This window comes from Prunus avium, chromosome 2 (assembly GCF_965620075.1).
Source record: "Prunus avium chromosome 2, drPruAviu1.hap1.1, whole genome shotgun sequence".
In the NCBI taxonomy this organism is placed as follows: Eukaryota; Viridiplantae; Streptophyta; class Magnoliopsida; order Rosales; family Rosaceae; genus Prunus; species Prunus avium.
Window position 1 is genome coordinate 32,183,395 of NC_142285.1, and position 142,058 is coordinate 32,325,452.

The window sequence follows — 142,058 nt, forward strand, 5'->3', positions numbered from 1 at the left end:
AATAGTATTTTTGACACGTGACAACTAATCGCTAGGGGTTCCTATTTTTTATATATAAAAAATAGTGTCTAAATAGAAATTTCACAAGTGTAGCGGCGCGGCTATACTTCAGAAATAGAAATTTAAATAGTATAGCCGCACGGAGACATTTTATAATGTTATGTTTTAATTTTTATTTACTTAGTGAATAATTAGTATTTAAATATTTAGTTAAAGGAAAAAATAAATAAATAAATAAATACTATTTATCAAGTAATATAATTTATGAAGTTAATTGAAATATTTAATACTAATTATTAACTAAAGAAATACTAATTAAAATATAATTACTAATGTAAGTAATTAAATCAGACTAAGATATCATTTAATTACAAAAAATAAAAATAAAAATAAAAATTTATTGACCTAAAGATACTAAGTTTATTTTTATTTTGAAAAAAAAACCTCTAAAAGTATAGCGCGCAGCTATACTATTTGAATAGAAATTTTACAAGTGTTGCCACGCAGCTAGACGATTATCGACATCTATTCAAGGGGGCTGGTTGGTTGTCGGAGATTTTAATGAATTATTAGATGTGAGTGAAAAGACCGGACTTTGTCAGCGTAGCTCGATTCAAATTGGTCAGTTCCGAGATATTTTGGTTGATTGTGGTCTTAGCTCCATTCCTTTTGTGGGCCAATCGTGCTAGTGATGATTTTGTTGAGGAACGTCTTGATCGGGGTTTGGTAAATGATACTTTTCTTCTAGACTACCCACATGTGTTATGTCATCATCTGGACAATTCTGTCTCTGACCATAAGGCACTCTTATTTTATGTTTTCACTGATAATGAATTTACTGCACAACAATCCCGAAAACGCCGGCGCTTTCATTTTGAGGAATTTTGGGTTGGTGATTCTGATTGTGAGAGGATTATTCAAGGGGCGTGGCAAGGGTCTGATGGTTCTGCAATTGGTATTAGCCAGGGACTTACTCGTTGTGCCAATTCTCTACAACGCTGGAATTGGATACATTTTGGCAATTTACAAGTGCAAATCCGGAAGGTGAAGGTTGATATTGCTCTTTTGCAGGCTATTGTTCATTCTCCTTTTTACTTGCCAAACCTTAAACTCCTAGAGGCTCGTTTAGATCTTCTATTGGAATAGGAGGAGACAATGTGGCGACAACGCTCTAGAGTAACATGGCTGCAACAAGGAGATAACAATGCACGTTTTTTCCATGAAAGGGCAAAAACAAGGCAACGAGTTAATTCAATTCGTCAACTGCAAGATGATCATGGGGTTTGGCAAACCGATTCTGATGCAATTGGTAATATGGATCGTGTTTTGTCTATTTTGGAGCCTTGTGTTTCTTCAGGTATGAACTCTCATTTATTATCTCCATTTAAGCGATCTGATTTGGAAAAGGTTTTATTTCAAATGCCAGCCACTAAATCCCCTGGTGTTGATGGGATGTCAGCTTTATTTTTTCAAAGGTATTGGCATTTTCTTGGTGATGAGGTTAGTCTGCTGTGTTTAAGTGTGTTGAATGGTCTGAGTAGTGTCCAGCCTTTTAATCACACTTTGCTCGCTTTGATTCCTAAGCTAAAGTCTCCTTCAAAAGTTGGTGATTTTAGACCAATAAGTTTATGTACTGTCATTTATAAACTTATTGCAAAATGCTTTGCAAATCGTCTGAAGTTGGCTTTGCATTCTGTCATTTATCATACTCAGAGTGCTTTTGTACCATCAAGGAATATTCTTGACAATGTCATGGTGGGTTTTGAAGTTATGCATGCTGTCAAAAGGAGGAATAAGGGTAAACAGGGAGCTTTGGCAATTAAACTGGATATGGCTAAGGCTTATGATAGGGTGGAGTGGTGTTATATTGAGGCTGTTATGTTACGTTTGGGATTTGCACAAGAATGGGTACGACGCATAATGGATTGTATTTCGACTGTTTCCTTTTCGGTGTTATGGCATGGCAATTCTTTTGGTCATTTCAACTCACAGAGGGGATTACGTCAGGACTGTCCATTATCCCCTTATCTTTTCTTGTTTTGTGCTGAAGGCTTTTCTGGTTTACTTCGTTTTGCTGAAAGGAATGGAAGTTTAATTGGGGTTTGTGCTGGTCGTTATGCCCCTCCAATTACGCATTTATTATTTGCAGATGACAGTTTATTATTTTTAGAGCAAACCCCAGATGTATGCCCCATATTGAAGAATATCTTTCAAGTGTTTGAAGAAGTAACAGGTCAGGTAATTAATTTTCAGAAGTCAGCTTTGTCTTTTAGTCCTCATACTTCTTTAGAATTTCAACAACTAGTGACTGATTCTTTATTCATTCCGGTGGTGGTTTGCCATGAGTTTTATTTGGGTTTGCCTACTTTGGCATGGTAGGGGAAGAAAGGAATTATTTCGATCTGTTAAGGATTGTGTTTGGCATCGTCTCAATGGGTGGAAAGAAAAACTTCTTTCACAAGCTGGTAAAGAAGTTCTTATTAAATCTGTAATCCAAGCTATTCCTTCTTATCCTATGGGGGTGTTTCAATTACCCAAAAGCCTATGTAAAGAACTCTCTGCTATGTGTGCGAGATTTTGGTGGGGAAAAACTCATAATCGTCATGGGATTCATTGGCTCAAATGGTCTTCCTTATGTAAAACCAAAAAAGTTGGTGGCTTGGGTTTCAGAGATTTTGAACAATTTAATCAGGCTTTGGTGGCTAAACAAGGTTGGAGGCTTCTCACCAACGCAAATTCTTTTGTGGGGCAGGTGTATCGTGGAAGGTATTTTCCTAATGGAGATTTTTTGACTACTCCATTAGGGAATTCTCCTTCACTTATTTGGAGATCCTTAATTTGGGGTGGGAATTATTAACTGCTGGTCTTCGTTGGAGAGTAGGTGATGGTTCATCAATTAAAATAAATCGAGATCCTTGGTTGCCTCTGCCGTCCTCTTTTCAGCCTTCTTCACCTCCATTTTTTGGGGATGATGCTACTGTTCAATTTTTAATCGATTCAGATGGTTGTTGGAATTTAGATTTACTTTCTGCAGTTTTTTGGGAAGAAGAAGTTGCTGCTATTTTGTGCATTCCTTTGGTACCAAACTCTTCAGATAGGCTAATTTGGCATTATGCTGTGAATGGGAAATACAGTGTCAAAAGTGGTTATTGGCTATCTCAAAGTTTAATTTCGAGACAGCAGGGAGATGTAAGTGGGTCAGATATTTCAGTGGATATGTTATGGTCATCTATCTGGTCCTTGCGAGTTCCAAATAAATTGAAGGTGTTCTTATGGAGAGCGGTACATGACATTATTCCATGTAAGGTGAACCTTTTTAAGCGTCAAATTGTTCTGGATTCACTTTGTTTTAGATGCTCTCAACAGCCTGAAACTGTTATACATGCTCTTTGGTTTTGTCGTTTGTCAAGGGAGGTTTGGCAGCTTTCGCCTATTCATGATTTGACTATTCCCCTACAGGTTGGTACTTTTAAGGAGTTATACCGATATATTACCTCAATGTTGACTAATGACGAGTTAGTCTTCTTTGTTTTTTTGAGTTGGGGATTGTGGAGTTCTCGTAATGATTTTTTACATTCTGGCCGAAGTACTTCACATCTTTGTCTTTTGGCTCGCACTAGAAAGCTTGTTTTGGAATATCAACGGGCTATTATTTTATTACCATCTCGTGTTCCAACAAATAATCTTGCACGACATTGGTCTCCACCTACTGGTAATTTTGTGAAGATAAATGTTGATGGTGCTGTCAATTTGTTGTTTGGATTTAGGGGTTTGGGAGTTGTGATACGGGATAATATGGGTGATTTAATGATGGCTGGCTATAAAGGTCTTCACGGCATGTTTTCTCCTAAAGCTACTGAACTTTATGCAGCAATTTTGGGATTACAGATTGCACGTCAACTGGGACATCTTTCTGTCATTATGGAAATGGATGCAAAGGAGATTATTATGAATCTTCAATCTTTTGAGGAATGCTGGTCGGTGGAGGGTGTTTTAGTCGATGAAGTCAAGGGCCTTTTTAATCATTTTACTCATATTTCCTGTCAATTTGCTCCTCGGGAATGTAATCAGGTTGCTCATCTATTGGCTAAGCAGGCACTTCTGACTCAGGATTTCAAAGTGTGGTTAGAGGATGGTCCTTTATGGATTTCTGATGTTTTGGCCAGTGACAAATTTTTTTCTTAATTAATTTCTGCTGGATGTGATGTAGTGGTACTCTTTTTCCTTGACCGGATTTTCCCCCATTTGGGGGTTTTTAAAGGCAAGGTTTTAATGAAGCCACATTTGTTACATTACTAAGGTCCAGTTTTCCTTTGTACTATGACATTGTTGATTCAATGAAGTTATCTCACTTTGATAAAAAATAAAAATAAAAAATAAAAAAAGTGTTGCCACGCGGCTATGTTTGTTAAAAATAAATTTTACAAGTATAGCCGGTGGGCTATACTCCATAAATAGGAATTTTAAACGTGTAGCCGCCCGGCTAAACTCCTTAAATAGAAATGTTACACGTATAGCCGCGCGGCTAAACTTCATAAATAGGAATTTTAAACGTATAGCCGCTCGGCTAGGCTATACTCCATAAATAGGAATTTTAAAAGTGTAGCCGCCCGGCTAAACTCCTCAAATAGAAATGTTACAAGTATAGCCGCGCGGCTATACGCCATAAATAGGAATTTTAAACGTATAGCCGCTCGGCTATACTAGGAGGCTTCGAAAAACCTACCCTTTCTTTTTCGGTGCGCCGTCCATCATCACCCTCTCTCTCATATTATCTTTTTTTCTTCCATAGTTTTCTCTTCTCTGCATTTCCACCTCTTCTTCTCTTCTCGCCGACTCATCCACTATCGAGCTGGCGCTTCTCTCCCGATCCCCCTAGCATCTTCTCCGCACCGCCAAACCCAAGCCAATCAAATCCAAATCTGAGGTAATTTCTCCCCCTGTAATATCCGTGCTGCACTGGTTTCGGCTTCTCTGTCATATTTTTGTGTTTCTGTATTCTTGCTTTCTTGTTGTGTATGTGTCTGTGCGTTTTGATGTTATTTTCTGAGAAATTTTAATACCTGGGTTTTCGAGCTGCTGTTGATTTGGTTATATTGTTGTGTTTTTCACACTGAATTAAATTGTTTGATATTGATTTTGTTCTTAATCTGTTATTTATTTATTTATTGGTTTCTTCTTTAGTTTTACAGTTGCCTCCCGGATCTTAGACTTTCCTGTTTAATTTTTTTATGGTTAAACTTGTGACTTATTTGCAGAGAGAGATGGGCATTCCTCCGGTGAGGCCACCGCGCATTACAAAGTATCTAAAGCCTTATGTTCTGAAAATGCACTTTACAAACAAATTCGTAACTGCCCAAGTAATCCACACACCAACCGCCACAGTAGCCTCTTCTGCAAGCTCCCAGGAAAAGGCCTTGAGAGAAAGCATGGAGATACGCCGCGACGTTGCTGCTGCTGCAAAGATAGGGAAGATATTAGGGGAGCGCCTCCTGCTCAAAAACATCCCTGCTTTATCCGTCCAGTTGAAGAAAGAACAGAAATATCATGGTAAGGTTAAAGCTGTCGTTGACAGTGTGGTGGAAGCCGGTGTCAAACTCCTCTGATTTCGACTGCAGGTATCAGTTCAGTTTTAGTTTTTCTAATTGTGATCATGAACACCATTGGAAATTCAAATTCTGATTGTTGATGCAATAGAGACTTCTTTTAGAAATCTTCTGGTTGGATTTTGGTTTTGATTTGAATGTTGTTGTTCATTCATGCCATGCCAATGCACTTTATAAAATGTGGTCAAAAAATTGATTTATAATCAGCTTGGTTTGATATGTTTATGCTGAAGAACCTCAACATGTTTGAAGAGATTGAATTAAAATTTTGGCTTAATTGTAGCAATGGGGCCTGAACTATATCTACAGTTACATTTTGGTCATACACGTTGGTCCTTGCCGTTAAGTCCGTGACTTTTTCTGTAAAAAATGAGGGTAAATTTTGGGCAGCCTTTATTGGAAATTTATATAAGAAGGACCCAAAAATGGGAAATAGATCCGGATGAAGTTGAGGGCATTCTGGTACTTTCGATCACTTTTGTAATTTTGTATATTTACATGTATACAGTCACATGATGATGTCCAAGCTTTATCCAGAATGCATGTTCGCAGAAGACCCAAATTAAGGTGTAACGAATCCATCACTTCCACTGCTTTGATTGAAATTTGTTTTCTACCTAAAACTCCCGTCAGCAGAAGGCAGCAAATTTACCAGAGGATGTAATAAACATTAATGGAAACGTTACTTAATTATTGCATGGCACGTAGCTCTTCTCTGACATTGCCAAATCAACCTCTACTCACTCGTTTCCTCACCACGTTGTTTCAGGCTCCTTCTCTTCTCTATCGAACACGACTCAACTTCCTAAGAAAATGAATCCCAGAAGGAGGAGCATCATGATTCATAAATGCCCAACCTAAGTCTATCTTTGATTAAAGGCATGGATTAAGATTTAATGCTAATTATAGTTGTTGATTCAAGCACATCTAGATAATTGACAATCAACACACTTTTGATGGTATTTACAAAAAATATATATATTTACATTCGTTGTCAATGCGCACGGAGGATTGATACATGCATTTCGATGATATATAAAGAATTTATGCACATGAATCATGCATCAACAGCTCACAATACATTGATATGTGCATATCGATGATATATAAAGAATTTATGCATCAACATCTCACAGTCAGTGGCGGACCTACTAAGGTGCAAAGAGGTGCAGCTGCATCTCCCCTCGCCAGAAAAATCATTGTAGGTGCTTCAAATTGCCCATTTGCTCAACTGGTATTAGAGGTGTCAAACGGGACGGGCCGGCCTAGCATGGCACAAGCCCAGCCCGTTTAAATGAGGCACGGCACGGCACGACACGAAAACTTGGGCCGAGCCGGGATAAAAAAATAGGTCCAATGGACCGGGCCGTCCCATGGCCCGAGCTCGCTTCAAACACAGCACGAGCCCAATCCCGCTTCAAGCACAGCCCAAGCCCCTCCCATTTAGCATTTTTTTCTTCCCAAAAAGTCAAAATGCAATAATTTGACATCTAATGTCATTGTTTATATGTTTATTTTTAATCATAAACATATATTTGATGTCTTTCATTTTAGGGAAATTACTTGGGTCCTTAATTAATTAAAAATATTAACTACAAATTAATTAAACAACATTGGACTTGATATCTAATCAATACATATGACATATACGCTTATCTTATAATCAAAGCAAGACATTTCTTCACATATAAAATAATAAGCTGTTTAAAGATGAAAAGTTGAAGTGGACTTTGTGAAGTTGGACACTTTTTGCCCTCCGCCCCTTCATATTGTTTGGATGTTTGATTGATTAATGTTTTCAAATAGTTCATAATTTCTTGCTTCTAATTATATTTTTAATGTTTATAATTTGAATTATTTAGTGGAAAAAAAAATCAAGTGAAAAAAATTCAAATTAAATGGGTTGGTTCTTGGGCCCGAGTATGGCACGAGCATGAGCACGGGCGCGACACGAGCACGAGCACGAGCACGACACGAGCATGGGCACGGCATGAGCCCGGCCTGGCCCGTTTCAATGTGGACATGGGCTTTGGGTTGGGCCGGGATCAATGATTTTATTAAATGGGCCTGCATAGCACGGCCTGATAAATTAAATGGGTCGGCCCAGCACGAATTTAAATTTGACGGACCGGCCCGACACGGCCCGTTTGACACCTCTAACTGGTATACAGATTACCTTATCTCCATTTTCAACATTTAAGTAAATGTCTTTGTCCTTTTACTTTCACTTATTTTTATATTACTCCATTTACTTAAGTTTACAATGTAAATAAGGAAGTACCCCCCACTTGGATTCAAATAAAAATACTAGAAAATCAAATTCCCACCAAATCAAAATATGAAAAATCGGTTTTAGTGCAAAATACGATTTCGGCTAAAAATGATGGCTCATTAAGTTAATATATACTTCATACTAAAATCCCATAAAATCAAGTTTTCTTACTTGATGTGTAAGGAATAAAAACAACCAAAAATTATCTTGAGAAAATGATTATTCCGAAAAATCATTTTTCATACTTAGTCAATATTTTTACATAAAACAATTTTTCATGTATGATATGAATGCATGAAGGGACCTAAGGTCAATCTAGGTAAAAACCTTAGATGTTCAATCCACAAAGAGTTTTTAGCCTTTCAAAATTGCACCTCCGCTAAAAAATTCCTGAGTCTGCCAGTGCTCACAGTACGTTAGTATTCCTTAATATATAAAAACCTACATCAATTAATGCTTTCTAAACACTCTTACGAGTGTGAAAGATTGCACTTAGGATATCTCATAGTATGCTATCCCAATTACATAATATGAAAAGGTGGCAATATATACTTTGTTGTTGGGTTTCTTTAGTGAGATATATAATTATAATAAGATCGTGAACAATCGCATAAAATTCGGGATGAAAGTGCATTTCAAGCTAGTTTCTCTGGCCCTTTGTGCAACTGTCACTACTCTCTTCCAGGACACCTCAAAGTCACTGAGTAAACTCTCTTCGCAAAGTCCACCTCACCTCAGCACAGAGACACTTGTCTACAAAAGTCCATGTGGTTGCTTCCTCATCCATCTATAAATTAATCAACAGAACAATAAGCTCATGCATTTCATCACCCTTCTTCAATCAATTCCTGTAACTTTTTATTGAGCAAAAATGTCCACTTCTGTAGTCATCACCACCTTCTTCCTCTTATTAGCCATGGCTACCTCCACCTTCTGCCTCCAACAGCCAAACCCAATTCAGGTTGCCCTAGATAGGGTTCTTCAAGCCACAAATTGGGTCCAGAGTTCAATTGAATTACATGAATTGGGCAGCGATGATATTTCAAATGATGGTGATGTGGCTCTGAGAGACTGTGCTCAACTATATGATGAGAGTGCGGCTAGGCTCATGGTGTTGCTATCCAAAAATAAGAGTTATAGTGGTGATGACGCACGAACATGGCTCAGTGGGGTGCTTGCCAACCAGAGGACTTGTTTGGATGGCTTGGATGAGAAGGGTTTCAATAAGACTGATGAGCATCGTGTGGTGGCAGAAAACTTGACTATGGTGCTTGGTGAAGCTCTTGCTTTCTATGGGAAGGGTATGCATGAGGGTAAGAGTAAGTGTCATCAAATTAATATATTTGGCAATGATAACCATTTTCTAATGGAGGTTTAAAATATTGGGCTTCTTAGATATAGGTCCACTTTCATCAAGATATAATGGATGCAGTTCACATGCTCTCTCTTTTCAATTGCAGTCCAGTCTCACCAATTAAGCAATTAGTATGTCCATAATTTTTAAAAAATTTACAGGATATGCCACTATCATAAATGGAATTATATGAAAACACTTTCCTAAAATTCAGTGTTTCCTTATATATATGTGTATGTGTATGTATTTCCTTATGTATATAATGTGTTTTCCTTGTATATATATGTACCTACCTTATAGGTAAGTGTTTTTTTCTTGAGTTTTCTTGAGCAGTTTTTTCTGGAGCTTCATATTTATATACATACGTACCTGTCTTTCATGTAATAGTGTTTTTCTTTTTGTTTTCCAAATAAATTTTGTATGGATTTTTATCTCAATTGAGTTTAAAGATCCATGCCAAGATATTATATGAGTACAATTACCTGGGCTAGAGGGTATAACTACCTAAACTATAGGTAATTTATGGATTAAATTACCTGGACCAGAGGTAATTTATAGGTTTAATTACCTACATGTTGCATACGAGGTGTATGCATAGGTACCTTACCTATTGTTAAGGTATGAAGTTTTTATGAACTCTTATTACAAAATACCTTGGGAAAATTTCAGAATTCAATAAATAGATTTGCAATTAAATTCAAATCAAATATGATAGTTAATGTCCTACAAATCAATAACTTACTAGTTTTATGAATTCATAATTTACTTATTTATGTTTTAGGTGCATAATTGGAACAAAAAATAAATAAAAAATAAAAGTAAATATCAATAAATTGAAAAATGCATGTAATCTTATGTGGCGCAAAAGTCAAAGGACTTGGATCAACAACAACTTCTACGTGGATTGCACCCAATATCTCTCCTCATAATTGGACTTATGCCAAATTTTCTATAAAATATTTTAAAGACCTAAGGCAAAACTTTCATCATTTAATGTGTCCCCTACGTCTAACGTCACTCAGGCTAAATACATGAATAACATATATTATTGGATGAAGTTGAGCACGTGTAGTCATTAAGCCTAAAATGTGAAAAATATGATATTTCATACTATATTACAATGTGATTATCAGCTCAAAACCAATAGACAATAGGTGGAGAGATAAAAAAAATTTAACTATTAGAACAAAACTTCAATCCTTTGACACCCTAATTAATGTGATTTGAGTTAGAGCATATTGTCTAACATGAATATATATTTTCCGAGGATCAAAAAACATAGTTAATCATGTATCATCTTCATTGCATCGATCTGATAGGAATTCCTCTATATAAATCCATCTTTTAGGCTAATACTTTCAAGTAAAGCTTGCTAAAATAGGTGAAAATAGTTGTTCGCAACAGGGTTTTTGTAAGTGTATCTTTAATTTTGTAGTTAGAACTTTAGAAGTTTAGTTTATACTCAATGTTCTTGATTTAGCTCCACATAATTTGATTAGGCTTCCTCCACCTGTGCATATTGAATTAAATTCTAGGTTTTCATAAATAAATGATGAATTGAAGAGCAAAAAAGTTGGGCTAGGGCTGATAATTTGTGATGTCTTTACAGGAGTGCCACCAAGGGGACAAAAACCGAAGCCCAAGCAAAATAAAGGGCTTTTAGTATCATGGAGTCCAGGAACATCGAGGGCTAATTTTGTGGTGGCACAAGATGGTTCAGGAACACATAGAACAATCAATGAGGCTGTAGCTGCACTTGTTCGCATGGGTCACAGGCGACCCCCAAGAGTCATAATCTATGTGAAATCCGGTGTGTATCAAGAGAAGGTGGAGCTTCATAGAAATATAGTAAATGTGATGCTTGTTGGTGCTGGCATTGACAAAACTATCGTCACCGGTAGTCACAGCTGTCGCGGAGGTTCAACAACTCGAAACTCAGCTACATTCGGTAAGTAATTTAGAGGTTTACGGCTGGCGTTAGATTTTTGATCCTGGTGACCATGAATTTCATGGACAATAATGCAAATAAATAAGTTTAGAGTTTTGATTATTTGGTTGGCTATGAATACATTTGGCAGGTGTATCAGGGGATGGTTTTTGGGCAAGGGACATAACATTTGAGAACACGGCAGGTCCCGAAATGCACCAGGCAGTGGCACTGAGGGTGAGCTCAGACGTCGCAGTATTCTACCGATGCAGCATCAAAGGGTACCAAGACACACTGTATGTCCACGCGAATAGGCAATTTTATCGCGACTGTCAAATATACGGCACGATTGATTTCATATTCGGTAATGCCATTGCGGTGCTACAAAATTGTGACATTTTTGTGAGGAGGCCAATGAACTCCCAATCAAACATGTGTTGGCATAATACCATGGGTCCAGCCCATGATGGAAAAACATTCTTTCGGTGGTCAAAAGAGAAACCAACACAATGATGAAGCCAACATGATATGATGATGTCTTTAGCTAATGATGGTGTCTTTAGCCAATGATGGTGTCTCAAGCAAATGATGCTGCCATCCGTTGGAAGAAAAATCTAAAAGCTTCCAAACTTTTCCTTTCTCAAATATAAAAGGACATGCAAGTGTGCATGCGGAAGAAAGTGGTGTGTGTGTTGTGTTGAAGAGTCAGAGAGAGTTGGAGAAGCCGAGAGCAAGAGAGAGAAGTGAGAGAACACCATCCAAACAGCCATCAGTATTCCACTCCAATTCTGTGAGAGTGAGAGAGTTAATTGTGTACCACTCCAAGTGTGTGAGTGAGGTAAAACAGGAGAGTATAGTGTGGTGTCATTGTACTTTCTCTGTGTGTATCATCAAGCCCTGGGCATTGGCTTGGTAAGACCTTTCTTATTGTACCCATTATTTTGTTATAGTGGAAGAAATTTATATTGCTGCCCCGTGGACGTAGGCATTGCCGAACCACGTTAATTCCCGGTGTTCTTTATTTTTCTGCTTATACTGTTATTTGAGTTGTGGCGATTTCTATTCTAGCACTATCCGATCCTAACAAGTGGTATCAGAGCCGGAAGCAATTCCATCGTGAATAGTGCTCGTGAACAGTGCTCGTGAATAGTGCAGAATGGAAGGAAGCTCTATGATCAAACTCAACAACTCCAATTGGGTGACCTGGAAACCAAGGATGGAGGATATTCTTTACTGCAAAGACCTACATGAACCAATTGAAGGTGCAAAGGCCAAGCCAGCAACAATGTCTGATGCCGAATGGACAAAGCTGAACCGTAAAGCTATCGGCAACATTAGACAATGGGTGGATGACAGCGTGTTTCACCATGTGTCTAATGAAACAGATGCGCACTCTCTTTGGGAGAAGCTTGAATCCTTGTTCGAGAAGAAGACCGCAGCCAAGAAAGCCTTCTTGATCAAGGAGCTCATCAATATGAAGTACAAGGACGGTTTGAGTGTGACGGAGCACCTGAACAACTTCCAGAATCTGGTCAACCAATTGGCAACTATGAAAATGACGATTGACACTGAGTGGCAAGCTTTTTTGCTGCTGGGTTCCTTGCCAGATAGTTGGGAAACCTTTGTGGTGACTGTAAGTAACTCTGCTCCCAATGGTGTTCTTACTATAGATAGTGTTAAAGATAGCATGTTTAATGAAGAAACAAGGAGAAAAGTTTCAGGCATCGAAAGCAGCCAAGTACATGTGACAGAAAACAGAGGAAGGAGCAAGAGTAGAGGACTAAGAGGTCGTGGAAAGAACCCAAGTCGCTCCAGATCAAGATTTAGAGGAAGCTGCCATCATTGCGGCAAAGAGGGCCATATGAAGAAGCATTGCCGTGCATGGAAGAAACTGCAAAACGAAGGTCACAACCAAAGGAGAAATGAAGGCGACAACCAAAAGAGAGAAGAAAGCAACAACACCGCAGCAGTCTTAAGCGGCAATGAAACTGAGATTCTCTCTGTTGAAGAATGCCTAAACATGGGTCATCATGATCAAGGCACCGAATGGATTTTTGACAATGGCGCTTCGTTTCATGCCACTTCCGAAAGAGAGTTCTTCAGTACATACAAGGAAGGAGATTTTGGCATAGTAAAGATGGGAAATAATAGCTACTCCAAAATTCTTGGAATTGGTGATATCTGTCTCGAGACTAATCTTGGATGCCAGTTGCTGCTGAAAGATGTGAGACACGTTTCAGAGCTGCGTCTCAATCTGATATCTGTTGGTGTTCTTGACCGACAAGGTTTTGAGCATTATATTGGCCAAGGAAAATTAAAGCTTACCAAGGGCTCCATGGTGATTGCTAGAGCAAATCTTTGTAGCACCTTATACAGGTCATATGCCAAGGTCTGCAAAAATGAGTTGAACCCAGTGGAGGACTCTTCACCAGAATTGTGGCACAAGAGGTTAGGCCACATGAGTGAGAAAGGCCTACAAGTTCTGGCAAAGAAGTCTTTCATTCCCTTTGCCAAAGGTACGCATAAAAATTCTTGTGAGTTTTGTTTATTTGGAAAACAACATAGAGTTAGTTTTTCTACACCATCTACAAAGAAAGAAAATTTGTTGGAACTTGTTTACTCTGATGTGTGTGGTCCCATGGAAGTGGAGTCACTAGGAAGGAATAAATATTTTGTTACTTATATCGATGATGCTTCACGAAAGGTTTGGGTGTATTTGTTGAAAACCAAAGACCAGGTGTTCCAGACATTCCAGGAGTTCCATGCCATGGTGGAGAGAGAAACTGGGAGATCTCTCAAGTGTCTCCGCAGCGATAATGGTGGGGAATATACATCTCAACAATTCAGAGAATACTGTGCAAAGCATGGCATAAGGCATGAGAAGACAGTTCCTGGTACACCACAGCACAACGGCGTAGCTGAAAGAATGAACCGGACCATCATGGAAAAAGTCAGGTGTATGCTAAGGACTGCAAAATTATCCAAGCAGTTCTGGGGTGAAGCCGTGATGACAGCATGTTATCTGATCAACAGATCCCCATCAGTTCCCTTGGGCCTTGATGTTCCAGAAAGAGTGTGGACTGGAAAAGATGTGTCTTACTCTCATCTGAAGGTGTTTGGCTGCAAGGCGTTTGTGCATGTGCCCAAGGAGCAAAGATCAAAGCTAGACTACAAGGCCACACCGTGTGTCTTCCTTGGTTATGGAGGTGAAGAATTTGGCTATAGATTGTGGGACCCAAAGGCAAAGAAATTCATAAGAAGCAGAGATGTGATCTTTTATGAAGATCAAACACTAGCTGACCCTAAGGAGAAGGCTCAACCTGAAAATGTGATTGAAAAGGCTGTTGACCCTTTAATTTCAAATAAAGAAGCACGCGGTGACATGCCAGAAGAAGCTGCTGAAGGGACATCAGAGATAACTGATCAGGGGGAGCCTGATCAGGAAGAGCGAAATGATGAGGAGCTTGATCAGGGGGAGCATTCAGCCTTACAAGAGACTGAAGCTCAGCCAAGAAGATCCACCAGAAACAGACGTCCAACTACCAAGTATCCTTCATCGGATTATATCCTGCTGACAGATGATGGAGAGCCCGAGACGTATAAAGAGGCCATAGATCACAAAGACAGTAACAAATGGTTGAAGGCAATGGAGTCTGAGATGGATTCCTTATTGAAGAATGATACTTATGAGCTGGTGAAGCTACCGGAAGGGAGAAAGGCACTCAAAAATAAATGGGTATTCAAACTGAAAAAGGATGAGCAGATGACGAAGTACAAGGCTCGCTTGGTAGTGAAGGGTTTTGGTCAGAAGAAAGGCATTGACGATGACGAAATTTTCTCCCCAGTGGTGAAGATGACCTCTGTCCGTGTTATCTTGGGTATGGCAGCTAGCATGGATCTTGAACTTGAACAACTAGATGTGAAGACTGCATTCCTTCATGGAGATTTAGAAGAGGAGATATATATGGAGCAACCTGAAGGGTTTAAAGTTAAAGGGAAGGAAGACATGGTCTGCAAGCTGAAGAAAAGTCTATATGGACTTAAACAAGCTCCAAGGCAGTGGAACAAGAAGTTCGACTCATTCATGATGAGTCATGGATACAACAGGACAGTTGCAGATCCATGTGTCTACATCCGACAATTCGCGGGAGGTAAATTCATAATACTTCTGTTATATGTTGATGACATGTTAATTGTTGGTCAAGATGCTTATATGATTAGGAAGCTAAAGGAAGAGCTGTCCAAGTACTTTGACATGAAAGATTTAGGACCAGCAAAACAGATTTTGGGCATGCGTATTGTTCGTGACAGGAAATCCAAGAAGCTGTGGCTGTCACAAGAGAGGTATGTTGAACGGGTGCTTGAAAGGTTCAACATGAAAGGAGCCAAACCAGTGAGTTCACCTCTAGCAAATCATTTCAAGCTAAGCAAGAAGTCATGCCCGAGTACAGATGCAGAAAAGGAGAAAATGGCTTCTATTCCTTATTCTTCTGCTGTAGGGAGTCTTATGTATGCCATGGTGTGCACCTGACCAGACATTGCTCATGCAGTAGGAGTGGTGAGCAGATATCTCTCCAATCCAGGAAAGGACCACTGGGAAGCAGTCAAGTGGATTTTAAGATATTTGAAGGGTACATCAAAAATGTGCTTGTGTTTTGGTGGTTCCAAACCGATTCTAGAAGGATTTACTGATGCTGACATGGCAGGAGACCTTGACAGCAGAAAATCTACTTCTGGGTACTTGTTTACTTTTGCAGGGGGAGCTGTATCTTGGCAATCCAAGTTGCAAAAGTGTGTTGCTTTATCCACAACAGAAGCTGAGTACATTGCAGCTACAGAAGCATGCAAGGAGTTGTTATGGATGAAGCGGTTCCTTCAAGAATTGGGTTTGAAGCAAGAAGACTATGTAGTCTACTGTGACAGTCAGAGTGCTATTGATTTGAGCAAGAATTCAACATATCATTCCCGCACCAAACACATTGATGTACGATATCATTGGATAAGAGAAGCCATTGAAGACAAGTTGCTGCAGTTAAAGAAGATTCATACTGACAAGAATCTATCAGACATGCTGACAAAGATTGTCGCTAAACAGAAGCTGAATTTTTGCATCAAAGCTACTGGAATGGACTTCAATTAAATTTGGGGTCATGCACGGTATTCCTCCCTCATGGTCTGGAGGGGGAGATTGTTGGCATAATACCATGGGTCCAGCCCATGATGGAAAAACATTCTTTCGGTGGTCAAAAGAGAAACCAACACAATGATGAAGCCAACATGATATGATGATGTCTTTAGCTAATGATGGTGTCTTTAGCCAATGATGGTGTCTCAAGCAAATGATGCTGCCATCCGTTGGAAGAAAAATCTAAAAGCTTCCAAACTTTTCCTTTCTCAAATATAAAAGGACATGCAAGTGTGCATGCGGAAGAAAGTGGTGTGTGTGTTGTGTTGAAGAGTCAGAGAGAGTTGGAGAAGCCGAGAGCAAGAGAGAGAAGTGAGAGAACACCATCCAAACAGCCATCAGTATTCCACTCCAATTCTGTGAGAGTGAGAGAGTTAATTGTGTACCACTCCAAGTGTGTGAGTGAGGTAAAACAGGAGAGTATAGTGTGGTGTCATTGTACTTTCTCTGTGTGTATCATCAAGCCCTGGGCATTGGCTTGGTAAGACCTTTCTTATTGTACCCATTATTTTGTTATAGTGGAAGAAATTTATATTGCTGCCCCGTGGACGTAGGCATTGCCGAACCACGTTAATTCCCGGTGTTCTTTATTTTTCTGCTTATACTGTTATTTGAGTTGTGGCGATTTCTATTCTAGCACTATCCGATCCTAACAACATGATCACTGCGCAAGGCCGCGACAAGGAATTGGAGACCACAGGGATTGTAATCCACGGTTGTCGCGTTAGACCTGCACCGGAGTTTGCAAGGGTCCAGGGCTCATTTAGGAGCTATTTGGGCAGGCCATGGAAGAGGTTTTCAAGGACTGTGTTTATGAAAACTGACCTGGATGGCTTGATTGATCCAAAGGGGTGGAAAGAATGGAGGGGCAGCTATGGACTTTCAACATTGTTCTATGGGGAGTATATGAATATAGGGACTGGGGCATCAACTCAACAGAGGGTTAAGTGGCCTGGTTTTCGTGTGCTCGATAGTCCTCAGGAGGCTAGCCCTTTCACAGTTAATAAATTCATTCAGGGACAGTTTTGGCTTCCAGCCACTGGTGTGCCATTCTGGCCTGGAATATAATTAAAGGACCACAACCAAAATATATGTATGTCTACAATATCCAGGCCAAAATATATGAGTAGTAGCTGTTTGATCTTGTAAGAATATTTATGTGGTTTATTTTCTATCAACTCTTAATAAACTTTTGAGCATCTGATGTAAAATTATATGAAGATAATATGGATTGAAAAGCCTTGGCGAAAAAGAAAAAAACAAAAAAAGGGACTGAAAAGCTTAAAATATGCTAAAACTAAAAGTAAGAAACTATTTTCTTGTTGGTAGACCTCACAAGCAAAACAACACAACCATGGTATTCAACAAAAAAATATATTTTTTAATGGTAATAGATTTGTAGCTCAAGTGTTCAAGAATAATTACTCACGTTTAAGTATTATGTTATTTTTGACAAGTATCATATTATTTGTAGACCGTAATTTTTCTTCCGAAATAAAAGTTTTAAAGAAATAACCAATGTATAAAATTATAAATACATAAGTTAATTTTTATGTAGTGATATTTTTCCTGACAATATTAGAATAATTAATTAATTTTTTGGTCGGAATATTAGAATAAATTTAAAGTTTAAATATCCTGCTAGTAGATTTAAAAGAAAAAAAGACGACTTAAAAAAAGGAGTTGATAAAACATTGTATAAATACAGAAATCTCCAACTTATTTCCCTCTCAACTCAAACCCTAGCCCCCTCTGTGATCACTCTGATACTGAATAACCGAGCAATTGACCTCTCCGGTAATCACATCAGACGGCTCTCGTGAGGTCATTGTCAAAACCATCGAATGCGATTATGGCCGGTGGTTCAGATGTGGCTGAACCAGCTAGCTTGTCCTGTGCTAGTTGCGGCAAACCTGCCCAGCTTCAGTATGTAAAATTTTCTCTTTCAGTTTTTCAATTTCAGCAAGCCTCTCTTCTATCTGATAATTTCTGTAAAAAGATTATGATAAATTTATGTACTTTTTCTTTGGTGGGTCAAAGATTCATAGCTAATTGTGTTTGGAAAAAGTGAATATGTTGTTTCAAAACATTTGGAAACCTTTTGGAGCAGAGGGTTCCCATTTCAATTTCTAAAGCTTTAATCTTTGCGCTACTAATTGTAAAATGCTCTATTCTTATATGCTTGGGGTGTTGAAGAATTAAAAGATGGAACTTTGTGGTGGTTTACTGAGTTTTGTTAGTTAACTTTGACTTTTATTTGCAGGTGTCCCAAATGTGTGCAATTGAAGCTTCCTCGTGAAACGGCTGCTTTCTGGTTTGTAACAATTTCCTTCTTTGTACTAATGCTAAATTCTAGTGTCATATAGTTTTATTGGCAAAACTTGGGGGTATGTAGTGATTGTCAGTGAGTTGAGCATTTCAAGTGTTTAACTTCATTCAGGAGTTTTCACACATTGGCACTTCAGTTTGACAATGTACTTTAGATGTGTTAATAGAAGCTTGAAAGTGATTTATTTGTTTTTCGTGTTGATGAAAGTTTGCATCTCTTAACAGTACTCAGGATTGTTTTAAGGCTTCTTGGAGCTCTCATAAGTCAGTGCATCTAAAGGCCAAGCCATCCGAACCTGGGACAGGTACTCCAGATAATGAAGGTTGGCTATATTGCTTGAAGAAAGGACAGGCTCGAACACCAAAGCTTCCCTATTTTGATTGGACTGGGTATACTTCTATGTGTTTTTCTCCCTTTTATTTCATATTAATTTTTTTCTGATATTTAAGTTTGATGGTTCTGATGCTTGGAATTATTTGTTTTATATTTCGAAATTTATGTATCATGGATATGATGTCAGCTAGGCTATTGCTAGCTAATAGCATTGGATGGAACATATATTTTTTTTTAGCAAATCACATGTGCTATCAGTTTACTCCTTTTACCTCATTTCATGTCTTGTACATGCGCATTTGAATTTCTTCATGGAAGTTGCTATGTCTTATGCAGGACATTGAGGCCGTATCCTATATCTAGTAAGCGTGTAGTACCTGCTCATATTGATCTACCTGATTGGGCAGCTGATGTAAGTTGTAGTTCAAACGACCAAAATTTGAGTAGATATAGTGCTTCATCTATTGGTGATCTAAATGGAAATGAAGTGCTGCATTTTGTTGCCATTTCTACCTGTCATTATATTGTTAACCTTATTAAAGAAATCTATTGCAGGGAACTCCAAAAGTTGAGCCCAATAGTGATCTGCAGCATGTTGTCGAGGTAAGCATTTACTTGAAAACCTCATAAGTCATACATAATGAGTCAGACTTTTTCCTTTCTAGGTTTTCCTTTTCCTTTATATTTTATTCATTTTTCTTTCTTTCTAAATGATGAATGATATATTCTTTTTGAAGATCAAGAAACCGGAACAAATTGAGAGAATGCGAGAAACTTGTCTAGTAAGTGCCAGTTAATTCTTTCCTTTTGTTCCCCTAAAGTTTTGTTTTAATTAAACAGTATTAGCTTGCTGCATCATGTAAATACTTCTTTTCATAACGTGCTGCAGGCATCGTTTCACGGCAAACATCTGTTGTATGCCTTTAAACTGAAAAACTTGTTAATGTGTTGCTATACAAGTACTGAATGCTAGACAAAGTTATAATACCAGTTGACTCTTTCAAGAAGGATTTTCTCTGTTTGGTTTTTATTAATCTTGCTCTTACATTCGACTTTATGTTCTTAATTTACTGATATCTTGATGTTCTCGTCATAACTGTTTTGCTAGATTGCAAGGAAGGTCTTGGATAAAGCTGCTAGTGTAATCCGACCTGGTATCACAACTGATGAAATTGATCGGGTGGTCCATGAGGCTACTATTGCTGAGGGTATGTCTTTTCATTTTGTTTAGTATTCCAATAATTATGTTTCTTTGTCCATTATTGTAATGGTTTATATCTTATACTCATCAAGACTTTGACCATACCTCGTTGACATGGCAATTTTTTTTTTTCTAATTCAAGTTTTATTTTATTTTTATTTTTTCCCTATTTATTGCTATTTGTCTCTAATAAGATCAGTTGTATGCTTTGTAGTGGCCATGTTTTATGTATGCATATTTGCATGTTTTATTGTCCAGAATAGAAAATGGCTGTTGTAATGATGTTTTGGCTTTTAACCACTGCAGGTGGATATCCATCTCCTCTCAATTATCATTTCTTCCCCAAGTCTTGCTGCACGTAGGTACTTTTTTGTGTACATTTTCAACGAACTTTATTCAGATTGTATGGTATTGACTTTGTAATTGCATTTTGCTTTTTGTCTTTGTTGCAGGTCAGTCAATGAAGTAATTTGCCATGGGATTCCTGACGCCAGGTATGCGTTGTACCTATTCATTTGAGATTTATTTATTTTCTTTAATTTTGGGAGGGAGGGGACTGAAGGGAGGAAAAAGAATATGGATAACTGTTTCAGTTAGTATGTTTAATATACCTTTGTCTTAAAACACATTATATTCCTGTATATTGTACTTTGTTTCTCTCTTGTTTTGTTTCTGGTCAGTTTTGGGTTTTGAAGTACTGTATTAATAAAATAGCACTTTGGTAACATTACTGGGCTGGCATAACTAAGTCTTGTTTTGTGTTAGGGGTACATACCGGAGAAATTAAGCCTTCTAATATTTGGTTAACCGCTAATGCTTTGTTTTGCCTGCATTTGTTTCTTTCTTCTTTTTAATTCTACTTCAGAATAGTTAACTGTTTTAAAAAAAAGAAAAAGAATATAGTTGTTAAAATCTCTTGGACAGTATTTTTGACTTCTTTTATGTTGCATCTTATTGAAACTTTTGCTCCAGAAAATTAGAGGATGGTGATATCGTCAATGTTGATGTGACCGTGTATTATAAAGGCGTCCATGGTAACAATTCTTCTACGCATTTAACATGTAGTTCAAGTTTGAACAAGTTCTTTTCATGAACAACTGTTAAACTGCAGGTGATCTAAATGAAACATACTTTGTGGGAAATGTTGAGGAAGAGTCTCAACGGCTAGTCCAATCTACTTATGAGTGCTTGGAGAAAGCAATATCTATTGGTATGCGCACCATATATAATATAACAATTCTAAGAGACTGCTATCCCTCTCGTGTCGTTTTTGTAAATTTTTTTGAGACCCTAAACAAGAATTTGGAACTGACATTAAGAACACGATTTAATAACAGCTTCTTTTTAATATTTCTTTAGTGCATCTGTCACCAAGTATTGCTTTAACAATCTTGCAATTCAATTGCACCACATCTCTTTGTTTGGAAGCAATTAGTCTTGCCTTTTGGGAGGATGTAAAATTTTCATATGTAATGAAATGTGTTCGAGGAAAATAGTTTATGTTGATATTCATAAAATCTGAAAGTAGTCACCTGAATCACCAGAATTCACTGAGTGTCATTCTTAAAATAAATGGCCAGAAATTGACGAGTGATCTTTGCTTTTGTAAAATTTTCACTTGTTTCCTAGACTTTTCGTTTTGAGGGTTTTATATGTTATAATAATTGTTTTATCCAATATTGATTTTACATTTTCTTTGGTTCCATGGAAGTTGCAAGTAATCATTCTTGAAATATTTTTGTGGTTATGTTTTTGCTTAATTGTGTTAGTAAATTGTGTGGAAATATTTTAATGATACATGGAATGTTGTCACCTCATGATAACTGACATGCCGAGAAGTCAGCCTATTTAACCCTGATTTGGACAGTTCACTATAATAATTTCAATTGTTTGCAGATTAAAAGTACAAAAGGAAAAGATTATTCCTGATTGTTTTTTGTTGTCGTGTGCAGTAAAACCTGGAATGCGATTTCGTGAAGTCGGTGAAGTCATTAATCGCCATGCGACAATGTCGGGATTCTCTGTGGTAATTTGTAACTTCGAGCTTGGAATTGTGCTGCATTTTTTATTTTAAGATATGGCATACAGATTATGGTAATTTTGTATTGCACCAACAGGTGAAATCATATTGCGGTCATGGTATTGGGGAGCTTTTTCATTGTGCACCAAATATTCCCCATTATGCAAGTATGTTCGATAAGGAAGCTTCTGTATATGTATGAATCATACATTTTCTTGCTTGCACCTGTAATGTTTTTTGCCTTAACCAAGCAGGAAATAAAGCTGTTGGTGTGATGAAAGCGGGACAGACTTTTACAATTGAACCTATGATCAATGCAGGTATTTTGAAAGTTTGTTTTATGAGCATATGGGTGATAGGTTTCTTCATTTGCTAGCAACATATTAACAAACAAAATAAAATATGGATAGGGGTTTGGCGTGATCGGATGTGGCCCGATGGATGGACTGCTGTTACAGCAGATGGCAAGCGCAGTGCTCAATTTGAGCACACACTCCTGGTAACTGTGCAGTTTATGTTTCATGCGTAATATGTTTCAACTTATGTAACCGTCACTGCTCCATCATTATTAGAAGACCTTTTTCTTTATTCTTTTCTTATGTGCATATAGTATTGAAATTCTTTGGAATGATCCGCATTTCAATTTATCACGAAAACCATTTGTGAGACTTGTTCTGGGTTTTAAGACAGCTCAAGTATTTGTATTCGCTGTAGCATAGCATTATAACTTCCAAGTGGTGTGGATATGATCCTTAAATAAAAAGTTTGATAGATAATACGAATTAGGAAGGAAGATTTGCAGGTTGGACTCAATTGGAGCAACAAAACAAGTAGCTTAATAGTTGTCTTGAATCGAATCTGCCATAATTAATCTATCTACATTGGATTGCAATGCCACCCATTGACAAATACCGCACTGAAATTTAGTAGGCGAGCTCCTTAGGAACACGGGGATAGTTATTTAATATTGGTGTCGAAGGGAGGTTTGTCCGAGTTTAATTCCTGGTTAATTATGTCTGTGCTGAATGCATCTATGTATACATCTCTAATTTCATTGTTATTTCTTCCTACATATGTGTAGGTGACAGAGACAGGAGTTGAAGTTCTTACAGCTCGGTTGCCTTCTTCACCCAAAGTGTTCCCTTGGTTAAATGCTTAATGTCTTGCTGCCTCTAGTCTCATTGAAAGTAGCAAAGAGACATAAGGGTGCCATTCATGGTAATCATACATAAGTAGTAACAGAAGAAAACAAAAACTTGTGATAAATGTTACTTCTTCCATTGCCGCTTTTGTCGGGTGAGGATATCATGTTTGTAACTTATTGGGTAATAGTTAGTCGATTTTGAGGTTTGGTTAAAGAGTTATTATTTGTTTTCCAAATTGTTAGAAGAGCTATATGAATCATTATTAACTATCATCAATGTAATAGAATCGGGTTGTGTACCGACATGTTCGATGTTCAAACAGCTTTGAGTTTCTACAGATTTCTTTAACTCAATGGGATCATTGAGTTATATTAGCATAAATTGACTATGCTTGGAACAATTGAGGACTTGTGTATTTGGCAAGTAGTACAAGTTAATATGTTTTTAGTGTTTAATGTGTTTCTCACCAAACTTAAAATTCTACTTTTGCCCCTATTACTTCATTGATAAAGCCAAAAGGAGAACATAAGTATCAGCCTCGCACTTCTCCTATCAATTGTCCAATGTTTTTCTTTGAATTCCCATTTCTAAGACTTTTCTTTTTCTGTATTAATAACCAATTATCTAGAACAAAGGTTTCGTCCAAAAAAAAAAATTATCTAGAGCAAAGGTAAATTATGAGAGTAAATTAAGAAGGTAAATCAAGAAACACAAAACAAAAAGGAGGAAATATATAGTAAAAGAACCTAAATTTAATATAGCATGCTACAGAGTGTAGCTTCTTTCTGAATTACATAAAGGATTGCATAATAAACAACCAAAATACAATCCGGACTAAATTAATTGAAATCTTCAAGATAGACGAAAAAGCCCCCTTGATCTTGGTGGCACATTGAAGCCGGAGTTGAGGTTTGGTGTTGTAAATAGGAGTGATCAAAGAATCAAACACTTTACTCTTGCAAACAAGACACTCCCTTTGACTCAACAAACTGTACAAACAAGGCCAGCAATATAAATGCCCACAACAAGTCACAACTGGCTCTCTTGCCATTTTCATGCACATGTTGCAGTCAAAATATGATGCAGATCTTGGTGGGGACGACAATGGCTCTGTCAAATTGCCCTCATCATAATCATCATCTTGATCATGATATTGATGAAGGGTTGGATTTGAACCATCCAGATACAGAGTATAATTATCACTTTCGGGGCTGTCAAACTCATGTTGATCAATTTCATCCTGCACAAGCAGTGAGAAAACACTGTCGTCATCATCATCATCATCATCATCATCCTCATCATCATAATCCTCATCACCATCACCATCATAATCCTCATCATCATCATCGTCGTAATAATCATCATCGTAATCATGATTATCCATATGTTCGTACCATTGGTGTGCTGGTTTTGTGACGTGGAAAATCTCATGGGGCAACATGAAACTCATGGGTGGCTTAAGTTGTGTTCTACTTTTGTTTCCGGAAGCCATATGAATATAGAAACAAAGCAACGCAAAAAAAATTGAACAATTAAGAAGCCTTTGAAAAACGAACTCAACAACAAGAGAGATAGAAGCTATAACTTGTGGTTTCCATTCTAAAGAGACCTACGTATATATAGGGGAGAGACTTCAGAATTTATACCTAGTCCGACTAGTTTTAGGAGTAGAACGAGGATTTCTTAGCTCACAAGTTTCCAAATCCGACTTACAAGTGACAACCTTTTTGTTTTTGGTTTTTGTTTTTCAAAAAAAAGGAAAAGAAGAAAAATAGAAACTTAATCCTATTAAGATTAGGACTATGATTTCTTGGTTCCCAAGTTTCCCAATCTAACTTGATGAGTGACAACCTCATTTCCTTGTAGAATTAGGACTTTGTTGCTTTGTATAAATACCTCATTTTGGTATCGATGAAAAAATACCTCATTGTGGAGAAGGTTAATACAACATACATAAGTTGCCATAAACAAACACTCAGGGAGGGATTGAATAAGAATGGGGAAGAGAAAGTCGTCGAGGGCAAAGCCTGTTGCCAAGAAGCGAATGGAGAGAAGCTTGATACAGCATTCCGTTGCCCCTTCTGCAACCACGGGAGCAGCGTCGAATGCGACATTGACATGAAGAACATGATTGGGGAGGCCCTCTGCATCGTTTGCCAAGAGAGTTTCAGCACAACCATCACACCTTTGACTGAACCCATAGACGTCTACAGTGAATGGATAGACGAATGTGAGCGGGTCAACACCATTGTTGTTGCTCATGATCATGATGATCGTGCTTAGGAAGCAGATAGGAGATTTTATTAATATAAATTCATAATTAAAACTCCAAATCTTTTGTGGTCTGTCTGTAAAACAAACACTCCATATCTTTAACTTGTTCCCATTATACATTATAATTTTGTCTCCACCAGTGTCTTCTAAAATTTGTATAAAATTTAAAAATATATGAAGGATGGGCGCCCTAGAGCCTAGAAGATAACCATTGTTTTAATATATAAAAATGGTTAGTTTGTGATTTGAATGGAATGGTTTGCTGAAACTGGATTGCTAGAAGAAGAAGAAGGAAGAGGACTAGGATATATGTCTTGGGTCACAAGTTTCCAAATCCAACAAGCGACAACCTTCATGTGTAAATAAGAAAAAGATAAGAAAAAGACATAAGAAAAATAGAAACCTGTGTATTGGGGTGTTACTGCAGCAAGATATTGCGTATGAAGGCTCACGGTGCGTATTTTCTTGATTTAATGTCCATATTGTGTCTTGTTCCGGAGAAAAAACTGCAATTGATTTCATTTCCTTACTTTTTGTGGGGTTAGGTCTTGAAATACCTGAAACACATTTTGTTGAAGAACAATCAGTATAAAGCCCAATAACAGAATAATAACAAATCGAAATATGCTTTATATATATAATTAAACTATCACAAATCAAAGCCTAAGCACTATGGCTTTGATTTCTGGCGAACGGTGATATGATTTCTCTCAAGAAGTGCTTATGTGTGAGAATGATAATGTTGTTCAAAAAATTTCTATTCTGGTTTGGACGAATTGTCAATATATAGAGGTCTGACACCTCTTCATCCAACAGTTACATTAACTGTTGAACATATTCGAATTTCGGATAATGATTTTATCTGAAAAACGAATTTCTAAATAAATTATTAATTAAATCAACATAGCCCAAAGGCTCAAAGCCCATCTTTTGACAATTAAATATATATTTATTATCCAAATATATATATATTCCAAGCCCAAACCATGATAAGGCCCAACTTTGCTTCCATTTGGCCCATACCCAATTTAGTATTTCTAAAGTGTTGGTGCTTATAAACCATATGGAAGAAAACAACTCCCTTCCAATGTGGGACTAAATGCAAGTTTATTTTTCCTATACAAACTCTAACACATTTTCCATTTTTGAATTGCACGATTTATAATCTTTGTCTCTCAATATCATGAGAAGTGAACTTGGTGGTGGCCTCTGTCTTAGTTCATATTTAGAAAAGTGAGATGTTTTAGTAGTCAGTGATTAGTAAGGGCCTGTTTGGTATTCAACTTGAATTCAACTTTTTAAATTCCAAACCAGAATTTGAGTCCAAAACAAAGAAAACTTGTTTGGTAGCCCTATTTTTAAAAACTCAAACTCAAGAACAACAAAAAAACACCCCAATTATTAAAAACAAAAAATATTTGTTTTTTTAGTTTTTTTTTTCTAACAACCCACAAGTTCTCAAATTTTTAAGATTTGAAAACAGTTTTCAAGTTGCATACCAAACAAGTTTTTGAATCGTAAAAATAGATTTAAGAACTCCTTGTCTTAAAGAAAAATCAAATTGTTTGAGTTCCCTATTTGAATAGGATACCAAACGCCCCCTAAATAGTACGTGAATTATGCTTATAACTACAAGAGAAAGGAAAAAAAATACAATTAGTTAACAGGGCATCTTATTATTCAAGCTTACAATCGCCTTACAAATTAAAGAAACCACTTACAAGCTGTGAAGACCCGTATTTTAAAAGGATAAAAGAATATATTTATCTTTTGGATAAACTTGAATGATATTATCTTTTTAAGATATTTATCTTTTGGATAAACTTGGATGTTCTTATCCTTTTAATATTTAAGTTTATCCTATCCCTATAAACACTATAAAGAGGAGCATAACCTTATAGTTTAAAACTTGAGAAATTAGAAAAGAAATTGAGAGAGAAAGAGAGAGAGAGAGAGAGAGAGAGAGAGGTGATTCTTGGAGGAGATTTGGGGCTTAGCTTGTATTTTCTTAACTTGGAGCAATGCTTTGGAATCGAGGTAGGGATTTCTTGGGGTGCCTTTACGGGATTGATCTAATTAAATTTCGTGAGCACTATATTATGCATGATATTATTATTTGAAAGGCATAATTATATCATTTCATGGAAATTGGCTGGAATTCTTGGGTAAAGAAAGTACGGAAAAGAGGGTAATGGGAAGGGTCTTTTGTGTAGTTGAGTCTAACTCTTGGCGGGTACCATGTCTCAGGGATCCCACAGTGCACATGGTTTTTATTGGGTGATTCGGGACTGGCGAAAGGGAGTTAGACAAGATGACTAACAAAAGGGGAAATTATGGGATGATTGAGATGGGTGTTAGTTCATATAAATGGGCATTCGGGACCAAGTGGTATAAGCATGGTATGGGACGTGCAGGTCTGCTTGTCCAGTTATATGAATTAACGGGAGTAAATGAAGATCATTCATTCATTCATGTATTATTAATAATGTGATATTTGGCTGTGTGATTGCATGACACTTAATTTAGTTATATCAATATAATGTAGTAAGGTCTCATGTCCCTACTAAGCAGTGGTTGCTCATCCCTCACTCTGTTTAATTTTTCAGATGAATTAGTGGGCAAGACAAGGATTAAACAAGTTGAGGCTGAATTAGATGAGAGTGATAAAGCTTTATTTATTAATTGTAAAGTTAATAAAGCGGGGCCCATCTATGCATAGAGTCATAAAACTTTGGTGGTCTTTGTCTTAGAAAATTACAAATAGTTAATAATGCTTCAGTTGCCAAGTTCGGATGGAAAATTATTACTCAACCTGATAATTGGTGGGTACAACTCGTGCATAAAAATAACTCAGGAATTATTCTTTGTTTTTAGGCAAATGCAAAACCTACTAATTCCATGGGAAAATTAGGAATACACAAGCTCATCCAATTATTGCAGGATTTTGTCCATTAGGATACTCTTCTGTTTTTAAATAAGCACTAATTTGGACATTAAGATTGACAATTTTGCAGGTGGAAATAAAGGGAGATTCTAAGACACTTATACAAATTGTCACAAGGAAATGTGATATACATTGGAATTTAAGGCCCATTGTAGAAGAAATTTGCGACTACTTGCAAATTTCAATTAAGTGACTATCAAGCATGTTCATAGGGAAGCTAATATAGTTCCTGATCAATTAGAAAAAATGGTATGATTAACAACTCTTGTATTTGGGTTTGTAATTTTTCTATGAATGTAGTTACTAGATTGTACTTTGATATGTACAGAACTATGATCCCAAGGATGTCTCATTTGTAATGTAATACTGTTTAAATAATAATAATAATAAAAAAAATGGTGAGACCTAGAATAAGTGCGGCCCATGTGGATGCTTGGCGTCATCAAATTACGTGCACAATGATGCAATACAAGCTTCTTCTGCATATAAACATGCCTGATCAACACCAAAATAGCTAGCATGGCAACTTATAATTTTTATATCATTAATCATCACAGTTCTAATAATGTTGTCATCATGCAGCCGTACTACTACATCAACAATCAGCAGTTGTTCATAAACTTTGCAGCACAACAACCAACGTTGCTCCAAGCTTCAAGAACATCTAGCCGTCATCATGGCAAAAAGAATAATATTCTTGCCTTCACCATTCCTACAATCCTGACTTTGGTCCAGCTGCGATATGCACAAGAGTATCTGTTCCAAACACACCCCATAATCATGATGGCTGTTCTGTCCAGCGTCCTCGCATATTGCTTGGCCTTCAGCTTGCTAGGGCTACTACTACTAGTTATGAAGCTTGCTATTATTAGTAGTGATGAATTTGATAGCTATGAATGCATATACAAATGGTGCCAAATCATCATGATGCTGTTTGGTTCACTCTCAGTTGCTTCACTCTCGTGGCTTCTGCTTTTTTCACACTCCTCTTCCTGCCCACCTCTGTTCTACCTAACCTTGTGCTTCTTGTTTTTGCTGCTGCTGCTGCTGCTGGGGTTGGCCTCCAAACTGTCACTAAATTCCTTTCTCCGGCATTCCTCTGGGGTCAGAACCGTGTCAAGAGGACAAGTCCACTTTTGCTCCTCAGCTCAGCACAGTGAATTTGTCCCTAAGGTAATCAATCATTGGTCCCATCATACTAGTTCGGCCCACAGAATCTAATTATATTCTTGTGTCTCTGTTGTAATTTTCATGTGCAAGGAATATTTGTGGTAACATATAATCTTGTACATTAAGGCCTCAGTTTGAGGGAGAACTAGATTGGACTGGACTACACTAACAAAAGGCTTATATTTCATGTAATCAAAATATGATATGGATATTGTTGTTTAACTTAGAGGATGAAAGAAAACTATTCATAAGAGGTTGATGACTAAAACTTATCCCTCCTTATCTCACCATTTTCAAGGAAATTAGGGGATATAAATTTTATTCATCAACCTCTTAGAGCATCTCCAAGGGAGATGTCAAATACCAAACATCAAATTTAAATTTGATGGCTGATGTGGCAATTTGACAATTTGACAATTACTCAATTTTATACTCCACCCGATATTTCAAATTAAATTATTATTTTATTACATTTCAGTGTTCATTCAAGATATGAAATAAATTGAAAAGAGAGAAAGAAAAAATTTGTAACAGTCAAATCATTCAAGATAAAAAAGAAAATAATAAAAAAATGAAAATAACAGCTAGCTGTCTTTAAAAAATGATAAAATATTCATTTGACAACTTGCTTTTGGGATGTCAAAAGTAACGGTTAAACCTCCGGCCTTCATTTCACATCATCTTTCACAATTTGGTTGGAGTGATGTGAGATGTTATTTTTAGCTGTTAAATATCTATGTGGCACTTTTGACATCTCGATTGGAGATGCTCTTATAGATAGTCCCCCATTCTTTCCTCCAAGTTAGGCAACATATATCCATATTATGCCTTCAATGCAAATAAAATGTAGGCATTTTTCTAATTCCGCCAAAATAAGGGCCTCCAAAATCTCAGAATATGTTCACCATTTTTATCTTTATTGACAGATATACAGACCATACTAAATCACAATTAAGGCCAAACTGAGATCAAATACTAAACGCATGATGCTAGTGATTACCCACAACCGTTGTAACAAAAGTAATTATGTATTAACTTGAATTTCAAATTCTAGGGAGGACACATCAACCAGGAGGAAATTATTGACGAAGTTAAAGGATCTTCTTCTTTCAAGTTGCCAAATTAATAGTGAACTGCTCTGCTCTGATCAAAGAGATTTTATAAAAGCTTAAACCCTAAACCAACAGGCTAAAATCTATCTTGGCTTGTCTTCGATCATGAGAAAGGGATTTCGGCTGAGCAATTAGCCACAAAACAAAAAGAAAAAGACTGCCAATTCTAAAGCAACCAGCAGTTAGATTACACACAACAGGTTGTGAGAAAAAAACATGTTTAGCAGACAAACATGCAAATTCCACCAAATAACAGAGCAACCCTAAAGTAAAAAAGAAGAAAGAATAACTAAGCCACCGAGCTTTAGAATAATCAAAGTCTATATATGTCAATGTCACAATGGTTTTGATCTGGTCCGTTCTTTGCTGGGATTCAGTTGAACCCATCCTTTAGGCAACGGTCATAATCTAAGGGTTGACCCTGCGTGATTGAAGGCCCATGGCAAAACTCTAAGAGTGTGCTCTTTATTCATAAATTAATTTTTTTAATCAAATGATTAATTTTATTCAAATTATAAGAGTTTACAAAAGGCAATGAAGAACACGTTGACCTCATTTAACCTTGTTTGAGGAAAATTCAATTCAACAAAAACCCAAACTAAGGAAAAAGAGTACCCTGCATATTGAAAACATTACGTTGATCCACATGCTTCACCCCTAATATCTTCCACAATTAATCATAGCAAACCGCATCATATGCACCTACAAAATAACAAAAGATCATTTAAGACAGGGTCTCCAAAATGTCCGCAGTGTTCAAATCAGTTTCATTCATTATGTTCTTCTTCGGCTACTGTTGGTAATTCTTCAGTTACATTTGGTAATTCAATATAGGACCACGTTTACTATCTGGAAATGTGTTCGTGGTGAGTCTGATCATTATTTTTTTTGCAATTCTGCTGTCACTACAAAAATAAGTGGCAACAGTCACCATTATTTGGTGACATTTGCTGGGGTGACTAAAGGCTTTAGTCACCCCAGCAGATGTCACCAAATAATGACGACTGCTGCGATTTTTTTTTGTAGTGTGTTTAGCTTATTCACTCTGGAAATGGAATGTCGGTTTCCCTTGCTTAGAGGATAAAATATCCTTCATGAAAGTTGTTCAGAATCCTGATCCCGCGACATATCCAAGTTTTGTGGCCATCCAACCACTTTAGCCTTCTCGATAGTTGTTTGTTCTTTTTGGTAGCTTCATTGAGAATTTCATATCAATTCAGAGAACTGAGGTAAATATTTAAGTTGGTTTGATTGCTGTAAATATGTTCTAGAGTTTTTATTATCGAGATTGTATGGATTGTTGAGTTTGATACAAAATAAAATGAAATATGTGAACTATTATATTAAGGAATGCATGAGTTAGGTCTTCTGAATTGGTTTTGACATTTAATGTGGAAGATGAATTCTGGATTTTTGGAGATTATTTAAATAATGTATAATAGAGGACTTTTGGGGTTGTGAATTGATCCCTTTACGGTTGAATATTGTTTTCCTTCTAGGAATCTAAGTTCTAGTTGGCTTATATTACGTTCGAGGTAAATCCTGGAGGTTCGTCCATTTCAGTTGATGGTGGTGATATCAAAGTGATGTGGACTATGGTGAAAGAATCCAAGTAAGTATGGAATCTAGGTGATCATGAGGAGTTTGACATTGCAGTGGCGATAGTAAGATTTGGTTGATTTTGCGTAACTCTGCTACTTCATTGTGGCATGACTCGTATTATATAAAATTAAAGTTTTTTTGTTTTCTTTTGGGCCTTCCACTTAAATTTTTTGTTTCCGTACTATTTAGTATTTTATTTATTTAAACTTAAATGCCTTGCATTCTATTGAGATTGTAGTGTTATGATATGTTGGGTTAAACATTGTAACATTGCGTTGTCAAAAAGGTGTGGCAATGTTACGTGCTCGGTTTCGGGGCGTTACACGAAAATCCAACTCAAAGTGTTTGGTTCCTGAATGGAACACTGGATTAGATGCCAAGGCAATTGCTGAGATATTATCACACCATAAGACATGAATATGAGGAAGTTTGAAGTCAATATCTGCAAATATCTTTTGTAGTCAAAGCAACTGATATGTAGTCTGCTTCAGTTGAGCATCTTGATACTGACTGCTGCTTCTTAGCACTCCAGCTAATTAGAAAACATGTAGTTTGTTTTTGAAAGAGTAAGCACATTTTGATGACATTCTCTTGGAGTATGCATAAATTGACAGACTTGATTTACAGCATAGGAAATATCAGGTCTTGTCCAAGTGGGACACTATAAGGCTCCTAGAATAGACCTGTAGGAAAAATGTGGTGTTAGTCGTTATTGATCGCCTCACAAAATATGGCCATTTCATTCTATTGACTCATCCTTTTACCGTTGCAGGTCGCTGACCTTTTTATGAAGGAGATTTTCTGCCTCCATGGCATGCCGAAAACAATTGTCAGTGATCGTGATCCCATTTTCATCTCTAGTTTATGGGATTCATTTTTTAAGGCTCAGGCTACGGTGCTCCGTCGTAGTTCATCCTACCACCATCAAAGAGACGGTCAAACTGAAGTCTTAAATCGCACTGTGGAACATGATCTCCGATGTTTTGCTGTTGAGAAACCTTCTACTTGGTAGTTCCCACTACTACCACCCTGCCTCCTCCGATGTCCTTTCACAACGCGCAATGTGCGTTGTGAAAACATATTGACAACATGCGGCGCACATTGTTGAAGCCGATGTCGTTAAAAGGTGTAGGGCTTTCGACAACACGCGTTGAACGTCGTCATTTATTTTGGCGCTCGTTGTGAACAACATTAACCACAACACGCGCACGTTGTAGGAGCGATTGACAACAACGTGCCGAGCGTGTTGTCTTATAATATTATGACAACATGTCTGTGCTCGTTGTTGTTTATGTTTTGACAACAAGCAATGCGCGTTGTTATATCAAATATATATGTTTTTTTTAAATAATTATCAAAATTACCTGATAAAAGTATAATTTATCTATAAATAGAAGCTCTATGATAAACATAAATATTTCCTTACTTCACATTCATAAGGCATCCCAGAATACAAAGCTTTCATTCAAAAGATAAATAAGGAGTTCCATATACATATTACAAAGTTATATTCATCCCAATATACTCATCGATGGTGAATGTAGCTGGAAACCACTGATTGAAGCTCATCAGCATCCTGAAAACCCCATTGCCTGTTGTAATTTGTTTGCATGCCAAAAGAAGACATGGAATGAGAAGTGCCCTCTTCGAAGCTGCCATATGAGACATTTTCTTCTGGGATATTCACTAAATTTTCTTCTGGGATATTTGAATTCATAATTCCATTCTCATAATTCCAACTTTGAGCTGCTTGATTAGGGTTTGAGCCATTGACAAAGCTTTGAGCTGCTTGATCCTTGAGGAAAGCTAACTGTGCTTGTAAGTTGACCACCTGAAAAGTTCAAACCAAAAGCATATACTCATCAGTTACTTCAACATACAATCTGAACAGAAACCCAATCTGAACATACAAAGGGTACTAAATGATTAACCTGCTGTTGGAGAGCAAAAATATGTGAAACACATCCATATATGGGATCTTGAATCCTGGCTTGAGCTTCATATGATATCGACATTGCGGCCTTGCATCGATCGCTCAACGGAAGGTGAACTAAAAGCCTCGACACATTGCTTGCGCCAAAAACCTTGTGGATGGCAGAAAAATCAACATCTCCCTCTTCATAGCAGAAATGAGGCGCAAAAATACACCCCGTCACACATTTTCTTCTCAAGAACTTGCAGGCTCCACAGGGAGAACCACAACCAGCCATGGCTTTGATGATCTTTTTTAATTGGGAGGGTTTTATATACGTTTTATGTTGGTGATTTTTGTTTTTGTTTTTACCGCATTATTGGTGATTTTTGCCCCGCATTATCCGCATTATTGTTTAGGGTTTTTGTTTTTGTTTTTACCGCATTATTGGTGATTTTTGCCCCGCATTATCCGCATTATGGTTTAGGGTTTTTGTAATATAATATTGCCCCGCATTATCCGCATTATTGGTGATTTTTTTTTTGTTTTTACCGCATTAATGTCGTCTTATAATATTGCCCCGCATTATCCGCATTATTGGTGATTTTTGTTTTTGTTTTTACCGCATTAATGGTGATTTTTGTTTTTGTTTTTACCGAACCTTGGATCCTACCTAACAAATAATAATAAACCATGGCAGCCATTATCAAACACATCATTCCCACTTTTTCCAGTTGCTGAGTTGGTTTTGGTTTTGTCACTTTCACCGTATTCAATTTCAGATTTACTTGTGTTTTGATCAATTGTTTAAACTTAAAGCAAGCTGGAAGGTGAAGAAAAATTGGGATCCTACCTAACAAATAATAATAAACCATGGCAATCAGAACCATCAAACGCATGTAAAGAATCATGCCATCCCTCTTAACATAAAGCAATACAAGGCATCAGTGCATTGCAACAAAGTCTGGAAAACCAAGTAACTAAACCAATCAGCAAATTTAGCATTCATAAGCAAAGCTAAACTAAATAGTAATCCCAGTTTGCAGCAATAAATTCATGTTAAGGACAGGGAAAATAAAAGTAACATCGTCTACAAAGACAGGGAAAATAAAAGTAACATAGATGGGTACCAAGAATAGGCATGTGGATCTGGCCAACACCTTGCAGGCACTAAATTGCTTGCCTGAGTACATGTATAAAGACATATATGGCTGATTCCTTAAAAACCAAAATTAGATGCAAATTTTAAACCTTTCTACATTGTAAGTCCAAATTTCCTAAAGCAAAGACCTAAAATTGCTTACCTGGCCTTTGCTCCTTCAACTTTGTGAAGGTTTGGGAGAGACTGACGGTTTGGAATCTGATTCCAAATATACAAGAATTGAACCCAGATGTACAAGATCTACAAGATAAATTCATATGGAAGAAGAAAGAAGAAAAAGGGATTTGAAAAAAAAAATAGAACCAGAAATAACGTAGGGAGAAGAAGAGAGGGATAGGGAAAAAAAAAAAAAGAGGTAGAAGAAAAGAGAGAGAGAGAGAAGAAGAACAAGAAAAAAGAGAAAGAGAAAGAAAAGAAAGAAAAAGAGAAAGAAAGAAAAAGAGAAAGAAGAGAGAGACTGTCGGCGGTACAGGGAGAAGAGAAAAGAAGAAGAAAAAAGAGAGAAGAAAAAGAGAGAGAGAAATAGAAAGAGAAAGAAAGAGAGAGAGGATGCGCATGCGCATGCGGGGCTTTTTCCCGCAAAAAATTTCACTCTCTTTTCCGCCAATATTTTATTTATTTAATAAATTAATATAATTTTGACAACACGCTTCGTGCGTTGTAGAACTTAAAACTACTACAACATGCAAGGCCGCGTTGTGAAAATAGCTCTATTCTATATTTTGACAACACGCTATACATGCACGTTGTTATAAATTGTATAATACAACATGCTGCTTCTGCGGGTTGTTAAAAATATTGTTCCACAACGCATATGAATGCACGTTGTTGATTACATGTTGTCATAAGTTATTTTTCTTGTAGTTAATGGAATTTCAATGGTTCCCAGAAACTGTCCTTGATCGTCGCCGCCTCATCCTCATTGCACTGAGGTCTTAGGTCTTGTATAACTCTCTAGAGAATACTCCAGAGAAGTTTATCGAATGAACAAGCCTTTTTACTTCCTTTACAAAATAATTTAATATTGCTTATCTCCTTCTGCTACTTCAAGATACCTATCATAGAGTTGAGCTGCTGTTGTAACATTGTTGTGAGGATACCTATTAGAACAATCAGAAATTATAGGAACATGAATTGTGCATGTGATATGAAGTATAAGAAGAGCATATACCTGATAATCAGTAGATTTCATAATCTTTTTCCTCCTTTTTAGCAATCTACTTCTTTTTGCCTTGATCTTATTGCAGATAACAAGGATAAATGCAAGGACACATTTACTTATAGAAAATCTGCAAACTTGAACACAAAAGGTTGCTATGATAATATGAGAGACGAATGTTATGTGTTCTGAGAACATTGTCCACATGTAGACATGCAGTAGGGACATATAAGTTATAGTTCACATGTGGACATCCATGCAGTGGGGAATAGATAAGTCGAAACAACATTTTTACACCCCATTGTGCCTTTGGCTGGATTAGGAGGGTTAAGTACGGGTGTAAATAAGTTTTATTTATTTATAGGGGTATTCTCCATACTTGATTAGGAACCAAATTCCTTCTAGGAAATGGATATGCATTCTATACCAAGCTAAACAAGCGGGCCCTACATCAACCCACGTGGAACAGCAGAGCATGCCCATTAGGGGTGCAAGTTGGATTTGAAAATCCAATTCAATTTATTTTGATTCGAAAACTTTCGATTGTGGCGAGTCCAAATCAATTCTGACATCCGAAATTTCTAAAAGAATTTGGATTGGAATTGGAATGTACCTCAAGATTTTGAAAATTCTGAGTTCGAAATATATATTGGGGTTTCAAGCTTAAACTACACATAATGACTAGTTTCATGTTCAACTAAATATGACTTGATGACCATTTTATAATTTCTCCATAGAGAGAGCAAGCCCCAAGTGACAATTAGATGTAGAACAAAACGAAAAATAAAAGGTATAATACCTATAAACGTGTATTACACCGTAAATCTTTTTTAAAACATGAAAAATTTGTCCATTATTGTTTGTGCCAATTTTAATGAATATACTAGGATCAACCCATAAAAAACAAAGAATATACAAGGAAAGAAAGCAAATTGGGCCCAGAACAATATTTATCCAAGAAAGGAAAGTGGGCTGCAGAACAACTAATCTCCTCTCAGTTATCAAGTCCTACTGCACGTAGGTATTTTTTGTGTACATTTTCGACAAATTTTATGTGGTGTGAAGTGAACTTTGTAATTGCATTTTGCTTTTTATCTGTGGCATGTATGCGTTGTTGTACCTATTTATTTGAGATTTATTTATTTTATTTGTTTCTGTTAGTATATTTAATATACCTTTGTCTTAAAACACATTTTATTGCTGTACATTTGTAACATTTCAGTTTTGGGTTTCTTAAGTACTGTTATTATTAAAATAAATAAATAAAAAATAAACACACAAAACAAAAGGAACTAGGATTTCTTCAGAATTTAAACCAAATACGATTAGGATTAGGATTGGGACTAGGATTTCTTGGTTTACAAGTTTCTAAATCCAACCGACAAATGACAGCCTTTTTTAAGAAGAAAAATAGAAACCCATATGTAGTAGGGTTTTCTTGGTTCGTAAGTTTCCAAATCCAACTTGATGAGTTTCTTTAACGAAAAATTTATTTCCGTTTATATTACGTAACATTGTTATTTATCCAATTAATTGTTGAGTTGGGCCAACCGTGGAATAGTTTAAAGAATTATTAGTATTAAGTGTAGTAAACCAATCCTTGTACAATTAGGACTTTATCGCTTTCTATAAATACCTCCTTATTATAGAGAAGAACACAACATACAGAAGTTGCCATATTTTCATATTTTAGCATATCTTGAACATAAACACTCACTCGGGACACAGATTTTTTGAGGATCAATGGGGAAGAGAAAGTCGAGGGCCAAGCCTGTTGCTAAGAAGCGAATGGACAAGCTTGACACTGCATTCTGTTGCCCCTTCTGCAACCACGGGAGCAGCGTCGAATGCGACATTGACATGAAGAACATGATTGGGGAGGCTCTCTGCAGCGTTTGCCAAGAGAGTTATAGCACAACCATCACAGCTTTGACCGAACCCATAGACGTCTACAGTGAATGGATAGACGAATGTGAGCGGGTCAACACCATTATTGCTGATGATCAATGATCATGATGATGGCGCTTGCTTAGGAAGCAGATACTAGGGGATGTTTTTTATTTTTGTTTTAAAATTTTTTGTGAAGCGATAGAGAGATTAGCAGATGGGGGGTGTTTCAAGTTAAGTCTTGTTCTTGTAAAGGAAAGAGAGGGTTGGAAAGTTCGGTGTCTTTTAAAATTCGTAAAATTTGTATCAATAAATAAATCTGAGGATTGATTGCTAGTTAGTGATGTGAGGAAGTGTGCAAAACATAATTAAATGAAGAGAGAGGAAATACAGAACTTAATTAAAATTTATTTTGGATAAATAGTTATTTAAAGAGTAAAACAATTAATTCGTTTCATCTCTTATTTGAGCTCGTGTATCATTAGGTAAAAAAATTCACACAAAAACACTTCTGACAAAATCTCAAAATTGTGCTCAGTTAATTCATCTCAGTGCATCTATTTACAAAGCACTGCTTACCAAACACTTATCATGAACATGATAAACAAGCAGATCAAATTACACAAACAAGCTCTCATATATTCATTCTTGATACGTATTTAGATCTTTGGAGATTCCCGAACAAAATTTCAGCAAGTATCTTGAAGCACACAGATAGAACTAAAGCAAACTACAGGGAAGGACGGTACTAGCAGAAATCCGAGCATTAGTTTTTTAGACTTTAGAATCCAGATGACTCAACTAACGAGGAATATGATGCATTTTCATCTGCTGTTGGCTTTCTGCTATCATCCTTATTTGAGACTCTGCTACTAGCCTTCCGAAGTATATCTGTGTCGAGTCCAGCCATATCGTACAACTCTAGCCTACGGATCTTCGCTGCTTCCAGGTCACCTTCCCAACAGGTTTCTGAAATAATTTCAAGTGCTTTCTCTATCTTGTCCTCGGCCACAAGACCCCCATTTTGCAAGAGGACAAGGTAAACTTGTTCAGCAGAAGCTTTCCGTATCTGCGTTGAGGAAAGAACAAATATAATCCGTTAAGAGAGAATTCACTCTGAAAGCAAGATGCTTCATGTAAAGGAGGCAATGCAATTATGAATAGGGTTTTAATTCATAAACACTTAAACTTCATGGAACCACAAACCTTAGGGTAGCGATGGCCTAGAAAACTGAGAAGATGAGAGAAGGCCCGAGTGTTTATTGATTCCGAAACTGAAGCAATATATCCAAGTATTGCAATGCCTGCATATAGTTTGGAGAAATCCCTTGACCCTTTTAATTCAACTTCCAGAGAATCCAAAACACCGGTACAGAAAACGAGTGTATGAGCCTGTTTATTGAAATTCAGATCCAAATAAATCATCATATATAATCGTGAGAGAGGCAAAAAACCATATAGAGCCAAAAGTTTCAAGATGATAAGGGCTAACCTCCATACTCAACAATATCTGTTTGCTGAATAGAATCTCGATGGTCTGCAATACCAAAGAGATTTCATCAAAATCAAGGAACTTGACCAAGCAAGGCAGGAAAATGTTGCACTAAAACTAGATAATAAAAAAATTGTGCAAGCTTAATGTCCGAGTTGTAATATAAGTGGGAAGGCACACAAACAAACAAACATGAGAAAATGAATAAAAAGAAATTAGGGAGCTAATCTAGTTAAGTTTATAGCTATAATTTACTGCGATGATGGGCAAATAGGTTATGAACTTGTTTACACATGGTCGTGACATCCTCTCTGTGAAGCCAGCCAAGGAGGTAGAAGGAAACAAAAAGCTAACTAATTACTTAACTCTGCTTTCTCATATTTTACAACCATGTGGTTACATAATTACATTAACATCAATATCGATATTGATTCCCAAATAAATAAAGATCTCCAGCACATAAGTTATAGGTATGTGTACGTAGAAAACATATAAAGTAATCAAGAAATAAGTACAATAATAAACCAGTCTTGCCCTTTTACTAGAATGAGGGGCAGAAAAATTTGGTCACCTAATAGTAGGGCATGCAATCAAGAAAAGAAGGGCCCCCCATTCCTTTAATTGCCATAAAACGATAAGATTCATATTTCTAAGCAATAGGTTTTATCTGAGACTACCTTCAATGCAGGCACAATGACTCTGTCGCATCTCCCGTACCGCTGGAGAACCCAAAGCATGTCAGTAGATAGCATATACTCTCTGGACCTCTCCTTCTGGTCTTCACTTTCTACCACTTGAAGATACTCTAACAATGCTGTGAGTGATGCCTTCCTTAAATAATCTTGCAACCCACCAATAGAGATAACCAACCCAGATAGCACTGATCTGCTAAAACAGCCAAATTGAAGCAATTGTACAAAACGAGGATATGAAAAAGCTGGTACCTACAAGCAAGTACATGATGGGCTCTCCGTCAAAGAACTTCAATTATTTACCAACAATAGTATAGATTTGGACAGTGTATACTTACCCCCCACTTTAAATCAGCTTTATTAGGAACAATTTCTTCCAACTTTTTCCTGTGTGGTATATGTGGGACATAGGCTATCTTGTTGTACAAAATCCTCTGTAGCACCTTTGCAGCTGCTTCTCTCAGTTTATCCATCTTCTCTACCGCTTGCTTACATATTCCTCCAACTATACTGGTAGCAAGATTTGCATCAAACAATGAATACAACTGGTTACTGTCATCACTGTTCTGCAACTCCAGAACAGAATCGATTTGACCTGATCTTCCAGTGAGACCAACAGAATCTCTCTTGCATAGTATATATGTACATCTCTCAAGGCCATCCATAGCAGCCTCACGCACCCAAGAACCCACATCACCTCTGTTATCAACGGAATAGTCATCAAGAGCTTTCAATAAAGTCATCATTATTTCGTCCTTGATGAGAAGGAACAAAGACATGTCATCCTCCACAGTATCAATACCAGAATGTTCTTTTTCCTGAGCTAATGCTTCACACACTGACACAAGTCCTTTGACAGCATTGACTCGTGCTTCGGCATCTCTGTCATCAGGGTTATCCTGCATATGAAGTATAGTCAATTAGGAGATCATCATTTATATTTTGCACCAAAAGAGGAGAAAGGCAATGAGATTTAAAACTTCTTTTACACCTCAATTGCACAACAGGTACAAAGCTTCAGGAGCACATCCTTCCACCTGTGGGCAAAAAGTTCACGTGGCAAAACACCTATCGCTAATGCTGATCCTCTTCTTACAGCCACATTTGGGTCAGTCAAGAGTTCTAGGTACTTTGATGTTATATCACCAGTTCTACCAACAGATGCAGCAACCAGATATGCTTGGACGAAGTGCTTCAGAGCATTAACAGCAGCATCCTGCATATCACATTGAAAAACTTGATTCACAATTCAGATATCACAAAGAAATAAAATAAGCAATTAGCTACAAGCCTTCACAATAAGAAATAACCACCTGAATCTGAGAATTAGGATGCCTCAAATTCTCATTAAGTGTATCAAGCAAACTGCGCTTTATCTTTTCTGGCAGTGACACAGAAGATATCGATACACATTCGATGAACCGGGAAACAGCTGAACGCATAATTTCTCCACCTTTTCCACGATAAAGGCGTGCTTTCTCAATAGCAAGTACAACACCAGCAACACGCTTTTGCTTATCTGATGACAAGTTATACACTATCATAATGGTTTTTGCAATCAAGACCATAACCGGTAAACAAGAACCATTCAGAAAAGGCAAAAATTTTAAATTAATCAAAAAAATAAAAAAATTTATGCTTTTATGTACACGTTTTTTTCCCCCTATAATATTGTTTTCATTTCCAGGTATTACTTCTTCCCAAGTTCGGTTCCTAAGTTGGTTTATTTGAAATATACAAAGCAACATACAAAGATTCCTTTTAAATTTTAAATCTAAGAATTTAAATTTAGTGTACTCTGAGCTTTTCACTTATATTTCCAAGAGGTAAGAATACCAACCAGCGGAAAGAGCATAATCACATCGATGTAGTGCCAAAACTAGTTCCCCAGCTGCTAGTGTCGCTCCATGGCGCATGCACAAATCAGATGAGAGAGTACAAGGAATTATTTTCTCCAAAGCATAGTTTGAAAAATAGTCAGGATCGTATTTAACAAGTGCAGAAAGGGCCTCAGCAGCAAGTTCTCTCAAGCCTTTATCCTGATAACATTGAGTAATTACAAATCTCCATATTCTTCAGCATATTAAACTTGCTATAGCATGCTACAGTAACAAAAGTATTGATGCTGAATGATGAAATTCATAGGAATATGGACAAAATTTACAAAAGAAAATCACAATCTATGTGCTACTCAGAGCAAATCATGTATGCCAACAAAATTTTTGTTCTTACAACATTGTTGTGTCTTTTGTTTTTGTTTTTGTTTTGTCCTTTTACTGGTAGCAGTCACACTGACAAACACAATTAGTCACTTTTTACAGGTCCTTGGAATCAGGATTCTCACACCCGTCAGAGAAACATTCAAAGTTCAGACCTTTTCTTCCTTCTGAATGAATATACTACTACCTTCCACTGTTCCACACTACATAGAAAAGATTTCATGCTGCATGAATACATGAATTTTTCAGTACAGTACACAGAGTCTACCAGTAGCAATCTAAATTAACAACAAAAAAGAGAGACCTTTGAGAACCAACTTACTACTGACTTAACAACTGTTCTGCCAAAGTAATGGCCCAAGGCCCAAAGACTTGTCATGTACTAAGAGACCAACCAACAATTTTATGGGCTGGTTCAATAACTTATTTTCTTAAGCTAGTTTGTGACACATGAAGTTTTCCGAAGGAGTTACAAACTAGGTGATATATACAGTAAACATGCTTTATAAGTTCTATGGTGATATATAAACACATACTTTCCAGGCACAATTTCGTAGCTATGTTTGTGGAGAAAATAAGCTAAGGGGTGGAAACTGTACAAGCAGTTGAAATAAATCAAAACAATTCAAGTTAGAGCATACCCAATGACAAATTTTGCTATACAGCAGCTCATCCACGAATGGATAAAGATAACCCTCATATTGTGCAATAGAGACAGCAACATGAACGTAAGAGTTTACTCGTGAAGAAAGTGAAAAATAGTCAGCAGTATTCACTATGTCAATTCCATGTGGGTAACTACCCTGTCTTCCAACATTCTCCTGAAAAGCGGCTGCAGCTGCTCTTCTACAGTTCACCTAAGCATCATAAAAATAAAATTAAAAAACCAGAATCACATGTTGTATGAAACAATAGTGAAAATAATACTAATAGTAAAAGTTAGCACCTCACGATCGTAGCAGGCCACTGTTAGAAGGTGTGCTGCAAGCTGGTCCAATATATTTCTCATATCCTTGTGATAATATGCACGACCAAAAGCCCAACAAACATAAGCTGCAGCATCCCGTACATGAGATCCAACACTATGCGGACCTCTTCGAATATCATAGTGTAGTGCCTGTTTAGAAATTACTCATCATCAGTGCTAATTTCTATCCTCTGCAAGCCAAGCATTTATCTTTCTGGCACTTATGCATAAAAAGCGATTATAAAATGTATAGATAGGTATTACTAGAAAAGGATTCAAAAGTGATCATGATATATATATATATATATATATATATGCATTATAAATGTCAAAGTTTTCTAATTCAGCATTTACATTGATCATTAATCTTTCACTAAACTTCAACAGAGCAACAGCACCATATTAGAACAACCTAGTGCAGAGAAATTTTCAAGCTCAACATTACCTAAGGCCACAAAACCAAAGTAGAGTTCAAATATGACATATGTACCAAGAAGTATAGTACACCTACATCATATAACATAACGAAAAAAGAAACCGAAGAAAAAGAGAAAAGGCATTCAATTTATAATGTAAATGTAAAATCATTTCATTATTGAGGGAAAACTTTTGTCATTGGATCAATATGGCATACACTTTGATATGGTTGAACAAAAATGTCAACTAATATACACTAGATTTATAAGTGGGTAAGAGAAATATCAATTTTCAAGACACCTTCACGACAACAGGTACTACTTTAGGAAGGCTGATAGGTAAAAGCAACCCTCTCCGTGCCAATTCGGCCAATGCTAAGCAACCACCATGCCATGACCCATCACCCTGGAAAATATAACATCTCAGCACAAATGTTTGAACTACAAATTTGATATAATTTCAACTAACTAATGAAAGCACATAAAATGCAATATCTTAGAGGGTATGGTACACCATTTAAATATGAAAGATTTTCCAACATGAACAGTTTTAACCATTTTAATGGTAGGCGTGTGGAACAATAAGCTAAAGAAAGCACCCACACTATACCTCGCCTGGTGAAAATAGCTCCAAGACAGATGACAGGACCTCCTCTGAAAGAGCAGATGTAAGACATGAAGTAATGCGGCCAATACCTTTTGCAGCAGACCAACGCACAACTGTGTCCTGCATAAACATACCATTAGTAACAAGTAAATATCACATGAGCAAAAGGAAAGATAAGTTTAACAATAAAAGAGAAAAAAATAAAAAACTAAAACAAGGTTGAAAAACTGCCAATGTCAGTTTCTCTCTGGTTCAACCTATATCCGTGCAAAAGAAACTCTCATTTGTAGTTTGATAGGAGACTTAAAACTTATGGAAGAAGATGAAAGACAGGCATATTGAAATTAGTCCATGTCAAAAATAGTTGCTCACATCCCAAAAGGGAAGAGGAGATGTGATGAGCATTTATTCCTCAAGGACCACAAACTATTTTGAGGATTGCACCTCACGGATTAATCAAAAAGGTCGGTGAAAAGGATAAACCAGTTAGCTAAATTAAACAACTGTAATTACCACAAAGACAGATTGTTCCTCATACCGTATCTCTCAACCCAGTGAGTAACATCTCAATAATCTCCTCTACAACTTCTGGAACATCCATTTCTTCATCTTGCAGGCAGCTGGAACTTGGTTCTGAGTGTGAATCCTCAGTATTCAAAGCATAATTGCATTGACCAGTTTTTTCAGATGCAGACAAAGTAATGTTCTCTCCCAATGTTCTTTTCTTTCCCTGCATCAAAAGTCTATGGTTAAGGCAAGAGAAAGCCATCAGAGAAAAAAAAAATAGTAACGAGAAGAGATTGGGGCTTCTTTCCAAAGGCCCATCCATTGTAGTCCTGAATTTTAATCAATGTACGGAAAGAAAAAGAGGTTGTGTTCATAAGTCAAATGCGAAGAATCGCTTAATGTGCAACCCCACTCAAAAAATTTATACTTCTAAATACTCCAAAAAGTGCAACAAACAAAACTGAAAATAAAAATACCCAAGGTAGGACAAATAACTGGAATTGCAAAGTAAATACTTTCCAGTTGAAATGAAATAAAGTATAAATAAATTTAAGCATCTTAACCATTGATGTTCAAAAATTATCCCAACTCAATTGAAGTTTGGAATTTTAAAAAAGTGTAAAGAATTTAGCATTTCTAACCACATAGCGCCATGAAGGTGTATGATGAGGGAGGCAAGTAAGCCCAATCCTCTGAGTTAATTTCATCAGATACTTGCGAAGCAATGGACTTCGAGATGCATTGCTAGACTTGATCAACAAAGAGGTGTCATTCCAAATAATAGGAACCACATCAAGCAAGAGTTTCCGCCCACCAACCTGTCTATGACAAATAGTATATAAGACAACGAAATATTAAGACCAAGACAGTATGAATGGCAACCAATTTTGAAAATAGATATCTGATGTAAGTAAATTGTAGCATCCATAAGTGATCCAGCACATATGAAGCATTTATATCAGAAGTTAAAGGAAATTTTAAGCGAAAATGGAAATGGTTGAATATGTTATCAGGTTAAAGCATCAAATGCAATATGCACCATGCAATCCTCTGAAATTTCATTGTACTTGCTAATTCATACTTGAGTGTTTTGTAGGGTCACAATTATTGCTCCTTAAGACATTATCTTTTTATATAATTAAGATGGAACATTGCAAACTATATTTGGGTTCAGAATAGTACGAACAACAAAGAAGTAAAAGCAGACCTTGAAAACAGCAGCCAGTGCTTCCGTAGCTCCAAGTAACCGGAAGTGATTGATGACATCATCCGTCAGAGAAGATAGGACTTCATGTGCCCACTCAACAAAGCTGAAGAAGAAACGGGTAAGAAAAAAACAATAATATGAGTGCTCTTGAATTTCAGCATAATAGCTAAGAAATAAATGACAATAGAAGCATGCACATGAGCATGTGTGTGTGTGTGTGTGTGTGTGTGTGTGTGTGTGTGTGTGTGTGTGTGTGTGTATGTACATGAGGTTAAGTATATTCATATGAAACTTATCATGTTCTAAGCCATTGGATGAAAATCTAACTGTTCAAACAACAACCTCTTAGAGCATGTAAGTAACGATATGTTTCCTATTAACTGTTGGATGAATCCAACGAGATATAAGTAAACTGTTAAATAAGTTGACATCAGGTCCTCTCTATATGTATCACACAAATGTACGCTCATCATGTTTATGGGAATAAGAAATATCAGAAGAACTACCATCTATTTTTTTTTTTTTTTTAAACAATTAGCTGTAAAACCAATATCAAGATTTGAAATGTGTTCTTCAAAAAAATTGGACAAATATATGGTGAAGCAGAAAGAAAAACAAGAACGTATTCTCTTGGATACAAGGTTAAATAACAATAAATACAACAGGCCTAACTTCACAGCTAGCACTCATTTACAAGATCGATCAATTATTAAACCCATAAGCATGCAATGTTAAAGTAGAAAGTTGGTAAGCAACAGTTTATGACCTATATGCATGATAAAAGAAACCTGGAAAAGGCCTTTGGCATGTCTGGACGCGTTAGAAGCTTTGATAGCAGCAAAGCAGCTATAGTACGCATAGGGCCAGCATTTGAAAGGTAATCTTTGGAGAACCCTATTATCCTCAATACCAGAGGAGCTGGCTCAAGTTTTCCGAGGTTACTGTTGTTTGCAATGCTAGTATCAACAGTGGAGATATCAAACGGAACCAACACAAGTATAGAAAGCCACAAAAGCATCACACATTTAGCCTCCATCTCTCCTGTACTTTCCTGTCGCAGTGATGACACCGAACTTGTGTGATGGCACTTCTCCAGGAGAGACACAGCAAGTTCCAAGTCAGATACTTGATGAGGGAAGAACCTGACAACAGCCTTGTATCCACAAACTGTGACCAGAGAATAGATAATGATACATATAGGTTTAATTACTTTAAGAATTTCATCTGACGCTGCACCCAATTCAACTGTTTTGGAGCGCACAATAAACATCAGCGGGGAAACAATGCTCTCCAGGTAAGGTTCTACTAATTGACCCTGTTCTTGATACTTGTCCATCTACATACACAAAATGAGCAACTTCTTAACATAATACAAAAGCATTCTTTCAAGTTGAACATGCTTTGAAAGACAAATTTAGAAACCAACTTGAATTAGTGTAAATCACAAACTCCATGACCAAACCTAAGTTATATATAATCACTAGAGTCCAACTCCAATCACAAAACCCTACTCTTAACGTCGTGGATCCTAAAAATACAAGAAATTGAGTACAACCCACAAATGCAAAACCAAAACCAATTCATTTCAGTGCCACAAAATGGGTGTCGAACACAAACCTAAATAAGCGAACTTAATTCATATCTTCTTCACCTAAAATTGTCTCTAATCACAAAGTTGATAGAAAATGGTCTTATCTAATAGCAATTCCAAATGGGTTCAAACCAAAAATCCGATCTTGCAAATGCAGCAAACAATAAGAGAGATGGAAGAGAGAGTTACAATGGATCGGATCTTGTGGGGAGCGGATGGATCGGAGACGCGTCCATTGGATACGATGTCATTCAAGATGGACTTGACGAGCTTCCATTCTTGAAGGAAGTACTTTTGGAGCACTGCCTCCTTGGCACCATGCTCGTCGTCATCTTCCTCACCCATTGGCACTGATAGTGCTAACTCCATCTCATGTTTGTGCTTTGGGTTTTCTTCTGCCATGGCTGCCATTTTCTAGGAAGAGAAATGAGGGAGAAGAAGGTCTTCAGTTCCCGCCTTTGTTACTGAAACTGGGGCTATTGAGCGTTAGGGAGAGTTTAGTCTGTGTCTAAAATGACCAGAAGTGCTCACCTGAGAACCAAATTTTGAGGGACTCCGAGCGCCAAACTCATCTCACCCATTGGATTAATCCAACGGTGTCTAATATAGTAGCTTTAAAAGTCCAAGAAGAGACAGGAGTTGGGGTTGCGATTAGGGTTCGTGAAGTGGGTTACAGAAACAGGTTGGAAAGTCTATATGGGTCTAACGAGTTGTTTAAGTTACTGAGACTACAAAAGATTCAAATCTAAAGGTGGCAAGTGGGTTTAATCTCACGCGCGGGTTTTCTCACCTCTGAACTTTGGCTCTCTCGCACCTCCCTTCCAGGACCCCGCCCCTGCGGCGGCGTTCAGATCTGTTTTCAAATCTTCCCAGCTACACATCCCATGGAGGGCAAGTCTCCTGGGGTATTTCTACAGAACTATCGAATGACCAAACGAAACCGAACTACAGCTGATTGCGATGCTGAGCCGGAACGGTCCACGCCTACCCTTTCAAATCAAGTGATGGAAGTTGAGCCGACCCAGGTGCCTGCAGTGTCCGCTGGCGCTGTAAGTTTTCGAGATAAGCTCTTAAACAAATCAGATACTCTTAAGAATGTTGGTATTGCTATTAACTGCCTTGAGGATAACTATAAGGATTTGAACGACGAAGAGGATGTGACTATCTCGCGAGGTGATCGTGGTCCTTGTATCCAATTCTCTGAACGCGCTATGTCTCGGTTATGTAAGCCTTGGGAGAACGCTCTAATCATCAAACTCCTTGGTCGCTCCCACACTTACAACTACCTCCATGCTCGGCTTCAGCAAAAATGGGGGTTGAAAGGGGGATGGAAACTGGTGGATTTAATGCACGATTACTTTGTGGTCAAATTCGATCTTGAGGAGGATCTCAATTTTGTTTTAACTGGGGGGCCGTGGATCATTGCAGGACAGTATTTAGTTATGCAACATTGGAGACCAGGGTTTTGTCCGGCAACTGCCCAAACTACAAGAATGGCGGCTTGGGTTCGTGTCTCTGCAATACAGCTTGAGTGCTTTGATGTATGGGCCTTGAAGCTTATTGGCAATCTGTTGGGAAGGCTGTTAAAAATTGATGCTCTTACTACCTCCCAAAACAGGGGAAAATTTGCTCGCCTTTGCGTTGAATTAGATTTGACCAAACCTCTGGAAGCTTTTATCCAAATCAACCAAACATGGTATAACATTGAATATGAAGGACTACCTGAAATCTGTTTCTTGTGTGGTCGCTATGGGCACAAGAGAGAGAACTGCGAAATGAACAAGAATGAGAATTGCGAGATGAACGGCACCGGAAAAACTAATTTGGGTGGAGAAGGGCAGACTTCAAAGGATGGCCTTGGAGCTGAGGTAGAAAGGGTTGCTACTAAGGAAAAAGACGGTACTGATGCTTGTATGGATGGTCTGAGAGGGCCTTGGATGATTGTGACACCTCGCAGAAAACCCAAGCATATAGCAAATGATAAGGGTAACAAGGTACCTGCAGGCAAGAATAATGGATCTCGTTTTGATGTCTTACGACAAGTGGGAGAAACCCCTGTTATGGGAGAAAGCTTGGCTAATGGTCATAAGGCACATACGGGCAAAACTCAAGCTGGCTCATCCATGAGGGATGCGGATATAGGACCAAAAGTTTGGACAAAATCTACCACCAATTTAGTTGGTAGTCGGACAGCTTTGATTGACATCTCTAATGCAATGGTGGAAGAAAATGCCACTAGAAAAACGAATTCCAAGATCACTGATGGGCCTGCAAGTTTGAACCCTGGAACCTTGGTCAATAGGGGTAAAATGATTATTGGTGGCAAAAGGATAGTGCAACAGATTTCAGTCCAAGAGCAACTAAACAGCTGGATACAGGGAAATAAAGAATATAATGACAAAGGCACTTATATCTTTGGTCACCAACCACCTAATATTGGTGCGAGTAATATTGAACATGATGAAGACTGTGACACAGAGTTTGATGATGCACATGAAGGTGAGATACAGCAAGAACATATGGAGATCTCCGAGGGACAAAATGAACCTTCACTTGATGAGAAGATTATTGAGAATAATCCCTTCATTATTGAAGGTATGCCTCTTGGCCTCTAAATCGGGTGTAGCCCATGGGATACGTATACTTCTGCTAGTGATTTATGGATTTAGTCTGCTGGAATGTTAGAGGTGCTGCTTGCACTAGTTTTCGAAATAATGTTGTGGAGTTGATTCGCACACATCACCTGGATCTGTTGTTTATTTGCGAACCGAGGATTAGTGGAAAGAAAGCTCTTGATATGGCCAAATCCCTTGGTTTCTCTTCTTTTGAAATTGTGGATCCCGTGGGCTTCTCTGGAGGTTTGTGGTTGCTTTGGAATGAAAACAAGATTAACATCCAGATTTTGGGCACTACTGACCAAGCTATTACTTCGTGTGTCTCCTGGCATGGTCAAGCTCCTTGGATTCTGACTACCATTTATGCTAAGCCTTGTGCAAGCAAAAGGGCTATGCTTTGGGACTACCTCAACTTTGTGGCTAGTTGCCATCAATTACCTTGGATTCTTGCGGGTGACTTCAATGAGATGTTATTTATGGAAGACAAACTTGGGGGTGCCAACCCGTACAGGCTGAAAGGCTTCAACAAGTGGTTTACGGAAAATGATATGATTGACTTGGGTTACTCGGGGCCTAAATTTACTTGGACCAATAATAGGGTTTTTGAAAGACTTGATAGAGCTGTTTGCAACCTAAATTGGAGGCAAATGTTTCCTGATGCGAATGTGTTGCATATTCCGAGAACCAAATCCGATCATTGCCCCATCAAAATTTGCTTACAGTCCCGCCAGATCTCCTCCCCAATTGCTAGACCCTTTAGATTTGAAGCGATGTGGATGCAGCATGGAAACTTCAAAGACTTTGTGACGCAGAAATGGGGACAGATTCCGGGATCTGCTCTTGACAAGTCCTATGGGCTTATTCCACATCTGAAACAGTGGAACCACAATACTTTTGGCCATTTAAAACGTAAGAAAACGCTTATTCTTGCTAGATTGGATGGTATCCAAAAAGCCTTATGCCATTGCCAAAGCACGTCTCTGTTTATGCTGGAGGATTCCTTGGTGCAGGATTATAATGCGTTACTTGACCAGGAGGCATTATTTTGGCAACAAAAATCGCGGCTTCAATGGCTACAAGATGGAGATAGAAATACAAAATTTTTCCATATGACAACTATAATAAGGAGAAGGAGAAATAAGATTGAGAGACTGAAAGCTGATGATGGTATTTGGGTGGAGGAGGCTAATGGCTTGAAAAACCTTGCTGTTAACTATTTTTCCAAATTATTCTCACAGGGCCACTTAGTTCCTACTCACATGGCCATACCTAATTTGTTCCCAGGTTTGGCACGTGCTGATCTTTCTAATTTGGTGAAGCCAGTTGATTTTTATGAGATTAAAGATAGCCTTTTTAATATTGGCAATCTCAAAGCTCCAGGAGTGGATGGTTTCCCAGCTGGGTTTTATCAAAATAATTGGTCCTTTTGTGCCAATGACATTGGCGACTTGGTCTGCAATGTCTTCAATGAAGGGGTTGTGCCTACGAATCTGAATGAGACCCTCATTACCTTGGTCCCCAAAATTGACAGCCCGCAAAATATGACCCATTTCAGGCCCATTAGCTTGTGCTGTACTCTCTATAAAGTCATCTCCAAAATAATTGTTGCTCGGCTGCGTCCGCTCATGGCGGATCTGATAAGCCCTCATCAAGTCAGTTTTGTGCCAGGTAGGCAAATTTCTGATAACATTGTTATTGCGCAAGAACTTATGCACAAATTTCTTGCTTCTAAAGGAAAAAAAGGTTTCTGTGCTTGGAAAATTGACTTGTCAAAGGCTTATGATAGATTGAGTTGGAGCTTCATTGAGTATGTCCTGAATGAATTGTCTTTACCCCCGCAATTTATCAAATTGATTATGGCTTGTGTTTCTACTGTTAACTATAGAATTTGCATTAATGGGGAGCTTACTGAGGCCTTTACCCCCAAGTGCGGGATTAGGCAAGGTGATCCGCTATCACCTTATTTGTTTGTGCTTTGTATTGAAAAATTAGCTCATATTGTGATGGATGCTGTGAATAGTAAAAGATGGAATCCTGTGAAACCTTCGCAGTCTGGCCCCGCTATTTCCCACCTGTTTTTTGCAGATGATCTACTTCTTTTCGCTGAAGCTACCCCTAAGCAAGCTCGGGTTATGAAACACTGCTTAGATACTTTCTGCAAAGCCTCAGGTCAGACAGTTAATTTTGAGAAATCCATGATCTATTGCTCTCCTAACACATGCAGTGTTGTGGCTAGTGAAATCAGCTATATTTGTGGATCTCCTCTCACTACAAATTTAGGCAGATACTTGGGCATGCCTCTGCTGCACTCCAGAATAAATAGAACTACTTATCATAGCCTGATCGATAGAGTTAATAAACGGTTAGCAGGATGGAAAAGCAAGTTATTATCTCTAGCTGGGAGGGCCACTTTGATTATGGCAGTTACGGCATCAATCCCTGTCTATGCTATGCAAACTGTCAAACTCCCTGCAAGCACGTGTGATAGCTTGGACCGCCTAAATCGTAACTTTTTCTGGGGGGGAAGTGGGACAAAACAAAAGACTCACTTATGCCAATGGAACTTAGCTTGCCGCCCCAAGAACAAAGGGGGCCTGGGCTTCAAAAAAACTTCAGATATGAACCAAGCTCTACTGGCTAAAATGGGGTGGCGACTCCATCGAGGGGACCCGGGACTGTGGGCAAAAATTTTTGAAGAAAAATATATGAAGGGCCATTCTATCTTAGAGAACACTCTCCAAGGAAAAAAGGGCTGCTCCTCCACTTGGAGAGGTATTTTACATGGAGCTGAGTTACTCAGGCAAGGTATGATTTGGAGGATAGGTAAAGGGGACAGTGTCCATTTCTGGAATGATAGGTGGATCTCTAACATCCCTCTCATCCAGCATGAAGGTATCGTAAGGCCTGCCCAACTTGATTGTACAGTTTCTGAGTTCATGAAAGACGACTGGTGGGATGTTGATAAGTTGAGAACTATGCTCAGTGAGGATTTGGTCCAAAAGATTGTTAGTTACCCTATTGGTTTTGGTACTAACCTGAGGGACATTCATATATGGGACTCTACCGCTAATGGTGTGTTCACTGTCAAATCTGCTTATGATTTGTTGTTCAGAGACGTTGGTCGTTCTGATCCCTTCTGGGATGTGCTTTGGAAAATTAATGTTCCTCCTAAACTGAAAGTCTTCTTCTGGTTGGTGTACCAAGACAAAATCCTGACAAATGAACAGAGAACTAAAAGAAACTTAACCACAGACCCTTCTTGCAGCCTCTGTGGTTGGCACTCTGAATCTGTCCTCCATCTCTTCAGAGAGTGTCCTAATGCCATAAAGGTCTGGGACGCTGTCTGCACTCCTAGACAACTCTCTAACCTATCTACTACTAGTTTGCAAATCTGGCTTATGGGGAATTTGTGCTCTAAGGCTACTTGGGGGGCTGGTCTGCCTTGGTCCTCTGTGTTCTTGTTCACATGCTGGTTTATCTGGAAATGGAGGAACCATTATATATTTACTGATAAGAAGGAGTTGCCTCCTTATCCGCAAAGAATAATTCTCCACGCAATTAATGACTGGGTTGATTCTTCCACTGTACCGAGTGGAAAAAAACCCAAAGTGTTGATTTCGCTTGTTTGGGAGCTGCCTGCAAATGGCCTCTTTAAATTGAACATTGATGGCTCTAGGAAATCTCTGTCTGGAGCTGCTGGTGCGGGAGGGGTCATCCGGGACTCTATGGGAGATTGGAAGGGTGGCTTCGCTGTGAACTTGGGCAAGGGCCAGATTTTGGAAGCTGAAATGTGGAGTTTGTTCTTTGGTTTGAAGCTGGCTGTTGATAAAAGGCTTTTCCCTTTGATTGTTGAGATGGACTCTGCCATTGCCGTCCACTTAGCCAATAAGGCTGCTGTTGATGAACTACATCCTCTTGCTGGATTAATTGCAAGCTGCAGAAACCTCATGAATATGTTGAATATCTGTGATGTCAATCATATTTACAGAGAGAAGAATCGCTTAGCGGACTGCCTGGCCACTTGGAGCTATAATATTGATCTGGGATTATGCGTTTTTGATACTGTGCCTCCTTGGGCTGCTACAATCCTAGTGGAGGATATTGTAGGGGTTGCCCAACCCCGCTTAGTTTGTTTGTAGTCCTTTTTGTTAGGGGCGCTGCCCTCATCCTTTTACCAAAAAAAAAAGTTACTGAGACTACAAGCCGTTGGATTAATCCAACGGGTGATATGTGTTTGGCGCTCAGAGTCCCTCAAATTTTGGTCCCCAGGCGAGTACTTCTGCTAAAATGACATCAATTTTGGGGTCGTTTTTCGATTAAGCATCCAACTTAATTTGATTAGTTTTCGATACAAATAATAATAATTTAATTTATCAATCTAATAATAGATCAATTTATTTTTAATATAATAAAACTGATAGTTTAAACTACTACAATTGATCGGAAGGGATCAAACTCAGTGTAAGGAATTGAACAAAGTACATTGGCCTAATAAGGGGTTAAGATATCGTATTGCTTCAAGGAAAGATTACAGGATACGTATAGACAAAACCCCATCCTCACTCTCATTTTCTTTTTTATTTTAGCATAAAAAATGAAAACTAAAAACTAAAAACGAAATGATTATAAAAAAGACCCTACAAAATTTAGATTTTAAATTTTAACTCTTAAGTTTACCCCAAAACTATTATTCAATCGACTGTGAGTGAAGGAGCTTTGTCTAAGCTCAAAGACTAAAATCATTGCTTGCAATGTTGTATTGTCAAATTAATGTTAATCTGCGGTAATTAACTTGTACAAGTCTCCCCAAAAATAAAAAATGCATTCAAATCATCCGAGGCAAACTTTCGCCGCACTTAAAACATGCAAGTCCCCATATTAATCAACTTCTTTATATAATATGCCAATCGGTGAAGCTGTTATTGAGTTAAATTGAACCCAAAGTCTCATCTATAAAGCTAATAGCTTATCATCCTCATGAGTTGGCAGCAATATAATGGCAATGAATTAGGGTCAGCTAAACCAAAAAATCATTCTATGTACCAAGCCTCAGGATTTCCTTTAACAATTGCCCCTTTTTTTTTCATATCAACAGTAGTCGTCCATGAAATTCAAACTTGCAATTCCCTCTAATAAAGTGAAGAATAAGTGCTATTAGACCAAATGATCATTAACAAGACGTTCCGAATGACTCATAATTAGTGTTGTATATTAACCAATTAATGTACAAAGGCACGTAATCGACCTTATTGATAGGAGTTTAAGGATTCATTTTCTATTACAATCGGATATATATCATATTATTCTTGTCTAAAAATTTAAAAAAAACATCTTTAAGTAACAACATATAAAAGAACAAGATTAAACCATGACACAAAGAAAAACTTGGTATATTCACATCCCTTCATAGGCTTCATTGTGTGTATTTCATACATTGATACTAACATGAACAAGTAACATATATAAAAGAACAAGATTAAATTAAACCATGACACAAAACCAAAACGCATGAAATCCTCAAAAGGCAGCCCTCAGGGCTTCTTTGCAGCTCGGTACCTTTGAGCAAATCTATGAAACAAAGCCAGAGCATTGCTGGTGACCTCAGCCACATTCAGCACCTTCCCTTTAATGGTGGCCTTCAACTTGCTCATGTTCTTCCCTGGAAGCTCATCCACGCAAGTGTATGCATCAGTTAAAGCTGTGCTCACCCAAGTCTCAACATTGCTTATGTGCCAAAACAAGTCATCACCCACAGTTGCTTGCCCTAAACGACGTAGTTCCTTAATGGACTCACTGAGTTGGGCCACACTATCGTTGATCTGGTTCAAGCAATCATGCACAACTTGGTATTCTCTGGCCTTCAGTTCCTTTAGCTCTCTTGCCACCTTGAGGACATAGGCTCTTGCGTACTGGGCCCTGTACAGGCTCACGGACAAGGCAACTTGAGCCAGCTGCTGTGGGCTTTGGATGGTCATGTTAGGCTTGATGTAGGTGGAGAGGCAGTGAACGCATAACTTTGGGTAGAGGGTGGTCCGGCACGAGGCCTCGATGTAGGCCCGGGCCCGGGAACGTCGAGGCTGTCGAGGATGGCTAGCAAAGGAAGGCTCAACACTGCTCAAAAGGGAGAGAATAGAGAGGAGGATGAGCAGCAAGGAGAAGCTGAATTTTGCCATTGTTGTTGAGAATTGAGATATTGTGAAATGCAAAGAAGGGTTTTGTTTTGAACTCTGAGTTTGAAGAGAGATGTGATGGGGCAAGAGGATTATATAGATGTTAATTAAGCTAGGGTTATCACATGGGACACATGGTTAGCTTAACGTGCGCTTTACGTGCATTAAGCACACACAAAAATTTGTGCATGGATTATTGTATTGAGGTCTAGAAGAAATATCTGAATAGAATAAATAAGATTGGATCAACATTATGAGATGACTAGGAGATAAGTATCTGTCTACCATCTGCATTATTTTTGACAATGCAAGCAAGAAGCTCTAACTTTAAGTAATGCCTGGCTAGGTCGACCTTTGATTGTGTAGTTGTGCTTACCCAACATTTGTAGCACTTCACGTGTTATATGTTTGTCAAAGTTTCATGTAGTTTACGTCTTCATCATTCTACTTTGTTCACTTAATTTGATACACTCCAGGTCATCAACTTACATATCTTTTATAGTATGAATGTGTTTTTCTTATCGTATTCGTCTATTTTGTTAGTCAATAGAAGGTTAGGTGATAAATCACATAAAAGAAGGAGATTCTATCTCAAAATATGATATTAGCTACGTGTTATAACATGAGTGAATTAGTAACATCACGTCACAGTCACCAAAAAATTTCTCTTATGCGTCCAAACTTGTGACGTTTTGAACTTCCACCTTTTGATTAACCTCAAATTCGTAAATCTTAACTCGAAACTACAGCGTGATGTCCAAAATAAATCAGCAAATAAAACATAAGCAGAGATCCTGTTTTCATTTGATAATACCCGTCGATCCGTCAACGAAATTCTCTCGAGTATTATAATATAGAGAAAATGTTTGATGAATGAAATTAAGAAATTAACGTAAAATTATTGTTTGTATTAAACTAGTGTAAACAAGAACTGTTTAGGGAACATAATCCTTAGACTAGGGTTATGAAGATTCTAGAATAATGCAACAAGGAGACACATCACACCACTGACCAATCCATCACGTGGGTTTAGGTGGTTTCAACAAATGGACTTTTTCCTTGGCTACAATCTTGGAATATCTTGCATGCGTTGCATTGAGTGAGATTGTATGTTACTTTTGTCTTTGTTTTACAGATAAAACATAATTGCTGCCTGCAAATAACCTTCAATTGACACTTATTCCCTTCTATAAAACATGCTCTCTTTTTTCTTTTCTTTTTTTTCCATTTACCAATGAATGTCAACGAGGCCCTGTTTTCTATCAAGATGAGCCATGTGAGAGATATGATAAACTATATTGCATGCTTTGTCCCAAGACTCCCAAATCACAAGGCAAGAGGAAAAGAAAAGCTCCATACAAAACACCGTCTTATGCATTGACAATCAATTGGCACATTGATGCATATCAGGGGCTCAGGGCCAGGCCATATCAGAAAGAAAATCTTAAAAAAGAACCAAATACTATCACATAATAAAAAGGATCTGAATCAGTTAAATTTTGATTCAACTCTCCATGCATCAGAGGAAAAACTATGCAATGAGAATATACTCAATGGCAGTTATTTATCACAAGCCCTTCATTCTCAATCAGAACTTTGATCTTCATTACATACTACCTTTTACCCTAAGAGATACACAAATACATCAATTTCGGAAACTACATAAATAAATCATCGCTCTAAATGCTGCATGACCATGAGTATCACATTAAAATTCTGAACTCATTTTCCTCATGGTTTTTTATACACTCAGTTTCTAACAAACAGTGAGAACATATGTGCGTATCAGTTATTACACAAGCACTTGCAACAGCACCAAGAGAGAGAGAGAGAGAGAGAGAGAGAGAGATCGATCATTTGAGTAAGTGTTTAATAGCTCATTTCATCTTACAATTATACAAAGGAAAAACCACAACAACAACAATATATTATGAAAGCAACAGACTGTATAAAAACACACTGCATACCCATATGAACATTGATTGGCACGGATCTGGCCCGTCATTCGGCAACCTTCATGCCAGAGAGATAAACCCGACTTTGAATCACACTGCCTCCAATCCAGAAACCAGGCATAACCATGAGACCAACCTTAGGCTTTTGATCACTTTCATCCATTATTAAATTCTTCACCACACTGTCCATATAAACCTCCGAGAACTCACTCCCCCTCTTGACCTGAAAGACCTCAACACGAGGATCAAAAGAATGAGCCAACCTATGCAAAAGCCATATTGACTTGGCCAGTTTTAGAAAAGCCTGGTAAAAAGGAGTCCTTGGATGGCCCCCACCCATTACATAATTTCGTTGATCTAAATTCCCGAAAAACGAAGTCTCCATTTTTGGGTGAACCACTACCAGGTACTTGCTCCTACAAAATCTCCCAAAAACAGAATCTGGATTTTGGCCAAGCATGTCCAATGGATCCATGTCCCGTAGGGTAAGAAATTGGTGGAAGAAGCTCTCCTTAGTGACTGTAAGATTGTCTAAGTTAAGGGAGAAGCTTTCCTGCTGAAAGCCACTGAACATTCTTTGGCAAATATGGGACTCAAAGGCATACTTCTTGTGAGCTCTCTTTGCATAAACAACATTGGGTTCAATAGAATTGGCTGCTGCATCAAGGTCCCACCCAGCTGCCTTCATCATGTTAATCAGCGGCTTAGAAAAATCATGAATAGCTTTGTATGCAGCTTCAACAACTGATGTGAAGAGATCGGAAGTTAGATCCACAGGCGGAAAACCATTTTCATCAGCGGAACCTTCTGATTCTTTGGTAGACATGCCCCTGAGCTTTAGATTCTTTTCTAACTTTGCTTGCTTCTGTTTTGCCTCCTCAATATGCTGCTGAAGCTGAAGGATTTCAGAATCCTTATTCTGGATTTCAGATTGGAATTTCTTAACCATAACCCCATAGGTTTTCAGCAGAATTTGTTGTTCTTGAATCTCTGCAGCTAGGCGGGAGTCCTGTGGAGAAGCACAAACTGGGCTGGGATTGTTCTCCCTGTAGAAGTGCTTAAGTTCAGAAAGGTTTTTTAGCTCAGAAATTACAAGTTTATCCGCAGCTTGAATTTTTTCAGGGTCGTAGGGAGTATGAGCAGCTTGGAGCTGGATGTAAGCTGACTTCAGGGAAGAGATGTTCGTAAAAACCTTAGATATCAAGGCTTCCACAGCTTCTGGATTCTGATTCATGGCCTCTTCCATGGGTTGTGGATGAACCTTTTGGTTATTGCTCTCACGGAGTTGAGTATCTCTTGCTCCAGTGGGTAGCATAGCTACTTCCAAAAAGAGTGGTTAAATTGACTTTCTTCAGAAAAAACACCAAAACACCAAAACCTGCAAACTTCAGCATAAGTGTTAATTGCATAATCTGAAATCAGGTGATGACACAAAAATAATGTAGGTTATCCAAAAGTACGATAGCACTGCTGTGTTCTTCCATCCAGCATACACATATATCAAAAAAATTAGTCCATAGACATTCAGATTAACAAGTATTCACTCATGAATATGACTCAATAAAGATGTGTGTTCCCAGGTTTATGCATAAAGAATTGAATTCTGAACAAAATTTCCTGACAATGATAGGTTTGCATAAACTGACAGACAAGTCTCATGAACAAATCCATGCTAGAATCCCTAACCAAGACACATGCCATACACTCTTCTTATATTGTTACTTCAAATTCTAACATATACCATTTCTTGTATAAGAGAAAATCCACCATGAATAATACATCTTTGAAGATTACAATTTTATTTTCCAGAATTTGGACACTTCAATGAAGCATTGACATGTATCAGGTAGTATCAAAAAATAAATTCTACCCAGAAAGGATCCTAAATGGGCATTGCACCCCAGTAGAAGTACTAATGCTACGTAGAAAGCACTTCTTGTATGACTTTATCATAGTACTTCTACTCCATCTTAGTTTTAGTTTTCTTTTCAGAAACTGACAGGACACTTTATATGGCCAATTGTAAAATCGACAACCATACACTATGTTTAAACTTTCTTTCTCATGTTCTAACTTAAAGTAACACCCTATAACTTAGATTTACAAACTAGAAAAACACCCAAATACCTCCATAATCCAAACATTAAAGGTATCTATTCCAGATTGACACCTTATATGTGGACACAGCGAATCTGCTGACCTTATATCTTGGAAAAGCATGGGGAACATGTAACATATGTGCATGTACACTATAAACACAAATGATTCAAAATTGCAGCTCCCATATTTCTGCATTTGTCAATTGATGGCTTGTAGAATGATAACTATGATAAGATATGATCTTCTTTAGTGCAGGAATCTACTTGAGTTGAGGCTAATTTTTATTTTGATTTTTTTATGCAGGGATCTAGTTAAGGCTTACCATTACACCTGCCTTTCTATGTGTATGTAATTAAATGTATCACGGCTACATGATATGCATTATCTTCACTTTCCTATGCTCAAGATTGTCCTTACACTTAACAATATGATTGACAGAAAAAACGAAAAACATGGAGAGACACTTGACTATCACACAAAACAACCGATGCTAAAATCAAAGTAACTATATAATTATGACCAGCTCCACCGCATCAACGATTGAAGGAATAAGTTCAAATTAATATGATCACCCAAAATACGTAACTAGAACATTAGGAGCAAATTACAAGCAACAGTCCTAAAAAAGTCAGTTCATTTACAGAAATTAGTCATAATCTAATAAGATGGTTCACACAAAAAAGCATTGTACAATTCTCAGTAATTCATACCGAAAAAATTCAGATAATGGGTATAAATAACAATCTAAGAACAAAACTTGAAATGACAAGACAGCTATTTAAAATAGGAAAAAAGGAAGAACCCAAAACATATATTGCAAAAATGAGAAACGGGCATGAGCAGTTTACCTATTAGGACCACATATCTGCCACAGACCGCATCTGGCAAACATAATAAACAGCCTTCAACCTAAAACACAGTAGAATATTTTTAATTAACAGAACAAATCATTCAGAGGACATAAAATACATTAAAGTTCTGTTTGCTTGCACTGATTTCCAGCTTATTGTCATAACCAAATGCACTTACCCGATACAAGCGCCCTCCTTTCAACCTCAACGGAGATCGCAATCCTGACGCCTCTCAAAGCCCTAACCCTAAGAGTACGATTGCAACCCTTCCAATCGCTCTCTCTCTCTCTCTCTCTCGCTGCGAGACCAGAATAGTGTGATAGCTGGGTGGGTGTACGATCAGGCTCAGCAAGCCCTAATTGGAAACTTTGGGTTGTTCCAAATTCCTACACTACATCACCATATCGGTTACTATAAAACGCATTTTTTTTGTCCTTTTCTTTTCACTGTTTGATAGAAAAAGAATTCATTCCTTTGTTTTTTTGGGGGAGTTACATGGGTTGACAAAATTAAGCACAGTGGGCTGGGCAACTCCAGCCCATTCATCTTACACCCATCAATTTTGACCAATACAACAAGCACTAAACGGTCGGCCATACATGGATATTTCTTTTCATTATAATCATGTCTTAATTGACAATTATAGCCGTTACTTGATTACATTTAACAATCACGTTAACATGATAATTATGCAAATATTTTTGGCTTTTTATCACAAATGGTCCTTCACGTTTATGAAATTATCATGAATGGTCCTTGAGGTTTTTTTATGACACTAATAGTCCTTAATGTTTGGGTTTTTTTTATCACAAATGGTCCCTGCTGTTAAAAAATTCTGTTAAGTGTGACGTAGATGATAAGTGGAGCCCACCTGTCCAATTACATTGTGACATATGGATAAAAAAATATTTTTTTAATTTTTTAATGAAAATTCCTTTTTTTTTTTCTGCAATTTTCCATCCCCCTTCCTTACTCCGCCTCTCTCCCCCTCTCCCCTCACTCTCCACCCTTTGCTCTCCATCTCTTCTCCCTGTCCTCTCCTTCTCCCTCTGTTTTTTTCTTTCCCACTGCCACCTGCAAGAAAAAAAATATAAGATATACAGTTGCTCTCCACCCTTTGCTCTCCATCTCTTCTCCCTGTCTCCTTCTCCTTCTCGCTCTGTTTTTTTCTTTCCCCTGCGCGCCTCCCTCTTTTCACCAACCATTCTATTTCTCCCTCAGTCGCTGGTAGTAACGAATATGTTCATTCCCTCCGCCAATTCTACCGCGACTGCATAATTGAAGGCACGATTGATTTCATTTTCGAAAATGCAGCTGCAGTCTTCCAAAACTGCACAGTAATTGTTCGAAAACCGATTCCCGGTCAGAAATTGATGATCACTGCTCAAGGGAGAACAGACCCAAATCAAAACACTAGCATTTCGTTGCAGAACTGTACCATTGTGGCTGCACCAGATTTCAACAAGACCGAGAGGCAAAATTTCACAACTTTTTTGTGTAGGCCTTGGAGAACTATAGTCATGAAGAGCTACTTGGGGACATGATAAATCCACAAGAGTGGTCAAAGTGGGATGATTATAGAACTGTGGAAAATGTGGAGTACATAGAGTACTTGAATTTTGGACCTGGATCAAATACAAGGCACAGGGTCAAATGGGGAGGCTATAAAAAGAATTGCAGTGAAGAGATTGCGAGGCAGTTTACAGTTGGTTTGTTCTTACATGGAGCAGGTCATTAGCTAAAGACAACAGGCATTCCACTTTCTTATGGTTCATAAGGAGAAGGAGACAGGGAGATGGAGAGCAAAGGGTGGAGAGCAAGGGCAGAGGGGGGGAGAGACGGAGTAAGGAAGGGGATGAAAAGTTGCAGAAAAAAAATAAATATGGAATTTTCATTAAAAAATTATTTAATTATTTTTTATCCACATGTCATAATGTAATTAGACAGGTGGGCTCCACTTATCTTCCACGTCACACTTAACAGAATTTATAACGGCAAGGACCATTTGTGATAAAAAGCCCAAACGTTAAGGACTATTAGTGTCACAAAAAAACCTCAAGGACTATTCGTGATAATTTCGTAAACGTGAAAGACCATTTGTGATAAAAAGCCAATATTTTTTTTAATACAAGCAATCCTCTAAATTACAAGAGTAGAAAGGTTTCTCGCACTACTGCTACTGGTATGCAAGTTAAGACTCTTTTTTGAGTTAGACCCTGTTTAAATTACAAGAGCAAAGAGGTTTCTCACACACTTAAGCTACTAATATGCAAATTAAGACTCTTTTATGAACTAGACCCCGTTAGTTATGCAAATGTTCTTTCTACTAACATTATTGTCATCCCTTTATCCTAGCGTTTTTTTTTTTAACATGCTTCTCCTAGCTTCAGATGTCTAAAGGCCAGTTTGGCATTGTTGTGCTATGAAAATAATTGTTGTCAGATTTTCTGTGAGAGAAATCAGTTGTGAAAAAAAACAGTTCTGCGTTTGGTAAACTTTTTATTAAAAGTGTTGTTGGTACTGATTCCCGCATAATCAGAAAATGATTGCCACATAATCATTAAACCCAGCTCATCTTCAAAACTGATTCCTGCATAATCAGAAAATGAAAGCACCTCATTAGCTGCTTTCCCTTATAGCTTTCTCTCACAACAATTTTTAACAATAAGTGATTTTCTCATAGTTTACCAAACGGGCTAGGCTTCCCAATTTTTTTTTAAAATCACTTATCACCCCAAATAAGCAATGCCAAACGGGCACTAATAGTCAGCATGATAAGTTGCCCCACTCTATTGATACATTATTATTATTATTATCATTTTTTGTTTAATATTAATATTATTTTTGGAAAATACTATTATTATTGTTTCCTTTCTTTTTCTTTTTCTTTTATTATTATTTTGAAGGAAATTGATTTTTCCTTTTTTTCATTCCCCCTCTCATAATATCGCTTTACATATAAAATAAAAAAGACATTTTGCTTATTTACATCCATATATAATGGCTTTATTTTGAACCAATAGATTTTTGTGCCTTCCAAACCGAAGGCGAGGAGATAAATTGTATTTCCACTTCAACTCCAAATGCTCACTTCCTTGCGCTTCTTCGAACTTCGAAGTGACCAAAACCCAATAAGAAAGTAAAAGGAAAAATGCATAAAATATTTAAGATAAAGAAACCAAGGTCATTTGATGTGAACGGGGACGGCCATAGCTGAAGAAGTAAGGAAAGGCTCAAAACTTTTCACAGCTCAATATCCCAGCTCATTTCACCTAGAGTCTCAAACTGTAAGAATAAACTTCTTTTTCTTTTACTTTCTTTCTGGGTTCTCTGCAATTTAATCTTTCTCAAATATTACTTTGTCAATCGCAATAGATGCAACAAACCCATTTATGTTTTATATTTTCCGATAAAGAATTTGTGGACTTGCGAGATAAAGCCTGGTTCAGAGCCACCATTGTCACAAGTCCCACAAACTCAGCCTCAAAGCAGAGGAAAAGGGCCTTGGTGGAGTACAAGAGCTTGGTCACCGAAGACGGCTCGCGGCAGCTCAAAGAGTACGTTAATTCGGCTTACTTGAGGCCTGTACCGCCTCCATTGAGTGACCAAAACTCCAAAACTTTGAGGAGGGTGATGTGGTCGATGCGGATTATAAGATGGATGGTGGACTGGAGTTGTAAGAAAGGTTCTTGACAACAATTCCAAGTACAGAGTGGTGTTTGAAAACTCTCCAGATTTGATTGAATTTGAGAGAGAGCGTTTCAGAGCATCAAGATTGGGATGCTGGCAAATGGGTTCGGCCCAATAAGCAGGTATGCTATCTTGGGCGTGACCTGGTTTTTTTTTTCTTTTCTTTTCATGCGGTTAATTAGTCTCTTAATCATGAGTATTCATTACCGTGAAGTCTGAACATGGTAATTTTTTCTCTGCAAATAGAGCTACAGATGAATCAGATACTGCATTTTGTTACTGAAATGGAAATGCAAAATAATTCAGCAAACACGTTTAACCCTAAATATTCACTCTCAATTACAAATTGAACTGAAATCAGTCAATTGCCTCAATACTAGACAGTCAGTGAGAGAGTTTCAAATTCGAAACCTTATTCAGTTTGAACACCAAAAATCATTTTCTCGTCATAGTAATGAACCAGGCGCCTTTTTGTTTCCCATTTTACATGTGAATTGTGCGTTTTCTTTGTGTGTTTCAGTTTGGTGCTTCCATTAACAAAACCCAGAAGTTTTGATTTTCCAGAAATTATTCGAATCCCTGGCTGAAATTAGTGGGTAAAATCTGTTCAGTTTCGTTGATGTTTAATTTCCAAGTTATGAAATGTTTACTGATCAAAAAATAAGTCCACATGTGAATGAACAAAAGAAAGAAAAACTGCCAGTAAAAATGGCTGCTGAAGTACTGAAAGTTACTTTAGATGTCGTGTCAATGAAATTGGGCTACAAATTTTGATTGTGAGAGTTTTTGTAACTGTGGGGTAATGTGTTTAACATTTCTAGAACTGTGATGTTGGCTATAATTCTTTACCCCACAACATTCATATATCTGGTCAGTATAGGCAAAATTTTTTATAGGAATACTTGTTGAGGATAAATCTTCATGTTTTTTATATTATAATTTATTTCCCATACTTAGAATTACACTGTGAATGGATGCTTGTAGGTTGTACATGGTAATGGCGGCTGCAGTTACATCCGGTAACTATCCAAAAAGTGTTAAGCTTCCATCTTCCAAGTTTGTCAGGTCCAGAGTTATAGCTTTGGGTCTTTATCCCATGTTTTACAAACCTCCTCATGCTTTTCGCCAGAAACTCAGTTCTAGCAGCTGTTTCTTCTGCATACCTCAGCCTCTACTAGTGAACAATTTCAAGTAAGTTACCATGCGAATTGATACTGTGTTAGGAATGCGTGGTTTGATGTGCTTATAGGAAATGAGTGACTTGTTATTGCAACATGATGACTTTTTAAGAATTAGTTTCAAACCCAGGATTTCCTTTCTTCTCTTTGGCATTTGAATGTCAAAAACTCTTAGATTTGTGAAAGCTAGCTTTATAAAGTAGCGCATAGCACTGAAACATATTAGTATTAGGAAAATCCAAAAAGTAGTTTTAAGGCAATCTTATTGAAATTTGCCCTCTGCCTATAATTTGGGATCTCCTTTTGAATTGTACAGGAGGATGACATGGTCTATCAGAAGCAGTGTGGATAGCAGCGGGTTGGACCCATCTCCAACAAATGGCACTACTGGCACAACACGTTTAATTAGGGCTATCCAAGCTATTCAAACCAAGTTAGGTAGCAAAATTCGAGAGCTGAGGAGAGGTTTCCCATTTAAAGTACTCTTCTTCTTAGTGGGTTTCTACTGTGCAACTGCTTATGCTACTGTGATTGGGCAAACAGGCGACTGGGACATTCTATCTGCTGCCTTTGCTGTGGTTGTGGTGGAGGGGATTGGAGCCCTCATGTACAAGGCTTCTCTTCCTTTACTAACGAAGACTAGGAGCCTGATAACCATGTTTAATTATTGGAAAGCTGGGCTTTCCATGGGTCTCTTCTTGGATTCATTTAAATATGAGTTCAATGACATTTTTGGATTCAGTAGCCCCTTCAATTTCGAACTCGATGCATTTTCAATATTCTTATAACACGTGGCTCTTTTGAATGCTGTTTACTGATATGGAGGATTGAGAAATTGTGATTGATAAACATAGGTCATTACCTGACTGCAATAGTGGGCATGGGATTTTCTGTGTACTGTCCATGAAAACCATATTCTTGAACAAATATGGTACTGTACACTATTTCTTCAAGTGTGCTGATTCAATTACGTACTCATTTGGTTTTGCTTTAGTGCCAGTTTGTTTTTTTGGTCGAACACTTTAACATCAGTTGAAGGTAGTTGAAATAATAATCTCTTTTTATTTATCAGATTGTTGCTGCACTGGGAAAGAAGAAGACAGAGGAGGTTGGTGCAACCATGAAGTTTAAGTCAACTGGAAAAAAGATGCTCCTAAAGATGGGAAGAAATGGAAAATTCAGTCTATGCCATGTTGGTGAGCATGGACTAGAAACCCACATAAGCCCAAGAAACGATCTCCCTTGAGTATAATGGCAAAAGGTGCTCCAAAACTTTCACCCTATTCTGATGGTATTGATCTCCCTTTCTCGGATGAAGAACAACAGGAAGAAAATGTACACAAACAAAATTTTAAGCCACTTGATGCGTTCATAACAGACGAGTTAAAAATGCATGAAAAGGACCTTCTTGCTTCCCATGCTGATGAGTAGGCAAAACAGGAGGCCCTTAAAAATGATCATGATGCTTTCACTGTTGTTATTCGAACATGGTCTTTGGTATGTGATGGTGAAGATGGCAATGCTAATGTCAAGGATATGATAACAGAATATTTTTCTGTGTCGGCTCCACGAAAGGAACTTCTAAAGAATGCGTCAGTGAAGATATCACATGGTAAGAGATATGGTTTGGTTGGGGCTAATGGAATGTGCAAGTATACCCTCTTGAAGCTTCTTGCTTGGGGGAAGATTCTAGTACCAAAAAGACATTGATGCGCTTTTGTTTGAAGAGGACATAGTTGGTGATGATGATAGACTGCTCTTGAAGCAGTTGTTTCAACTAATGAAGAACTTTCAAAGCTCCAGAAAGAGGTTGAAACTTTGCAGAATTCAGCTTCTGCTTTCAGCTGTGAAGAAGAGGGCGATCATGATGATGATGCAGGAAATAAGCTTGAGTTGTACGAAAAATGGCAGTTCATGGGGTCATATGCTGCTGAAGCTCAAGGTTAAAAGTTTTTACTGGGTTGGGCTTCACAAAGGATATACAAGGTTTTCCCACTAAGTCATTTAGTGGTGGTGGGGAGGATGAGAATTTCATTAGCTAGGGCAATTTTTGAGCAACAACTCTTTTGTTGCTTGATGAACCCACAATCCCATCTTGACTTTAGGGCTGTTCTCTGGTTGGAGTACTTGTGCCGCTGGAAGAAAAAAAGCATGGGTTGTCTCACATGATGGATTCCCTTAACTCAGTATTCACTAAGATTATTCATCTGCATGATCTGAAACTCCACTTCTACTGTGATCTGGATGAGAAGTAGATTAAAGCTGCCAAAAGGAGAGGAAATCAGGTTCAGCCAAAGTTTGTTGCAGCTAAGGAAAAGAACAAGGCCAATGGCAAGGTTGACGATGATGAAAGCCCCAGTTGAGGCTCCTAAAAAGTGGACGGATAACAGTGTGGAGTTCCTGTTTCCTGAACCTACTATCACTAAGCTTACATCTTCACTCTTTGCAACTTGTTGAAGTCAGCTTCAGCTATCCAAATTGGGAAGATTTCAAGCTGTAAAATGTTAACGTCGGTGTTGATGTGAGGTCTCAGTAGTGCCATTGCTGGACCTAACAGCGGGGAAGTCTGGGAAAAGTGTGGTTATAATCAGTACAACGCATTCCCCGTTCCTAGTCCAGCGATGCACAATGAAGTTTCCTAAAAAGGTCTCGTCAGGTTGGCACAAAAGTTTCTAATTTAAAATGAAATAAGGTACCCTGATCCCTGAAGTGTTCAAATCTAAGGCCCGAAAATGGCATCATACTGCAGGAAGGGTACTTGACATCTAAGCATTTAAAATATGAAATATACCAGCAAGCAATTGTATTGTGTCATACTGGTAAAGTTTTCAAGGTTATAAAAGGGATATGACTGCATGTCATGCGCAATGAACATACATTACATGTGGTTGAGAAATATTGGTCGGCATTGCTGTCACAAAAACCCATTTATACTTATAATCATTTTGTGGTTGAGAACTCGGAGAGATAGAGAGGCTGTGAAGTGAAGTGAGAAAAACTTGAAAATGATCAAAGCAAAGAGAAAATTAACAGGAAAAAATGGCTCAAATTGAACCAAAATATCCCAATCGTGTGTTTCAGTTTGCTTTATAATCAAAACTGATCAAGAGGAGTTGGAGTCGAGGAGCTTGAATTACAATTGTACATAAACTGATCACAATTACAGAATGAATTGAATAAAAAATGTGCTAGCTCTCCTCTCCTAAAAAACCATGTACTTATAATCGTTTTGTGGTTCAAAAACCATGTACTTACATCTGATATCAATTAAAGAATAAACTAGACAATAAGAAACGTGTTCTCCAAGAAATCAGAAGGCTCGGCATTTCCTGGAGCTGATCAGAAACTTGTTCTTTGTCAAAACCCGACCTCGTCCCGGCTTAGACGGCAAAGGCAAGTTCTTGATGTCGATAACTTGAATTTTCTTTCGCTTGTTTTGGAACTCTTGATAGCCTTGGTGAAGCTTTCGAACACTAGTCTCCAACTTCTCTTCATCATCCCAATCTTGCCGATGATGAAGATCGTGATCAGTGGATTTTGTGAGCCCCTTAGGGTTTTGTTGGCTCTCCGAAAAATCAGAAGGCTCTGGGCACTTCCTCGAACTGGTCAAAGGCTTGTTCTCGCTCAAAACCCTGCCTCGCTGAGGCTTAGACGGCAAAGGCAAGTTCTTGACGTCAAGAAGTTGAATTCTCTTTCTCTTGTTTTGGAACTCTTGATAGCCTTGGTGAAGCTTTCGCTTGCTATTGTCCAACTTCTCTTCATCATCCCAGTCTTGCCGTTGATGGTGAGCATCAGATTTTGTTGGCCCTGTAGGGTTTTGTTGACAAGAAGATGGAGGTGGTGTGCATAGCACCAAGCGGAGGGTCTCCAAACTCTTGCCTTTGCCGTGGGATGGTGGTTTCTTGGGCTTCTCTTGAATTGCCATGTTGTGGTCATCAAGTTTGACGTCGTGGAACAAGTTGGAAGGATCGTAAGTCGTGGTTTCACTTTCAGGGATGAAGACAGCTTCAAGGTCGTCGAGAGGGCAAGCGAGTCCAGCAAAGTCGTCATCGTCAACGTGAACGTCAACAGGAGGCTCTCGCTGTTCCTTGAAAGCCTTCATCTTGTCTGAAAGAGAAAGTAGCTGGCTAGTGAAGTGAAGGGTCTCGATCGTTTGAAAGAGAAAAGATTATAGGGAATTATGGAAACCCTAAATCACAGTAGCTAGTGTCTACAAAAGGCTCAGGCTACATATGTATTTATAGTTTTCTGTTTCCTAATCTCATTGGGAAAACCAATATTTTATTCTTATTAATTATAATGTACTTTTAAATTTTTATTAGACATGATAAATTAAACCAACCGAACAAATCCTTTCAGTTGCCACCGTCAAAAATTCCCCAAACACAAATGCTGTTTGTGTTGTGTGCTTCCATTTGCTTTATAACTACAATTATTTTTCTTTTTGTTGGAGAAGTCCCTTACCCCAAACAAAATACAATTATTTTCCTCTTATCAAGTGTTTTCTTTTTAGTCAAGCCAACCCAAATGAAAAATCAATGCTCGTCTAATTTCACTTGAGTGTTACTACTAAACCAAGTATTACTATTTCTAATAATTACATGTCCTATGAAAATTCATTTTCATATATATATATATATGAAAATATTATCTTACTAGAGAGTTCACAATAGAAAGAAATAATATATAAATATATCCATATAATCAGGAGAGGCTCTAAGCACAAGCAAGCAAAGGCGGCCGCCTAGAGCCTCCAAACTTAGTTTTTATATATACATAGCATGATACTATATATAAAATTAAAAAAATTTAAAATAAAAATTATACGTAAAAATTATGTTAAGCCCAATTATTCAATCCAAAATTAAGAAGAGCCTAGCTTGAAAAAAGCCCACTTATTCATTAAATTCATAGTCTAAGCCAATTAACTTAGTTGAATAAAATTAAGAAATTAAACACATTGAGCCCCATCTAACATGTTTAAACTCTGAAAAATAAACTTCTTAACGACAAACATATTTTCGCTTTACCATTTCTTTCTCAATGATATAATGAAGGCTGAAGTCCGAACTATTAAATATGTGCGCTGATTGAATTTCATGCTCTCTTTTTTTTCTTCTTCTTTTTTGTGGGAAATTAGTCTAGAATTTACTTCGTCATTGTTGGACCTAATATTAGCTCCATCCACCAAAACAAGCAGGGATAAAACTGATATTGGAAACTGGTAAATTGCCGGAAAAGCTGTCACCAAAGGCAAAAGTATATTTGTAAAAGCAACTTGGATAAAAAGCTCATCAAACGTTTACAAAAGCGAGCTGTTTAAGGAGTGAGAACTTTCATTTGCTTCAAGATTGTTTTTGGTTTGGTGAGGCCCCTGAGCTTGTTCAGGATCCCCTCATTCAAGATTGTATCCCCACTTCTATGCAATTGATCGTCTTTTCTCAACCAAAAAAAAAGGAGTGAAAAGAAATATAATTGAATCTCATGTAATAAAAACCATATGGCTAAAACCATTGAATGTAACTTCTCAAAGATTTACAATGCTCAGCAGTTTTTTTTAACGAATACGAGGTACATAAGTACTTGTCTACCAAACTAAAAACTAATTGGCAGGCAACTTCTAGTATATACATCCATGAAAATTAAGGGGATTTTGGTATAAGCCTTAAAAGGATATCTAAGAGTAATTAAAACCCTGCGATTACGCATCAACATCAGGGCCAGGATATGCTGGTAGGCTCATAATCCGCTTGTCAATGACTGGACCTCCCACCGTGAAGTGATATAAACTTTGGAAGTTTGATCCTTTCAACCCAAGCAGTTCATGCACTGCAACACAACAATACCATAAATTTTAATAAAACATATATGGCATATGCAAAGATGCCTTTAAAATCATTCTTGCTTCACTTTTATAACTTGCAACAAGCGCGCATGTTGGAATGATCTACTCTATTGTATCATCTTTAAAATTGTTTTCAGAATCCTTTACAAGTTACAAGTACGTACAGCACATAACCTAAGTAATTGAAAATACTATTTTAGGCCATCTCTATGATAGCTATGACATATAAAAAGCTGAATGATTCGGCTACATACATAATCAGATATAATTACAAATGTAGTTAACAGCCTGAGCCTTCAAGGGAAACTAAACTCGGTTTTTTTGAACAGACTGCCAACCCATATATACGTGAGTGTGACTGGCCAACCTGTTCCCCACAGTGTTCAGGTTTCACATATTTTGCATTATTTATTTTTAACAACTCTACCTTCAAAGTGTTGTGAAATGTATCCATTCTACATGCTTAGGATTGTTGAAGAAATAATTGGGAGGTGCTCTTAATCAGGCAGAGGCTGATGATTAGAGGAGTGGGTCAAGCTAGAGTGAATAGCAAAAAATTAGGTGACTTTGTCAGCATGTACTCATGAGAGTCAGTTCTTGGAAATAATTGGGAGCATCTTATCTTGAAGATGGAGTATTATGGGGCCCAATGTGACTGACATAGTTTACCACATTTCAAGATCAAATCAGCAGTAACTTATCTGAATTTTATAGAACTCAAAGATGTTTATGGTGATAATTCAATGCATACTCTTTATTCATAGACATTATCAGTCTCAGACGGGGTGAACTGAATAAATTTCACCTATTCTCTCGTCCAATCTAATTTCTTGATTATTTCAATCTTTTTGGCTAAATGTGTCTTGACTTTTTTGAAACGATGCGTAATACAAAAAGCCTTATTCTGAAATAGCCAAGGCATACAGCTTAATGTGCAAAAGCATAGGCCTCGATGGAGTGGGCTTTGCCATATATAAATACAGATATGGTCATATATATTACAATATATTTTGGTTAACAGCCTTCAACTGAGGCCAGTCATGCTTCAGTATATTAGGACCCCATTTAGCTGATGACTCTGATTTAACAAGTTATGATACATAGTGATCTTTTAATTATGACCTTAGACATTGAATTCTATTCAACATTCTTAAGGACTTGTTTATAGCACAAACTACCACAATTAATGTGGAAGAGTGCACTAACAGTTTTGTAATCCACATAATTCAGTCCATATGTCTAATGTACCATGTAATGTGATATTTCTTTTGGATTGGGAATCATTACAAAAAGAAGGTGAGGGAAGAGATCTTACCAGGATCATCAAAATAGCAACCAATTCCTGTTGCAGAAATGCCAACTGCATGCGCTTCAAGGTACAACACCTGCCCGAGTACTCCAGTCTCCCAAAACAGTCGAGGATACATCCACACATTTTTATCATGCAATAAAGGGTCAAAACAAGCCACCATACCAAGACTGAAGCAACCATGACTTGCAATTTCCTGCATGTAGATGTATTCTTTTAGGAAGAGTTGGGATATCTTATACACACACCTAAAGTGCCTAATTGGGGATTTGGGTAAAGGGGTTTTTCATTTGAGGTCAAGATATATTAGAAGCCAGAGGAACAACTCAGACTTTGAGAATTACATTCCGACATATTTGTATGACACTTATTTGTAACGTGTGACTTGCAGATTTTATTGCAAAAATAACACATTTTGGCATAATGTATGAAATAAGTTTGAAAATATTGTACAGTACCTTCAAATGCAGCAAAAGATAAATAAACATTCTTCCCCTAATATGCTAAAATAAAAGAATGAGCTTTTTTTTTTCTTCCTCCATCTGCAATATTCTATCAAAGTCTAAATGTTCACAATCATATGCATTGTTCAGCATCTACCTCACAATCGCTTTCATATGCCATCCAGTTTTAAGCAATTCCACTTATATATGAAAATTAATAAAATTACCATTTACATTTTGACATACCTGATGGCACGAGAGCCTTTCAGCAAGAGTACGACAGTCAGTTCTATCAAGTTCATACAGAGGAAGATTTTCTGGGCAACCCTCTGGCTTCACCCACTTAAAGCCTGACCTCATGGATTTCTTGAGCTTATCCAAATGGTCTTCATTCCTAACCAAGAAATATAAACCCTGTGGCAACCCTTCCACCCTATGAACAAATAAAGCAGCATGGACCTCAGCATCCCATGGAAGACCCCGAAATGGCAATGCCAATGGCTTCTTCTGCTTCCCTCCATGTCGAGAACCCGAAGGAAGACAATGCAAAAGAATCTGATAAAATGTGTTTCTATCCATTGCAGTAACTCCATCCATATCAACTGCACTCCTACGCTTCCTGACAACTTCCCTAGCTGTAAAACCCTTATATGAACCTTCACTACAAATCCCACTACTCTGAAATGGATCAACCAAAAACGTATCACCTAAACTTATCTCTTTTTTCACAGCCTCTGCTGTTCTATATATTATATCCCAACAAATGTGCTCTTTACTAAGCAAATTTGGCTTTCCCTTCCACTCCAATTTGGAAAACTCAGATATTGCCAAACTCAATTGCTTATAGTTCACATCAAATTCACCAGCCCCATCAGGAAAAACCACAAGAATACAATCCGGATGCTCAAATTCCATCTCGGGAAACCGCCCTTTAACAGGTCGAGAGGGAATTTGAAATTTTGGGAACCCTTCAAGCCCCATTAGCTTCTCCAAATCCTCATAACCCAATCCATCAAGCAGCTTCACATCCCAACCAAGCCCTGCTGCGGCCATGGAAACCGCAGCAATAGCGTGACCCACATCGTGATTGCAATACCGAAATGCGCGCTCTCCATATTTCCAGGCCTCGCGCCAAAAAATCGATGACAACCCAATGAGAAACGAGTCCTTGGGTAAGAAATTGGTGAAAACCCAAGATGGGATTTCAGCTCTAAGCTCCAAAGCATGCTCTTTTGGAGCGTAATGCGCTACGAAACTCGAATCAGACAACGATTCTATTGGGGGTGAAATGATATAGGCCTCAGTAGGGTGTAAATTACCACTGCTGGGATTAACTCTAAGCGACCAGGTTGAAAACCCAGCAGTTTTCCAAGCTGAGAGAGCTAAAGAATCGTAGAAAAACTGAGAAATGGTGGATTTGGAGATGGGTTTTGGAGGAGGGAGATTCAGGAACAGAGAAGAATACAGAGGGTCTTGAGTAGAAGAAGAGTTTGGGTTTTGATTCTCCGTAGGGAAGTGCAGGAGAGGTAAGAGAGGAGCAGAGACGTACCTGCGGAATGGGTTGGGCTGGTTGGCCCAGTCGAGGCCATGAGGGCCTCTGGCGTATTTGGTGAAATGATGCTTGGTCTGGTTGTGGTACTTGAGGGCCTGCTGCAAAAGGAGCTCCTGGTCTTCTGGGTCTCGTGGGTGTTCTGGCTCTTTAGGGTTGGAAATTGAAGAGGGTGAAGAGGATGATGGAGAAGAGGAGGAGAAGGACATGGTGGGGATTAAAAATTTGTTCTTGTTGGTGGTGGTGGTGATGATGAGGTTTGGGAAGAGAGAGGTGGATGGAAGAAGGTAGAAGAGTGGAGAGTTTAGAGGGAAAGAGAGCCTTGTTGAAGGAAGTGGTGGCATCTTTGACAGTTTTGATTTCTTCTTTTTTTCCTATAGAAAAATTGTCCTAATTCTTCTTCTAGGACCCTCCCTCCTCTTACTTTGGAAAGTGGATGGCCATAATTTTCTTGCTTTTTGTTGTTTTGTCTATATATTTTTTTTTCTGTTTTGGCATATTTTCAAAATAAAAACAAACACACACAGACACCTGGTCTCACTTTTCTGCTACATACATGCATAGGTATGCATTATATACAGTCTCATATTCTCATACCTTCTTATTTTCTATTTAATTTTTTTCCTTTTTCTTTGGGTACAATATTTATTTTTTCTTTGAGGACTTTTTAGGATTTTTAATCCATCTTGATGAGAAATTATTGAGTGGTACGATGACGTGATGATACGACCAATAAATTTCTGTCACGTAATCAATCATTAACTAGCATTACTTATAAACTTAATTACAGTTGACATGGTAGTACGTACTAACATGTCAATCATGTTACAGTAGCATTGTATAATCTCATTCCGATGCAAAGGGGACAAGCCGAGAAGAAGATGGAAATATTTTTGCTCACCACATCATCACAACCTTTCTTAACACTTGACACGTGTCCAGGGGCCCATAGTTAACTCTTTGCTTTGTATTTATAGAACCATTGTTAGGCTCATGGACACGTGTCAAGTGTTGAGTAGGATGATGATGGTACACCTTGAGTTAAAGTGGTAAGCAAAAATGCTCTAGAAGAAGATGGAAGTATAATCTAAACTAATTGGTAATTGTTTCCGTAATTCTATTATTTTAGGGAATATAATCGCTTTTATAAAAAGTAAAGGAATTGTATTCGTAATTTTCAATTGCCTATATAAAAAAGCATTCGAGGTCAATTTCACACTACATACATACGCTACTCAAAAAACCTATAAATTCATCTTGACTTTGTTCGGGTTTTGAATCATGTATGTTTTTTCATATAAACAATTGTGTTTGCATATTAAATTTTCTTTAGTAATTATAAACGAATGAATGAATGTTAGATTAATAAGACACTACGTGAGATGAGGATATATCATCGAGGCCAAGGTCGGTTTCCAAAAAAATGTCAGTGAATGCACTTGCCTCCACTTCTATACCTATGAAGGTTTCAAGTTGCTATGAAATTTTGTGTTGAATTAGGACAAGTTGTTTGATAAAATGACTCAAAGAAGGCTAAGACGGGACAAGAAGGCAAAGGAATTGGCTTATGCAGTTGGGCTTGGACGGTTGGTTTTTTAAGAAACAATGGTGTTATTTTGGGCCTGTTACTAAAAAATAAAAAATAAAGAAAAGACTCCCAACTCTTTTTTAATGGGAAAAATACTTCATGATAAACAACTGCTCTACTCATGTTTTTCTTCTTGTTCTGTCCACTCACTATTCCCATTCTCTCTTTATGCCTTGCAGTTGAGAAATTAGGAAGAAAGTGTAAATTTTGTGTTTCATACAATTTGTGTATGAATATGTTTATATATATCTTCATTATAATTCACTTGATGGTAGTGTTTTCTTGCTCTGAAAAAGGAAAGTTTATGAGTCCAAACCTCCACAACACCACCACCATGAGACACAAATCCACATAGATGTTGGTATGCTCTTCACGACATAGATGTTCATCCTTGTCATGTTTTGTGAAATAAACTTTCTAGCAAGAATTGCACATAAACTGCCTGTCATAACCTCTCTTTTTGGTCTGCTCTCACTACGAGACACAAATTCATCATTTTTATGAAATTCCCAAATACAAAGGTAGTAGTGATATAGTTTGGAGTATGTGTGTTTTAATTCCACGTTTTCTTCATTAAATTAAGGCATACATACTTCGAACTAAGGGCCTTCTCTGTTACGAAGTTCTAAGATGTGGAGCAGTTATGAACTTTTGTTTTTAACCGTTGGATGGCTTCTATGGTTTAGATTTAAACCAAAGTTTAATAACTCATTTTTCTCTCTCTTCCCTTTCATTTTTCCTCTTTTTCTTCTTCTTCCGCGAGTTCGCTCAACTCTCTCTTTTTTTTGTTTTCTTTTCCTTTGTAAGATATTTTCTTCATTTTCCCTCCTGGTTCCTTTTTCTCTCTGTCTTATTTTCTTTCTTTTCGCTCTTCTTCCTTTTCTCTCTTGTACCAGATGAACAAATTAGTCCACCCCTATTCCAAAAATTAGCCAAAATTCTCAACATGAGCAATTACTAATTTCAGTAAGAACACCCATGTAAAACAATCGATACAAGCAGAAACAAGTAGCCAAAACCAAAAAGAAAAAGATTGTATGAGTTTTTTTTGGTTTTCTTTTAGTTTGAATGTGTTTAGACCGTATGGTATGGTACGAAATATATTGGCTGTTGTCCTCTATTGATCATCACAGTTGCCGAAGGGAATGCTAAATGAAAACTTGAATAAAAACTGTTTCATTATTTTTTCACAAAGCATTCAAATAACAATAAATTATTTATAAAAAAACATGCAAAAAATAAAGAAATGCTGGCGATATTTAAAAAATTAATGAAAAAATAACAAAGGAAAGAGCTTTGCTTCGAGTTTGGTAGAAGCAAACTAATTTTTCTATTATTATTTCAGCAGCCTAATTTTTCCTAAAATAAACTCTAGTCCTAAAGCTTGTCCTAAATTCCGCCCGGAGTCAGAAAATGAGAGTTTATGTCTTTCTAAGATAAATTTTTTTAGTTTGATGTGCGAATGGAATTCACTTGACAAATGACAAACAAATAATGTACGAGAAACAGTAAAGTAATTGGGGAAGGTAATTAGCATTTCTCTTATCATTGGATTAATAAAATCGAACCGAACTTAAGGGCTGATCTGGCCTACATAGAAGGGGTAGGCTGGCCCTTTCGCATTGGTAGTGGGCTTAAAGAAGCAGAGAACCTGATGGACCAAAGTTAGAACTTGGCCCACAATATATAAAAGGCGCACTGTTGTTTTGTTGAAGTGCGTGATGCACCGGTACCGCGCATTTTAACAGGATGTTCGGTACACGTCAGAAAAATACGCCTCGAAGTGCGTGACGTCAGTTTCCACTTTTTTGGGCTTTGTTTGTTTGTTTGGGATTTATTGACATGTGACTCGGCAAATCACCATGGTTTTTTTGTGCATGTCATCACATCAATCTCAATCATCATTCTATCTCTCTCTCCTCATATTTTTCACGTTTTTGCCGGCAATTTAACATCTATTATTGTTTTTTATTTGCATATAATTCAAGATAAGATATAATAGGATTTGATCTCATCTTCAATCATTGGATCGAATTCTCTTATCTTTATCTCACCCCTTTGATTCTCATATTAGATATCATTGATTTTCTATAAATATCAAACCTATGTCTATCTTTACGAGACACTCTTTACTTTTTTCCCACTGTTTGTATTTGTCACCTTGTTTTTTTGTACACATAGTCACTGATCAATCTCAATCATCATTCTATCTTTCTCTCTTCTCATATTTTTCACGTTTTTGATGATAAAATTTGATTTCATCTTCAACCGTTGGATCGAACTCTCTTATCTTCATCTCACCCATTTGATTCTCATATCAGATATAATTAATTTCCTATAAATATCAAACCTATCTCTACCTTCACATGACACTCTTACTGTTTTGCCACTGATTGTATTTCAGGTAATTGGCAGCTCAAGTCACTGGTGTTGTTGTTTCCGTTTCTTTTTCTCTTTTCCTGTTGATTTTCTCTCTGCTTTGATCATTTTCAAGTTTTTCTCAGTAAACCCACTCACTTCTTCTCAGCCTCTCTATCTCTCCGTCTCTGCTACATGTTATCACCTTCAATTCTCGCTCGAGGTACAGAGACCACTCTGATTTCTCAACCACTAAACGATTATACGTACATGGTTTTTGCGACTTAGAGAAATCAAGTGTTTTCTTTTCTTCTTCTGTAGTTTCAGCAATGTCAATAATTGGGCGCAGAGGAATTCATTTCTTGCGTAAACTCAGTGCTGAAAATGTTCCCAGTGATTTGATAGAGAAGGGTCAAAGCCGAGTTATAGATGCTTCTCTCACTCTCATTCGTGAGAGCGCAAAGCTCAGGGTACCTATTTTCCTTGTTCGGTAGTGTTTAATTTTCGATTTATGTGGATTTTTGGACTTGGAATTGGTTTTGGTGAAATGGGTTCTTTTTGTTTCTGTGTAGGGAGAGCTTGTGCGTGCTTTAGGAGGCGCTGTAGCATCCACTTCTCTTTTGGGTGTTCCTCTTGGACATAACTCGTCGTTTCTTCAAGGGCCTGCTTTTGCTCCTCCTCGGATTAGAGAGGCAATCTGGTGTGGTAGTACCAACTCAACAACTGAAGAAGGTATGTAATCATCTAAAAACTATTAAATCTTTCTTTGGTTCTCAACAAACATTCTATTTTTTTTATTTGATCAAGATAAGTCGGTTTTTTTTTTATTATTTAAAATTATCCCACAACCCAACAAGTGTTGTCACTTGAAATATAACATTGGTGGTCAATTCAGTTCCTCATCTTCTCAATCGTTTTATTAGCAGTTTATGTTATTAGTGAAACCCAACCAGTCTCAGAATTATCATCTATACATGTGTGTGCTGAGGTTGTTTAATAGGCACGTTTTATATTCATGAAAGATCTGCAATTTAGCGAATTGCTTGTTGTTGATGACTTCTTCTTTCATTTTTTCAAAATTTCATGTCATGGTGCATGAATTGATGTCACTGAAACATGATGCTGGCAATGCAGGGAAAGAACTAAGAGACCCACGGGTGCTAACTGATGTTGGTGATATTCCTATCCAAGAAATTCGAGATTGTGGAGTCGAAGATGAAAGACTGATGAATGTCATAAGTGAGTCTGTCAAGCTAGTGATGGAACAGGTAGGTTGAAATTTCTAGAAGCTTCCAACTTAAAACTAATACAATGATTTATTTTAGGGGGAAAAAATGCAATTTTAGAAGATTTCAGTGGAAAAACTAATTCTGTTGTTCTGTTTCCGAAACTGCCCTTGTTCTGTTGGTAGAATAACTTGGGGCACTGTTAAATGACTTGGTACACTTAAAGTCATGCCCAGTTCACCGAAAACTGGAGGAAGTTCTCCTTTTTAATCACTTATCTGCTGCAGGCTTATGATTATATCTCACCAGTTATGCACTTCTCTGTTTTGGTAGAGATAAAATGCTCAGCTAGCTTGATAACTCTGAGACCAGCTTTTGCCATTTGATTATGTTATTTTCTAAAAGTTGAATTTTTTTACCTCAATTCACCAATTGTTGATAGATCCATATTGTTTTTCCTTGTTTATGTATTGTTAGTGGGACTTGATGTGTTTCAAAAGCTTTAGTTTATTACGCTGAAATGAGTTTGAGCAGCAATTAGTTGAACTACAATATGTTCTATTCATTTGCGTATGACATGGTCATATTCCTTTCATAACCTTGAATTTTTTATCAGCATGACACAATTGCTTGTAATATTCTTATACTTTGAAACTCAGCTTTTTTAGAAGTATACTTTGAAGCTGAGCTGGTACAATTCCTATTTTAAATTCTTAGATGTCGAGAAACCGGCCTGCAGTATGTACTATGATGCCATTTTCAGGCCTCAGATCCTATATTTCGTTTTCAATTAAAGACTTTGCTAGTTTAGTACAAACTGTTAAGACCTTTTCAGAAAATTTGATCATGACTGCACTGGGAATGGGAATCCTCTGCACTGATTAACAGTATTTATAACTACACTTCTTCAGAAATATAAAATTCTTCTCAACAAGATTCTAAATTTGAACCGTTCCTGAAATAATCATTAGTTCATTGGAATACTCTTGGGTCAGTGTCGTTTTTTACCGAGAATTGTCATTTTTGTAAAATGTTAAATTCAGCATCTGCATTTGGCCAATTTCTCAAAATACTTGTATCATATGGTTACTTTTCAAAAGACAGGAAAGTACTTCATTCGTTGAATTGTCGAAGTTGTCAAACTAAAACCTCAGAGTTACCTTTCTTTACTGATGTTTTCAACTTCTATGAAAGGGGAAACCAGTTAGGAGTTACCGCTTTGTTGGAGATCCTCCTGCCAATTTGTGGGAATAATGTTTTGCTAAGTGTCTAAGTTGTATAGGGGGTGTGAAAAATGGTGGAAAGGACCCTTAGTCGTTGCATTTATGGCAAAGGATTCCTCATAGTACCTCTGTTACCTTCATATGTGAGCCTTTACCTGCAGTCCCAACTTTTTGTGTGCATGAATTTTTGAAACAGGGCAAAACATTCCATATTGAAATTCATGTGGGCACACTTAATATCATTTTGAAGTTCAAACTCAGAGCGGTATACTGTACTGTGATGCATTACTTTGAAGATGTCAAAGAAAATGAAAAGTTAGTTGCCATCAGTAGGCAGCACAAATGTTCTGATGTCTTCAGTTATTTTGAATCTTCCATAAACCTAGCAGATATTTGGTTGAACTTCATTCTGGAAAATTATCCGGGATATGTTCTTTGTGCAATTTGTTTCCTGGAAAGCTTCACAGATACTGAGAGTAAATGTTGTCCTTAGTTGGTTGAGACTTTTCATTCCAATGAATATATGTATACACCGGCTACCTTTTGGTTCTTTTTGGAAGCACCTAATCATTGCGTCCATGCCCTTTCAGGATCCACTGCGCCCATTGGTGTTAGGTGGTGACCACTCAATTTCTTATCCTGTTGTAAGAGCTGTCTCTGAGAAGCTTGGGGGACCTGTGGATATTCTTCATCTGGATGCCCATCCTGATATCTATGACGCCTTTGAAGGTAATATATATTCACATGCGTCTTCTTTTGCTCGAATTATGGAAGGTGGTTATGCTCGGCGTCTTTTGCAGGTAAATTCTTGTTTGTAAATACACCGTATGTATATTTCTCATGGCTTGCTTTCCCACTTAATTAGGAAATCAGTATTAGTCAAATAACAAATTGATGAAAAGGGATTATTCACAAGCTTGTATATCCTTTTAGTGTCACATAACCTGGCTATCTATATGTATCATTGTTGATTTTCTGTAAAGCATATCATAGGATTTTGCCATCACTTGTGGGAAATTTTGTAAATATTCTCAGCTGATATTCACACTTTTATCCCTGCATTCAAAGATTATAATCTTTGGTGCACAAGGAAGAGTGGCTCATGGACAATATTCAAATGAACGTAGCCCCTTCTTAATGGATAACAATTGTATATACCAAAGAAGATTTTATAAGCATTTGGTATTTCTAATCTTGGCATCAAGTATGTAAAACCTTATGCAAAATGCAAATAATGGATTAATCACCCTATGTGACTTTCAAATGTACTTATTGCATCTCTGATTAAGTATAAACTTCCACTTGAGCTTTGTCGTTAGTAAAAGTAGCATTTTTAATGTTGTCCTCTGCATAAAATATAGATGAAATCTTAGTTAATACGAATGTGCTGTCACTTACTGTAACAAGTTTCATTCGACATGTCTTTGTCATACTATGACCTATGCTACTTCTTTTTCTTCTCCTTTATATCTATTCATCATTAAACCTAATGTAGTTCTCATATGCTCTTGTCCTCTAATTAAGTTGACTGTCCTGTTTTAGTTGTTGTCCAGCATTTCAGTCAACCTGATGAAGTTTGTTGCTGAACTTTCAGGTTGGTATTAGATCAATCAACATAGAAGGGCGTGAACAAGGAAAACGATTTGGTGTTGAGCAATATGAAATGCGAACCTTTTCAAGAGACCGTCATTTTTTGGAAAACCTGGTCTCTCTCTCTCTCTCTCTCTCTCTCTCTCTCTCTCTTCTTCTCTCTGTTTCTCTCCTTCCCTCTGCCCCTGCCCCATGTGTATCTTTCTTTTTATGTGTCTGCATGTACTTATGAGAGTATTGAGAATAACGGTTAAGAAATTTTTCTTTCGCAGAAATTAGGGGAAGGTGTGAAGGGTGTGTACATCTCAATAGACGTAGATTGCCTTGATCCTGCATTTGCTCCTGGAGTGTCACACATTGAGCCAGGGGGTCTCTCCTTCCGTGATGTTCTCAACATACTCCACAGCCTTCAAGGCGACCTTGTTGCTGCAGATGTCGTTGAACTCAATCCCCAGCGTGACACTGTTGATGGGATGACTGCAATGGTAGCTGCTAAGCTGGTGAGAGAGTTGGCTGCAAAGATGTCAAAATGATAAAATTATCAGGTGCCTTCCTTTGGTATACCTGGAGACTAGACCTTCCAGCATGTAATTTCTTGTTAATTACTATGAATTTAATGAATAAGTGGGCCTTTTTCAAGGTGAACTATTCTTAATTTTGGATTGAATAATTAGGCCTAACATAATTTTTATGTATATATATTTTTTTGCTTGGTTGTGCTCAAAGCCGACCCTGATTATTTTTATATATTTTTTCTTTCTACTGTGAACTCTCTGGTAAGATAATATTTTCCTATATATATGAAAATGAATTTTCATAGGACATGTTATTATTAAAAATAGTAATACTTGGTTTAGTAGTAAGACTCAAGTGAAATTACACGAGAAATTTTCATTTGGGTTGGCTCGACAAAAAAGAATTGTAAAACTTGATAAAGAGGAAAAGAATTGTATTTTGTTTGGGGTAATACAAGAGAGAGTTTCTAAATAACTCCAACTTTTCCACACACACCAAAAAAACAACAAAAAAACGCGACCAGGCTTTCAAGCAACGGCGATGCGAGCGAGAGCCTATTGTTGACGACTTTGGTGGCCTCGCTTGCCCTCCGCTGGATGACCTTGAAGCTGTCTTCATCCTTGAAACCACGATTGATCCCTCCAAGTTCTTCGACGACGTCAAACTTGATGAGCACGACTTGGCAATTCTCGAGAAGCCCAAGAAACCATCCCACGGCAGCAAAGGCAAGGATTTAGAGACCATCCGCTTGATGCTAAATGCACCGCCTTCATCTTCTTGCCAACAAAACCCTAAGGGTCGCACAAAATCTAATCATCATCATTAGCAAGATGGGGATGATGAAGACAAGTTGGAGTGTAGTAAGCGAAAGCTTCAACAAGGCTATCAAGATTATCAAAACGAGGTCGGGTTTTGAACAAGAACAAGGTTCGAGGAAGTGCCGAGCCTTCTAAATGTTTTTTTTTATTGTCTAGTTTATTCAATTCATTCATTAATTGTGATCAAATGTAACACGAGAACTATTATCCAAATTTTCAAATGGCATAAATGTATACCCTAATCAATTTGTGGTATTCAAATCAATTCAACTAGTTTTTGCCTTTAATCATCATCATGGCTTCCCATTTTGGGGCATATTATCTAAATTGTTTTGATGCCCATATTAATGCATACACTAATCACCAAGCCACATTGGACATAATTATGCTTCCTCACAAATCATAAATTTAGTAAGTAAGGCCAAGCCCCCTCTTAAAATTCCCTTTTCCATGATGATCATGTGTATTATCTCAAATGGAATCCACGTGTGGGTTCACCCCCACTTATTCCTCATATACATGGTCAATTGAGCCCAGAACTTTGATGTGCTCCTAAGTGTTCGTGAGTTCAAACCCCTATGGTACTGTGTATGTGAGTTTTCCCCCTTTCCCCTGCCTAACTTTGACCAAAAAAATAGATTGAGTTAAAAGTAGGATAAAGCGACGGGTTATGAGTGTGAAAGCCATGGTTTTACTACTAAAATTTGATTGCATATAAAATAATGGGTATTAAGCTACTAACAATATCTAAAGTTGAATTAATTTAATGATGCTTATCAAAGAGTTAGTTTTAGGTCGCTACTCATTAGTTGATATTATAAAATACAAGTAGTAACACTCAAGTGAAATAAGACGTGCATTGTCAATAAAGGTTGGTTCAATTAGTAAGGTCCCTGCACTGTATGTAGCCCCACCAGTGTTTGAGTCTCGCTGCCAGCAGTCTTCGTTGGTGCGCGATTAGTAATTTCCTATATAAATGCATATAGATAGTAGCTGGCAGTTGGGTGCCACGCATAACTCTTTCCAACTCAAGATTGTGAGTCTACTATGGCGCTGGTGGTGAGAGTAACCAATCTCCCTTAAATTTTATTTATAAAAAAAAAAAAAAAAAAAAACCAGTGCATTGATTTTGCAAAAAAAAAGACGCACATTGATTTTTCATGTGGTTGGCTTGACAAAAAAGAAACCTGGCACAACAAAAAACAATGAAAAAGAACAATATGGAAAAGAGGAAAATAATTTCATTCTAATTTTTTTGGCATGGAAATAAATTAATTCGAGTTCTGAGGCTCCAACTTCTCTTATTATTATGGGTATAATAGTGATTTGCCTCCTGAACTTATACCTAACTTTCGATTGACTCTATATCCTTTTTTTTTTAGAAAATTAAGGATATGAACTTTTTTTTTTCCAATTTCCTCCCTACTGTCTAAATTCTCAACATTTCTTCCAATTTTCAGTTAAATCATTTAAAAAAATTATTTTTATGAAAAAAATTAAAGAAAAAGAGTAAACCTAAAGCCAACCCCTTCCATCTCCTCCCTTCCTCCTCCCATTCCCCCATGACCACCATCCTTTACTCCCAAACCAAAACCTCACCCCCACACCCTTCAACCCACAAAACCCCTCCCTCCTCCTCTCCCTTTCTGTTCTTTCACCAATAGACTCATCACCACCATCCCCCAACAGACCTCTCTCTCTCTCTCTCTCTCTCTCTCTCTCTCTCTCTCTCTCTCTCTCTCTCTCTCAGTGCCTTCCAACCTCCCATCTAAAGCCTTTTCCAAATTCACACAAAACCCATCAACCAAAACATCAAAAAATTCAATCTTAAACACTTGGATTTGCCAAAAAGATCAAAATCTAATAAAATCTAATAGAATTTACCTCCATGCCATCGGATAGCATTTGGGGTGGGAGGTCATGGGTAAGAAGAAAAAACAGAGGGGAGGGTTAGGGTGGGGTGGATGGGCCATTCGAAGTCATATGGAGAGAGGGAGAGTAGAGGGCGAGAGAAAAAATAGATGGAGAGGGTGGGGGTGGGGGTGATTTGTTGGATAGGCCCCTCTCTTATTAAAATATTTTTTTTTCTCATTTTAGATTTCATATTAATTTATTTGTATATTTAATTATTTTAACATATAATATGACCATTTTGCCCTCATATTTAACGGTAAATTAGATGAAATGTTACAGATTTAGACGGTCGAGGGGAAATTAGCGAAAAAAAGAAGTTCATATATCCTTAATTTTCTGAAAAATAAAGGATAGAAGGTCAATTGAAACCAAGGTACAAGTTTAAGGGCAAATCACTAGTATACCCTATTATTATATACCATAGAAGATTTTATAAGCATTGGGTATTTCTAATCTTGGCATCAAGTATGTAAAACCTTATGCAAAATTCAAATAATGAATTAATCACCTTATATGACTTTCAAATATGAATAACCCCAACCCACCAATGATCAGGGGAAGAGAAACCCAGATAAAACAACATCTTTACAACTCCGAAATAGAAATGACGAATTACAAAGAATATATAAATATGGTCATCCCAAGCTTTCTTCCTATTTCACCTGTCACTTGATGAGATGAGAGACACAACAACATAATAAGACCCAGATTGATTATCTTAGGGACAAATCCACTGTGCTGATGGGGCAAAAGTGGACTTGCTCTCCTTACATGGTTCTGTCCTCGGCCAGCCGGAGAAAGGAATTTAGCGATGGCCGGCACGAGTTTGGAGGCCAAGCCCAGCAGCACTACCAGCAAAAGCAACAAGCATAAGATTAGATAGATCACAAGGCGGCGGGAAGGGGAGTGTGGAAAAATCAGAAGCCACAAGAGTGAAGCAACTGAGATTGAACCAAACAGCATCATGGTGACGTGGCACCATTTATATATGTATGCATGACTCTGATCATGTTCATCACTAATAACACTAAGCTTCATAAGCAGTAGCAGTAGCCCTAATAAGCTGAAGGCCAAGCAATATCCGAGGACGCTGGACATAACAACCATCATGATGATCCGGTGCGTTTTGAACAGATCTTCTTGTCCATACCGCATCTGCACCAACGTCAGGATCGTCGGAATGGTGAAGGCAAGAATAGTGTTGTTTTTGCCATGGTGACGCTTAGATGTCGTTGAAGCTTCAAGCAATGTTGGTGGTCTTGCTGCAAAGTTGATATAGACGTGCTGATTGTTGATGAAGTGCTGATTGTTGATGAAGTGCTGCCTCATGACGAAATTAGAACTGTGAGGATTGATGATCAATTCTGTTTTTGTGTTGCTCAGACAGAAAAGCAAGGCCTCTTTTAGTGATTTGGGTAACCAACAATTCTAATGGTTATATGTAATGTGGAGAAGCAAGGAACAGTGTAACCAACAACTTAACTTTCGTGAGTGTGACTACCGACTAAGTTTCTTCAGCAATTGATGAGCTTTTTCCGGATACAGCAATTGAGCTTTTCCAGATTCAGCAGTTGACCTTTTTCCGGATACAGACAGCAATTGAGCTTTTCTCATTTGCTTCATTCAATGACTCATTTATCCAAAACACAATTTCCTTTTCTGAGAACCATTAGGTGGGTAGAATGGTATATTTACATACAAAAAAGGGTCAGTTTCTAAATAAAATAATTAGTCATTTTAATTTGCATAAAATTTTGTTTCCGTTAGGGTAAGAAAGAAACCGTGTAGATATACAAAACCAGGTCCCTAGCTTTAGCCTTGTAATTGAACTCCGTGGTATCCGTATATGTTGAACACAAGAAATTACATGACAAGGAAAGGGCCCAATTCTAATGGTTATATGTAATGTGTAACCAACAATTTCCGTGAGTGTGACTACCGACTAAGTTTCTTTATCCGGCTTTTTCCGGACCAACGACTTATATACAGACTAACTTGGTCCTTCCTGGAATTTGCCCGGTTTTTTTGGTCGTCCAAGTTCCCCCTGTTTTTTTTTTGGTCAACGTCCAAGTTCCCCCTTCTGTGTAAATAACAATAATAAACCTAAACCGGTCATTAATTAATTGGATTGGTTCAGAATATTTACTGAAAAAACGACGGTACATTCGAACGAATATATATATATTATATTTTTGTATACCAATTACATGATTGTTTTGTGAAAGAAGAGTTATATACAATGGTTGTATGTAATAATTTATTTATCCTTCTCATTGTATATCCAAATTGTTTTGACTCTACTGCGTGGTAAAAAAAGAAAACATTTGTGACTCAAGCATCTCTGCTACATGATCAAGCTACCATCAGCAGCATAATAATATTTGTTGTTGGGGTTAGGTCTAAATGAATCTAGCTCAAATTTAGTTTCACTTACGAGTGTTCTGTCACTTACTATGTTCGAAGTTTCATTTTATATGTCTATGTCATGGTATGAGTTATCTAATGTTAATGAAACGGTGACGTCCAGGGGCTACAAATATATGATTTACATATGAAATAATCATGTGGCTAGCCTAATATAAAAGTCCACATGAACTGCTCTTGAAGCAGTTGTTTCAACTAATGAAGAACTTTCAAAGCTTCTTTGCTCAAGGAACAGAGAGAGACCACTCTATACCTCGAGCAAATAAAGCCTTCTTTTCAACCGTTTGTGTTGTTCTACTGTTTGTGTTGTTCTGACTGTTTGTGTTGTTCTCAGACAGAATATATATATATATATATGAAGTGGGTCCCATGCTTATGAAATGTGGAAAATCATAAGTGGGTCCTATGCTTATGAAATGTGGAAAAGTTTATGAAAAGTTTATGAAATGTGGAAAAGTGGGTCTCATAAATATATGTATATGAAATGCGTCCCATAAATATATGCATATGAAATGTGGAGAAGTGGGTCCCATGAATATATGGATATGATATGTGGAGAAGTGTATCATATGGTTACTTTTCAAAAGACAGGAAAGTCTTCATTCGTTGAATTGTCGAAGTTGTCAAACTAAAACCTCAGAGTTACCTTTCTTTACTGATGTTTTCAACTTCTATGAAAGGGGAAACCAGTTAGGAGTTACCGCTTTGTTGGAGATCCTCCTGCCAATTTGTGGGAATAATGTTTTACTAAGTGTCTAAGTTGTATAGGGGGTGTGAAAAATGGTGGAAAGGACCCTTAGTCATTGCATTTATGGTAAAGGATTCCTCATAGTACCTCTGTTACCTTCATATGTGAGCCTTTACCTGCAATCCTGATAGGATTAAAAGCACACCACAAAGTAGCACACAAATATCCTATTGATTTTCCTTATTTACACTAAGATTTGTCAATTGTAGCATATGAAAATAAGGGTCTTTCCCGCAGAAGATTGTTTTATCTAACTACTTAAAATGTCACAAAGACTGGGCTGCTATCCCTACAGACCAGCCACCGAAGAATAATTATTAAACCTACTTACACCTGTCTAAAGTTTATGAAATTTTAAACACAGATACTAGACACGCAGAGCTACACGCACACAAATTTTTGGGATTTTTAGAGTTGATTTGCTATATAAATTAAATCGGACAACAGCAGGACAGAAATGGATTCTGAATTATAAAAACATATTGTATTTCACAATTAAGAAAATGAGTTAGGGGAAGTGCTATCCACCACCAAATAATCATGCACATGTTATGTTTCATTCAAATTCCTTTTATTTCCTGATGAAGATGCTCAAATTGGCTCAATGTTAGAACTCAATCTATTACTCTTTCTTAAGTAGTATGTTAAGAGAATGACGTTTTCAACTTAACTTAGTCCCTAGCATGCAATCTAGATTGGCGTGTTCATAGATTTAACAAGTAGAAATCATTAAGAACGAAAAGAGTTTGAGTCATCACAAGGCATCGTAAGTACTGGCGTTGTCTTACTTATCCTAGAAACTGATTCACATGTTAATCGCAATTAACAAGTATTACTCTAGAACATATGTAGGTCCTCATTCGACAAGGGCAGGCACACACATATTCATAGCATTAGAATCCTAAATATGCTTACTAAGTATGCATCCGTAGAAAACACATAAAGAATTCATCAATGAGACAAGTAGTGAAGCAATTTTCATCCTTTCATAAAAGAAATTGAAACGAAATGTCATAACACGTTTGCAATCATATCAGGGGCTTCAAAACAGCCCCTAACTACTAAGAATTTAGCTACACATTATTCTTAAATAAAACCAAAAGAAAAACATGAGTTTGAGACGGTAAAACCGAAAGAAGAGAATGCCAGGATTTTCTCCTTCCTCCGCTCTTGCCCACCGTTGCTGCCTTGCCTCCTCAAAACTGCCTTCTCTCCTCTCACTAAATAGCAATTTATTGATGACAATAAGTGAGAGAAAATGGTAAAACAATTGTAACTCTTTGGGCGGCCTTTATGCCCATTACTCCCACCTAATCCTCATCTTTAATTCCATTTCCTCAGATATGTGAGTAGGTGTCCGTTGGCTTGTTCTTGGCTGCTAGATTTATTGGGTTTATTGCTTTCCTTGCAGTTACAAACTGCTCAGCCTCTTGTGGACCTTTCAGTGTTAAAACGGCCATAACTTCTTCTAGAAAAATGATATGAACAATCCGCGAGTTGCTCCAGCAAATAGACATCTGTAGCTTTCCAGGCATATAAGGCACGTTCTCTAATTCATTCTGAGCTGTTCACAACTTGCTTCCAAAATCAGCTGATCTGCACAGGCAGTTTTGACGAATTTGTTACTTAAAAATCCTACTTATGCTATTTTTCTTTTCTTTGCTTGACAGATCCTACAAAACACAAAAATAAAGTAAATAGCTCAAAGATATAAGGAACTAACTAAGAAAAGGCAAGTGAATTTGATGTAAAATATATATAAATATGAGCTTGTCAAATCCCAACTTTTTGTGTGCATGAATTTTTGAAACAGGGCAAAACATTCCATATTGAAATTCATGTGGGCACACTTAATATCATTTTGAAGTTCAAACTCAGAGCGGTATACTGTACTGTGATGCATTACTTTGAAGATGTCAAAGAAAATGAAAAGTTAGTTGCCATCAGTAGGCAGCACAAATGTTCTGATGTCTTCAGTTATTTTGAATCTTCCATAAACCTAGCAGATATTTGGTTGAACTTCATTCTGGAAAATTATCCGGGATATGTTCTTCTTTGTGCAATTTGTTTCCTGGAAAGCTTCACAGATACTGAGAGTAAATGTTGTCCTTAGTTGGTTGAGACTTTTCATTCCAATGAATATATGTATACACCGGCTACCTTTTGGTTCTTTTTGGAAGCACCTAATCATTGCGTCCATGCCCTTTCAGGATCCACTGCGCCCATTGGTGTTAGGTGGTGACCACTCAATTTCTTATCCTGTTGTAAGAGCTGTCTCTGAGAAGCTTGGGGGACCTGTGGATATTCTTCATCTGGATGCCCATCCTGATATCTATGACGCCTTTGAAGGTAATATATATTCACATGCGTCTTCTTTTGCTCGAATTATGGAAGGTGGTTATGCTCGGCGTCTTTTGCAGGTGAATTATTGTTTGTAAATACACCGTATGTATATTCTTCATGGCTTGCTTTCCCACTTAATTAGGAAATAAGTATTAGTCAAATTACAAATTGATGAAATGGGATTATTCACAAGCTTGTTTATCTTTTTAGTTTCACATAACCCGGCTATCTATATGTATCATTGTTGATTTTCTGTAAAGCATATCATAGGATTTTGCCATCACTTGTGGAAAATTTTGTAAATATTCTCAGCTGATATTTGCACTTTTATCCCTACATTCAAAGATTATAATCTTTGGTGCACAAGGAAGAGTGGCTCATGGACAATATTCAAATGAACGTCGCCCCTTCTTAATGGATAACAATTGTATATACCATAGAAGATTTTATAAGCATTTGATATTTCTAATCTTGGCATCAAGTATGTAAAACCTTATGCAAAATGCAAATAATGGATTAATCACCCTATGTGACTTTCAAATGTACTTGTTGCATCTGTGATTAAGTATAAACTTCCACTTGAGCTTTGCCGTTAGCAAAAGTAGCATTTTTAATGTTGTCCTCTGCCTAAAATATAGATGAAATCTTAGTTAATACGAATGTGCTGTCACTTACTGTAACAAGTTTCATTCGACATGTCTTTGTCATACTATGACCTATGCTAATTCTTTTTCTTCTCCTCTATATCTATTCATTGTTAAACCTATGACATGTTTACTAATCAGGAATTGGAATTCTCATTAGGAATTGAATTCTACCTATAGAGAATTCCTGCGTTTACTTCACATAAGGAATTGAAAAAGTAAGCGGGGCCCACACAAAATTAGGAATTGAATTCCTGATTTTGGAGGAATTCAATTACTGAATGGGAGGTGGTATTCTAATTCCTGGAGAATTCACCCATTAGGAATTCATCTTTTTTACCCATTATATCCTCACACAATTTTCAAAATTCCAAATACGCCATCTACTTTAACCAAAAAATGAGGACATTTTAGTAATTAGTACCACTTATACCCCAATTCCTTATGGTTTAGTAAACAACTTCAATAGGAATTCGGAATCTAACTCCCCTCAATCCATATGGTTTAGTAAACAACTTCATTAGGAATCCGGAATCTAATTCTCCTCAATCCAACTCCTCCTCAATTCAATTCATCCTCAATTCAATTCCCCCTAATTCAATTCCGGATTAGTAAACATGCCACTAATGTAGTTCTCATATGCTCTTGCGCTCTAATTAAGTTGAATGTCCTGTTTTAGTTGTTGTCCAGCATTTCAGTTAACCTGATGAAGTTGGTTGCTGAACTTTCAGGTTGGTATTAGATCAATCAACATAGAAGGGCGTGAACAAGGAAAACGATTTGGTGTTGAGCAATATGAAATGCGAACCTTTTCAAGAGACCGTCACTTTTTGGAAAACCTGGTCTTTCTCTCTCTCTCTTCTTCTCTCTGTTTCTCTCCCTCCCTCTGTCCCTGCCCCATGTGTATCTTTCTTTTTATATGTCTGCATGTACTTATGAGAGTATTGAGAATAACGGTTAAGAAATTTTTCTTGGGCAGAAATTAGGGGAAGGTGTGAAGGGTGTGTACATCTCGATAGATGTAGATTGCCTTGATCCTGCATTTGCTCCTGGAGTGTCACACATTGAGCCAGGGGGTCTCTCCTTCCGTGATGTTCTCAACATACTCCACAGCCTTCAAGGCGACATTGTTGCTGCAGATGTCGTTGAATTCAATCCCCAGCGTGACACTGTTGATGGGATGACTGCAATGGTAGCTGCTAAGCTGGTGAGAGAGTTGGCTGCAAAGATATCAAAATGATAAAATTATCAGGTGCCTTCCTTTGGTATACCTGGAGACTAGACCTTCCAGCATAACACAGATTTTTGCAGTTTCATTATCTGAAAGTGTTAAACATAGCTGCAGTATGTAACTGAGAATTCATTTCCAGCATGATATTTCAGTGGGGGCATCGTTGTGCTTAATCTGATACCAAATATGATGTATTAATTTGTTTAATGAGAATAACTTGCAGAACTTGATTACATTCAACAAGCAGTTAGAAGTTAATTGGTAGATCCCATGTGTTATTTGCTAATTTCGGTTTTCAGTATTTTTGGTTTATTTGCGGTACATTTTCAGTAGTACTAATTGTAAATTAATATAAATTACAATTTATCTAAAAAAAACTTTATCAAATCTCAAATTCTAGTATAATAGGACATGTTTACTTACATATGTGAACCAAAAAATTCTTCAAGATCGAAAAAGTAAATTCTAGACTTTCCCCCCCCAAAAAAAAAAAACAGAGGGCATGAAATTCAAAACTAAAAGAAATCCTCAATCACCACACAGTTCAGACTTCAGCCTTCATTGAATCATTAAGAAAAAATGGGTCATGCTAGGGAGACTAACTTGGGATACCAACTTGTGTACCAACTCTCTAATAGAGGTGGAGCCCACCAATACAATGGATCCCATGATCTATTAGAGAGTTGGTACACAAGTTGGTATCCCAAGTTGGTCTCCCTAGCATTTTCCAGAAAAAAATTGGTAAAACGATAAAGTGTTTGTTGTTCGGAAGTTTCTTTTTTAGAGTTCAAACATGTAATTTCTTAATTTTATTCAACTTGGTCAATTACTATGAATTTAATGAATAAGTGGGCCTAACATAATATTTATGTATAATTTTGTTTTTGCTTGCTTGTGCTCAGAGCCTACCCAGATTATTTATATATATTTCTTTTTATTGTGAACTCTTTATTAAGATAATATTTTCATAGGACATATTATTATTAGAAATGGTAATATATACTTGGTGATTTGCCCAATGAGATTAGGAAACTATATACACATATGTAGCGGGAGGCTTTTGTGAACACTAGCTACTGTGATTTAGGGTTTCCAAATTTTGCTATAATCTTTTTTCTTTCAGACAAGATGAAGTATGTTCGCGATCAGGCTTTCAAGGAACATTGATGCGAGCGAGAGCCTCTTGTTGACGACTATGGTGGCCTCGCTTGCCCTCCGCTGGATGACCTTGAAGCTGTCTTCATCCTTGAAACCACGATTGATCCCTCCAAGTTCTTCGACGACGTCAAACTTGATGAGCACGACTTGGCTATTCTCGAGAAGCCCAAGAAACCATCCCACGGCGGCAAAGGCAAGGATTTGGAGACCATCCGCTTGATGCTAAATGCACTGCCTTCATCTTCTTGCCAACAAAACCCTAAGGCTCCCACAAAATCTAATCATCATCATCATTAGCAAGATTGGGATGATGAAGACAAGTTGGAGTGTAGTAAGCGAAAACTTCACCAAGGCTATCAAGAGTATCAAAACGAGGTCGGGTTTTGAACAAGAACAAGTTGTTGACCAGTTCGAGGAGGTGCCGAGCCTACTTCTAAACGTTTTTTATTGTCTAGTTTATTCAATTCATTCATTAATTGTGATCAAATGTAACACGAGAACTATTATCCAAATTTTCAAATGGCATAAATGTATTCACTAATCAATTTGTGGTATTCAAATCAATTCAACTAGTTTTTGCCTTTAATCATCATCATGGCTTCCCATTTTGGGGCATATTATCTAAATTGTTTTTATGCCCATATTAATGCTTACACTAATCACCAAGCCTAAATAAACAAACAACCCACTTTGTAATTATTGGACATAATTATGCTTCCTCACAAATCATAAATTTAGTAAGTAAGGCCAAGCCTCCTCTCAAAATTCCCTTTTCCATGATGACCATGTGTATTATCTCAAATGGAATCCACGTGTGGGTTCACCCCCACTTATTCCTCATATACAATATACTACGTGGTCAATTGAACCCAGATCTTTGGTGTGCTCCTAAGTGGTCGTGAGTTCAAATTCCTATGGTGCTGTGTTTGTGCGTTTTTCCCTGCCTAACTTTGACAAAAAAAGAAGAAGAAAGATTGAGTTAAAAGTAGGATAAAGCAACGGGTTATGAGTGTGAAAGCCATGGTTTAACTACTGAAATTTAGGGCTCGTCAATGGGCCGGGCCGACCCGGGTTGGGTTTTAAAGAGGAGAGAGAAAATATTGGGTCGGGCCGAAATGGGCCCAACGGGCCGGGCCGAAATGGGCCTACTTCAATCGAAAAAAATCATAAACTTAATCATAAGGGCATTTTAGTCCAAATTTGAGATTAAATTCACTTAATTCCAATATTTTCACATCAAACCAAATTCATAAAACACCCAATAAAGTCACACAACTTAATAAGATTTTCCGCAAAAATAATAAAACCAAGTATTATTTTTGAGGTTATTACATAATTAGACCGTAATATGTTTTAAGAAATAATTTTAAAAAATAATAAGAATAAAAAAAGTATTTTTTTTAAAGGATGGTATGAATAAATATGCAAATATTTGGTGATGTGTTCAAAAAAAGCATGATTATATTTGGTGGTACGATTATGTTTCGTGATATGATTATTTGGTGATATGATATGTTGTTCATCTTATATATATATATATATATAATTGTTGTATTAATAATTGACACAAATTAATGTGCTAATCATCCAATTATAAACTAGGAATGAGTAAAGAAAAGTAAATGAAATGAAACAAATTATATATGTGATTTAAGTGATATAATCCTAATCCTAAACTCTTGTTTATACATAATTATATATGTATGTGGGCCTAATGGGTCGGGCTTTCTTGGGCTTAATTGGGCGGGGCCTATGGGTCGGACTAGGCTTCAGACACCCAAGCCCAAGCCCAACCCAGCCCAAGATGGGCCGGGCCATCTCAAAGCCCATAACGGGCCAGGCCGGGCTTTTTTTTTAATGGGCCGGGCAGGCCCCCATCAGCCCATGAGCCCGCGGGCCAAATGATGAGGCCTACTAAAATTTGATTGGATATAAAATAATGGGTATTAAGCTACTAACAATATCTAAAATTGAATTAATTTAATGATGGTTATCAAAGAGTTATTTTTAGGTCGCTAATTAAATGAGACTCATTAGTTGATATTATAAAATACAAGTAGTAACACTCAAGTGAAGTAAGACGTGCATTGTCAATAAGGGTTGGTTCAATTGGTAAGATCCCTGCACTGTGTGTAGTCTCACCAATGTTTGAGTCTCACTGCCAGCAATACTCGTTGATGCATGATCAATAATTTCCTATATAAATCCATATAAATAGCAGCTAGCAGTTGGGTGCCACGCATGAGTCTTTTCCATCTTAAGGTTGTGGGTTTATCTAGCTCTGGTGGTGAGAGTAGCCAATATTCCTTAAATTTTATTTTAAAAAAAAAAAAAAAAAACAAGGCATTGATTTCGAAAAAGAAAAAAAGAAGACGCGCATTGATTTTTCATGTGGTTGGCTTGACAAAAAAGAAACCTGGCACAACAAAAAACTAAGAAAAAGAACAATCAGGAAAAGAGGAAAAAAATAGCATTCTAATTTTTTTGGTATGGAAAGAACTTAATTCGAGTTCCGATGCTACAACTTCTCCTATTATAAAGCAAAATGAAACACACGAACACACAAGTGGGATATTTGGTCCAAGTTAAATCAAGTGAGTACGTTTGAGCCATTTTTTCCACTTGATTTTCTCTCTGCTTTGATCATTTTCAAGTTTTTCTCACTTCTTCACAGCCTCTCTGTTTCTCTGATTTCTCGAAATGAATATTAGTACATGGGTTTTTGTGACAGCAATGCCAATCATTGGAAGCAGAGGGTTTCATTTCTTGCATAAACTAAATGCTGAAAATTTGCCCCGGGCCTTAGAAAACCCAGGACCGGCTCTGTTGGTAAGAGACGGGACTAACTTAAATGAGACTGTATAGTCCAATAGTGAAAAAAATGCGTCACTCGCTCATCTAATACAGTGAGCCTAAAAAGTGGTTTGCTAAATAGCACACTCGCTAAATAGAACACGTGAGTCCGACTCATCTCTTTAAAAAATATCAGAATTTTATTTGTTTTCTTTTAATTATTGTTTTAGATCTTTGAATGGTTTTTTTTTTTTGCAGCATTTATTTTTTTAAGATAAAAATCCTTAAAATATTACAATAATTATTTTGATATTGCATTTAGAAAATCAAACTATAGTAATTTACAAATGTTTGATATTTTTTTTGATATTGAAACAAGTTTAATAATTCATGATGTGATGCTTTCTTTATCGCAAGCAATTTTTACCTTGTTAAATTATATTTTTCAATTTGAAGTCAAAAGTCAAATGTACAAAAATTATACATACATATATATAATTTTTTTAATTATTGTTTTACTTGGTCCCTGAAAAACCTAGAATTATATAGAGTGAGCTTAGCGCCTTTAACAATGTTTCGACCAACTAAGATTTAATCTTGAGAAGCCAAAAAACAAATATCATAATTTTATTCTCCATTAAAAAAAACAGAATTTTATTTGTTTTCTTTTTATTATTGTTTTAAACCTTTTTTTTTGTTGCCAGATATTGTTATAAATCTTTGAATTGAGTTTCTTTGTAGCATTATTTATCTTTTAGGTCAAAAACCCCAATTAAATTTAAATATTATAAGAATTATTTTTCAGTCCGACACAGCACCAAACATAGGTCTTCACTATTTTTACAATCCAGCTTCTTAGTTCGACGCAGCACCAAACGTAGGTAAGTACTTAATCCAGTTTAGGTAAATCCGAGTTAATCCGAGACAGTCCTAGGATTTAGTCCAGTCCATAATAGTCGTTATGATCTGGGCCATTCCTAAGAAGTCAATATATAAGTCAATGCCAAACGACCCCTTAAAGTCTATATATAAGTCAATGTCACAGTCGTTATGATCTGGGCCGTTCCTTGCTGGGACCCATGCATTAGCCGACGCTCATGATCTATAGGACGCCTTAATCCGGTCGTATTTTAATACTGGGGGTTTTCAATGAGCTTATAGTTTTTAACATTTTTGAAAAATTTAGAGAACAGGATCTCAATTTATCTAAAAATTAATTGCTCAGTTTTCGGACATTAGGAATTAATGTTCTGTTCTTATCTTCTTATTGCCAAAAGCGAATTAGTGTTCTAAATATCATTCTCTATTTTGATCTTCATGATAAGCCCGATGAAGCTTTTGTTACTCCACTCCATCTTTTCTTCATCATTGGTGCGCTCCTTATTAGAATTTTGTTAATGATGATGATGTCAGAAGGTGGAGGACTACTTAGCTTGAGGACTGTCTCCATATCTTTCCCTTTACCAAAGAATATTGGTTTCGGCTAGCTGCGGCTGATCTTCCGTCTTCTTCTTTTTCTTCTTCTTCTTCTTAAGCAGGAGCAGAAAAATCATTGTAGGTGATTCAAATTACCCATTTGCTCAGTTAGTAGTGGTGCACTCCAGATGTACAGATTACCTTATTTCCATTTTCAACATTTAAGTAAATGTCTTAATCCTTTTACTTTCATTTACTTTTATATTACTCCATTTACTTAAGTTTAAAATGTAAATAAGGAAGTACCCCCCATTTGGATTCAAATAAAAATACTAGAAAAATCAAATTCCTACCAAATCAAAATATTAAAAATCGGTTTTACTGCAAAATACGATTTAGGCTAAAAATGATGGCTCATTAAATCAATATATATGTAACACCCCGACCCTAATTTAATTATCAATTTAAATTATTTAATTAATTTAAATATGAATTTCCAATTTTGCCCTCGAGGATAGGGGTATTTCGGTCACCTTTTAATCCAGAAGGATTTTGGGGGAAGTGATTGGTACTTTTACGTAGATCGTACCGAGATGAGTCCATAGACACGTAGTGAGCTCGAATCGGAGTTGTAACAAAGAAGTTACGATCAAAACAAGCTCAGTGGCAAAATTGTAATTTTTGGGAAAATGGTTTTAAAGATCTGAAATCCCTCTCTCTCTCTCCCCCTCCCATCACGAACAGCCCCTTTTCTCAAAACTGCCGATCAGTTTTCACCTCACCACCGCCACATTCGGCCGCCATTTTTGGCGGGATTGGTACCAAAATGTCAAGCTCACTTCCCCACTTCCCTCTTCCTACCCCACCACTTGGCCGTCGGAACCATCGCCTGTGGTCGCCGGAAAAAGCGAAAAATCGGCCATTTTTACGTAAAACTTCACGAAGCTCGTTCGGAAGATTCCGGCTACCAATATCTTCGAATTAGGTATGCTTTTTCATCCTCTCGATGTGTTCTAGCTGCTCGTTGAGTTGTTTAGGATTAATTTCTGCATTTTGAAATGAATTTAAGCGATGGAAGTTTTGGCCAGTTTCAGCCCTCGATTTTGGCCACTTTCGGCTACTTTTTGGGGTTGGTCCAAGAACAAAAGTTGCTCCACTTAATGTGCTAATCATGTAGGTATAAGTCTTGACCGGCGGTTTGGAGTTTTTCCCATCGCCGAAAATTGCTTTGGGCACCCACGCGCTGCCAGCACTTGGGGCGGCGCCTAGGCTACTTTGTGGCCTGTTTTTGAGTCCTAAAATTATCCTCATGTCATCCCGAGCACGAAGGTATGCTCAGATTTGAATTTGGTTATCGTTTGATCGTCGATTGGATATCGCATTTTAGGTGTTATCTAGGTTCGAAATATTCGGACCGTTGGATCGACTTCATTCCAATATATGTTGATCTAGGCATCCCTAGGATCGTGTAGGAATTCGCGGATCGTGAATCGGAGCCCTGGATGTTCCGATTCAATAACTTAAAGTTTGCGTTAAACGATAGCTATCCAATCGTACGATCGTGAGCGATCCGATCGTTTGATTCGGACCAAACTTGCAGGACTTGTATCCTAAATCTTGTGGAACATATGGGAACTTCCGGATTGTAAAAGGGAGGTTGTGGGCCCCGTGGGCCCGGTTGACCCATTTTGAAAAGTTTGACCGCCCGGTTGACCGAGCGTCTTCCGAGGCTATCCCATCATCCGAAACACATAGTTGGACCTTCGGAATGTCTCGTTCCTTATGCGTTTACTTAAAACTCGGGAAACTAGGATTTTAATTTAAAGTTCTCGTTCGAAGCGTTTTATATTAATTTCGTACTCGTATTCTGAAATAGATGCTTCGACTACTCGCACGCAGCAGGCGGGACCATCTCAGGGTCAAGAAGCATGGGACTATTTGTGAGTGGACTTTGTTTTTAAATAATAAGCATTGTTTTGTGATGGAAAAACTATGCATATGGATTTAATGGTTTATTGAATTCATTATATATTAAATTGTTGAACTTTATAATTTTTTTTTATAAAGTATTTGAAATGTCTTTGGGTTTTGGCATATTGCAAGTATCTTGAGTTGTTATATAATATTTTCGAGAATTCCTATCTATGATTGGTTATGTGTGGGGTACGTGGGTTGTTGGTTTGAGATTGTGAAAAGAGAGTGGATTTTAGTATGTCAGTTTGAAGTGCTATAAGCACTACCCTATGTACCTCCCCAGATTTGGAACTTTGGATTTGGAACTTGAGATGCTTGGATACGTTGGAACCCGGGCACCCTTGACGGGGTGTTTCGTAGACCCATAGCAGAGTAGCCTGCACTCATAAGACTTGTCACAGGCGTACGAGTTTTGAGGATTCGGCTGTACGTGCTGGTAGAGTTAGTCCCCCGGTTGGACGGCTCGTTCCCTAGCCACATGATCAATTGAGGATTTTCCATGTGGACTAGTCAAATAATCCCCAGTTGGATTGTTTCCCCGTTACAAACTAGGTGATGTTACTTATACATATATATCTATTCATTCGTTCTTGTTTTTCGGTGAGGATACTTTCTCGCTCGTTGTGCCAACGGGCACGCGTTTCGAGAGTTTAGTTTGGGCATTGTAAGGAAAAGTTTGGATGGGTTGATTAATAAAGTTTCATTGTGGGATTTCATATTTAGTTCTGGTTTTTTACCAAACTTTATATATATATGGTTATGATGGTTATGATGGTTTTGAATGCATATGTTTTTCAGCATTGTTTTCTAAACGGTGGGGTTATATTATGTTGGTTTCGACTATGAACTAAACTTTGTTTTTATCCACTCACACTTTTCTGTTTTGTGTTCGGTTCATTTTTACACATGATTTTTCATGTTATTCACCTATTATTTTGAGTTAGTTCTTGACATTTTATAGCTTTTTACTTCCTTTTTGTGTTTTCTTAGATTTTACCTTGGTTAGAATGAAAATGAGCTAAAAGTGCATTATTGGTTATAAATTCTGATTTTGTTCATTTTCGTAGGTCAACTTCTTGGCCTGGGATCAACATGCTCTGGTGCTCGGATGGGGTGAAGATCTTCATGAAACTTGTTCCAATGGATGTTAACTACAACATATCCAAATTTGAGCTTCATTGGACAAGTATTGCCTATCCAACCAATCCAGCATGTTACCACAGCTCTGGAAATCCGAAGTGCTCCAGCTTTTACCTCCATATTGTTATCTTGATTCTTCTTGTTACCATAACACTTGGTAACAAGAAATTACCTTGGTTAAGAGATATTTTCAGAGGCAAAGAGCATATTTTCAATGACAAGAGGTCGAAACTGAAAAGCAGAGAATTTCGACTCTGTGCAAAACGACCGGTCGCTTTCACCTAACGACCGGTCGCTCATCACGTCCAAATTTGAGTTTCGACTCTGCCAAAAACGACCGGTCGTCACTGTTCATGCGACCGGTCGTCACTGTTCATTTTTCACTGTTCACGATACTATTCACAGCACTGTTCACAGGTGATAAATAGGTGATAAAAGGGTGATAGAAAGTGCTGTTTCTGTTTTTCTTTGGTTTCTTGTGTTGTTTCATTTCTTTTACATTTCTTTACTCTTTTTTTTAGTTTCCAATTTGCATTTGTGGATTTGTGGTGTGTTAAATAAGTGTTCTTTACGTACTCAAACTAGAACTTATAGGAAGCCGACAAGTTCTTCGTGGGATCGACCCCGTACTTACATAATCTATACTTCATTAGATTCGTGCACTTGCGGGTATTTTTAATTGGTTGTTTGCACATTAATTTGTGTCCTTTTAGGAATGCAACATTTTGCGCCTGCCAGACAGTAGTTGACTGAGCTGAGCGGCAAAGCCGAGTTGTGAAATTTTGAATCCCGAGCTTCCGTAGGATTTTTCTATTCATTCCTCACTGTTAAACTTCTTTTTCGTTTGTAAATTGAACTCTTAGATTTGCTCTGTTATCGCTCGTGCTAGGGTTTGATTTGTGAGGCCGGAGGCCTTTTGTTGTAACATGTTTAATCGTTTCTGAAGCATGTTGCCTGTTGGGATATTTTTAAGTGTGTTTTTAACAGGTCGAAAAATTTGGGAATTGTCCAATTTTCAGGGAAGACTCTGCCGAATTTTCGGCAAAGAGTCTTGTTCTTTAGTAAGTGGGCCTGGCATCGGGTCGATGCCGGAAGTTTCACGGGATTCATCCCGGATTCCAAGGAATTCAGGGCGGGTCTTGTCAATATACTTCATACTAAAATCCTATAAGATCAAGTTTTCTTATTTGATGTGTGAGGAATAAAAGCCTCCAAAAATTATCTTGAGAAAATTATTTTTCCGAAAAACCATTTTTCATACTTAGTCAATATTTTTACATAAAACAATTTTTCATGTATGATATGAATGCATGAAGGAACCTAAGGTCAATTTAGGTAAAAAGCCTTAGATGTTCAATCTACTATGGTGTTAAACCCTATTTGGTTTATGTTAAAACTTATTGAAAATTAGTTTGTGAAGTTATGAAATAACGTGGTTTATATGATTTAATGTTTACTTTTATTTCTAGAAAGACTATAGAAATTGTAAGTACAAAAAAAAATAATCATTAAATTTTATGCTAATAAATTTAGCTAGCCCACCTATTGAAAAATTCCTTATTCCACCCTTACTCTTGAGGGTTGCCATGACTTGTTCATCAACCTCGATATCGTCGAAGAAGTGTGAGAGATCGTGGTTTAAACGATGGTGAGAGCTTCAAGGTCGAGAGGCAGGCATGCAAGTCCATCAAAGTCATCTTCAAGAACCTCATGTTCCTGTTCCTTCAAGTGCAAGTACTCCATATCGTTGAGAAAGAACAGTAATTATAGCTAGGGAATACAAATTTGGAAACCACGCAGTTCAATTACAAGGCTAAAGCTACGCCCTGGTTTTGTATATCTACACGGTTTCTTTTCTTACCCTAACGGAAACAACATATTTTATGCAAATTAAAATGACTAATTATTTTATTTAGAAACTGACCCTTTTTTCTATGTAAATATACCATTCTACCCACCTAATGGTTCTCAGAAAAGGAAATTGTGTTTTGGATAAATTAGTCATTTGGCACAATAATTTTCTTTTTTTATCCATTTAACCATAAAACCATTCATTTGCTACGCAAATTTAATGAAGCAAATGGGCCATCGATATTCAATTGCTGTATGATCACTCCAAAGCCCATGTTGAATTTGCCGCTATCATCCACGCGAAATTCTATATTCAGAGTTCTATATATGGATCATTCATGTGGGTTTTTATATTAACCACGTAATCATTTCATTATAGATATATACACCACAACCATAAATTTGTAGCATCTAGACATCACCATTTCAATAACATTAGATAACTCATACCATGACATATAAAATGAAACTTCGAACATAGTAAGTGATAGAAAACACAGCTGGATTCATTTAAATCTAACCCCAACAGGAAATTGAGATGGACAAGTAACTACGATAAAGGGTGAGTTTAGTTTAACATAATTTTGCTGACGTTCATTGTTAAAATATATTAGATCAATTCAATGACTAAAAATGCACCCATTCTAAATGCATAATTTTGCTAAACATATTTTTAATATAATTCTAGCTTTTGACCTTCATACATCAGAAATTAGAGCTAGCTTTTGACCAACTAAAGTTACACCGTAAAAGCATATGGTCCAAAACTCCCAAGACTAATTTATTAATTAGGGAGGTAAAGAAGCATCGTCTCTAGTTTCCATCAATCCAACTAAGATCAGAGGGCATCGGATAAAAAACTTTCTTGCGCCCAGGATAGTGCTTCTTGATAAACCATTGCTGGACCCATTATGATGTCACCATTCCAACAAAGGCATTGTAACTTTTGGATACCCAGTGCCTCTCGCTTATAGGGCAAATTTTAACTCCCAAAATGCCAAAATACTATATTATTTTATTATATTTTTTTTAAAAATGAGACACATATGATGTATGAAGTTTTAAAAAAAGTAAACGATAATGGAGTCTATGACTGAAAAAAGTATTAAAATAATATTTAACATTAAGCTTTTTGATATGTTATTTTTTATGTATATCTTCCAACCTTCAAATTTATTGAAGTAATTTTAAATTTTAATTTTTTTGATTTCATCTCCATGTAACTTTTTATCCTCTAATTGCATGATCATATGGCGTTTTCCACAAATGCTGGCGTTTTCCACTAATGCTGCTAGCTTTAATTAATGCTATGTATCCTATCGCTATTCTCTCAAAAAAATTAATGCTATGTACACTATGCTTTGCAACTGTCAAGTCTCAAAACGCAGCTTTCTTTCTCCGCATTACATATATTATATATATTCTGTCTGAGCAACACCAAAATGTATATGGCAACTTATCCTTTTTACATTGGGATGAATAATATCATCAATCCTCACAGTTCTAATTTCGTCATCAGCCAGCACTTCATCAACAATCAGCACTTCTTCTTCATCAACTTTGCAGCAAGACCACCAACATTGCTTGAAACTTCAACGACATCTAAGCGTCACCATGGCAAAAAAAACACTATTCTTGCCTTCACCATTCCGACGATCCTGACGTTGGTGCAGATGCGGTATGCACAAGAAGATCTGTTCAAAACGCACCGGATCATCATGATGGTTGTTCTGTCCAGCGTCCTCGGATATTGCTTGGCCTTCAGCTTATTAGGGCTACTGGCACTGCTTATGAAGCTTAGTGTTATTAGTGATGAACATGATCAGAGTCATGCATACATATATAAATGGAGCCACGTCACCATGATGCTGTTTGGTTCAATCTCAGTTGCTTCACTCTTGTGGCTTCTGCTTTTTCCACACTCCTCTTCCTGCCGCCTTTTGATCTATCTAATCTTGTGCTTGTTGCTTTTGCTGGTGGTACTGCTGGGATTGGCCTCCAAACTGGTGCCGGCCGTCGCTGAATTCCTTTCTTCGGCTTGCCGAGGACAGAACCGTATCAGGAGGGCAAGTCCACTTTTGCCCCTCAGCACAATGGATTTGTCCCTAAGATAGTCAATCTGGGTCTTATTATGTTGTTATGTGTGTCTCTCATCAAGTGACATGTGAATAAGGGGAAAAAGCTTGCGATGACCATTTGTCCTCTAGACCATCACGACTCGTCCTGTCTTGTGTCCAATATAACACCAAGTTTAGTAAATTAATTCACCAAATAATGTTACGTCATGAGGTATTTAGGAAAAGAAAATTGATGGCTCCAACATAATTGTTGTACTTTATATATCTTTGTTGTATACTTTGCACCTATTGCTGCTTTTATGTTTCATGGGAAGAGAGAAAACGCGCGAGCTTTCCTCCTTGCAAAAAGTAGATGAATGTGTTGGCATAAAATTTAAAAATAAAAACTGACGAGCCTAATCACAATGAGACTAAACCCTGTTCACGTAGTGCTTGCCCAAATAATATTAAGACCATTACTTCTCTTGTAACCCATTAGAAATTTAGAATCCATGATGGGCTAGCTCATCTCATCACATCAAAGTATTTATAATTTCAATTTTAAGTTTTAACCGAAATAAAAAATAAAAAGATAAATTGTTGCTCTTTATCAGGAGAAATTATAGAGTAGTATTGTATTACCACCTTAGCTTGTGATACTCTCAGTGAAAATATGTCATGTGTCATTTAAGAATAATAATTTAAATAATTTTTAGAGCTGGACTTGGAGTCTAATTATTATCTTTTGGGTTCAGTAAAAGACAAATGTTGGATTAAGATAGGAAGGATCTATTGGTGTGCTGTAATTAACGCGTTAAGCAATTGGTGGCCTAGTAAACTCAAACTCAAAGGATTTGATGTGGACCCGCATAAGCGGGTGCTGTGTGAATACATGAGACCACAGTTTCCTTATAAATTGAGTGCTTACACACGAAAATATTTCCTCCAAAATTCATATTTTCTGTTGAGCAAAACGGTCGAGGATGGCTACAACTTACCATGTTTATGTTGGGAATTTTGGGATGAACATGAATCCTAATTTTAACGTCATGTACTTGGTCAACAACAATCTTAATCTGCAGCTGAGGAACATGGAACCCTATGATCACGCCATTCTTGCATTCATCATTCCCGTTCTGCTAACGTTGGTCCAGATCAGATATCCAGCTGATCAAGACCTGTTCCAAGCACCCCCTACGGCCATGAAGGTTTTGCTGTCTTCCTTACTTGCTTATTGCTTGGCCTTCGGCTTTTGGGTGCTTATTATGCGACATGGTCGTACTCATCGTCGTCGACAAAGTCATGCATATGCTTCTTTTCGGTGTCGTATGGCGATGAAGGTGTTTGGTTCAGTCTCGGTTACTTCAATTGTGTCGATTTTGTTTCCGCAAGAACCCTACTGGCAGCCTCTTCTTTATATTTTGTGGGTCGCTCAGTTGCTGCTGTTGCTGGGGTTCTTCCGGAAACTGATGAGGACGACATGTCCAATTTTGCCGCTGACTTTAATGGATTTGTCACGAAGTGAGAGGACAGTCAACAGTGGGCCCACTATGTCATTCCATTGTATTGGTGAGTTTCATTTCTATTAGAAATATGGTATAAAAATGTGGTAAATCTAGCATTACCCTGTGATTAATCATTGAATGACCCCTATACTTGTGAACATCATCCAATAGTAGTGATCATAAAATATTTATAATTGTTAGCCAAAGAGTTAGTAGTTTTAGTGGTTCAAAAATTTACTATGATACTTTTGAGGATAATCACATGAGTTTAATTAGCTCTCTCCAGTATAGTTTGATAAGAAAAAAAGTCAATGAAACAATTATATTTACTTGATAAAAATAGAACAAGTTCAACATGTGATTAAAATTAGGAGATACTATTCTATATAGTTGACAAATCATTGTATAATTAGGAGATACTATCCTAATTGATTACTGTATCTATTTCCTTGTAAAGCACTCATGTAAACTCTTATATATCTCCTTATGGAGAAGAATAAAACTTAACCTAAAGTATTCAAACCATATTCATATTTTAGCACTCCTGATAGACCATGTCATCCTCCTATACAATTCAAAAGGAGACCCCAAATTATAGGTAGAGGCAAATTTTAATAAGATTGCCTTAAAACTACTTCGTGGCACTACTAAAAAAATGCGCATAGGACACTATTTTATTTTGTGCTCATAGAGTTTAAGGGCACAAATATTTGTGTTTATTTCTAATAGCCACAGTGCAGCCATGATTTGGTTGTCGGTTTCCTCTATAGGGGTTTCCATTGCTACTAAAGCACAATTTTGTGATTCATGACAGAGGTATTGAGCACGAATAATGCTCATTTGTGCTTTTGTTCGAACAAGCTGATTAGACTTCAGAAAAGCTGATTAGACTTTTTTTATATATATAGCTATCACATAAGCACAACTTTGGAATTGTGCTCAATAGTCTAAATTAAAAAAAAAAATTAAAAAAAATCATAAAACGCATTATTTCTTTGACCAAACCACAAAATCCAATTTTATTTTTTCTTCATAAAATCAAAACACTGTTCACATCAAGGAAAACATATAGTACAAAGGTTCAAAAGTGCACAAATGACCAAATAAACAAATTCAAATTGTTCCTTCCTCACCCTATTCTCAGCAGCCAGACACAATTTCAACAACAAAAAAACACTAAAAATATAAATTTTCTTTCCGATACCCTTTCTCTTAGCTACCAAACAGAAATTTCGACAAAATGTCTTCAAATTATAACTATGAAACTCAAAAAAAACCAAAACTTAAGAATGAGAGAATGAAAGGAGAGAACTTTTCAAAATCTGGAGGTTTAGGTTTAGGTGGGGGTCGTGGATGGCAGCGGCGTCGAACTGAGAGAAAGAGATAAAGGGAGGGAGAGCTTGAAGCGAAAGGGAGAGGTTGAAAATCAAGGTGGTTGGTGTGAGTGGTTCGGCACTCTCATTCCTTAAGAGAGGTCAGGGGTTCGATCCCTGCTCTTGTACGGAGTCACCACTTTGGCCAACACTTTACCCCTTACGGGGCGACCCGGTGTGAGTGGGGATTAGTCTGGGTTGTGGTTAAGGCTTAAAGGTGCCACCCATAGTTGGGGCCCATCCAGGACCACTTCATGGTTTAGACCAAAAAAAAAAGAAAAGGGAGAGGTTGAGAGAGAGAGAGAGATAACGAGGTTTTCAAGTGGGAAGGACTTCAAAAAAGGAGAAGGGTGGGCTATTGAGAAGTTTTCAGATGAGAAGGCATTAAAAAAGGAGAAGGTGAGATATTTTATAGGGTTGGAAAGATGAGGGATCGTATTTTTTTGTTTAGGGGTTATTTATTTACTTTTTCTTTATGAAAGGCGTGGGGTTTTTAAATGAATAAAAAAATAATTTATTACATGTAAATTATTGGGCACGATATAAGTAACAAAAATATATATTCAGCACGATTTAAGTCAAAAATATATACATTGGGCACAAATATTGGTTTTGTGTCTCATGTTGTCACATCTGTCAGATTAAGACACAATTGTTCGTGTCTATAAAAATTAAATCATTTATTTTTATTAAAAACTTGTGAGATATCACGCAAATCAATTTACACAACCAATTGAGCACGATTAACTGTGTTCAATATAAAATTGTGCTCTATATCAACATATTTGGCACATTTATTTGTGTTTTATATGAAAAGAGCACAAATATAATTTATTTATGTTTAATGTTAGAAAAGACAGCACAATTTTGTATTTGTGCTCTTATGACCGTACCTTTTGACCAGTTTTGTAGTAGTGTGGATTTTCCTAATACTAATATGTTTCAGTGCTATGTACTACTTTATAATTAAAGCTAGCTTTCACAAATCTAAGAGTTTTGACATTCAAATGCCAAAGAGAAGAGAGGAAAGGAAAGATGGGTTTGAAACTAATTCTTAAAAAGCCATCATGTTGCAATAACAAGTCACTCATCTCATTTACTATAAGCACATCAACCCACGCATTCCTAACACAGTATCAATTCGCATGGTAACTTATTTGAAATTGTTGACTAGTAGAGGCTGAGGTATGCAGAAGAAACAGCTGCTAGAACTGAGTTCTAGCCAAAAGCACGAGGAGGTGTAAAACATGGCGTAATTAAAGACCCAAAGCTATAACTCTGGACCTGACAAACTTGGAAGATGGAAGCTTAACACTTTTTGGATAGTTACGGGCCGTAACTACGGCCGCCATTACCATGTACAACCTACAAGCAACCATTCACAGTGTAATTCTAAGTACAGGAAACACATTATAATTAAAAAAAAATGAAGGTTCATCCTCAACAAGTATTCTTATCAATTTTTTTGCCTTTATTGACCAGATATATGAATGTTGTGGTTTGAACAATTATAGCCAACATCACAGTCCTAGAAATGATAAACCCATTACCCCTCAGTTACAAAAACTCTCACAATCAAAATTTGTAGCCCAATTTCATTGACACATGTGACATATCTAAAGTAACTGTCAGTACTACAGTAGCCATTTTGACTGGCAGCCTTTCTTTCTATTGTTCACATAGGCCTTATTTGTTGATCATGACATTTCATAACTTGGAAATTAAACATCAATGAAACTGAACAGATTTTACTCACTAATTCCAGCCAGGGATTCGAATAATTTCTGGAAAATCAAAACTTATAAAAAGTCGCTTCTGGGTTTTGTTAATGGAAGTACCAAACTGAAACACACAAAGAAAACGCACACGTCACATGTAAAATGGGAAACAGGGCTCTGCAATTTATCTCGCAAGTTCACAAATTCTTTATCAGAAAATATAAAACGTATATATGGGTAAGTTGCATCTATTGCGATTAACAAAGTAATATTTGAGTAAGATTACATTGCAGAGAACCGAGAAAGAAAGTAAAAGAAAAAGAGAAGCATATTCTTACAGTTTGAGCCTTTCCTTACTTCTTCAGCTATGGCCGGAGTTCACATCAAATGACCTTGGTTTCTTTATCATTTTTGCTTTTATTGGGTTTTGGTCACTTTGAAGAAGCGCAAGGAAGAATGCATTTGGGTTTTGGTTACTTTCTTATGCATGTTATATATAGGCATTTTCTGCTTTGGTCTTTCTAATCTTGGCATTAAGTTTTGCCTTTATATATGGTTAATGCATCTTTGATTCTCAAGTATAAACTTCCACATGAGCTTTGCCGTTAGCAAAAATAGCACTTTTTCTCATGGCCTCTGTCTAAAATATAGATGAAATCTTAGATGGTACGAGTGTGCTGTCACTTACTATAACAAGTTCCATTCGACATGTATCTAGCTTGAGCTAAAAGTACGATAAAGCAATGGGGTATGAGTGTGAAAGCCACGGCTTTACTACTAAAATTTGCTTGGATATAAAATAATGGGTATTAAGCTATTAAAAATATCTAAAGTTGAATTAATTAAAGGGCTTCTTAGATCTAGGTCCACAACGATTAGCTATCATTGGGTTTAGTCCTCGCGGTTTTAGTTTTAGATGCAGGTCCTTTTACATTTATTACTTTTTTGTTGTGTTAATTTTACCCTTTGAGGTAAATAAGGAAAACACATTGAAAATCTAAATTTAATACATTATTTCCTTGTAATTGAATTCCATTATTTAAATTTTGAATTCTTTCCTTCATAATATTCCTAATATATGGACAAAATACAATTTAATCAATACAAAGTAAAGACCCACAAATTATACCAATACAAGCACCCACATTAAATTATATACCTGACATACAAGTAAATAGTGTTATTATTAGTAACGAAAAATACTTAGTGATAAATCATGTTACCTATAAGTTAGGAACATAAATTAGAAAACTACCTATAAGTCAGATAAAAAAATAGAAAACTACCTATATCTCCGGTACATAAAAAAGATAAATGGTAAATCGTATGTTACCTATAACTTAGATTCATAAACAAAAAGGCAAAAAAGTGTGGTACCTATATCTCATGTATGTCAAAACACAAGTCAATTAATAACTTTTTTTTTGTTAAAGGAATATGTTACCTATAATTTAGATATATATATGAAGAAAAATATATCAAAAAATGTATTACGTACCTATGTCTCCGGTATACTATACATAAAAGAACAACTAAAAAGAACAAAATAACTGAACCTGATTAAAAGTTGAGCATATATTCAACATAAAATAATAATAATAAGATTACCTCATTAAGAGTTGTTGGATGAGGAAAGAAATATAATATTGGCTAATTATCTCATTAAGGTAAGTAATCAAAGATAATGGGCAAGGGTAAATTGGATAAGGAAAGAAATATAATATTGGCTAATTATCTCATTAAGGTAAGTAATCTAAGATAATGGGCAATATTGGAACAAAAAATGATTTTAAATATATAAAATAAAAAGATTACATCAGACAATATTCAAAAAGGAATGTAATCCTATGTGGCACAAAAGTCAAAGGACTTGTATCAAAGTCACCAAATCCGAGGATTAAACCCAACTTCTAGATGAGAATTTGGATCTATATCAACTTTTCTATTAATTAAATGATGATTATCAAAGAGTTATTTTCACGTCGCTAAATAAGCGTGATTCATCAGTTGAGATTATACAAGTAGTCACACTGTTATGTGTTAATGTATGAATTTTGATTAATTCTTTTGGCTTCCCTTGACAATTTTGTAATAGGACTTTTATATGTATTTATCAAGCTCAAGGTTAGATTAAGATTAGCATCTCTAAGTGTTCTTAACTCTCATCTATCCTATGGAGGTTCAAGCAATTTGATAAAGGTAAATCATGCATTGCATATCATGCATTAAAACTGTTTTCATAAAAGATGACTAGTCATCTTTGCTCAGTGCGATTTCCAGCTGGTTAACCATCTGTTTTGTCCTATTCTATTTTCTCTCTCTGCTGCCATGTGTCAGTCTGACCTAAGGGATTCTTTTGTCTGTAAAAGCAAGTGAATCCCTCATTTGGAAGCCGTCTCTTTTGTGTGGAAGTTTTGGAAAGATTGGCTTGCCATCTTTCTCTTCTTCCTCAAGAGAAAACCATATATTTCATCAATGAGTTTTTCTAATTGATTTCTTTTTGAAAAACTGCTTTTGAAATATGAATATGCATCTAGCTATTTAAATCATTCTCTCATATAGATCTAGATCGGATTCGTGACTGATTTCTTCAAGAGTGTGGTTTCTTGAAGAAATTGGTCTTTCTCCCATGAATCCAAAGTTTGGTTTCGTTCTAAGTTGGAGCTTGCAAGCTAGTGCCATGGGATGAACGAGCTGGAGAAGGAGCTGCCATTGCCATGAAGAACTGAGCTTCAAGCTTTGCTAAGTTGGAGAAGAAGATTGCACAAAGGAGGTAAAGCTCATCTTCCTAAATAGATCTAGGTTTTGCTTGAGCTTGCTTGTATTCCTTTGTAAGAATCTTTTTCTACTTAGTGGATTGCCTAGTCGGTTGATGACTTCCAGTTTTTCCCAATGGTGGGTTTCTGGGTAAACAAAACCTGTTTTGCATATCTGTAAATTTATCTGGGTTTATGTTCTTGGTGGTTGACTAGTCATCTATATCTGCTGTTTTCTGTTTACTTGATATCGATGACTTCACACACTTTCACCATAGTTGTTGCTAGCACAGGGGATGCCTAGATTGATGGGTCCTTCTGAGTGCCTAGGTTGTCACTAGTAATCTTCTAGGACTGCAGGTACTCTGTGGCATACTCTGTGTGTTCTCTTGATTGTTGAGTTGTTGTGTCTTGTTTGTTTAGTTAAATTTACCCCTCGTCACCTAAGTATCAATTTCAATTGGTATCAGAGCTTCAGCTCTTAACACAAATAGAGAGATCCTAGGATTTGTTTAGGTGTTTAGGTGTACTCACTATGGAAAAGGATCGAGTTGCTGGATCTTGCAACTCACCACCTTATTTTGACGGAAATAACTATGCTGCTTGGAGAGAAAAATTTGAGATATTTCTTGATGCTCTTGATGAGTATGCAAGTGTGTATCTCACAAAAGAGTGGGTTGCTCCGGTCAAGACTATTGAGGGTGAAGTTGTGCCCAAGCCTAGGTCTGAATGGACTGAAGCAGAGGTGTTTGCTGCATATGCAAACAAGAAGGCCAGAAATGCCTTAGTTACAGCTTTGTCTAGCACACAGTTTGCACATATACAACACATCCCAAATGCTAAAAAGGCTTGGGATAAACTAAGGGTGGTTCATGAAGGGGATGACCAAGTTAGAACCCTAAAACTTCAGATGGTGCTTGCACAATTTGAAGAACTTAGGATGTCTGAAACTGAGTCTATTTCTGAGTTCTATGGGAGAGTAGAAATGATCACAAATGAAGCCATGAGTCTTGGTCAACCTATTCAAGAGCTTCTTGTTGTTCAGAAAATTCTTCGTGTTCTACCATCTAGATTTAGAGCAAAGAAAACCGCAATCATGGAGGTCCAAAACTTAAATGAAATTAAGCTTGGCAAGCTTGTAGGAAAATTAAAAACCTATGAGATGGAGTTGAATATGGAAGAAAATGACACTAAAAAATCAAAAAGTGTTGCACTTCAAGGAGTGCATGTTTCTTCTCTGAAAGGTGGTGAAAAATCCTCAGATTTTGAGGATGAAATTGCCTTGTTTGTCAAAAAATTTAGGAGAATTCTTAAGGATAAGGGAAAGTTTGCTAGAGAGGGTAGCTCTGGTAGTGAGAGACAGTTTAGACCATCAACTGATCGGTCTAATGAGAGGAACAAGGATGTCAAACCTTTCACTAAAGACTTTAGGAGGCTCTGTAGCATCCACTTCTCTTTCGGGTATTCCTTTTGGACATAACTCATCGTTTCTTCAAGGGCCTGAAGAAGGTATCTAATTATCTAAGTAATACATCTTTGGTTCTCCACAAACATTCAATTTTTTATTTGATCAAGATAAGTCAGTTTTTTAAAAATAAAATAAAAAAATTTCACCACAACCCAACAAGTGTTGTCACTTGAAATATAATATTTGGTGGTCAATTTGTGGGAATAATGTTTATCAAGAGTCTAAGTTGCATAGTGAAAATTGGTGGAAAGAAGCCATAGTCAATGCATTTATGTAGTGGCCGATCTAGGATTTGAAATCCAACTGGGCGAAACTTACATTAAAAACTCGAGGTTATGAGTGAATCTTATTAATAAACATAAAATATACACTTAGTAGGGGGACATAATGAGCCTTACTCTCAAATGCATCTCTATACATAAATAAAAGTTTCGCCAAAAAAAAAAAACTATTCTTTTTCTTAAAAAAAAAATTCCAACAAATTCTTTGTTTTCATAGGATTCGGATTGTGATCCAACATAACAAAAGATAACCTATTTAATCCAACATCCCAACAAAAAATCAAATAAATTCTCATAATAAACATCAATGCCTTTAATCAAACATTAACATACCAACAACAAATCAAAACATCTCAACAATACCATCTCTACAAAATTCCAAAAATCAAAGACCTAATTAATTTCAATAAAGTTAGCAAATTATAATTCATTCTTAAGTAAACTCTAGAATAGATTAGAACACATAACTTCTAATCTATTTAAAATATATTAGATTCAATGTTGTCATATACAAAATCTTAAAATTTTGGGGTAAGTAATTAAAGAGGAGAGAAATTTTAGGTTATGCATACATGTAGGTTGCTTTTTGGGTGGGATTGACCTATTCTATATGGGTATTTTTTATTTTTGAAAATTTTGGGGGGAGGGAAGTTGGAGACTAGTAAGCGAAAGCTTCACCAAGGCTATCAAGAGTACCAGAACAAGAAAAAGAAAATTCAAGTTCTTGACCTTAAGAATTTGCCTTTGGAGCCTAAGCCGCAAAGAGGCCGGGGTTTGGGCAAGAATAAGCTGTTGAATTAATTCAAGGAAGTGTCAAGCCTTCTGATATCTTGAAGAGCTGTAGGCTATAGCACAACCTTTCTTATTGTATACTTTATTCAATTAATTAATTAATTTTGATTACTAAACCCCGAACATAACACCACTTGACGAATTGTTTTCATCATATGCATCTCTTCCAAAAAGTACTGAATTAAATTAGTGATACAATAAAACATATAAGTTGTTGTTTCTTACATCACTTTTCATTTCTACGTTTGTAAATTTTTTAGTGCGTTAAATGTTTTGCAAAGATTTATGAAGGAAAATGATGAGTAATCCTAAAGATAATGTGGCAATTACTAAAGTAAGTCGTACCAAACTAAGTTCAAACCATGATGATCACGGTATAAATAACTGAATTTAATTTCGAGTTGTCACACAAGAAATCGCGTTGTAAAATTGCTCGTCAAATCATGTCTATGCATAAGATAGTACTTCATATTCATTAAAACTTATAAATTTTAATCACATGTTGAACTTGTTCTATTTTTATCAAGTAAATATAATTGTTTCATTGACTTTTTTTCTTATCAAAGTTCAAACTATATTGGAGAGAGCTAATTAAACTCATATGATTATCCTCAAAAGTATCAGAGTAAACTTTTGAGTAAACATTTTTATAACCACTAGAACTATAACACTTTGGCTAACAATTATAAATATTTCATGATCACTACTATTGGATGATGTTCACAAGTTTGCCTTTCAACATTAAACGTTACATTGGGGTCATTCAATGATTAATAATCAAGTGCCAAAAATGTTCAGTCAATGGAATGACATAGTGGGGCCCACTGTTGACTGTCCTCTCACTTCGTGACAAATCCATTAAAGTCAGCAGCCGAAAACTGTTATTAAAAAATAAATGCTGGCCGAAAAAAAAAAAACACATGCAAGGAGGAAAGCTCGCGCTTTTTCTCCCTTTCTATGAAACTGAAGAGCAGGCAATATATAGGTGTAAACAACAAAAATTATGATTTGGTGAATTAATTTACTAAACTTGGTGTTATATATTATACACAAAACAGGACGAATCATGCCATGGTCTAGAGGACAAATGGTCATCCCAAGCTTTCTTCCTTTTTCACCTGTCACTTGATGAGATGAGAGACACAACAACATAATAAGACCCAGATTGATTATCTTAGGGACAAATCCACTGTGCTGAGGGGCAAAAGTGGACTTGCTCTCCTGACATGGTTCTGTCCTCGGCCAGCCGGAGAAAGGAATTTAGCGACGGCCGGCACGAGTTTGGAGGCCAAGCCCAGCAGCACGAACAAGCACAAGATTAGATAGATCACAAGGCGGCAGGAAGATAAGTGTGGAAAAAGCAGAAGCCACAAGAGTGAAGCAACTGAGATTGAACCAAACAGCATCATGGTGACGTGGCACCATTTATATATGCAGGCATGACTCTGATAATGTTCATTACTAATAACACTAAGCTTCATAAGCAGTAGCAGTAGCCCTAATAAGCTGAAGGCCAAGAAATATGCGAGGACGCTGGACAGAACAACCATCATGATGATACGGTGCGTTCTGAACAGATCTTCTTCTGCATACCGCATCTGGACCAACGTCAGGATTGTAGGAATGGTGAAAGCAAGAATAGTGTTGTTTTTGCCACGGTGACGCTTAGATGTCGTTGAAGCTTCAAACAATGTTGTTGGTTGTGCTGCAAAGTTGACGAAGAAGAAGTGCTGATTGTGTATGAAGTGCTGCATGATGACGACATTAGAACAGTGACGATTGATGACATTCATTCCAATGTAAAAAGGATAAGTTGCCAATGCTATTTTGGTGTTGCTCAGACAGAATATATATATGTGTCAGTGCAGTGTGTGTGGAGAAAGAGCTGGGTTTTGAGGCTTGAATTTGTCTATATACAATGTTTATAGACTGCGGCGCGTTTGGCGTAGTTATTTGTTCCTTCCTGGAATTTGCATCTACATTTTAGAAGACACACCTTCTAGGAATGTGCCTGTCTGTGTATTTTTTTTTTTCCAAGTATTTTATTTATTTATTGGATATGACAGAAACGATCAAATTTAGATGAAATTTTAAAATTAATAAAAGTGGATGAGAAAAAAAAGCACCTTGTGTCTGTGACCACGTGATCCTGAAAGTTTTCTTTTGGATGAGTGTTTTTTTTTTTTGGTGGGTCGAGTTTACAAGAATGGGCATTGGTGCGCGGTTGCCTCTTAATAGGTCTTTATAATTAGGCTTATTCGAAAGGAACTGGGTGTGCTATTATTTGGTCCTTAAGGAACTTGATATTTTCTAGTTTGATTAGGAAATCTTCAATTTTAACTCAAAATCCCATCTTTGCTTTGTTTAACCTACAAAACACAAAAAGAACTAGATAAGCTTATTATAGGAAAGATCTAAGAACAAAAACTAAGTAAAGAGATGCTAAAAACATATGGAATTATGAACTTATTAGCAGGCATGAGAATATGTGCAGCGGGTAGGGAGTGATTGAATGGGAATATCAATTTTGGGTGGGTTTGGGGTGCTCGGCGACAATGGATGGGTGGGGGTCAAAGCTGATAGGAAGAGGGTAAGTTGTTGTTTTTTACATCACTTTTCGTTTCTACATTTGTAAAGTTTTTAGTGCGTTAAATATTTTGAAAGATTTATGAAGGAAAATGATGAGCTAAAGATAATATGGTAATTACTAAAGTGAGTAGTGCCAAAATAAGTTCAAACCATAATGGTACGGTAAAAGAATTGAATTTGATTTCGAGTTGTCAAGAAAGAAGTCGTGTTGTAAAATTTCTCGTCAAATCATGTATGTGTATAAGATAGTACTTCATTCCTTTCTTCTTTTTTTTTTTTTTTGGTCGAACTTCATTCCTTAGAACTTACAAATTTTAATCACATGTTCAGCTTGTTCTATTTTTATCAAGTAAATATAATTGTTTCATTGACTTTTTTTCTTCAATGATTAATCACGTGCCAAAAATGTTCGGTCAATGGAATGAAATAGTGCGGCCCACTGTTGACTGTCGTCTCACTTCGGGACAAATCCATTAAAGTCAGCGGCAAAATTGGACATGTCGTCCTCACCAGTTTCCGGAAGAACCCCAGCAACAGCAGCAACTGCGCAACCCACAAAATATAAAGAAGAGGCTGCCAGTATGGTTCTTGCGGTAACAAAATCGACACAATTGAAGTAACCGAGACTGAACCAAACACCTTCATCGCCATACGACACCAAAAAGAAGCATATGCATGACTTTGTCGACGACGATGAGTACGACCATGTCGCATAACAAGCACCCAAAAGCCGAAGGCCAAGCAATAAGCAAGTAAGCAAGACAGCAAAACCTTCATAGCCGTAGGGTGTGCTTGGAACAGGTCTTGATCAGCTGGATATCTGATCTGGACCAACGTTAGCAGAACTGGAATGATGAATGCAAGAATGGCGTGATCATAGGGCTCCATGTTCCTCAGCTGCAGATTAAGATTGTTGTTGACCGAGTACATGACGTTAAAATTAGGATTCATGTTCATCCCAAAATTCCCAACATAAACATGGTAAGTTGTAGCCATCCTCGATCGTTTTGCTCAACAGAAAATATGAATTTTGGAGGAAATATTTTCGTGTGTAAGCACTCAATTTATAAGGAAACTGTGGTCTCATGTATTCACGCAGCACCCGCTTATGCGGGTCCACATCAAATACTTTGAGTTTGAGTTTACAAGGCCACCAAATGCTTTACGCGTTAATTACAGCACTGCACGCCAATAGATCCTCCCTATCTTAATCCATCATTGTTCCGTCCTATGCTTTAAATAATAGGTGAAGATATGTCTTGCAGATTCCAGACAACCAATTGTCTCTTTGTATCATTTGACGTTTATCAACTTTAATTACTCATATCCCTTTGTCATTTTCATATCTTAAAGAAATTTCGTTTTGCTTTTAGATTTGGATTTTGGCTGCCCAAACCCGTTCGCTTTTGTTTTTGGCAATACTAAGCATAAAACCCTTTGTTATAATCAACTGTAATAACATAAAGTTCATCGCCAAGTAGACACTGCCAAGAGGGATTAGTTGGTTGATGTCTCGTTTCTTAGGATTTTTCGATTAATTACAACGCAATCTAGTCCATCAAATTGTTCGACGCACGTCTCACTTTCATTCTGATATACAATGGCATAATTTTTTTTTTTAAACCCATGTCATATTTTATAACTTGACTTAGATATATTATAGCCAGTTGGAATCTAATAAAGAGAAACAATTTTGTCTGTTTTTTTTTTTTATAAAAAATTTCTTAGTTTTATTCAAAAGATAATAATTAGACTCCAAGTCCAGCTCTAAAAAATATTAAAATTATTATTCTTAAATGACATATGGCATATTTTCAATGAGAGTCCAGCTCTATAATTTCCCCTGATAAAGAACAACAATTTATCTTTTTATTTTTTATTTGGGTTAAAACTTAAAATTGAAATTTATAAATACTTTGATGTGATGAGATGAGCTAGCCCATCATGGATTCTAAATTTCTAATGGGTTGCAAGTAGGGGTGGGCATAAAAACCGATAAACCGATCAAACCGACCGAACCAAACCAAACTAAACCAAAAAAGAGTGTATTTTGACTAAACCAAAAAAGTCAACTCTGGACCTGAACCGAACCGAAGGTCCACGGTTCGGCTCTCAGTTCTAATTTTTTCAAAACCGGTGGACCTGAACCGAACCGGAAAAATTTAAATATATATATAAGTTACATGTGGCGTCGTGTGATTGGCCTAAAAAAGAGGAAATGTGAGAGTGCTTGCAGCAGATCCCCTACGCAATTTTTTTTTTTTTGCTGTAACCCTCACACGCTACTCTCTCAGTCTCTGTCTCTCTCACGAGTCTCACTTAGTCTTCTCTTCGTTTTAATTTTTCTTTTCGTTTTGACCTAAGACTAAGCGGCGCCTCACCTCTCTCTCTCTCGACCCGCCTCCTACCTTGGATCTTCAATCCTCGCATAGCACCAGCACCACGACCATCTCTCGTCTGTTTTCTCTACTTCGATCCTCTCACTCTCAGACTCTCAGTCAATCAGCCACCGCGCCTCCTTCAACCCTGCACGCAGCGGCATGTCAGCTTCTCTTTCTCTTATATGTTAAATTTTTTCCAAGTTTTTTGTTTTGCTCCGCTAACTCTCTCTTCTTATCTCGATTTTTCTATGTTTCTCAGTTTGTGATCACCGACAACATCTATTCCTCTCCTCCGATTTCTTCTGTGGATTTCTCTCTCATATTAGTCAAAGGTGAGAGCATCATCTTCCTTTGAATTTAGGGTTTATTCTAAATTAAATTTATGGTTTTATTTTCTTTTAAATTAGGCTTTTCGATTTGGTGGTTGAGGTCTGTTAAGGTTTTAGGGTTGTCAAATTAGGGCTGCCACCAATTAGTTTATGCTATGTTGTGATGATTATTTGAAAATTGAAATTGACAAAGAAATGATGATTTGTTAGTTTCATTATATAAATTAGGGCTGCTAGCATTTAGGTTCTTCTGTTAAATTATTCTGTTTTTTTGATTGGTTAGTTTATGTTTTTTCTTTTTGTTTATGTTCAAAGATGATCTTTACTAATTGGAGTCTGTTCTGAAATTTTGGGGTTCAGTTCAAATTTTGGTTTTAATTTTAGGATTTTTAGGGTATTTGGTTTGAATTTATGAAAGGAATGAAGCTAGTTTAGAACCTAACCCTATTTTTGTTTTCATTCACAGTTGTTTAGCATCTCTGCTGCTGAGCTTTGAAAGTTTCGAAAAGCTTTTGCTTAAATGGAGGTAAATAAGTTTTTTGGATCTGTTTTGAATATGTTTTGTATCTGTTTTGAATCTGTTTTTTGGATATGTTTTGAATATGTTTTGTATCTATTTTGAATCTGTTTTTTTTGGATCTGTTTTCATTCAGTGTGTGATTTAAATCTGTTTTATATCTATTTAAATCAGTTTTTTGGATAATATATATGTTGTAGTCTGTTGATGGATAGGAAACTCTGTTTAAATCTGGTTTTTGGATAATATATGTGTTGTAGTCTGTTGATGGATAGGAAACTCTGTTTAAATCTGATTTTTGGATAATATATATGTTTTAGTCTGTTGATGGATAGGAAATTGAATTCTGTTTGAATCTGGTTTTTGGATAATATATATGTTGTAGTCTGTTGATGGATAGGAAACTCAGTTTAAATCTGATTTTTGGATAATATATGTGTTTTAGTCTGTGAATGGGTAGGAAAACTTTGATTGATTGTGTTTAAATATGTTTTGAATCTGTTTATGAATAGGAACCTGCTTCTAATGAGGCTCAAATGCCTGCGAATGATGATTTGATATACTAGGGTGGTGGAGAATAAATGGGCTCAAGTATCCTACTTTGGCATCAATTGCAAATGATGTGCTTGCAATCCCTACTTCCACAATAGCTTCGGAGTCTTGTTTTAGCACAAGTGGGAGAGTGATTGACTCGTTTCGAAGTTCATTGTCTCCTAGGATGGTTGAGGCTTTGATTTGCTCTCAAAATTGGATAAGGTCCGAAGATATATCTTCATTGCAATATGTGCCAAGCATTGAGGAGATGGAGTTCTATTAAGCAATTGAAATGGGTAATGTTTTCATTTGTATAAGTATATTTGAATCTGATTATTTTCTCATTTTTATGTGTTCTAACTCAAATTGGTTTGATTTATTTTATTATATTTTGTAGAAATGGGGAGTAAAACATCCACAACAAATTTGAATAAGACTCTCCCTTCTTAGTGTGATGAAGATATGTTGGAAGGTATTTTTCTTGCATCTTGTTTTAATTATGATTTGTTTATGGTGAAACTTTGTGTTAATTCTTTTAAGTGTTATGTAGGTTGCTTTGTTAAGGCTTTTGGAAGAATGGATGCAGCTGATTTTTTGCAAGGATATTATCTTTAGACTTTATGTGTATTTTTGTGATGGGTTGTAATATTTCATAAGTTTCATTTGGATTGCTTGCTTTATTTGTAAGTTATTTTTTGTAATGGTTTGTAAGTTTCATTTTGTAATTGCTTGCTTTTATACATTGAATTTGCATGCTTGGAAAGATGGATTTTTATAGGTTGAATATGCATAATTTTAGGATTTGCAAGAGAAGTGAAAATGTGATTTGGGCTTGTTATTAGGTTTCGGCAATTTGACAACAAAAAAAGGGTTTTGGCTGAAAGAGAATTCGATTTGGGCTTTTTTTTGGCTGAAATTAAATATAATTTGGGCTTTTAAAAATGTAAAATTGGGCTCAAGCCCAAACCGATCACAAGGCAGAACCGACCCGAGAACCGAGCCCATTTCCGATTTGACTCAATTTCGGGTTTTCACCTAGATCCGACTCGATTCGAGAACCGAAGACTTCATCGGTTCAGCCCCATGGGTCGGCCAAATTTTGACTCGACCCGAATCGTGCCCAGGCCTAGTTGCAAGAGTATTAAGGGTGGTGCTAGAGATAGAGGCACCAACTTTGGGCACCAACTCTCTCACCAACTCTCTAATAGAGGTGGAACCCGCCAATACAACGGGTTCCACGCTCTATTAGAGAGTTGGTGAGCAAGTTGGTGCCCAAAATTGGTGCCTCTAGCATTTTCCAAGTATTAATGGCCCTTTCTGCGTCTTAATATCATTGTGATTAGGCTTGTCAGTTTTTATTTTTATTTTTTATGCCAACACATTCATCTACTTTTTGCAAGGAGGAAAGCTGGCGCGTTTTCTCTCTTCCCATGAAACATAAAAGCAGCAATAGGTGAAAAGGATAAAACAAAGATATATACAGTACAACAATTATATTGGAGCCATCAATTTTCTTTTCCTAAGTACCTCATAACGTAACATTATTTGGTGAATTAATTTACTAAACTTGGTGTTATATTGGACACAAGACAGGACGAGTCGTGATGGTCTAGAGGACAAATGGTCATCGCAAGCTTTTTTTCCTTCTTCACATGTCACTTGATGAGATGAGAGACATAACAACATAATAAGACCCAGATTGACTATCTTAGGGACAAATCCATTGTGCTGAGGGGCAAAAGTGGACTTGCCCTCCTGATACGGTTCTGTCCTCGGAAAGCCGGAGAAAGGAATTCAGTGACTGCCGGCACCAGTTTGGACGCCAACCCCAGCCGTACCACCAGCAAAAGCAACGAGCACAAGATTAGATAGATCACAAGGCGGCAGGAAGAAGAGTGTGGAAAAAGCAGAAGCCACAAGAGTGAAGCAACTGAAATTGAACCAAACAACATCATGATGACGTGGCACCATTTATATATGTATGCATGACTTTGATCATGTTCATCACTAATAACACTAAGCTTCATAAGCAGTGGCAGTAGCCCTAATAAGCTGAAGGCCAAGCAATATCCGAGGACGCTGGACAGAACAACCAACATGATGATCCGGTGCGTTTGGAACAGATCTTCTTGTGCATACCGCATCTGCACCAACGTCAGGATCGTCGGAATGGTGAAGGCAAGAATAGTGTTGTTTTTGCCATGGTGACGCTTAGATGACGTTGAAACTTCAAGCAATGTTGGTGGTCTTGCTGCAAAGTTGATGAAGAAGAAGTGCTGATTGTTGATGAAGTGCTGGCTGATGACGAAATTAGAACTGTGAGGATTGATGATATTATTCATCCCAATGTAAAAAGGATATGTTGCCATATACTAGCTATTTTGGTGTTGCTAAGACAGAACATATATATAATGCGGAGAAAGAAGCTGCGTTTTGAGACTTGAAAGTTGCAAAGTATAGCGTACACATGCGTAAGCATTAATTAAAGCTAGCAGCATATAGGGAAAAAGGCCATATGATCCTGCAATTAGAGCATGACAAGTCACATCCACATGAAAATAAAAATTAAAAGTTAAAGTTGCTTCAATGGATTTGAAGGTTTGAAGATATACGTGAACAATAACATATCAAAAAGCTTAATGTTAAATATTTTTTCAGTCATGGACCCTATTATCATTTTCTCTTTTTAAAACTTTATATATTATATGGGCTCCATTTTTTTATAAAATAAAATAAAATAAAATCTTATTTTGGCATTTTGGGCGGAGTTAAATTTTTTTCTATAAGTGTCAAATTGCCGCATAAACTATCAAATTTAAATTTAACATTTTGTATTTAACATCACCCTTAAAAATGTTCTTAGAATAACATATCTAGCGTGGAGCCGGCCTACGTACTCGTAATATTTGTGGGTTTGACAAAGTGGATCAGAACTTTTTATGTATATATGTGGCAAATAAAATGGGATCGGAATCTTCAAGTGAAAATTTGATTACATCATCCCCACTCAATGTGAGAGGCACTACCCCACCCACCTGCAAGAATTTCTCCCCTTGAAGATAGTGAGGAACCATCCAAAAGTTACAAAGCTTTGACGTAGTTGGATTGGTGACATCATAATGGGTCCCGCCATACACGGTTTATCAAGTAACTAAACTGACTACTGAAACTCTCGTTTGTGCTATTCTAGTTTTTTTATTTATCACTGTGTTATTGACCGATAATGACATTATCCTGGTTATAAAAAAGTTTTTTTCGATAACCTCTAATCTTATTTGGATTGGTGGAAACTTGAGACGATGCTTCCTTTCCTCCCCTTAGTTGGTAGTTTTGGACCATAAGCTTTAGTTTTTTGGTCAAAAGCTAGCTTTAATTTGTGATGTATGAAGGTCAAAAGCTATATTTATATGCGTTTGAAAAAATGTTTAGCAAAATTATGCATTTAGAATGGGTACATTTTTAGTCATTGAATTGATCTAATAGATTTTAACAATGAACGTCAGCGAAATTATGTTAGACTAAACTCACCCTTTATACTTTATCGTCATCACTTGTCCATTTCAATCTCCTCTAGAGGAGATTCCATCTTCTGACATCATCATCATCATCGACAAAATCCTAATAAGGAGCGCACCAAACATGTCCATTTGGAATGATGAAGAAAAGATGGAGTGTACTTATCAAGAAGATCAAAACAGAGAAGGATATATAGAACATTAATTCGCTTTTGGCGATAAGAATATAAGAACGGAACACTAATTCCTAATGTCCGAAAACTGAGCAATTAATTTTTAGATAAATTGAGATCCTGTTCTCTAAATTTTTCAAAAATGTTAAAAACTATAAGCTCATTGAAAACCCCCATTATTAAAATACGACCGGATTTCGGCGTGCTATAGATCATGACCGTCGCCTAATGCATGGGTCGCATGAATCCCAGGAAGGAACGGCCCAGATTATAACGACCCTGACATTGACTTATATATAGACTTTAACTATTCTAAGCTCGTTTGAAGCGTTTGGCGTAGTTATTTTTCTTCTTTTAAAAATTTTGTTTGCTTTGCTCCTTCCTGGAATTTGCATTTAGATTTTAAATGACACACCCTCTAGGATACGTGAAAACAACTGAAACTCTGTAGTGGGCATGTGCCTGTCTGTGTAATTTTTTTCGGTGGGCCGAGTTTACAAGAATGATCATTCGTGCGGTTGCCTCTAATAGGTCTTTATAATTAGGCTTATTCGAAAGGAATTGGGTGTGCTATTATTTGGTCCTTAAGGACAAAGTTGCACAACATTCAGTTTACAAATAGACTCCAACAAAACAAGATTGCTGTTATGCATTCAATATTGAAGGGTCATATATGATTTTGGAAATTTTGTGTGATAGAACATGACTGAAATAATTAGGCGTATTTGATGAGATATAGCACAAGAATGTGATGAAAGATGTGTTCTATTCAAACATAACACTACTTGATGAATTGTTTTCATCACCAGATGCATCGCTTTCAAAAAGTCCTAAATGAAATTAGTGATACAATAAGTTGTTGTTTCTTACATCTTGGCCAAAAAAAAAAGTTGTTGTTTCTTACATCACTTTTCGTTCTTAGTTGAAGTGGGAAACCTCTCTTTACCTAGTTCGAATAGGAAACCTTAAATCTTCTGTCTTCTTTATAGAATCTCTCGGAATCTTATTCTCCTAATGTGATTAGGGAAGCCTTGATATCTCATTGTTTGAGTAGGAAACTTGATATTTTCTAGTTTGATTAGGAAAACTTCAATTTCAACTCATAAACCAATCTTTGCTTTGTTTAACCTACAAAACACTAAAAGAACTAGATAAGCTTATTATAGGAAAGAAGTAAGAACAAAAACTAAGTAACGAGATGCTAAAAGCATATGGAATTATGAACTTATCATCAGGCATGAGAATATGAGCAGCGGGTAGGGAGTGATTGAATGGGAAGATCAATTTTTGGTGGGTTTGGGGTGCTCGGCGACATTGGATGGGTGCGGAGGGTGGGGGTCAAAGCTGATAGGAAGAGGGTGATGCTATTGGTTCTTGCAAGATATTGCAAACATGTTTGAGTTGAAATTAGTCCCACATTGGAAACAGGTTTGGCCTTTGGGTCAATGCCTAATTAGTTTGGTTAATGATTAATTAATTTATACTTAATTAGTCAAAAGTTGGGCCTCTTGGGCTCTGTGATTTAATATTAAACCCAATTAATTAAATTAATTCTGAGTTAATTATTTAATTAATTATTTGAATTATTTCAAATATCAGATAAGTTTTGTCTGATTGGGTTTGACAGTTATATGATAACTGTTCCAACAGGTATCGGCCCTTTATTTAAACTAGAGCCCTGATTCTGTAAAGGCATCATCAAACTGCAAATTTCATTCTAAGTCATATTCCTGTAGCCTGAGAGATAAACATACAGAATTCGCTAGAAATCAAAGCCCTAGTGCTAGGACTTTGTTTTGAGATAGTTGTATCCTGGTGGAGCAGACGCCTGCAGAACTACAAGCACTGAGTAAGGGCGAAATTCTGTTTCAAAGACGTTGCAATCTGCAAGCCTCTATCTGAAAAACCAGTAAGTTTTATTTTACTGTTTTATTTAAATTTGTGATTTTATTTACTGTTTAATTTAATTGTTGAATTAAAATTATTAGTGTAATACTGATTGTTGTATCACCAACAATCTTAAAACGGAAACTAATGGATGAACAATCAGTATCTGCTAATGGCGTCAATGGGGCTAAGAATCCTCACTCTGAAAAGCCAGAGAAGTTCAAAGGAGTGGACTTCAAACGATGGCAGCAAAAGATGTTGTTTTATTTAACAACAATGAACTTGGCAAATGCTGTCAAAGAAGAAGTTCCAGTGGCAACAGAGAACCCTGTTTCAAAGGAAACTCTAAGTGCCATAGATGCTTGGAAGCATTCTGAATTTTGTTGCAGGAACTATATCTTGAACAGTCTAGATGATAATCTTTATGATATTTATTCGGCCTGTAAAACAGCCAAGGAATTATGGGAAAAACTGGAGAAAAAATATAAAATCGAAGATGCTGGTTCTAAGAAGTTTGTCATTGGCAAATTTCTGAAGTTCAGTATGGTTGATTCCAGGTCTGTCATCGCACAAGTTGAAGAACTCCAAAAGTTAATCTCTGAACTTCATGCTGAGGGATGTTCAATTAATGAACACTTTCAGGTTGGTGCAATAATTGAAAAATTACCACCATCTTGGAATGATTTCAAGATATACCTCAAGCATAAGTGCAGAGAGATGAATATGGAAGATCTCATTCTCAGGCTACGAGTGGAAGAGGATCATAGGAAGGGTGACAAAAATGATGTGTCTGCCTTAGAAGCCAATGCCAATATCGTTGAGGGAAAAACCTTCAAGCCTAAGGATCAATCCAAGAAGAATAAGGGCAAGAATTTTAACAAGCAAGCTGCTGCCCTTGCACCAAAAGCAAAGGATTTCAAGAAGATTAAGGGCTCTTGCTTAGTTTGTGGAAAACCAGGCCACAAAGCACAAGAATGCCGCCATCGAAGGGATCATAATCCTGCCAATAAAGGCAACAATCATGGGTGAAATAACCAAGCCAATGTGACTGAGGAGTTCGTTGCTGTTGTTTTAGAAACCAATATGGTTTCGAATGACAAAGATTGGTGGATTGATACAGGTGCTACCAAGCATATCTGTGGTGACAGAAACATGTTTTCTGATTACCATAAGATTTATGGTGGAGAAAAGCTGTATATGGGCAATGCCTCTGCTTCTGCAATTCAAGGAAAAGGCAAAGTGGTGCTGAAATTCACTTATGGAAAGAATCTGACCCTGCAGAATGTGCTGCATGTTCCAAAAATTAGGAAAAACCTTGTGTCAGGCCCATTGTTGAGTAACAAGGGCTTTAAACTTGTATTTGAGTCTGACAAGTTTGTCCTAACTAAGGGAGGAACCTTTGTAGGAAAAGGCTACTTGGCTGATGGTCTTTTCAAACTCAATGTATTGGCTTTTGATGTTATTAATGAAATAAATAAGGCTTCTACTTATATTGTTGAGTCATCTAATTTATGGCATGCTAGATTAGGACATGTTAATTTTCATTCTTTACATAGAATGTGTAATTTAGGATTATTACCAAAATTTAATATTGATTTCAATAATAAGTGCCAAACGTGTACGGAATCCAAATTTGCTAGGAAAACTTTTAAGTCAGTTTTGGGAAGATCAAATGAGTTACTTGGTTTAATTCATAGTGATCTTTGTGACTTTAAGTCTACACCAACTCGTGGAGGGAAGAATTATTACATATCCTTCATTGATGATTGCAGTAAGTTTTGTTATGTTTGATTCATAGCAAAGATGAGGCTTTGAATATGTTTAAGACATATAATGCTGAAGTAGAAAATCAACTCAAGAGAAAAATCAAGGTACTTAGATCCGATAGAGGTGGGGAGTATGAATCTCAAGCCTTTTCTGATTTTTGTACTACACATGGAATTGTACATCAAACAACAGCTCCTTACACACCACAACAAAATGGTGTTGCAGAAAGGAAAAATAGAACTTTTAAAGATATGATTAATTCCATGTTAAATAGCTCAGGGCTTCCACACAACATGTGGGGTGAAGCGTTACTTACTGCAAATAGAGTTTTAAATAATATTCCACATAAAAAGACTAATAAGTCTCCTTATGAAATATGGAAAGAAAGAATACCTACTTATAAAACACTGAAAGTGTGGGGTTGTCTAGCAAAAGTACAAGTTCCTTTACCAAAGCATACTAAACTTGGACCAAAGACTATTGATTGTGTATTCATTGGATATGCAAATAATAGTGCTGCGTATAGATTTCTAATAGTGAAATCTTAAATTCCGGACATACATGTTAACACTATCATTGAATCCGTTAATGTAGAATTCTTTGAGGAAATATATCCTTACAAAGAAAATAAATCTGGTTCCTCAAGAGTTCAAGAAATAGATTCTGAACCAAGAAGAGGAACAAGAACAAAAGTACCAAAGAACTTTGGACCAGATTTTCTTACTTTCTTGTCTGAAAGTGAACCACAAACTTATCATGAAGCCATAACTTCACCTGAGGCTCCTTTTTGGAAGGAAGCAATAAAAAGTGAAGTAGAGTCCATTTTGCAAAACAATACATGGGAATTGGTTGATTTACCTCCTGGTAATAAACCAAGTGGACACAAATGGATTTTCAAAAAGAAACTAAAAGCTGATGGCACAATTGATAAGTATAAGGCATGTTTAGTTGCCAAAGGATACCGCCAAAAGGAGGGGTTGGATTATTTCGACACTCACTACTACAAAAAGGGCAAAAGACGACCAGTAAACAACGACAGTAGATCAAAAAACCGTCGTTGTTTTTTAAAAGACGACGGTAATAGAAACCCGTCGTAGAAACATACTTTAAACACCTAAAAAATGGCACACGTATAGATATTTTGAAACCACGACGCACCAAATTAAAAAAGCGTCGTCTTATTACAAAGGTATTTTCAGAGTTAAAATCTGAACCTAAAAACAACGACTGCATCTATGAAATCACCGCCGTAGAAAGTAAAGACGACGATATAAAAATAAGACGCCGTGTTAATTAATTAATAAACACGACCCAATTTTCTTAGTCAGCGACGCATAAATTCAAAGGAATCTACGACGGTTAATTACAAAAAAAATCGCCGATTTAAATTAAGTTACCACGACTGTAAATATAAATTTATCGACTTTTTAATTATAATATACTACGACGGTATCCATAACTCTACTGTCGCATAATTGTACTAACCACGACGGTTTGTTAAATTAACGACGTACAAATTTTATGCCATTATTCGTCTATCATTACCAGAATGAACTCTGTTCCTCATCATGATCGAACCAGAATGAACAAAGGCAATGTTTTAGAAGTGGATGATGTGCCAATTACTCTCACAAGGAGTTTGAGGGCAAGAAGCTTGTCTTAGCCGCCAAGGAAGGTCTCAAGCTTGATGAGAGTGAAGACGAGGCAAAGAAGAAGGAAGAGTTCAAGGAGAAGTTTGAGGGACTCTGCAAGGTTGTGAAGGATGTTTTGGGTGACAGAGTGGAGAAGGTTGTGGTGTCTGACCGTCTGACCGTGCTGGACTGCCAACATGGAAAGAATCATGAAGGCTCAGGCCTTGAGGGATAACAGAGCGGCTGGGTACATGTCGAGCAAGAAGACCATGGAGATCAACCCAGAGAACCCCATCATGGAGGAGCTGAGAAAGAGGGCTGATGCAGACCTTGTTCTCCTTCTGTGCAGAAAGACAATTTTTTAGATGATGTGTGCGTGTTTGTGTCTTTCAGATACACAAACGCGCACACACATCAACATCCAAACTGAAAAATGAAAGCGAGATGAGACAGAGAGGTGATGTGCCTCCAGAGAATTGAGAAAAAGTTGAAACCCTAATTGAAAAATGAAGACGACAGAAAGACAGAAAACCCATTATTTATAAACAAATCTTATATACCACGTCGGTTTTTTAAATTATCGACGTTTATATATAACATACACGTCGTTTAAATTTAAAATAAGGTCGTATAAATTATTTAACAACGACGCTATATAAAAACGACGTTGTAATTTTTTGGAAAATTAATTTATTGTGTAATTAAAAAACTTACATGTCGGTATGAGTAATTAAAACGACGTGGTATTAATTTTTCACGTCGTTATTATTGAATATAAGGTCGTTGGGTAAATTGGAAAATGACGATTCATCTTTTTTGAAGAAACATGCGTCGTGTAATTCGATTTAAAAACGTCGTTTCATTAAAACATACCGTCGTTTAAAGTAATATTATAGGGCAGTGTTAACAATAGCGCCGTATAATGTATCATACTAGGGCGCATACTATTAATAGCGTCGTTTTTATGAAACGGTTTTTTATTATTTTAAACTTGTCGCCTTCCTGACCCATACTGTTTTCAAACCCGAGAAAAACTTTCAAGCTTTTCTCATTTTTCATTCTCCAAGAACTGTTTCAAACTTTCAAGCTTATCTATATGTCTTGGAGAATACGGAGGAAGTTCTACCTTATATCGAGTATGAGTTTTATTCCTTAAGTTTCCATTTTAAATTATTCCTTATGTTTATCTTATATGTTTGGGACCGTAATGCTTGAATTTTTCGTGTCATATAGGGAACATATGATCCACATCAAGGCCGCTTATCCAAAATTTAGAAAGAGAACAAAGTGGCTGCAAGATAAGCACAATAGCACTTTCATTCAATGGCTACACTTCAAGGTATATGTTATTCAATAACATATTGGACTTTTAATTTTCTTCTTTCTATGTTAGATTGAATTAAGATATGATTAATTTGCAGGTTCAAAGTGAACTTGATGAGGGAGGCAATCATGGGGTATCAGAAAATTTAAGGTGGCTAGCAGCTGGTCCAAACATGGCAGTGCCATTATATAGGAGTTATCTTATTAAAGGTGTTAAATTTAACATCAAGACACAAGATGATGTGCGGACAGTTCAAAATAGTGGAGTTTATTTACTTGCACATACCATGCAAGTTGTTAGTGCCAAGGATAAAAACCCAATTCTCTCAAATATGGGTTTTTATGGTGTCATTCAAGAAATTTGGGACCTTGACTACCAAAAGTTTACAATCCCAGTCTTTAGGTGTGATTGGATAGATAGTACTTCCGGCCTTGTAGTCGACGAACTTGGATTTACCCTTGTAGATTTGAGTAAAATTGGACATAGGAATGACCAATTTGTTTTGGCTTCTCAAGTCAAACAAGTATTTTTTGTTGACGACCCGATGCATTATGGTTGGTCGGTAGTGTTATCAACGCCTAATAGAGAATATAATGATGATGTTATTGGTGATGACGTCTTAGGTGATGTGAGAATTGAGTGTGAGCCATTTACTAGAGGGATGTCAAATGTTGACACATTTGATGAACTAGTGGGTGAGTTTGGGAGTCAAAATATTCGAGATGGGTGTGAAGATATATGGATTGAATGATGCTCTTGTAATTTATGAAATTATTTATGCCCTAAACAGCACTACTGTATGACATTAATTTTGTAATAAATTGTAATGTGTTTTCTTCACTTTCATTATGCAGGTTTTGGACACAAAACAATCAGTACATAAAATACTGGTTCAGTATTATAAAACGACGGTCCTTGTAAAACTGTGAAAAACAGACGTCTGTTGTCATAAAATTGTCAATAAAAAACGACGTTTTGGAGCATTCAATGACGACATTGAATTTACCGACGTCTAAAAGCGAACTAAAAGTGAAAAAAGACGACGTTATTGTGAAACAGTTATTAACAATATCACGTCGGAGAAGGATAAAGAGCCGACATGTAATTACAAATAACACGACTTCAGTACAATAATACCGACGTCTAAAAGGACAGATATCGAACCTGAACGTTGCAAAAGACGACGTCTTGGATGGATTAGACGACTATTATTTTACTAAAGACGACGTATAAATAGAGAAACACGGCTGTCTTTTACATGATCACGACGTTGTATATCACATACTACGTCGTTTATAGAAATAAATATGTCGTAAGTCATGAGCCTAACATATTTTCCACGTCGGTTATGTAAATATATAAGACGTAGTAAATATTAATTAATAACGTCGTATTTTATTTATTTAAAGACGTAGTATATATATACACACGACTGTGTTTGTATAAAATAGGTCGTCTATTCTTCTAAATGAAAATTTTTTGGTTCATTTTTCAGTATACAGACGTCGGTTGTTTTTGTAAATGACGTTGTTTATTACAACAACGATGGTGATTTACCTTAACCACTATTTCCACGTCAATATTAATGGAAAAACTGAAGTAACAATACTATTTCACGACGGTTATATAAATATATTCGACGTCATATGATTTAATAACGTCATATTTTATTTATTTAAAGACGTAGTGTTTTCTTTTACACGACGAATGTTGTATAAAATAGGTCGTCTATTCTTCTCCATGACAATTTTTTGGTTCATTTTTCAGTGTACAGACGTCGGTTTTTTTTGTAAATGACGTTATTTGTTACAACAACGACGGTGATTTACCCTAACTGCTATTTCCACGTCAATATTAATGGAAAAAACGAAGTGGCATTACTATTGCACGACGGTTATATAAATATATTGGACGTCGTATGATTTAATAACGTCATATTTTATTTATTTAAAGACGTATTGTATTATTTTACACGACGTATGTTGTATAAAATAGGTCGTCTATTCTTCTCCAGGACAATTTTTTGGTTCATTTTCAGTGTACAGACGTCGGTTTTGTTTTGTAAATGACGTTGTTTGTTACAACAACGACGGTGATTTACCCTAACCGCTATTTCCACGTCAATATTAATGGAAAAAACGAAGTGGCATTACTATTGCATGACAGTTATATAAATATATTAGACGTCGTATGATTTAATAACGTCATATTTTATTTATTTAAAGACGTATTGTATTCTTTTACACGACGTATGTTGTATAAAATAGGTTGTCTATTCTTCTCCAGGACAATTTTTTGGTTCATTTTTCAGTGTACAGACGTCGGTTTTGTTTTGTAATTGACGTTGTTTGTTACAACAACGACGGTGATTTACCCTAACCGCTATTTCCACGTCAATATTAATGGAAAAAACGAAGTGGCATTACTATTGCACGACGGTTATATAAATATATTAGACGTCGTATGATTTAATAACGTCATATTTTATTTATTTAAAGACGTATTGTATTCTTTTACACGACGGAGGTTGTATAAAATAGGTCGTCTATTCTTCTCCAGGACAATTTTTTGGTTCATTTTTCAGTATACAGACGTCGGTTGGTTTTTTTGTTAATGACGTTGTTTGTTATAACAACGACGGTGATTTCGCGTCGTGGTTTTACTTTGCAAAAGACGTCGATCGATTTTACGACGGTTTGAAAACCGAATTCATGACGGTGAATTCCCGTCGTCTTTTGCCTTTTTTGTAGTAGTGACTTATTCTCCAGTTTCGCGTATACATCTATTAGGATGTTAATAGCAATTGCAGCTGTTTACAATTTGGATATACACCAAATGGATGTAAAAACTGCTTTTCTGAATGGAGAATTAGAAGAAGAAATATACATGGAACAACCTGAGGGGTTTGTGATTCAAGGACAAGAAAAGAAGGTGTGTAAACTTGGGAAGTCATTATATGGACTTAAACAAGCACCAAAACAATGGCATGAAAAGTTTGATCATACAATGTTGACACATGGTTTCAAAATCAATGAGTGTGATAAATGTGTCTACATTAAAAGCAAAAGTAATACTTGTGTCATTGTGTGCTTGTATGTTGATGACATGTTGATAATGGGAACAAGTAAGGATGTAATCAATAATACTAAGGCAATGTTGAACACAAGTTTTGACATGAAGGACTTAGGTCAAGCAGATGTCATACTTGGAATCCAAATTAAAAGGACCAAGGATGGTTATATCCTTACACAATCTCATTATGTCGAACAAATCCTACGAAAATTTGGACATTTCGACAGTAAACCTGCTGCAACTCCTTTTGATGCCAACTGTAAATTAAAAAAACATGTTGGTGATGCCATCTCACAATTGGAATATTCCCAAGTGATTGGCAGTCTGATGTATGTGATGAACTCTACTAGGCCTGACTTAGCTTACTCGATAAGTAGGCTTAGTAGATATACAAGCAATCCAGGACATGAGCATTAGGATGCTTTAATAAGGGTGTTACGATACTTAAAAAACACCATGAGTTATGGATTGCATTATACAAGATATCCACCTGTCTTAGAAGGATACAGTGATGTAAATTGGATTTCTGACAATACAGAAACCAAGTCAACTAGTGGATATGTTTTCACATTAGGGAGTGCAGCAGTATCTTGGAAATCCTCTAAACAAACGTGTATAGCACGTTCAACAATGGAATCAGAATTTGTAGCATTGGACAAAGCAGCTGAAGAAGCTGAATGGCTTCGAAACTTCCTTGAGGATATTCCATTATGGTCCAAACCTGTGACTGCCATTTGCATACACTGTGATAGTATGGCTGCCCAAGCAAGAGCCAAAAACAGTGTCTATAATGGCAAATCTAGACATATAAGGCGAAGACACAATACGATTAGACAGTTGCTCTCAAATGGAGTCATTTCCATTGATTATGTAAAGTCAAAGGAAAATATAGCAGATCATTTGACCAAAGGCCTACCAAGAGAGCAAACTCTATATGCATCGAGGGGAATGGGTCTAAAGCCAATTCAATGAATCAAACCGGGTGGAAACCTAACCTAGTTGATTGGAGATCCCATGGTCTAGGTTCAATAGGCAAACTAGTTGGGGATGATTCAAAGTATTGAACACACAAAATGCCCATTTCTATGATATGTGTGTGTTGTCTGTTGATGATTGAGGGTATGCTTATGCATTTAATGACATTAATATCTTGTTATCAAGAGGAATATGACAGATTATTCTTTATTAATGTCACCTATATAGGAGTAAATGTGGGGTCGCATTTTTGAGAGTTGATATGGCTAAAATTCTCTAGAGCTCCTAGGAAAACCCGGGATTTGTTCAGGACCAAAATGAACACAAACGTATGAATTGACGTGTGTCAGATTTGATATGTGTGAGATATATTGTCTCGGTTTACTAAAAAAGGTGAACAGTTCAAGTTCATTATATCCACTGCGTCACCTGGTAGACCCGATATATTTTCACTAGGGTAAGTTCAAGTCCAAAAGACACTTCTCCTGATGCATATCATTTCTCCTATCTCTCAGGTGATTCAGGCATCATTTGCATTTAAATTTCCATTCAAATGTGGGGTATGTTAGGTGTTTGAATACAAATTTCAACTCAAATGTGGGGTATTGTGGGTTCTTGCAAGATATTGCAAACATGTTTGAGTTGAAATTAGTCCCACATTGGAAACAAGTTTGGCCTTTGGGTCAATGCCTAATTAGTTTGGTTAATGATTAATTAATTTATACTTAATTAGTCAAAAGTTGGGCCTCTTGGGCTCTATGATTTAATATTAAACTCATTCAATTAAATTAATTCCGAGTTAATTATTTAATTAATTATTTGAATTATTTCAAATATCATATAAGTTTTGTCTGATTGGGTTTGACAGTTATATGATAACTGTTCCAACAGGTATCAGCCCTTTATTTAAACTAAAGCCCTGATTCTGTAAAGGCATCATCAAACTGCAGATTTCATTCTAAGTCATATTCCTGTAGCCTGAGAGATAAACATACAGAATTCGCCAGAAATCAAAGCCCTAGTGCTAGGACTTTGTTTTGAGATAGTTGTATCATGGTGGAGTAGACGCCTGCAAAACTACAAGCACTGAGTAGGGGCGAAATTCTGTTTCAAGGACATTGCAATCTGCAAGCCTCTATCTGAAAAACTAGTCAGGTCTTATTTTACAATTTTATTTAAAATTGTGATTTTATTTAATGTTTAATTTGTGATTTTATTTACTGTTTTATTCAATTGTTCAACAACCCTAGCCACCAGCCCCTCCCCGACCTCTTCACCCTCCTTTTGTGGTAGAGCTCAAGTACATTGATTCTTTTTCCTTTTTGTGATTGATTTGTACGTGGGTAACTCAAATTGATTCTTTGATTACATTTTCGGTTTCTTCTTGTTTGTTCATTTTGTACTGCAAATCCCAAGAGAAGCTTTATGTTGGTTTGACTGCAGTTTATGAGCCGTACGTCAACCCCAACTTTTTGTTAGCAGCACGTCCACGGTTGTCTACTTTTTCTGTATGACAACCTTCTAATAGACCTGTATATAGATTCGTTCTTCGTCTTGGTCCATTTAAACGCGTTTCTGTATGCTCATTTAGCTCAAGTAGTCTCAGTTCATTTGAAAGATTGCGTGATAGGTCACCTCTTCAGAAATGACATATCTGTAATCATATTATAACCGATTCCCCCGTATAACATATTATACCATGTATTAGTTAATACTCGTGTTTTGAATTTTAAAATACCAGTAATTTTTTAAATTGTTGAAGTATGATTATGATGTTACCCCAAAATGTTATGTGCTTTAGTCGTATTGCTACTAGTTAAACTGCTACTGAGCAAAAAATGGTTTCCTACATAACCATTCCGAAAACAAATCGCTATCGAATAATGTGGTAATACTGTACATGTTGAAGATTTAGGTTTTCTTTTTCTCTTGAAAGTTTTGACAAATTATGAGCTTCATCAAATTTTATCAAGTAAGGTGGTATTGCAATATATTTGGGGAAAGAGACTTGATGATCCTGGTAATAAATAACTTAATTGCTTTTTAACGTTTGTGGTTGGTTCATTCACATGCGAAAAACCATTGAAAATGGGGCCCCAAGGACTATCCTTGTGGCATATCCATCGTGGTCCCCGGCAAAATTGGACATGTCCTTCTGACCAGTTTCCGGGGCAATCCCAGCAGCAGCACCAACTGAGCCACCCACAAAATGTAAAGCAGAGGCTGCCAGTAGGGTTCTTGCGGAAGCAAAATCGACACCAGCGAAGTAACCGAGACCGAACCAAACACCTTCATGGCCATACGACACCAAAAATGTGCATATGCATGACTTTGTGGACGAGGAAGACTGTGCCGTATAATTAGTACCCACAAACCGAAGGCCAAGCAATATGCAAGTGAGCTAGACACCACAAGTATGGTTGTGATAGGGTGTGTTTGGAACAGATCTTCAGCTGGATATCTGATCTGGACCAACGTTAGCAGCAGCGGAATGATGAATGCAAAAAGGACATGATGGTCAGATGTCGTAGGAGCAGCGGGCATCACTTGTACTGCAACAAAAACATTGACAAAAACTGCAGATTGTTGACGACGTCCATGACTGAAAGAATTGATCATCCCGGTCAAGATAAATTACTGGTAAACTGAAATCCCAATCCTTAAAAAGAATGTTTTGGTTTTAGTCGGACGAGACGAGGGAATATTGCAAGAAGTAGTCATACTTGCTTTTATACTTGATTGACCATACAGCCAAGAACACATTTGTACAAAATTAAGATTGGCAACTGCAGAGTTACTTATTCCAAAGGCTTTTGTAATTTCGTATCCAGACGAATTTTTGGATGCTTGTCTTCGGGATGCTCGGCCTATTTGTTTGTTGGAAAATGCTAGAGGCACCAACTTTGGGCACCACCTTGGACACCAACTCTCTAATAGAGCGTGGGACCCGTTTTATTGGCGGGCTCCACCTCTATTAGAGAGTTGGTGCCCAAAGTTGGTGTCTCTAGCACCACCCTTGTTTGTTTTTAAAGATAAGTAAGCCAAAGGTTCTCAAAAAACAAAAACAGAAAAACAGAAAAAACCCCCAGTACACAGCCCAATAAGAGTAGGCTTCATTGGGCTTAACTAAGGTTTGGGTAGCAAATTTTAAATTAGGAAATTTATTTTATCTGAGAGTTGGGACTCTGTCTTGGGTTAGTAGTGGTCATTAGAGTTGGCAAACGGGTCGTTTTAGCGGGTTCCGGGTCGTTAACGGGTCAACCCGTTTTCTTAACGGGTTGACACGAACACGACCCGTTAAGTTAACGGGTGACAAATACTAGACCCAAACACGACCCGTTACAATTCGCGAATATCCGACACGACCCGTTAACCCGTTAAGAATAAACGAGAAAAAAAAAAAAAAAAAATCAAAGCACAGCTTCTCTACCCAGCTAGCCAACACCTTCTCTGTCCTTTTTCCCCCAAACCCCAACCCTAACCTTTCTTCCCTCTTTCCCTTTACATTTCAATCTTCTCACCCCAAAATAGTATATATCTCTCTCACAAATATATTAAAACCCAACAACAACAGAAACTGAGGAAAAAAGAAAATTCAATCTGTGGAACTCGACCCAGATACCTCCTCCTTATTCCCTGGCTGACTCTGGTGGCTGGGCTCGTTGGTGGACTCTAGTGGCTGGGCTGACGGAGTCTGTTGAGTGGAGAGAAGCAGAGAAGAAGAGAAGAAGAAAAAAAGGAGAGGAAGAGCTGGAGGAGTCTGTTGAGTGGAAAGAAGAAGAGAAGAAAAAAAGGAGAGGAAGAAGAAAAGGAAAAAAAGGAAAGAAGAAAAGGACACGGAAAGAGAAAGCTAAAGCGGAAAAGGTGAACAACTCACCCAAAAAAAAGAGGAAAAGGTGAAGAAGAAAAGAAAAGAAATTTTGCAAAATTACAAAATTAACCTCCCTAACGGGTGTAACGGGTTCACCCGTTTTCGACCCAACACGACCCGTTAGCTTAACGGGTGGCTAACGGGTTCACCCGTTTTCAACCCGACCCATTAAGCTCAACCCAAATACTGATAATTTCGTGCGAATTCGTGTCGTGTTAACGGGTCGTGTGCAATATTGCCAGGTCTAGTGGTCATCAGTTAATGCATAGCTAAGCTAAATAGTAAGAAGAATGTGGGAAACCCAATATTCAACCTAGAAGTTTATTGCTTGAATATTGATAATATATATATATAGGGAGCTTCTATTGAGGGATCTCTCAAATATGCTTATTTGAGGGACACCCTTGTAGAGCCCACTCCGTATTGTATTTTACTAATCCAAACCGTCTATTTTGTAGATATTCATTCAAAGATAATCTTTACAAAAAAACATTGGAATCCAATATCATTTGACCACTCAATTGAGTTATTAAAATTTTATTACTTTCTTGAATAACTGTGTTCATTGATTTTGTAGGACACAATTGGATG

The 142,058-nt window shown here is 37.0% G+C and overlaps 12 protein-coding genes, 1 long non-coding RNA gene and 4 pseudogenes across 19 annotated transcripts; 11 read left to right on the forward strand and 6 right to left on the reverse strand.

Annotated features, from left to right (window-relative positions):
• The first annotated feature begins 4,748 nt into the window (after positions 1-4,748).
• Positions 4,749-5,713, forward strand: LOC110773793 (uncharacterized). The gene is made up of 2 exons (XM_088249466.1): positions 4,749-4,927; positions 5,259-5,713. The coding sequence occupies exon 2, from the start codon at positions 5,265-5,267 to the stop codon at positions 5,604-5,606; it is 342 nt and encodes a 113-aa protein (XP_088105592.1). The 5' UTR covers positions 4,749-4,927; positions 5,259-5,264; the 3' UTR covers positions 5,607-5,713.
• A 2,985-nt stretch (positions 5,714-8,698) lies between these two features.
• On the forward strand, positions 8,699-17,543 carry LOC110773794 (Plant invertase/pectin methylesterase inhibitor superfamily). The gene is made up of 4 exons (XM_088249467.1): positions 8,699-9,197; positions 10,842-11,180; positions 11,311-11,591; positions 17,002-17,543. Exons 1-4 carry the CDS (start codon positions 8,750-8,752, stop codon positions 17,410-17,412), a joined length of 1,479 nt encoding a protein of 492 aa, XP_088105593.1. The 5' UTR covers positions 8,699-8,749; the 3' UTR covers positions 17,413-17,543.
• Positions 17,544-18,022: 479 nt separating this feature from the next.
• On the forward strand, positions 18,023-23,707 carry LOC110773790 (methionine aminopeptidase 1A-like). The gene is made up of 16 exons (XM_088249464.1): positions 18,023-18,270; positions 18,608-18,658; positions 18,898-19,062; positions 19,343-19,418; positions 19,562-19,609; positions 19,744-19,788; positions 20,115-20,214; positions 20,514-20,565; positions 20,660-20,701; positions 21,180-21,241; positions 21,319-21,417; positions 22,160-22,233; positions 22,325-22,394; positions 22,482-22,547; positions 22,638-22,726; positions 23,309-23,707. The coding sequence occupies exons 1-16, from the start codon at positions 18,197-18,199 to the stop codon at positions 23,384-23,386; spliced, it is 1,191 nt and encodes a 396-aa protein (XP_088105590.1). The 5' UTR covers positions 18,023-18,196; the 3' UTR covers positions 23,387-23,707.
• Positions 23,708-25,368: 1,661 nt separating this feature from the next.
• On the forward strand, positions 25,369-25,655 carry LOC148296872 (transcription elongation factor 1 homolog pseudogene; annotated as a pseudogene).
• An 8,224-nt stretch (positions 25,656-33,879) lies between these two features.
• LOC110745819 (LOB domain-containing protein 29-like) lies at positions 33,880-36,140 on the reverse strand. The gene is made up of 2 exons (XM_088249465.1): positions 34,406-36,140; positions 33,880-34,305 (listed from the first exon to the last, which is right to left on the reverse strand). Exons 1-2 carry the CDS (start codon positions 34,682-34,684, stop codon positions 34,000-34,002), a joined length of 585 nt encoding a protein of 194 aa, XP_088105591.1. The 5' UTR covers positions 34,685-36,140; the 3' UTR covers positions 33,880-33,999.
• A 2,242-nt stretch (positions 36,141-38,382) lies between these two features.
• On the forward strand, positions 38,383-38,994 carry LOC148296873 (transcription elongation factor 1 homolog pseudogene; annotated as a pseudogene).
• Positions 38,995-39,212: 218 nt separating this feature from the next.
• Positions 39,213-49,061, reverse strand: TTN1 (ARM repeat superfamily protein). 3 transcript variants are annotated; one of them, XM_088249463.1, is made up of 18 exons: positions 48,824-49,061; positions 48,482-48,706; positions 47,490-48,037; positions 46,702-46,804; positions 46,136-46,312; positions 45,526-45,717; positions 44,991-45,107; positions 44,682-44,786; positions 43,944-44,114; positions 43,639-43,854; positions 42,619-42,817; positions 42,092-42,297; positions 41,770-41,994; positions 41,117-41,677; positions 40,764-41,030; positions 40,087-40,131; positions 39,801-39,986; positions 39,213-39,663 (listed from the first exon to the last, which is right to left on the reverse strand). In XM_088249463.1, exons 2-18 carry the CDS (start codon positions 48,701-48,703, stop codon positions 39,376-39,378), a joined length of 3,828 nt encoding a protein of 1,275 aa, XP_088105589.1. In that variant the 5' UTR covers positions 48,704-48,706; positions 48,824-49,061; the 3' UTR covers positions 39,213-39,375. The 3 variants fall into 3 exon arrangements, 2 of the variants coding, with proteins under 2 accessions (XP_088105589.1, XP_088105588.1); XM_088249462.1 differs by having other exon boundaries at positions 48,482-48,762; XR_015834042.1 differs by lacking the exons at positions 39,213-39,663; positions 39,801-39,986 and having other exon boundaries at positions 40,764-40,971; positions 48,482-49,061.
• A 1,890-nt stretch (positions 49,062-50,951) lies between these two features.
• LOC148296874 (uncharacterized) lies at positions 50,952-55,046 on the forward strand. The gene has a single exon (XM_088248657.1). The coding sequence runs from the start codon at positions 50,952-50,954 to the stop codon at positions 55,044-55,046; it is 4,095 nt and encodes a 1,364-aa protein (XP_088104783.1).
• Positions 55,047-56,311: 1,265 nt separating this feature from the next.
• LOC110746024 (pectinesterase inhibitor 9 pseudogene) lies at positions 56,312-57,140 on the reverse strand (annotated as a pseudogene).
• Positions 57,141-58,780: 1,640 nt separating this feature from the next.
• LOC110746023 (myosin-4 protein (DUF641)) lies at positions 58,781-62,398 on the reverse strand. Of its 2 annotated transcripts, none has more exons than XM_088249173.1 (3): positions 62,162-62,398; positions 61,981-62,041; positions 58,781-60,417 (listed from the first exon to the last, which is right to left on the reverse strand). In XM_088249173.1, the coding sequence occupies exon 3, from the start codon at positions 60,345-60,347 to the stop codon at positions 59,079-59,081; it is 1,269 nt and encodes a 422-aa protein (XP_088105299.1). In that variant the 5' UTR covers positions 60,348-60,417; positions 61,981-62,041; positions 62,162-62,398; the 3' UTR covers positions 58,781-59,078. The 2 variants fall into 2 exon arrangements, with proteins under 2 accessions (XP_088105299.1, XP_088105298.1); XM_088249172.1 differs by having other exon boundaries at positions 58,781-60,410; positions 62,162-62,397.
• A 3,259-nt stretch (positions 62,399-65,657) lies between these two features.
• LOC110747709 (YCF20-like protein (DUF565)) lies at positions 65,658-69,809 on the forward strand. Of its 2 annotated transcripts, none has more exons than XM_088248453.1 (4): positions 65,658-65,795; positions 66,658-66,864; positions 67,168-67,782; positions 67,924-69,809. In XM_088248453.1, exons 1-3 carry the CDS (start codon positions 65,764-65,766, stop codon positions 67,637-67,639), a joined length of 711 nt encoding a protein of 236 aa, XP_088104579.1. In that variant the 5' UTR covers positions 65,658-65,763; the 3' UTR covers positions 67,640-67,782; positions 67,924-69,809. The 2 variants fall into 2 exon arrangements, with proteins under 2 accessions (XP_088104579.1, XP_088104580.1); XM_088248454.1 differs by lacking the exon at positions 65,658-65,795 and adding an exon at positions 65,857-66,269.
• On the forward strand, positions 68,103-69,809 carry LOC110771245 (ABC transporter F family member 4 pseudogene; annotated as a pseudogene).
• Positions 69,810-69,986: 177 nt separating this feature from the next.
• Positions 69,987-70,953, reverse strand: LOC148296875 (uncharacterized). The gene has a single exon (XM_088248452.1). It carries the CDS (start codon positions 70,951-70,953, stop codon positions 70,162-70,164), a length of 792 nt encoding a protein of 263 aa, XP_088104578.1. The 3' UTR covers positions 69,987-70,161.
• Positions 70,954-72,311: 1,358 nt separating this feature from the next.
• On the reverse strand, positions 72,312-76,422 carry LOC110771243 (nitroreductase family protein). Its single transcript, XM_021975508.2, has 3 exons — positions 74,695-76,422; positions 74,012-74,201; positions 72,312-72,680 (listed from the first exon to the last, which is right to left on the reverse strand). Exons 1-3 carry the CDS (start codon positions 76,339-76,341, stop codon positions 72,553-72,555), a joined length of 1,965 nt encoding a protein of 654 aa, XP_021831200.1. The 5' UTR covers positions 76,342-76,422; the 3' UTR covers positions 72,312-72,552.
• A 3,470-nt stretch (positions 76,423-79,892) lies between these two features.
• LOC110748573 (arginase 1, mitochondrial) lies at positions 79,893-84,707 on the forward strand. Of its 2 annotated transcripts, XM_088248998.1 has the most exons (8): positions 79,893-79,989; positions 80,113-80,166; positions 80,265-80,413; positions 80,516-80,675; positions 81,078-81,211; positions 82,983-83,192; positions 83,987-84,097; positions 84,255-84,707. In XM_088248998.1, exons 2-8 carry the CDS (start codon positions 80,139-80,141, stop codon positions 84,513-84,515), a joined length of 1,053 nt encoding a protein of 350 aa, XP_088105124.1. In that variant the 5' UTR covers positions 79,893-79,989; positions 80,113-80,138; the 3' UTR covers positions 84,516-84,707. The 2 variants fall into 2 exon arrangements, with proteins under 2 accessions (XP_088105124.1, XP_088105123.1); XM_088248997.1 differs by having other exon boundaries at positions 79,943-80,166.
• A 7,752-nt stretch (positions 84,708-92,459) lies between these two features.
• On the forward strand, positions 92,460-94,644 carry LOC148296876 (arginase 1, mitochondrial-like). Its single transcript, XM_088249266.1, has 3 exons — positions 92,460-92,822; positions 94,121-94,231; positions 94,369-94,644. The coding sequence occupies exons 1-3, from the start codon at positions 92,538-92,540 to the stop codon at positions 94,627-94,629; spliced, it is 657 nt and encodes a 218-aa protein (XP_088105392.1). The 5' UTR covers positions 92,460-92,537; the 3' UTR covers positions 94,630-94,644.
• A 27,154-nt stretch (positions 94,645-121,798) lies between these two features.
• Positions 121,799-124,090, forward strand: LOC110746826 (uncharacterized). Of its 2 annotated transcripts, none has more exons than XR_015834019.1 (6): positions 121,799-122,033; positions 122,132-122,204; positions 122,668-122,727; positions 123,231-123,548; positions 123,650-123,724; positions 123,803-124,090. It is a non-coding gene; the product is annotated as an uncharacterized LOC110746826 (long non-coding RNA). The 2 variants fall into 2 exon arrangements; XR_015834020.1 differs by having other exon boundaries at positions 123,285-123,548.
• Positions 124,091-142,058: the final 17,968 nt, after the last annotated feature.

What these genes read in the sequence shown, in the direction of transcription:
- LOC110773793 (XM_088249466.1), top strand. Translation starts at nt 5,265, where the DNA reads ATGGGCATTCCTCCGGTGAGGCCACCGCGCATTACAAAGTATCTAAAG.
- LOC110773794 (XM_088249467.1), top strand. Translation starts at nt 8,750, where the DNA reads ATGTCCACTTCTGTAGTCATCACCACCTTCTTCCTCTTATTAGCCATG. An exon ending in TCGAAACTCAGCTACATTCG is followed by an intron (nt 11,181 to 11,310) that starts GTAAGTAATTTA and finishes TACATTTGGCAG; the next exon opens with GTGTATCAGGGGATGGTTTT. An exon ending in CAATGAACTCCCAATCAAAC is followed by an intron (nt 11,592 to 17,001) that starts ATGTGTTGGCAT and finishes GATCCTAACAAC; the next exon opens with ATGATCACTGCGCAAGGCCG.
- LOC110773790 (XM_088249464.1), top strand. Translation starts at nt 18,197, where the DNA reads ATGGCCGGTGGTTCAGATGTGGCTGAACCAGCTAGCTTGTCCTGTGCT. An exon ending in GTATTATAAAGGCGTCCATG is followed by an intron (nt 21,242 to 21,318) that starts GTAACAATTCTT and finishes GTTAAACTGCAG; the next exon opens with GTGATCTAAATGAAACATAC. An exon ending in CAATGTCGGGATTCTCTGTG is followed by an intron (nt 22,234 to 22,324) that starts GTAATTTGTAAC and finishes TTGCACCAACAG; the next exon opens with GTGAAATCATATTGCGGTCA.
- LOC110745819 (XM_088249465.1), bottom strand. Translation starts at nt 34,684, where the DNA reads ATGGCTGGTTGTGGTTCTCCCTGTGGAGCCTGCAAGTTCTTGAGAAGA. An exon ending in TTTTTGCTCTCCAACAGCAG is followed by an intron (nt 34,306 to 34,405) that starts GTTAATCATTTA and finishes TGAACTTTTCAG; the next exon opens with GTGGTCAACTTACAAGCACA.
- TTN1 (XM_088249463.1), bottom strand. Translation starts at nt 48,703, where the DNA reads ATGGCAGCCATGGCAGAAGAAAACCCAAAGCACAAACATGAGATGGAG. An exon ending in ATGCCAAAGGCCTTTTCCAG is followed by an intron (nt 46,805 to 47,489) that starts GTTTCTTTTATC and finishes TTTCTTCTTCAG; the next exon opens with CTTTGTTGAGTGGGCACATG. An exon ending in AAGCTGATTTAAAGTGGGGG is followed by an intron (nt 41,031 to 41,116) that starts GTAAGTATACAC and finishes ACTTGCTTGTAG; the next exon opens with GTACCAGCTTTTTCATATCC.
- LOC148296874 (XM_088248657.1), top strand. Translation starts at nt 50,952, where the DNA reads ATGGATTTAGTCTGCTGGAATGTTAGAGGTGCTGCTTGCACTAGTTTT.
- LOC110746023 (XM_088249173.1), bottom strand. Translation starts at nt 60,347, where the DNA reads ATGCTACCCACTGGAGCAAGAGATACTCAACTCCGTGAGAGCAATAAC.
- LOC110747709 (XM_088248453.1), top strand. Translation starts at nt 65,764, where the DNA reads ATGCTGGCAAATGGGTTCGGCCCAATAAGCAG. An exon ending in GGGTTCGGCCCAATAAGCAG is followed by an intron (nt 65,796 to 66,657) that starts GTATGCTATCTT and finishes GGATGCTTGTAG; the next exon opens with GTTGTACATGGTAATGGCGG. An exon ending in CTACTAGTGAACAATTTCAA is followed by an intron (nt 66,865 to 67,167) that starts GTAAGTTACCAT and finishes TGAATTGTACAG; the next exon opens with GAGGATGACATGGTCTATCA.
- LOC148296875 (XM_088248452.1), bottom strand. Translation starts at nt 70,953, where the DNA reads ATGAAGGCTTTCAAGGAACAGCGAGAGCCTCCTGTTGACGTTCACGTT.
- LOC110771243 (XM_021975508.2), bottom strand. Translation starts at nt 76,341, where the DNA reads ATGCCACCACTTCCTTCAACAAGGCTCTCTTTCCCTCTAAACTCTCCA. An exon ending in AAAGGCTCTCGTGCCATCAG is followed by an intron (nt 74,202 to 74,694) that starts GTATGTCAAAAT and finishes ATCTACATGCAG; the next exon opens with GAAATTGCAAGTCATGGTTG. An exon ending in TTGCTATTTTGATGATCCTG is followed by an intron (nt 72,681 to 74,011) that starts GTAAGATCTCTT and finishes GTTGTGTTGCAG; the next exon opens with TGCATGAACTGCTTGGGTTG.
- LOC110748573 (XM_088248998.1), top strand. Translation starts at nt 80,139, where the DNA reads ATGTTATCACCTTCAATTCTCGCTCGAG. An exon ending in GTGAGAGCGCAAAGCTCAGG is followed by an intron (nt 80,414 to 80,515) that starts GTACCTATTTTC and finishes GTTTCTGTGTAG; the next exon opens with GGAGAGCTTGTGCGTGCTTT. An exon ending in GTCATTTTTTGGAAAACCTG is followed by an intron (nt 84,098 to 84,254) that starts GTCTCTCTCTCT and finishes TTTCTTTCGCAG; the next exon opens with AAATTAGGGGAAGGTGTGAA.
- LOC148296876 (XM_088249266.1), top strand. Translation starts at nt 92,538, where the DNA reads ATGAATATATGTATACACCGGCTACCTTTTGGTTCTTTTTGGAAGCAC. An exon ending in ATGCTCGGCGTCTTTTGCAG is followed by an intron (nt 92,823 to 94,120) that starts GTGAATTATTGT and finishes CTGAACTTTCAG; the next exon opens with GTTGGTATTAGATCAATCAA. An exon ending in GTCACTTTTTGGAAAACCTG is followed by an intron (nt 94,232 to 94,368) that starts GTCTTTCTCTCT and finishes TTTCTTGGGCAG; the next exon opens with AAATTAGGGGAAGGTGTGAA.